The sequence below is a fragment of the Onthophagus taurus genome, chromosome 7, assembly GCF_036711975.1.
Source record: "Onthophagus taurus isolate NC chromosome 7, IU_Otau_3.0, whole genome shotgun sequence".
Taxonomy (NCBI): domain Eukaryota; kingdom Metazoa; phylum Arthropoda; class Insecta; order Coleoptera; family Scarabaeidae; genus Onthophagus; species Onthophagus taurus.
The window spans coordinates 8,024,854-8,169,032 of record NC_091972.1 but is presented as its reverse complement, the minus strand read 5'-3'; the positions used below and the strand labels follow the sequence as shown (position 1 = coordinate 8,169,032).

The following is a 144,179-nucleotide window of genomic DNA, read 5'->3' as shown; positions in this document are numbered from 1 at the left end:
AGAAGGAAGCTGCTATCTCTGCAATTCTGTACGTGGCGCCAGCCTAGAGCAAAGTTCACTATCGGAAAGTATTGAGCCTTAAACCTGATGGTCGCCAAAACTTAAAATGCAGAAAATTAGACAACGTGGAAATACAAAGAGGTCGATCATTTCACACATTTCACATTCCGGGTTGGATGAGCTTCCTTTGGAATTGGGATGCCTTGAAATTGAGTTACTTTGTAATTCCATAGCTTTGATATGGGTTGGGTTGATTTGAAGTTCTGTTCAGTTGCTTTGCCATTGTGTTGGGTTCCCAAAGCAAGCTTGGAATTACTTGGGTTGGGTTGGTTTGTTGTTGGAGTTGGGCCAGTTTCTAGTTGAATACCTAAAACGTAAAAATAGTGTCCCAGATAAGAAATATGGGCTGATTTGGATTTGAGTAGCTTCGTGGTAGAATTGTATTGAAATTGTCTTAGAAGTTGAGTTACCTTTTGGTTGATACACTTTGAAGGTGGATTGTTTTGTTTTGAAATTGAGTTTATTTATGATTAAATTGTTATGGGGTTGGGTTGACATGCTTTTAGATTGGCAAGTTTTGGAATTCGGTTACTTTGCCTAGTTTAGTTTTTTCTAGGGTTTGGTTTTTTTGGAGTTGGATTATTTTATGCTTGAATACCTAAAAAATTAAAAGAAAGTCCAAGAGTATATTATCAAGGTGATGGTTTCGCTTTAGTTAGTATTTGTGCAAGGGGTGGTGTATTTTTACAAATAGCTAAAAGATTGTTGTGCTCTATTTAATCTCTATGATCACCATAAGTACTTGTTCAATCATGCGCTGTTGTTGATCCACCATTGACTAAAACCATAACGAAAAAAGATATAGTAGATGTCACGAGAGCTGGCAGTAAATCATCATTTTCCGCTCTTACAAATGCCATACGTAGTTCACAAACCGCTAGAGAGTAATGTGTGTTGGAAAGAGATAGCATTAGTTTAATATGTCTGCTGTACAATTCAAATGGCCACGTCGAAAAAGTACGTCTGTTCTTCTAAGGGATGTCACTTTATAATTATAACCTCAAATCGAAACGTCTTGTGAGCGTTGTCATGAATCTGTTAGTGTTTTCACAAGCCGAAAATGTTTTCTTTGAAAGGAAAATCATTGAATAATATCTTTGACATATAACCTCCATTACTAACATAACCTACATTTAAATGTATGTGGTGAAATAATCTAAGTCGTACGTCCATATCTTGATTCATACCATTTTTAAGCGATCTGTCACTGCCAGCTCTCGTGGTTTCTACTATAGGTACGTCAATTTTATGCAATTAGCTTCTTATTTAGTTTTAAACTTATACTGATTCCCATTCATGATGAATACTGGTAAATAAACTTACATATGCAATATTACAGCGTTGGGATTAAAAAAAAATAGAAATCACAGAATTTATATGAAAATATAAATCGTAATATATTTTAGGCATGTAAACATTAAGACATATTTATAATCGTTTATTAAAAGATTTTGTACAAGTATCTAATCTTTGTTTGAAAAGCGTTTACTGCTATGTTGAGATTCGAAACGCTTACGTCACAAGAATGGTATTGCAACATACAGGGTCGTCACTAGACCGGGATAATTATAACAATCGTATTTGCGTATGGTGGAGGAGGCGATTAAGGCTGATGCCATAATTAGGCTGTTACGTAGACGACGAGAACGCGTGTACATATCTAAACAACACGATGCCGCTTAGTCACGTGGTAACATATATCCCCCCGATACTACCTAATTTACGACGCTCATTAAGGGATTTCTCGGTTTATAGCTCGTTGGGATTTGTTTAGCGGTCGAATAAAAGGTTAATTGAAAGCGATAATATCCAACGCCGCAAAAGGAAACAATATAGGTTTATTAAACCGAATTAAATCCTTTAATGATTTTATTAGTTGATAATCTCTAATAGAAACGAAACCAAACAAAAAAGTTTTTTTGTTTTAAAATCGCAATATGTTGAATAAAAGAAGAGTCATCGTATAAGGGTATAAGACGCAACCCCTAGAGACGAGCGTTCTTAGACTCAAGAAAGAAAGAGAGAGAACGATATAGAAATTCTATGGTATACTAGTAGTAGCTTGGGGCCCCTAAGCCCCGAAACTTTTAATATTTCACCCTCTCTCTTATTCGGCAAACAGGGCCCTGCTTCCGATATTAGAATATTTCAATCTGGGCGGAGGCGCGGGGCGTCGCGACGCAAAACCTCTTCGTCGTGCATCCGTACGCGGTAGGGGCACAACCCGGCGTACCGGAAACGCCGCCGCAGGAACCGGAGCGCGATGCACAATGCCGATCTGGAAGTTTGCCGAGTTTGAAACTTTGGGTGAACTTTAGAACTAAAGCACCAGAGCTCTCGTCTCGAGGTAATTTTATATCGAGTTTAAGCCAGGAACCCAGCAGTTAATGCATATTACATTATCAGCTTCTTCTCTTTCTCTATTTTTTAACTTATGAGAGATAAAAATTTCTGTTTTAAAACTTGCACCATACTATTGGTTTATTGTAATGTTTAACGCCCACAATATGACAATCCACTAGTTGCCGCCAAACGAAAATCATCTAAATTTATTGACTTTTTTCAATTTAGTCTTATCATTTAAATTAGTAGGTATTATATTATGCAATAATAATAGCGGTATAACTTTAATAAGTATAGAACGATTTATAAAGATGGTTTAAAATAGAAAGGGCCATATATTTTCCATAAGGCAAATAGTACAAAAAGCTTGCAAGGAGAAGAGAAAAGTATTTTTAGCATTTAGTGATTGAAAAAAAGCGTTTGATTGGCTTTTGAAGAGAAAAGCTGTAGAAAATATTAAAGGATAGAAAAGTGGATCGTAAGTTAATATGCCTAATAGAAACAATAACATAGAATAATAATTTGCTATATTGCAGGGTCTAAGACAGGAGAAGGGGTAATCCAACCCAACCCAACACTTTTTATTACATTTATGAATGATGTAATTAAAGTATGTGTAAAAAATATAGTGCAGAACTTGAGAAGAACAGAAGTATGTGAAGGACCTTTCGCTGGTGTAATAATACAGGCAGCAGAAATGAAATGTTCAAAGGAGTAACGAGAAGGTGCAGAATGAAAAATATAGAAATATGAAGTGGAAATTACATCAATATTACAATTTGTAGAAAAAAGTTATGATAAGAATGATTTTTTCCATCATAGCCATAGAATGATTTAGCTCAACGCTGCTGCAAAACAACATCCATTTGAAGCATCCCTGGGAAATTATTTCATTTTCTAATCTTCTTCAGTTTCTTTCCCCATCCATCTCTATCCATAGCCGCTTTCTTCCAGTTTCTGATTCCAAGGATACTTCTCGAGTCCACCTCATCCTGCCATCTCTTTTTGAGTCTTCCCGCTGGCCTACGTTGGTCTATTTTAGATTCAAGTACCGTATTTTCTCGAATGTAATCCGCACCTTTTTTACAAATTTTATGTGCTCTAAAATCAAATGCGGATTACAATCGGGTGCGGATTAGATTCGCAGTCGTATAGTTGCAATTTAGAAAATAGCAAAATAAAATCACATTATAACAATAACACTTTATTAAGGGTTTTAGAACGATATTTACATTTTTATGTATCATTTTCTTCCCATATTACGTCATCTTCGGATCAATACGGATCAATTCGGATTATACAAAACTTCTTAAATGATGTTATAATATTGTTTTCAGCGATCGTTTTCCATGTCGCCTACACTCACTGAACAAGTACAGAAGCTCCTTTAATTGCTCCCGGTTTTGTTAATTCTCGAGTTTGTAAATATACATATACATACACAGGTTGTAGTATGGATGTTATTCCACCAGGTATTATTATTATGACAAGAAGTCTAAATCAAGGGCAATTTAGTCTATGATTAATTAATATCCTTATTTAATAATCCTCCTGGTCTAAGACTCCATACTTGTCTTAATCATTCCATCATCAGCTTTTCCATTATCCATCCTTTTTGTTGTGCCCTAACTAGGACGTCATTCGGGAAGTCTTTCAGATTTCAGAATGGTTTTTTTCTCAATATTACTAATGACAGCAATTTTTCCCTATCACTTATTACTGCTAGCATTAATGTTATGCGCAATTTTTCGCAACCACTCGTTTATAAAGAAATTTCCCACACACCTCTTCTTTCCAGTGTGTAATTGGGTGGCATATCCAGACAAATTGAAATTTTCTTGAAAATCATTAGGAACTTTTGGGAAATTGTAGTTCTGCGCCTCAACGATAACATCATTCGGCTCATAAATCCCACAGTCCAACCTTTGCTAGTATTAAAAATTTTTAGTCCCTTTTTTCGTTTTTCTTGAGAGAACTAGAAAACTGCCTCGTCAATTTCATGAAATCGTCTCTTCTTTGGCCCGGTAAATTTTTTGCACGATGCCTCACAGTCTGCAATAGCTACCTGATCTTTCCGCAACAGCCGCAACGTTACTCTCATTATCAGCAAATATTGTACCAGCTTTTCAATTTCCTTAACGCTAACTTAATAACATCTCTTTAAACTTTGCTGTATAGAAGAACCTTTTAGATTTTTGCTACTTTTTTTTATAATTACGCTATTATATGTATAATTAAGCACACACCATGTTCGAGCTACTACGAGGGCAGTATATGAACGGAATTCGTGCTAGGCATTACTATTTATTTTTAAAATTATATTTATTTTCCAATTTTTTCTGGCTTGGTAAATTTAAAGTCTAGTCTAATAAAAACTCGTCGTAAGCAAGGTTTCTTTAGGTGCATCAGCGTCAGTCAACAGAAAAAATATATATTTATGGTTAACAACAAGCATCGCATCGTTTTGGTGTTGTCGAATTGCTCAAAGAAAGATGCGGATTACATTCCCAAATTAAATTTTTTTACCACTATGCATTTTTAAAATCGGGGTGCGGATTAGATTCGAGTGCGGATAAGATTCGAGAAAATACGGTATTCTTTTTTAACCACACATATGATGTCTCTGTCACGTTTTCATTTAAAAATAGAGATACCTTGATGTAAGTACCAAATATTCTAGCCCAAACGTTTATTTTTGGGGATATTGGATTCTACGATATTGATGTGGGTTTATTTCACTCAAATACCGCACGTTTTGATGATATAATTTACCATCAAAAAAGGCGTGTGTTATATTTAACACAAAACAAAATTTTGTAATGTGTTTAGAAAGTTTTGATTATATTAGAATGAAAACCTGTTTAAATTTGTTATCGGATCATAGTTTGAACGTTCGCATATGGTACGTTTTTGAGGCCAAACGGTACTCTATTAATTATTAACCGGTTAATAAAGTATGCCGCTGTATCAATAAATCGTCGTCAGTGGACAGTTTTAACGGTAACATAAGGTTGATAGCGTGTATACTCGACTAACTACAACCATAACTAGTTAACCCTTGTGTAATATGCACGACTTTATTAATTATTTATGAAATAATTTCGGTTAACAACGTATTGTTGGGGTTTCTTTCAAATTTTTACTATTATTCAACATTACAAAACCCAACAAAACTATATGCGTGCTAATTAAACGATTATTCATATTAACATATTCAGTATTAATCAACACTTCCAATTATTATATTACATTATCTAAATAGTATCATATGGAACTTGAAGAGTTTCCCGTCCAAATATCAACAATTATTTGAACAGTTCTATTACAGGAACACATTTCAAAGGTACTTCACTTACAAAATATTAATTGCGATCGTATCTCGCGTATATCCAACTTTTTATCTTGACAAGTTAATCATTGTACTTAAACTCCAAAAAATTAATAATCGCATCAAAATCCTTGTTGTGCCAATCGAGTTAAAAAAAAATGTAGAAAAAAAAACTTAAATTAGAAATTAACGTTGACAGATGATGTACGGATTCTGTTTCATAATCGGGCTTCACATGGATATTCTCGCTTTTACCCGTCGGCCAGCTACTAAACTAAACCCTTGCTAACCGAGCGTTTAATATTCCATAAGACCGGAGCGCCCCCGAAGGGGACTCCGCCGTTCTGGGGGCTGCTGCAGTTTCGAGGGGAGAGCAATCAGAGTTAAGCCGACAATTGTGTGTTCATTACACTGCCCGGGGGCGTAAATCTGGCCAATACAAATTATATCCGTTCGATCGCCGAAAACGGGGCACATCATCATCCTTCTCCCCTACCGTACGTTTCACAGCTTTCAATACTGGTACCACAAAAAGTTTTTATCTCACTATATTACAATCTTAATCACCTACATAAATAATTACAATAAAAATTAAAACAAAGTGTAGTGTGTTTTATACTTTATACAATATAAAATGTTATGATCATTATTAATTTTGGAGTAAATAAAAAAATGAAGTAGCAAAAGAATATTTTTGACAGAAAAATTTTATGATATGTTGCCCTATTATCAGAAAAGACGTTTCCAGACATCGAGCAGTTTTCTTCAATTCCAAACAAGCAACAGCAACTTTTGTACATCAAAAAATTAAGAGTGGAATCGCAGGAAGAGATCCTGAATACATTATGAAAATAGCAGTTTAATTACCATTACTCGTCAGTTACAGTCACATTTTTGGACATATTTATCAGTTACCAAAATGTATCAACTTGTTATTGAATAATACATGAGAAATGTCGTAAAATATGAGTTTTACTTGAAATATTTCAAAGTAACCATTTTTGGAAGGCCACAGGTGGACAAGCTCTTCAAGTGAAGCGTTGAATGTAAAAGTCAAGTCCACTGATCTTAATAAAACAGCAAAAGAATAGCAGTAGCCAAACTGCTGGTCCACAAGAGACGATCCAAAAACATTTATAGCAAACTTGCAGAAGTAAGAGTATTAAATAATTATATGCAAAAGTTGCTCCTAGTGTAACTGTTTTATTTCAAAAAATTATGGTATTATGTTTTTAATATTTATGATAGGCCGTGGAAACACCATCGTCTGTACATCCACTGAAGGAGATGCAAATATAGATCTAAACGAAGTTTGCACTGCTGTGGAAGATATTATTAGAACCATGGTACTTCCACAAGTTATTACTCCCCATGTTACAGATTTCTCTTGACATTGATTATGAAAAAGCAGTATTTAATCATCTGCCAACAGTGATAAGTTCTCTATCAGCAACATTAACCATTCTGTTATCAAACATCAAGGAACTTCAAATTGTTATAGAGGAACTACCCATTCGCTTTCTTTTACTCTTTCACAATTTTACAAGTTGCTTTCCAAGAATTGGTTACGTTCCGAGATTCTGATTAAATAACCCGAAAAGAGGTTCATTTGTTCATAACTTTCCTGTTTTCAAAAATATCATTAATTTAGTATTGAAGTATACAAAACAGGTTGGGTTGCGATAAAAATTTTTGTTAACTGCAGATTAAACGATGAAGATTGGAAGATTGCAGAACAAAGTTTGGTGGTACATCGTATTGGCTTTTTCATTAGATACCCGTTTCTAATAAGAATGTTATTGTTTAAAGTTCCCAAGAAAATATATAAACACCAAGAGAAATCACTATGCACAAAAGACTATGCACAATTTAGCCATAATTTAGCAATTTCTCCGTAAGTAGTGGATACTAAACACCTTAAAACTGACTCATGTGTGGGCGTAACATATGAAATTGTCGGTCCAGATCGTACAGGTTTGGAACTGACTATGTATACGTAAAGTATTTTTTTTAAGTTTTCTAATCCACATTCGAAGTTTATTTGTGATTATTTACGACAATCATTTTAATAATAATTTCTTAACATTTTCTTAAAATATTCATTGAGAGATATCGTAGGTAAGTGTGATAAAAAATTTGGTCACCGATAATCCTTGACGTATAGGTGCGATTTCATCAAGAACAACGTGCCAAATAATTTCATAATTTTTTTTGTTCATCAAATTTCGTGTTTATTAAAATTAGTAGATATTAAAATGATACAATTTGCGTTTTGTTTTATAACGACAAATAGAATTTTAATACCAATATAGGCTCGTTAGGTTCGCGAGAAAGATTTGCACAAATTCATGTTGAAAACGGTTGAAAGTTGTCCATCCCGAAAAATTAAAACACGGTTCGTTAAGTTTTTGTAATGCTAGAGGAGATGTTAAAATCGTTCTCTCCTTTCCTTTGCATTCCATTAGCACATTTAATAAAGTTAAAACTCTTTCTCTTATCGCCCTAAAAATTTACGGAATAAGAAAATTTACCGAATAATTTCCAATTAGGAATTTAAATCCAAATCTTATTCATAATTATCTAAATAAATCCATTTTTAATTCGATCTTAATCGAATTCGAATTTATTCTTAAATCGATCATCAAAATTAAAACGATTTTTATATAAATAAGGTAATATCTAATGATTTAATGTTTAACATTCACTAATTGGTACAAAACATAGTTTATATTTTCACATGGTCAATTAACCCCTTTCCATTATTTTTATATTCATAAACCGTAAATATAACCACCAACAAATTAATTTATATGTTACACAAGCACACAAAATCCTGATAGTAAACGTGGGGTTTACTCAGTTTATTGTACATATTTAGGTAAATGTTGGGCTTGCGAAAATAAATAAAATTCAAAATTACAACAAAGTTCGGTGTTGTTATAACTTTTTGAATCAGTTTCCGTGTTATTTTAACAGGTACGAAAAAAAAACATTAGAACCCCAAAAACCGTCATCTTTAGATTGTTGTCTTTAGGCGGTCCCCCACAAAAGCTTCGCGGTTTATTCAGGACGTGGTCAAGTGGGCCACTACGAAAACATCTTATGTTTCACAGGTGAAGGGCTTTTTTTCTTGTTCATTTTTAGACCACCACCAAAGATTTAAACAAAAAAATTGTGTTATATAAAACTATATTTTCTGTGCAGTTGTTGTTGACTTTATGTTCTAACTGTACCCATGGGCGATAAACTTGGTATTTTACCTGATAAGGTAAAGTTTTTATCAAAACGCTATCGGGATTTAGTAAGCACAGTAGATTTTACTTTTCCAATAATATCAAACTATGTACATTCAATTCATGAAGATTACTTTTTCATAACATATTTCATAATAATATATTTATTAATAAATTAAACAAAAACGATTAAATTAATTAATGAGAAGTACAATATAATTTGTTAATTTAATTAGCGAAAAAGTGTTACAATCAATAAATTAACAAAAATAAATTAAAACAAAGCTCTCATTTCGTTTTATAAAAAATTAATGATTTACACTGGAAATTATCACTTTTAAATATTACCTTTGCAATATTTTACCAAGTTTCTGAATGAATTCAGAGAGATAAATATTTACCGATTACTTTTTACTCTTGTGTCCACAAAAATAATAATATTAGGGAATAAAATATTTACCGTGCAATTCACACGTGTTTAGTTTACTCTTGACCTAACTTTTGCTCTGATGTATAAATAACTCGTTGTTATTTGTAACTCAAATAACTCGACCTTACACAATTTTTTAATTTAAAATTTCAAGTTAATTTGCAAATAAATCTTATCGCAACGCGTAATTTCCCTCAAAAAGAAAACATAATTTGTACGATAAAAACACTGTTCTCGTATTATTTCGTTTCTAAACCAAAAATTTTATTAAAGGAAAATGTTTTATTACGTTCCAAGAAAAAATTTTAATGGTGTCATTTCATATTAAACGATTATAAACACTTATCTCTCGTATACAATGGTGAATAACATCTCTAACAATAGAATGACATATAAATAAGTACAGTTTCTCAACATATGTGTAAAAAAAAATTTTAATAATCTTATATACAACTCTTTTTGTTAATAAATCACTGTGTTTTCAACAATTCGTTACATTAATGATTTTTAATTTATTATTAATTGTAATTCTGATCGATAACTCAACAAATTTTATGAAATTTTATAGTTTCGTGGAAGCGATCATCACAAATATTCGCAAAGTAATGGAAACTTTAGAATAAGTGACGTACAGCGCATCAAAATTGAGATAACAATTTTTTTGTGAAAAATGTTACGTATTGATATTGGGACCCACACATGCTGACTATACACGTTGTAGAAACGAAGAATTAGGTTTATATTTCATCAGGATATGTATAATTTCGAAATTTCTGATTGATAAAGAAGATCAATTTGGCTATAATGGTATATAACCTCGAAAAGCTGTCTGACTCAGGATCTAAAAGGAGTGATACTACTAATAATGATGATCAACAGTACAATTTTTACCTCGAGTATGGAAAATTCATGCATGGAAGGAGACTACATTGACAGATTTCCAGTCATAGAACTTGGAATAATAACATCCTTGGTGAACTCCATTAAAGTTTCAAGCTTCTAATTTCTTTAGTGGTAGGTTGATGGCTGCACAAAGTTTCCTGTGGGAGTTTGAAGACATTCAGACATTTCGATTTTTGTACCATTCCACAAAATATGTCGGAGAATAAGTATCTGAGGAAGATGTGTGATTCGATAATGCAAAATGAAGTATGTATGAAGAAAAATGCGTATGACAGCGATTTAAAAAAAGCAATATGCAAGCATAAAATTATTGACAATCAGATTACATCAAATATCAAACAACAAACCCTAAAACTACAAGTAAAATTTAATTGTTTACCAAAAAAAAAAGTACGATACACAAACGCTTCAATAATACATATTAATGTTGAACGTCAATGTTTACATCTATCATGAGAAGATCAACAGAGATAAGTTTTTTTCATTATAACTAATATATGCATAGAAATAAAGTGTTAAAAAAATTTATTTATTAAATAATTTTGCTGAATTAAGTTTTGGAACGTACCAAACTCATTTCAGTTTCAATCCAACATTTTTTTCAAATACAAAAGATACCGACTTCAATAAATAACGGTTTGTTGAGGGTTTCTAGAACAGTGTGAATTACTTTCCTTTTTGCAACTTCCGGGGCAATTTCATTTGACGTCTATACTACAATTTGGCACTGTTGTTATAACGTGACAGTAAAATCCAATTTGTTTCGTTTCAAGACAACACCATTCCGTTTAAAAAAGTCTTTAAAAAGAATTTGTTGTTTTTTCAAGGTATTAATAGTAACACTGGGACATTGGCGGATATTACAAAAAAACTTTTAGAACAAAAGTTACAGTAACACTTATTTTTGACATTATTGCTCTCTTTCACTTTTGCTCTCAAATGCGTAAATACTGAACAAAATACGAAAATATGAAAATTTGATGACTGTTGTTTTTTAAAGTTGTTAATGGTAACACTAGGAAATCGGAGTATATTGCAAAAAAACTTTTTGAACAAAAGTTGTAGCAAATTTTATTCCCAACATTATTGCTCTTTTGCACTTTTGCTCTCAGATACGTAAATATTCAGAAATACACGAAAATTTGATGAATTTGTTGTGCTTTCAAGTTGTTAATGGTAACACGGGGAAATCGCATTTTGCAAGAAAACATTTAGAACAAAAGTTGTAGCAAATTTTATTCTCAACATTATTGCTCTCTTTCACTTTTGCTCTCAGACGCATAGATATGGAATAAAATATGAAAATTTGATGAATTTGTTGTTTTTTAAAGTTGTTAATGGTAACACTGGAAAATCAGAGTATATTGAAAAAGAACTTTTAGAACAAAAGTTGTAGCAAATTTTATTCTCAACATTATTGCTCTCTTGCACTTTTGCTCTCAGATGCGTAAATATCGAGAAATATACGACAATATGAAAATTTGATGAATTTGTTGTTTTCAAGTTGTTAATGGTACCACTGGAAAATCAGAGCATATTACAAAAAAACATTTAGAACAAAAGTTGTAGCAAATTTTATTCTCAACATTATTGCTCTCTTTTACTTTTGCTCTCAGGCGCATAGATATGGAATAAAATATAAAAATATGAAAATTTGATGAATTTGTTGTTTTTTAAAGTTGTTAATGGTAACACTGGGAGAATGGAGTATATTGAAAAAGAACTTAGAACAAAAGTTGTAGCAAATTTTATTCTCTACATTATTGCTCTCTTGCACTTTTGCTCTCAGATGCGTAAATATTCAGAAATACCCGAAAATATGAAAATTTGATGAATTTGTTGTGCTTTCAAGTTGTTAATGGTACCACTAGGAAATCAGAGCATATTATAAAAAAACTTTTAGAACAAAAGTTGTAGCAAATTTTATTCTCAACATTATTGCTCTCTTTTACTTTTGCTCTCAGACGCACAGATATGGAATAAAATATAAAAATATGAAAATTTGATGAATTTGTTGTTTTTTAAAGGTGTTAATGGTAACACTGGGAAATCGGAGTATATTGAAAAAGAACTTAGAACAAAAGTTGTAGCAAATTTTATTCTCTACATTATTGCTCTCTTGCACTTTTGCTCTTAAACGCATAGATATGGAATAAAATATGAAAATATGAAAATTTGATGAATTGGAAAATCGAAGCATTTACAAAAAAACTTTTAGAACAAAAGTTGTAGCAAATTTTATTCTCTACATTATTGCGCTCTTTCACTTTTGCTCTCACACGCATAAATATGGAACAAAATATGAAAATTTGATGAATTTGTTGTTTTTTAAAGTTGTTAATGGTAACACTGGAAAATCGGAGTATATTGAAAAAGAACTTAGAACAAAAGTTGTAGCAAATTTTATTCTGTACATTATTGCTCTCTTGCACTTTTGCTCTCAAACGCATAGATATGGAATAAAATATGAAAATATGAAAATTTGATGAATTTGTTGTTTTCAAGTTGTTATGGTACTACTGGAAAATCGAAGCATTTACAAAAAAACTTTTAGAACAAAAGTTGTAGCAAATTTTATTCTCTACATTATTGCTCTCTTGTACTTTTGCTCTCAAACGCATAGATATGGAATAAAATATGAAAATTTGATGAATTTGTTGTTTTCAAGTTGTTAATGGTACTACTGGAAAATCGGAGCATATTACAAAAAAACTTTTGGAACAAAAGTTGTAGCAAATTTTATTCTCTACATTATTGCTCCCTTTCACTTTTGCTCTCAGACGCATAGATATGGAACAAAATATGAAAATTTGATGAATTTGTTGTTTTTTAAAGTTATTAATAAAATAGATATCGAACAAATTTTAATCCATTCTCACCTCCCACTCTATCCATGATTTCTCTGATGCTGAACATCCAGTCCTGCGAGCTTCTCCTTGCTCTGAAACCAGCTTGGTTGTTTTACATTGTAACCTCAATTTCTCTTGTCAATCTCGATTATCATGTCATACAGCTATCCTACTACGAATAAGAAAATAATAATAAGAGAATTTTTATAAATTGGCAATGTGGATGGAGATTTTTTTTTTGTAATAATTGAATTACTGGCGATCGTTAATTATTATTTTATTTTAATGCTGATACGAAGACAACAATTTCTTGTAATAATTTTATATATTGAAAATTTCAAACACAATTATGCAAATTAGTTGTTTACTAAACGGATTGAAGATGATCCAATTCAGACTTAAACAGAAAAAAGGAAATCTCTTTAACGCCTTGTAGCAGGAATGAAGCTCGGGTTTTAAAACGAACACTTGTTCCCGAATAGTACCTACTACTATAATAAGATTAAACCGAGAGAGAGCAAAATGTTTAAACGCTCCCCATTCAGTGGGAATACGCCCTTTGATAGTCGTACAATACCGACAATGGCACTATTAGCAGCAACGATTAAATGGAATAATGGCCAAGGGGCAACCCCACATATTTGCAACGAGACAAATTTAAGCCGGACGGTGCGAAAAGAACATATGGAGATGAATTCTATTATTTAATGTTAAATTTATCTTTGATTAAAATTAAAAAATTTCTACGATTTATATGGATCTAGTTAATAGAACTTTTCTAAAAAACAATGCCAAAGATTTAATCTTTAGTTTAAAGCTTTTTGGCATCAATAGACTAAAATCGAAGAACAAAAACGCAATAAGCGGTTTAATATATTGATGATGTGATGGGGAACGTGTTCAATATAAACGGGCGCGTATTTTCCACAATGGTGATGAGAGACCGCGTTAAGGGCGCTTGAAAACAACGACGTAGTGAGATAGACAGAGAGGAGAATCGTGTGAGGGCTTTTGCCTCCGTTACGCAACAAACCTTCGTTTCACTTGTGTTATCCGCGTCACCGCTCGCTCTATTTTATGATTGGCAGATGATCAAGTGTTTCCATAAGAACTCCGGAATATAACTCTCTCTCTTTTTTTCTGGGTCCTTTTGATATTAAGCCCGGAAGGGGAGAAAGGACTTACTTTCAGTAGTATACGGTTCGAGTTTTATTGATCTTTTGCCCCTTTTTGGCTCTGATATCAACTGAATGGAAAAAGTCTTCGAAAACAGGTAAAAAATTTCGTTTGGGAAGATTTAAAAATTATTGAAGTTTTGTAATTTATTCAAACACTATTATTATTTGAACTTCCTACTGTGTAATGCATAACAAAGAATTATGTTGTTTAAAACGATTTTCTACGAAACGATAACAGTGTAGCGTTTAAATATTTAAAGTTCTTATCAAAAAGTTTAAGTCTATCCAATTAATAGGTCTGTTAGTTAAAATAATTTTAAAAATTGTTTTCGACGTTAAAACTCAAAGTTCAAATTAAGTTGTTTATCGTAAACGTGTTCAAACCGTGGAAGGGGAAGATTCACCCCAACAGAAAATCTAACCCCATGAACAATACATGGTTATTTTGATTCTGTTTGGAATCGTCAGTGTTGAACGGCTGTTGTGAATCGTCCGGTGGAAAAAGAAGGGCGAAGATGAATACAAAAGGGTGTGGGTGGAATTAATTCCATACAAAACCCGAATTTATCCTCTCAATTGTTATTTTATTAAAACTGTTACATTTACGTTTCAATTAAGAAATAAAATTTTTCTTTTTGTCAACATTTTTTTTATTATGGATTAACACACCCAGTAATAAACGATATTTAAAAGCAAACAATCCTAATCTGTACACAGACGAAGAATCAACATGTTGAAGAACCGACGGTGAAACGCAGTTGTTTGTTAAAACGAAGATAAAAAAAGGAAAGAAGAAGAAAAAATTAAGCGAATCGCAGTTCGCGGAAGGGCTGTAAATCGTGTCGTAAAACGAGTTAGGTTTTGTGTGTAGGCGAATCATGAGACGTCTCTTCGAGACGTAACAAAAAAAAATGTTAAACCCCGTTAATCGGTCGACGCCATCTCCTTGGGGAGGGAACCGTTGCGTTGGTTTGATGAAAAAATCGATCGGAGCCCCATGAATTTTTAATGGCGATCGTGACAGATATTACGACGGTAAACCGTGTTTTTCACCGTCACATGCGAGACTTATTCAACTGACCACCAACGTTCTAAGGGTAAATGGGGACAAATTTCCTAACTGCCATTCGGAGGTAAATATTCATTAAAATCAATGATTAATGACCAACGCACATTTACAAAAAAAATAAATGGGGAGCAAAAAAATTCCTTGGATAACAATAATTTCTATTATTCACGTTTTTGAGAATATCTAAGGATTTGTTACTAATCTGGAATACTATTATTATATAGAATGATGTTATATAGCAAAAACATCCATCTCAAATCGAAAACAAACAAATATTTTTTCTTAATCGTTTTATTTATCAAGATATTTACTTCAAAAAATAATTTCTAAAGGTTATATCTTTGCTGTAAATATAAAAATAAACTTAGTTGTTTACAAAAATAGTTAAATAATCTACGTTATTAAGTTTTAATGTACAAAATCAAAAAAAATTAACATCTACTAATATAGCGCATAGTTGGTTGCTGTTCGAGTTTAACTATATTTTATTTTTTAAATCGGAGGAGTGTTTTCAAATTAAAGTACAAAAAAAAAGAGTTGCTTTTGGTCAGTTTTAAGCAAAAATTACACTAGGAAAATACGAGATGTTGCCATATTGAGCAAAAACTAACATTTTCGCATAATCTAAGTGTCAAAAAAGATGCAAATTTAAAAATGCTTGGGAGCTGTGTTTATTGAAGTTAAGAAATGAAACTTATTTTAAATTTAATAAATTTAAATAAATCTCTTTAAAATGATGTATAATAATGGTTGTGTGGATCACAAAAATGTGGAGAAAAAAAAATGTTGAAATTTCCGTATAACCTAAAAATGTCAAAAAGAAGCTAATTTAAAAATTCCTGGAAGCCGTGTTTATTGAAATTAAGGAATGAGACTTATTCTAAATTAAAGCTCAAAGCTTTCTCTTTACAATGATGTAAAATAATTGTTGGGTTGGATTGGAAAAATATTGAGAAAAAAAATGTTGAAACAAAACTTACATTTTCGTATAACCTAAAAGTGTCAAAAAAGATGCTAATTTAAAAATTCTTGGAAGCCGTATTTATTAAAATTAAGGAATGAGACTTATTCTAAATTAAAGCTCAAAGCTTTCTCTTTAAAATGATGTATAACACTTGTTGGGTTGGATTGGAAAAATATTGAGAAAAAGAATCTTGAAACAAAACTTACATTTTCGTATAACCCAAAAGTGTCAAAAAAGATGCTAATTTAAAAATTCTTGAAAGCCGTATTTATTAAAATTAAGGAATGAGACTTATTCTAAATTAAAGCTCAAAGCTTTCTCTTTACAATGATGTAAAATAATTGTTGGGTTGGATTGGAAAAATATTGAGAAAAAGAATCTCGAAACAAAAGTTACATTTACGTATAACCCAAAAGTGTTAAAAAAGATGCTAATATAAAAATTCTTGGAAGCCGTATTTATTGAAATTAAGGAATGAGACTTATTCTAAATTAAAGCACAAAGCTTTCTTTTTACAATGATGTAAAATAATTGTTGGGTTGGATTGGAAAAATATTGAGAAAAAAAATGTTGAAACAAAACTTACATTTTCGTATAACCTAAAAGTGTCAAAAAGATGCTAATTTAAAAATTCTTGGAAGCCGTATTTATAGAAATTAAGGAATGAGATTTATTCTAAATTAAAGCTCAAAGCTTTCTCTTTACAATGATGTAAAATAATTGTTGGGTTGGATTGGAAAAATATTGAGAAAAAAAATGTTGAAACAAAACTTACATTTTCGTATAACCCAAAAGTGTCAAAAAAGATGCTAATTTAAAAATTCTTGGAAGCCGTATTTATTGAAATTAAGGAATGAGACTTATTCTAAATTAAAGCTCAAAGCTTTCTCTTTAATGATGTATAATAATTGTTGGGTTGGATTGGAAAAATATTGAGGAAAAAAATGTTGAAACAAAACTTACATTTTCGTATAACCCAAAAGTGTCAAAAAAGATGCTAATTTAAAAATTCTTGGAAGTCGTATTTATTAAAATTAAGGAATGAGACTTATTCTAAATTAAAGCTCAAAGCTTTCTCTTTAAAATGATGTATAATACTTGTTAGGTTGGATTGGAAAAATATTGAGAAAAAAAGTGTTGAAACAAAACTTACATTTTCGTATAACCTAAAAGTGTCAAAAAAGATGCTAATTTAAAAATTCTTGGAAGCCGTATTTATTGAAATTAAGGAATGAGACTTATTCTAAATTAAAGCTCAAAGCTTTCTCTTTAAAATGATGTATAATAATTGTTGGGTTGGATTGGAAAATATTGAGAAAAGAATGTTGAAACAAAACTTACTTACTGCACTCAATCCCTAAATTATTTGTTCTCGTTGATGGTAGCTCACCTAAGGATTCACAACAAATGTTCCTAACATTACTTTTTGTACTATTTCACACATTTTCTCAAGCTCGTATAATAGACGGAGATTTGGACCTGATTGTTGTGATATAGAACAGAACTTATCATTATTACTGGATATTTATCTTGCCATTCAATATGTTCAGACAAATTTCCTCAGTATTTAGCAGACATATCTATTGCAGCAAAAAATAATTAAACATAGTATAGAAGTCTTCTACAATCCTTGAGGTTTTTAAGTAACTCCATACTGTATATTGTAGGTATGGCCAGTATAGGTGTAGGTTTCTATGTGACGTATCAACAGTGGCAAAATTGTTTTTCTCCAGCGTAAACTTTCAACATATAACCTTCAGGGGTGGTTACTTCAGGAGTTTACGCCATATTTGTGTGACTTCGCAGGAAGATACTCTCTACGGCACCATGGTCTCATCAATGACAATCTCCTCATCTAGAATATGAACATTTTGAAATTATTGACATTACCATATTTACCACACTGCTATACATATTATTATTAAATTGATATAAAGTTTATACTTACATTTTGGCTCTGCTAGTATTAGTCCAGTCCCGTAACAACGATCTCCAAGAAAGTTACTTGGACTTCATTGTTGCTATCGATATTTATTCACAGAAAGAAATTCCACCCGTAGCAATATTACAGGATTTTTCCGAATCCTTGAAAGACTTAAATTCAGTAGAGGAATTATATAGATGGAGCTCCTCATTTGACATTTTGATTATTTAACTTAATTATTAACACTTTTATTCACTAGTCAAAAATAGTCAAAAATCTTTAAAAATACCAAAAATAGAACCAAACTCATTAAACAAATATTTACTACCATGAGAAATGTTATTTGCAATAAAAATAAGATTACGTTTTTGGGTGTGATTATTTTGTCTAAACTACTAGTTTATATCTTGTCATGAACTGAATGTATTAAATTCTGTATAAAACAGAAGAGTTCTCTTCTGCTTCATAACCTCACCCTCCTCTTTTCCTTTAATTTCAAAAGACGACCTTAAAAGACAGTCAACATTTATTTTGCCACGCCCATAAATTGAATAACAATTCCAAGATTTTACTCTTAAACACGAAGAAAGTATTAAAAAAAATGCTTGTGGTGACCTACCTTTTTTCTTTGGGCCAGGTTTTATTTGTTCCGTTAAAAGGTATCAAGTACGTCGACGGTTACGTGAATGTGACGTAAGTCTGGGACTTTCCCAGAAATTCGAAACCATTTTTTTTTCTTAAATTATCATCATGAATCATGCTCAAATTTGATAAGATAATTTTATTCTATAAATTCTGCAAAAAAATGTGTTTTTAAGTTATTTTTCTTAAAAACGTGTTTTGTTATGAATTTTCCTTAATCTTTCAAATGTATAAAAGAAATTTAATAAAAGAAAACATTATTTAAAAAATGGCTAAAAAAGTACAGAGTGTTTAAAAAAAGAAAAGACTTCGCGGGCGGAAATTCGAACTATGAACAATAGAACGGCGCAAACAAGCGAACTACGGTCAATAGAGAATTGTGACGATGCGATCGCAAATGTTTATTCTAGTAGATTTGCCGGTTCGGTGTGTGTATGTGTTGCGAACACCCTTCGCCCCGGATGTATCGGTCGTGAAATCAACCTTGCTGTTTTCTTTTGCAATTTATGAAAGCGGAAAATGGGGAAAAATATTGTAGAGGAACGTTTTGAGTGTGTACGGATGTGACGTGGATGACCGGATATTGGCTTTCGATGAGTTTCCAGAAACCTTTCAATTCAATTTTTAAACCAATATTAATTTTTCAATTTTTTCTGTCTATTTTTAGCTGTAAGAATTATTAAGTTATTTGTTTTAATCACAAAGTTATAACTTCAAACATAATACTATTGTAATATCATAATTAATAAAATGTCTCATATGAATGGAACCATTCTGATCTAGATAACAATCAAAAACTTGAATCAATTTGTTGATGATTTTCTAGATTACAAAGTGAGAACACCATTGTTTACAAATCAATTTAAAAATAAACAATACCACACCCAATTTAATTCATCTAAAGTATATCTCATTTAAAGTAATAAGGAAACAATCATATTATGTGTAGACAAATAAAATCGAATTTTTTGGATTGAGAAAGATAAAAAACATCGTCTAGATTAAGATCAAAAACAATAACCTCGACCTACCTCAACGAATAAATAAATTGAAATCTAAAAAAAACCATTCAATACAATAATTAATGTTTAACTTAGATAAATTTCATTTATGATATCTACGAAAAATTTAATAACATGGACGGAAAATCCATATGGGGTAAAAATATGTGACATCTTCGTCAAAAGGAGACACCAGGGAGGTTAGAGATTGAACATTCGACGAAAAGCGGAAATCGAAAAATGATTTATGACCGCCCTCGCTCCGATGTTTGCGTTTGTGTGGCACTAATTCCTAGAGGTCGTCCCGTTATCTGCGTTTGTACGCCCCCGGAAGGTTTTCCTCGATCCGTCGTCCTTCTCCCCGACGGATTTGACCGTCCGTCCAACCACCGATAATTCATCATCGATCCGCATCAACACTGGAGAGGACGTTCTTTGTCGTTTGTCCCATGAATCATGGCATCAACGACGTATGGACGATGGTCAAACTCTAATCCGCCACGAAAACCAAATAACACGCACGAACCAATTCCATTTAGGAAATTATTATAACGTATTCCTATATTATACATTGTCACTATGTTATGTTATACAAGATGAAAAATTAAAAATAATTTTGAACATTGTTAAACATATTTAATTGAGAAACGCTAAAGAATTACTCTTGGCTCACTTATTCACTTGCTCATCTTATTTCCGATGAAATAACGAAAACTACATAAAGATCAAGGAAAGACTAAAAGCTGGAAAGAGTATATTTCAGCAATTGCAGTCGCAGAGAACCATAATGAGACCAGTGATGATGTACAGAAATGAAACGTGGAGATGGCAGAGCAACTCCTCGGAGCAAAAAGTACTTGGTAGCATATACAGTCCCATCTGTGAGCAAGGTAAATGTAGGATACAAGGATGACGAGTTGTATCAGCTATACGAAGAGATAACCCTTTTGCAGAGATTAAAAATGCAGGAATTAGATGGCTGGGCTATCTGAAACGCATTCCGTAGAGCACCAAAGACCAGAGGGTCCTCGATGAGAGTACGGGGAGACCAAAGATCTTGCACCACCTTAGTGCCAGTGTGATAATGTGATGAACTCAATCATCAAAAACTCGATTCAATTCTACATTGTCACAAAAACTTTAGACATCGTTTTTCTAAGTCTTGAAGTTAAATGCCACTCCCAGAAGAATCTAAGATGAGATGGAAAACTGTTGTCTGCTTTAGGTGCTCGCAAAAAACAACTTATTGCTGTAACAAGGTTAGAAACCTCGTCTGGAAGCAAAGACCCCCAAGCTGTTTGGAACGTAGACTGAAAGTATACCATTTTTCATTAGGTATATGAATCCTAGGTAATATTATATAATTATAACTAATATAGAAGATTTCTGAGTTGTCTTTGAAGGTCAGCAAGGTTCTCTCATTGATTCTTAAAATGTTTCTTAATATGCAAAAATCAAAAATTATTATGACGAAGATTGGTCATATAAAATTTGAAGTAAATCCTATTTTTTTTTAATTTAGTTTTTTTTTTGTGTGTTAATTATTTTGGACTCGTTTAGATTGTTTGTGTCAATTTACAAATTTGTTTAGCGAGAAAATATTTATTTCAGTAAACTGTAAATAAATTATTAACCCATTTGAGGTGTTGCGTTAATAAGTTGCGCAACGAAATTAGTTTCAATTTACTTTTTACGGTTGTTAGTCGTAAAACATCCACTTCAACCAGATATTTTACATACATCTTCTGCTTCTTCGTTTTACAAACAACAAAAAAAAAGTTTTTAGGAATAATTTTTTTTAAAATGTACTTTTACTTTCCGCTGGAAACCTTTTTTTCTTACTAAAAAACATTAGCAAGTAATTTTTTAAGGTGCTAATCAAAACAAATTTTACATATAACTAACGGGTTTTATTTTTAGAAAATTAGGAACAGGATCGTATTTAATATGGTAAAAAAGTACAAATTTTTTTCGAGCGGTGTTAATTTGAAAGACCAAAGAGAGATTCACCTTTATTAACGAAGTCTCCTTGGTATTTTTCTCGTCTGAATTCCTATTTTTCTATCCGTATCTAACGTATCGTTAAACGTGCGCGATCATAGTTCAATGCTATTTACTTTTCGATAACAAACTGGACCCTGGATGACGCCAGAAACGTTCTCAAGATATGCGTTAATGCGTTTAATAAAGTTCGCTTTTCGTTTAGTAATAAACGATAAATATTATTTTTTGTAAATAAATGTAAAGACAAAGAATTCTTAAATTAACTAGTATTACAGCAAAATTTCGATATAATATTATGGATTAAAACAGGAAAGGGAGTGTCCGTTATAGCCAAAAGTCTAGTTATATGATAAAATTTTATATTTGCACTTGAATGAATAATTTTAATGCACATAAATTCGAACAGCTATCCACTCCGTTGCGTCCTGTATTAGTTCTACTTTTAGTTCAATAACACAATCTAGCACTAAATAACAACTAAAACTAGAACAACACTAGACCTAGAACTAGAAAGTTTCGGGTTTAGCCGTGCGTCTTTAGATGCACGGCTAAACCCAAATGTTTAGGTCTAGTGTTAGTTTAATGAAAAATACGACGCACGGCGTTTAATATAGGCTGATTTTAATATATTTGGAGAGGAAATGTATATCAAATTGAAAATAAATGCTTTGGCTGTATGCCAACTTCTTTCCCTTAATTAAATATTTTTTAAGTATAATATTTTTTTAAGTTCCTTTTTACTTGATGAAGAATGAATAAAGCTATTAGTATTATTAAATAGAACTAAGTCAACATGCGGAGCTTGTTTTTATACCAGAACATAATGCTGATAGATAACTTATTACGATCGCTGGTCGTTATGATTGTCAATTACGGCAGGATTTTGGAGTCTCTTGCTTTTTTTATTCTGCTTATAGTCTCTCAAATTACCATGATCATATCAGCTTCCTTCATTATTTCATCCTCTAGTCACAAATTTTCTTCCTACAAAATTCTGCAAATGGGTGTTATGTTGCAAAATAAAACTGGAAGCTGCTGATGTAAAGCAGATGATTGAAGATATCTAGAATGTAAAATTGAATAAAATTTAATCTCGTATTTCCAAATCCTTTGTGCCAAAAGATACTAAATTAGAGCACTTTCAACCAAGTCAACAAAATATACTTCTGGAGTATATTAAACTTTTCAAATAATTTATCAATTGAATTCTGAAAAACTGCAAACAAAGCATATTCTTATGATTTAAGCTTGACAGAATAAATTAACCCAATAGTTTCACAATAAAGTTGCTCCAACTATTGGCATCTATGACATCTTCTAGTGTATATCATTATCATCTGAATTAATTCTGTTTTGATAGCTTTCTTTCAGGTTATTTCTTCTTTCAGTATAATTTTATATTTATTTCTTTGTCAACTCTCTTACGATGTCCCTGATGATCATGGTTTTTTGTTTTGCTCTTGAATCATCATCATCATTGGTTTTACAACCCTGGAAGGGTCTTCACCTGCTTAATGATTTTCTTCCATTCCTCCGTATTTTATGCCACCGCTCAATCTCTGTCCTATCGGTGTTTGTCTAACTTTTTTTTCTTTGGTTCCACCTCCCTCATCTGTTCCACATGTCCTATCCATCTCAGTCTTCCAATTTTTATAGATGTCACTATATACGGCTCCTTGTATTCTTGGTACAGTTCATGATTAAAACGTCTGCGCCACTGTTCCTGTTCTTGGATTCCTCCACATGTGTCTAAGTATCTTCCTTTCAAACGTTCCCAGCAATCTTGCATCAGGTTGTGTCATTACCCAGGTCTGCAAACCATACATTATCACTGGTCTAATTAGTGTATTATATATTTTGCTATTTGTTTTCTTGGTTAATACGTTTACTTTTGAATACTTTTCCTTATTCTCTAGGGTATTGTTTTCCAAAGTGTGGTACACGCACACCCATTGGTACATGAAGAGTTTAGTACAGTTTACTTTTTTTCATTTGCTAAGGAGTCGGATTAACTTTGGTATCGATTCCAAGCGTTGCGACATGGAAAGGTCCTGGTGAATGTTTAGGTCGCTTGTGATTCTATTTCTAGGTATAGTGTTAGTTGTAGTTTTACACTTGCACTACCACTAGAACTAACATTAGACCTAAAACTAGAAACATTTGGGTTTAGCCGTACGTCTCTTAAGACGGCTAAAGCTGAATGATTCTAGTTCTTGGTCTAGCGCTGCACAACATTTAAAACTAGAACTAACACTAGACCAAACTAGAAAGTTGTAAACCTAAATTTTTGTATATTGCATCTTAAGTGAAATTCACTGTACATAGTTGGAATAGGCATTACCAGTATTTAGATTAGAACCTAGATTATTTTTAAAAGTATCAGTATAGAATGATTCAAGACCATTATATGTATATGTCACAGATAAAGCATGCATTTCAGTTAGTGTACACATTAGCCAGTCAACGTATACATTAACGTAATGTTTTAGTGAAAGTATTTATCAGTCATAGAGAGTATACATTTACTAGTGAATGTGTACATAAACTAGGCAGTGTATGCATTTGCTAACAGATGTTAGTAAAAGTTATAATAAAGAAAATTTACGGTATAATTTTTTTAATGGAAGGGATTGTATGTTATGCAAGTAGTAAGTCAGTAAGTATAGTTGTAACCATTTTTTGGGTTGGGTTGGGTTGGGTTTCGTTATATAATATACTAGGAAACGTACTTTAAGCTTTAACTGGGCGTCATTAGTAATTGCATATGTCACAGATAAAGCGTGCATTTCAGTTAATGTACACATTAGCCAGTCAATGTATACATTAACATAATGTTTGAGTGAAAGTATTTATCAGTCATAGAGTGTATAGATTTACTAGTGAATGTGTACATAAACTAGGCAGTGTATGCATTTGCTAACAGATGTTAGTAAAAGTTATAATAAAGAAAATTTGCGGTATAATTTTTTTAATGGAAGGGAGTGTATGTTATGCAAGTAGTAAGTCAGTAAGTATAGTAGTAACCATTTTTTGGGTTGGGTTGGGTTTCGTTATATAATATACTAGGAAACGTACTTTAAGTTTTAACTGGGCGTCATTAGTAATTGCATATGTCACAGATAAAGCGTCCATTTCAGTTAATGCACACATTAGCCAGTCAATGTATACATTAACGTAATGTTTTAGTGAAAGTATTTATCAGTCATAGAGAGTATACATTTACTAGTGAATGTGTACATAAACTAGGCAGTGTATGCATTTGCTAACAGATGTTAGTAAAAGTTATAATAAAGAAAATTTACGGTATAATTTTTTTATGGAATTTTTTATATATAATAGTAACAATTTTTTGGGGTGGGTTGGGTTGGGTTTCGTTGTCATATACTAGTAAACGTACTTTCAGCTTTAACTGGGCGTCATTAGTAATTGTATACATCAACTAGTAATAGTTTACATTTCGTATTTTATATACATATTAACTGGATAAATTAGTTAATGTATGCATTGACTAGACAATGTGTACATTCACGGAATGAATGCTTTAACTGTAACATATACATATAGATCAACGTTGCAGTGTTCAACAATGTTCTGCATATACTTTTGGACTTTCAGTAATTCTGCGTAATTTGCATACAATATTGTTTGAATTTGATACAAATTCATCTTGATTTTATGAACATAGAGTTATGGATGTTTTTTTCGATAAAGCAGTCTCTTGGCCTGCTATGGTTTGTTCATTTAGCAGTCGCTGTGAAGTGTTCTAATGTCTCCTATACAAAAATATGGGATGTCCATTGATCTCATTGGTATCAGAAGATACAAAAAATCTGGAATTGAAACACTAGCAATTCAAAGATTCATCATTTTGAAATGTAGGATTAAATGATCAATAATCTTTCTCAAAATTCGAATATTTGATTATTATAAACAAATATTTGATGAAGTTCGTCCAAATATCCGAGTCAAAATTGAATGGATAAGTTTCTTTTTCTTGTAAATAAAGGAACTGCACATTAACATATTCATAAAAAAAATATTTTACGGTATCCTTGTACTTTTTTCCTTACTTAAAAGAAACATCAATCGATACCAAGAAAACCCATTAACAAAGCATATTATTAACTCTCAGAGTACTTGTCGAAACCAAAAACCAAACCAAACCCCACCCACCAAAAAAAAACTAACAAAACCACGTATTAAGTGAGTGGTGTCAGTTAAAAAGCTCAATATATCCAAAGTAAGCTCTTAAAAACTCGAAATCCCTAGGTAACTTTACTGTTAGACTCTTTCAACATTTTTTTTTCTTTTTTTTTTAGAAATTGTCGGCAATCTTCAAAGAGAACATCGCGACATCGTCCATTATTTGCTGACGACGACGACAGAAAAATCCTTGTGCGCACACCAACGTATACACACTCATACACGTACGTCACGTAACGGCGTCGTAGTCGGGCGTCGCGATGCCGCTATCCGTTAACGATTCGAAAGGTGGACGACGGGTTGCGGGTGTGCGCGCGGGACGTGAACCGTTCAGAGTCGTTTGGAAAGTGCGCATGCGCACGTCAATAACGTCGCCAATCGGCGCCGACGATCCGAGGCGGCCGAGGCCACAGCCGACTGCCTCGATTGAAGCTATAGTGTAGCCCGTTTTCTATAAACCTTTTTCCCAAACCTAAATGGTCTGATGTTTGGACCGCCCGTCGTCTTCGATTTCAACTTACAAAATGGACGATAGATTTGGAATAATAAAGTTTTAAATGTTTTTCTTTATTATTTATAACAAGCTTTCTTATTAATTTGTATTCTGAAAATCTTCATGGCAATTTTACTGAAGATTGATTCTTTAAATAAAAGACATGTTATATATATGATAGGTAGCGCATTTGTATTGAATACATATTATTATTGGTAACATATTGAATTAATAAGCTAAGTATATATTTTATAGAAAAGTATATATGTTTAATACTACTATAATAGAGAAAGTGGCTTGTGTGTTAAGTAAACTTGTATCACAACAAATTTATTTAATATAACAAACAAATATTTATCCTCATAACAGAAATAAATAGGATATTATGTGATTGATTGTTATGTTGATTATTATCATTATTAATATTAACAAAGATTATATAAAAATAAAGATACACAACACTTAAAACAATAACAAAAAATAAATAAAATAATGTTTAATTTGTAATTTAAAACGAAACAACACAAAATATATAACAACTAAACATATAAATAAAGTTTTTTTGGTTTATTAATTTTTTAATTGTAAAATTTTAAAAGATCATTTCCGTTATTCTGTAGCGGTAGAAAAGGGTACGTTTATTCATTCGTAGAGGTATAAGAAGACGAAAATGATAACCGTAAAAGGTTTATACACGCTTTGACTCAAAAGGAATACGAAATCGTGAACTAACAGACCGCATAACCGCTCCGTCAATGGAAAAGAAAGGGATTCGTTGAGTTGGTAAGAGAACGAGTCTACTTCCGGTTGCCACCTACTATTCTTCTTACCAATGCACTACCACCATCAGCAACCACTCAACCTAATAACTTCCCAAAGAGATATTTTAAATGAGAAAATAATTTCTATAAATTATTTTTTTTTTGTTTATTTGGATTGCAATTCGATAAGAACGTCGAATGAGTAGTATCAGTGATAGGAAGCACACGTTTCGTAATAAGTATTTTTGATTCGTTTTTTCGTAAATAAGGAACTGATTACCAGTATTTTTTTTTTGTTATGGAGGTATCGTATTGATAAAAGTAACGATAAAATGTTTTACTATAAATATTTTCGTATTTCATGTAAACGTTTTAGAATTAATATTGAAAAACGGATTAAACAAAAATAAATTATGAAACAAAATAAATCCTCAGAAAAGGGTATTGAACAAAAAAAATGGGTAGTAAACTCCAAAGAAGCAAAAAAAGGGATGTTATAAGTGGTGGTCGTAAAAATCGATTATCGGGTTTAAACTCTTTTATTACCTATGAGGTCATAAGGGTCACTTTAAAATTTACCTGGATAATTCTTAAACAAAATTCTTTCGTAAAATTAATCCTGCAAAAAATATATTAACTATAATAAAAAGTTACATTTTACAGAACTTGGGGTGTTTTTACATAAAATTGTATACTTCAACACATCAAATTTCTTTATATATATAATCTATATAGAAAGAAGCTTAATGTATTTACTTAAGGTTATTGATACATTGGTTTTGTGATTTTTGGAAAAGAAATTCTTTATTTATGACTGGAACCGTCGTTACTGGTTCAGAAAAAAGGCCTAAACAATTGCCACGGAACACAAAACCGATTTTTGGGAGATGACTCATGTAAAGGAATATAGATTAGAATTCGAAGTGCTCAAACAGCATTACTGGAGAAAATAAGAAAGTATGGATTTATGGTCACAACAATTCAGGAAATAAGAAGGCTAGGAAAGAGACACAAAATATTTTTCAGCTGGAAGGAAGGAAGCAACAAGAAGCTTGGAGGACCCGCTTCTTTAAGCTGACATTGATAAACGTATGCTACCCAAAGAGGAACAGGAGGAGGAGATGAAGAAAGAATTCTATAAGTTGGTATCCAAATTATTTGGGATGGTTTGAATGTTAAAATAGGCAAAGAAGAACAGTTCAAAGAAAGAACAGCCTAATTAATTTTGCCACCAATAAAAATGTGGTTGTGCTTCCCACACCGAAGTGTCCATAAAGTTATCGCTGGATGGAAGCCCAGCGAATCACATAGACTGTGTCCTTATAGATAAAAGAGCAGCTAGTAGCATATTAGACCTTAAATCAAGAAAAGGAGCGGTATACCTGACCATCAACTAGTTCAAATAGCACTAACAACCATACACTACAAGAAGTATAGTAAGCAGAACAAGAGATAGAAAAACAGAATTCGAGGAGACCAGAAAAAAGGTGAGTAAAATCTGCACAAGCAAGAAAAGGAAATGTGAGAACGACCTCAGTGCAGAAATGGAAGAGGAATTCAGATACCTGAAAAGCATGAAAGAAGGATACAAACCCAGAACAAATATCTGTAGAAACGAAAATGGAGAGGAAGCTGAAATAAGACAAGATGTAAATCTGAGCGTTGAAGGGAAAGAAAGAACAGATCTGCCCGGCCACCTCTCAACACTAGAAGAAGGCCAAAAAGAATAACAATGCACCAGGAATAAATGAAAAACTTAACAAAATCTATCCATCCACTGATAATGAAATTATGAAAAAACGGCCCGATGACTGAAAAATTAAATTATATGCTGTATTTACAAAATAATAAGTTAGGTAAGGAGGATAATAAATGAATCATATCTTTCTCATATCTCTTTCAAAGTCGGCATCGGAATATATTTTCAATACTTTTTTTTAAGATAACGGAATATGCGTTTGAAATGATTTCCAAGTTTTTACGGTGGATTTCTAAACTTTTTTCTTATATTCAACGTAAAGTTTAAAATTTGCTTTACCTTTTCTAATGTGAAAAGTGAAATGCTAAACTTGAATCCTGTTGGAATTTTTGAGAAGCTGTTTGATCAGTCAATGCATTTTCAATGTGCACGAAATGAAAGCTTTTATTGGTTTTCATTTATTTATTGGGTACCATCGGCTACCCAGAGAAAAATTGTATTGAAATAGATCAAATATTATGACATAAAAAAATATTTTCACCTTACGAATAATGATGAGATCCAAAAAGATGACAAAATGTTCCAGCTTCGACCTTTGATGAACATCTTGAACAAAAATTTCCAACGGTGGGGTATTTTTCATCGAGATTTGCTCATAGACAAATCATCGAGATTTGGTGAACAAATTTGACACAATTTGCGGCAGAAAATTGTAACTAAACCATGATAAAAAAGTGGCAAAAGAGAAAATGATATGAAAAAGCATAAACATATTAACTTACAACAAACCATACACTACTAATAATGTTCTTTTACTAACAACAGTTTTTGAACATTGATCATTAAGAGACTGATCAATAAACACATTTACATCACATTCTATATTTTTATAATATAGATATGGTTTTAATTTATAATGTAAGTTTTAGCATATTGAAGATGGTTAACCACCAACTTTTTTCACTACAATTTGCGGAGACCAGGTAAGAAATAACTGAATATAAGAAGTAAGCTTTAAAAAGACAGAATATCAAGTGATTAATAGCGATGCCTAATCTTAAATGTTAATTAATAGCACGACACAACAATTAATCCGGTTAATCCTATTAATCCACGAATTTAAGTATTAGGGAGTAATTGTAGATAAGAATGGTACAGGGGTAAAAGAGATAAAACATAGAAGAACTGAAAGCAGGAAAATTATAGGATGCCTTAACAGTCTATGATGGGACAAGAACATAAAAAGAGGAACTACGAAGAGACTATGAAGAACACTAGTAAAGTCAGTCCTAGGCTATGATAGTGAGATATATTATGGGTAGTAAAGGCAGATCTAGAATGACGGCTTCAGATGGTCGAGATGAACTATTTGAGAAGATGCGCCGGGGTGTCAACAATGCAACGAATAACTAATGACGAAATTCGAAATCGCATGAAAACAACGTCAACAGTGATAGACAGAATCAAAGTAAGATTGATAACGGTGGTTTGAACATCTGATAAAGATGGTTAAAAAATCCTTTTAATAAGTGCAAAGATAATTTTGATTTAATTTTATTAGAATAGAAAGAATCTGTACTTTACTTTTTAGTATATTTTGTAGATTTCTGTAACATTTAATTTGTTTTCGAGAAAAATATGTTTGAAATGAAGCGATTTTCTTATTGCAGTGAAATTCCCCTAATTCGAATTACTCTCTATTATTCTCAAATGTGTTTTTATCTCTACTAGAATTTTTTTGCAACTCGAACTGAATTGCTACGGAATTACTTCACCTTTAATTTCTCTATGTCGAATCTTTAAAGAATAAACTATTTGAATCCGTTCTGTAAGGCAACTTTTTTTTATTCCAGTAATTTTATGATTCGAACTAGCGCCAAATAAAAATTTAAACTAACACTAGACCTGGAACTAGAATCATTTGGATTTAGCCGCACGTCTTTAAAGACGGCTAAAGCTGAATGATTCTAGTTCTAGGTATAGTGTTAGTTCTAGTTTACACTTGCACTGTCATTAGAACTAACATTAGACCTAGAACTAGAAACATTCGGGTTTAGCCGTGTGTCTCATAAGACGGCTAAAGCCGAATAATTCTAGTTCTTGGTCTATTGTTAGCTCTACTTTTAGTTCAATACAAATATACAACAATCTAGGGCTGCATAACACTTAAAACTAGAACTAACGCTATACCTACAACTGGAATCATTCGGGTTTAGCCCTCTTTAGAGACGTGCAGCTAAACCCGATTGGGTATAGGTATAGTGTTAGTTCTATATAGTAACAATGCTAGTGTAAAACTAAAACTAACACTAGACCTAGAACTAGAATCATTTGGGTTTAGCCGCACGTCTTTAAAGACGGCTAAATCCGAATGATTCTAGTTCTAGGTCTAATGTTAGTTGTAATGACAGTGCAAGTGTAAACTAACATTCGGGCTTAGCCGTGCGTCTCATAAGACGGCTAAATCCGAATGATTCTAGTTCTAGGTATAGTGTTAGTTCTAGTTTACACTTGAACTGTCACTAGAACTAACATTAGACCTAGAACTAGAAACATTCGGGTTTAGCCGTGCGTCTCATAAGACGGCTACAACCGAATGATTCTAGTTCTTGGTCTATTGTTAGCTCTATTTTTAGTTCAATACAAATATACAACAATCTAGGGCAGCATAACAATTAAAACTAGAACTAACGCTATACCTAGAACTAGAATCATTCGGGTTTAGCCGTCTTTACAGACGTGCGGCTAAACCCGATTGATTCTAGTTCTAGGTATAGTGTTAGTTCTACATAGTAACAGTGCTAGTGTAAAACTAGAACTAACAATAGACCTAGAAAGTTTCGGGTTTAGCCGTGCGTCTGAATATTAGTAGTTCTAGGTCTAGTGTTAGTTCTAGTTTTATTTGTTATTCAGCGCTTGGTTGTTGTATATTTTTATTGAAGTATTTGAAAGGTTAATACGGATAATTAGAAAAGTACATGTCTAATTATTTTCTTTAGAACTGAAATTCAACTAATTTTTCTCAAACTCAAAGTTTTCTTCCACTCCCTTAGAGATTCGAGTTAAGATAATTCCACTGTAATTATTAAAAATGCGTAATTTTTAAAACAGATAATGTTTAAAAATAAAACAATTAGAATTAATTGGAACATTTATTTGTGACAAAAAAGGAAAAATGTACATACATAACGATAGTTTTTTTTTGTTTCTACGATTTTTTTCTTCTTTTCACATGATCTCTCTCTTTTTCTCAATATATACACGTAAAATCACGCACACTTACGCAAATATCAACCGATGCCTCGTAATAATAATAATAATAACATTTATATATTTATAAATTTATATTTTTTTTTGTTTTATACAAAAAGAAAAAGGAAAATAATAGATATAATAAAGAGAAAATCATTCGAGAATTTCGCGTTACAGAGAAATAAAGAAATAGGAAATAAATATAAATCAATAATCTAAAAAAATAAAATTATAATAATAAAATAATATTGCAACCGAAAATAAAGATGTTACGAATCAGATCAAAAAAAAAAGATATTATTTTCGAGATAATTTTAACTAACAATTGATTCGATTCCATCATTTTTAATTTATTTTTTTATTTGTTTGCGAAATAAATTATAATGGATTACTTTAAAAGTAATTTTATTTTAATTAAGATATTAATGATGATAATGATTTAATCGGGGGTTAACTCTCAATATTTTCAGTTGGACTTTCTTAAATAAAAAAATTATTCAAAAAAAAAATTAATAAATATTTTGAGATTAAACCGAGATTAAAGACAATTAAAAAAAAGTTTAGAAAATAATATTCCACACCGATATTTCCCTCAAAATAAAATCATCTTCATCATTATTACTTCGAAATATTAATTAATATAACTATTTACAGATTTTTGTTTTTTTCTATCGCGCATTTGATTCAAAAATAAAAACTTGAGAGATGATTTCGGATAAAACCTAATTTAAAAAAAAAATAAACTTTTAATTTTAGTGTCTCTAAAGTTTTTATTTTACAGAAACCCGATATTTTGATATTCAAAATAATATTAAAAAAAAGTAGGCTGCGAAAACTTTTTTTACATTTTTTTTTTTTACAAATAAATCACAGCCTACTTTAAAAGCTATCGAAAAAGTTATATACAAAGAAAAAATAAAAATATTAATTGATAATGCACATACAACCTATAAACGGAGTGTTTTTAAGTTTTCGTTTCTCTTTTCTTTCGATTTATTTTGTATCCATGGCTCACATCTGGTTATTTTGAAATAGGTAAATTTTAATAAATTTTCCTCGCCCAGTTTTAAGCCAACGGATACTGTCACAATGACGTTCCCGACGGCGTATGATATAAGGTACTGTTGTAATAATCATTCCCTATGGCTGATTGCGCATGAACCGAGTTCTGAAGCGGACTTAACGAATTATAACCGTAATGCATATCATACATTTTAATATCCGTTTTACTTTCGGTTGGTAACAGCCTTGTTATTGAGAATGGATGATTTGATGGTGTATAACCACCAACGGTTGGTTCTTGTTTCAAATGATGACCCATCGAAGACGTGTGATGATGTAACATTTGATGATCAGCGACGGATGCGCTACCATTTAATGATAACGGATGACATCGATTTAACATTCCCGATAATTCTTCATGAGACATATTTTGTTGATGATGTTGGGAATGAAGTGCGTTTAGATCATTGTGGTGTTGTAATAAATTCATTTGATCAACGTCTAATTTCGCCGCAGGATGAAGACTTAACATTAAATTCGAATCGGGCGTCGTTTTATCGAGATGATGATTTTTATGGCCAACATCGTCGGTGTGATGAATCGGTGTTTTCTTTCCCGATGAATTCGTATCACCGCCGTGATGAGCCGGACTTTTATGATTCGATCTTTGCATTTCTTTTTTCTCATCTTTAAATCGCTTTTGTCGTCGGAGATAACAACCATTTTCGAACATATTTCCCGAATCCGGATGAAGACTCCAAAATGAACCTTTACCGGGTTTATCGGGCGTTCTCGGCACTTTTACAAAACAATCGTTGAATGATAATGAATGTCTAATTGAGTTTTGCCATCTTTGTTGGTTTTGTCGATAAAAAGGAAATAAATCCATAATGAATTGGTAAATTTCGGAGAGAGTTAACATTTTTTGTGGGCTATTTTGGATAGCCATTGTGATCAAGGAAATGTATGAATAAGGTGGTTTTGCGTGGGTGTAACTTCTTCTGTATGTTTTGTCTGCTCTAGCTCTTTGGAGAGCGTTTGGGGAAGCATCGCCACCGCTTAAATCGCCACGTCCACTTAAACTTCCGACGGCACCATATCCATTCACCGAACCCATCGTAGGTCCCATACAGTTCATATTTGCAATTGGCGAGATAGCGCCGTATTGCATAGGTACTGATGAAGACATGCAATTGGTTCCATTCATAGAGGTCATCGTCGGCATACCTGAGTTCATGATGTTTGTGGTGCCGCAAGTTAAAGTTTGCGGTGAACATGTATTCATTGAAGTCATCCTGGAGGACATTGCATCCATTGAATATGTTGGGGTCATCGATGGCATTGCGTTCGTTGTCGTCATCGAACCTTCTGAATATAATTTTTGAGAAATCATCGCCGCATGTGTTGACACTAATTGCATTGCACTTAAAAACTATTTTTTTTATATTGCACAAAAACAAAAAACGTCTTTTACGGTTCCGTTTTGCACCACTATTGTCAGGTCTTGGCCGGTTTTTAGTAAATGCACTACTAAAAAAAATAAAGTTTCGATCGATTAACTTAGCTCCGTCATCTGGGGGTTCTGTATCATTGTTTACATCACGACCGGGTCCACAAACAAGTTAACACTTTAGGTATTCCAAACCAGCACTGATTGGAAAAACAAATACTCCTCGCAGCCTGTTTACTTAGATACTACAAGCTGAGTGAAGTACCAAGAGCTTTAGGTAGTCAAATACCAGAGAAAGAGGAGAGGGTAATCGCCATAGCAACCATCCGACCTATCAAATAGCGTACGTTCCGTCGTCCGTGGCAACTAATTTGTCTCGGAGGAACGTGATTCGCTCCCCACTTTAAAGTGCAGTTTCGAAGTAAACCACGCCCACGAATTCGATCGTGGCGCCAACGTCGCTCAACGTTAACTACCACGAAAACCATGACATCCGCCAACTTGATACGTTTTTCATCGATGTCGCGATATCCGTGAAGCGCCGCCGTCGATAACAACACTAATTACTAACTACTTCTATTTCGATTATTTAAACAAAAATTAATATTTCGTTTTATTTTTATTGTGTGCGTTGGAAAAATTTAGAGTGTGTTTAAAAGTAAAGATTTCTTTGATACTTACGGGAGAGCTTTCCTTCAAGTTTACTCGTTGACACATTTCTCGTTCGCGATCGATTTTCAAGGTAATTATTTTACTGTAATAATAACATTTGTGATCAAAAAGAAAACATTTAAGTTTTATTCCTATGGTAACCATGTTAGATAATAAAAACATTTCTTTTTTGTTTATGTTGTGATTCTTTTTTTTTCCTATTCGTTTATTTTATTTGATTGAACGTTTTTTTTTATTTATAAATACAAGATTTTCTTCTTATTTTTAATCAACTTCACTTTATCATCATTTATAAATATATTGCTAGACTGTTTTGAAATTATTGTCTTTTCTTTTAATCATTTCTGGTTGTTTTATGTTTGTTGTATTGTATTTTCTTTCTGTTGCACTGTAATATAGAAGGTAGTAACATTATGTCTTCTCTTTTAATATCCAAATTTCAATTAACTGATTATTAATAAAGATATCATTAGGTTTGCATTAATTTTATTAAAATTGTATTATGCTTTGAATTTTATTAATGACATTCAATTACATTTTGCTTGTAGATATAAGTATTAATGATATATTTTATGAAATATTCTATTGTGCATTTACCATCATTTTTGATTATAAATTATGCACTCTGATTACCGTTAATCCTTTATCATACATACTTTTGTCAAAAAGTGGTAAAAAAATATCATTTATTTTTATTGTTGATAACTAATCTTTCAAACAAATTTGGCGTCGATACATAGGCAAAATTATAGAGTAGAAAGATCAACATACCTATTTTTTTAATACTTTGTATTACAAAATTTTTACTCTATATGTTTTTCTGTTCGTGATATATCATAAAGAATGAACAGTGCATAACCCTTTGTCACATTCTGCAATAATACAGGGCTTCCTTCTTCTTTTTTCCCTGGTTATCTTTTCTGCGCAACATTTTGTGGGCGCAAGTTTTTTTCAGTTGATGGAATAAATTCAAAGATCAGTTTCAAAGATCTTTTTTGTTGCCACCATTTAGTTTATAAAGTATAAATCAATTCTTTCAGAGATATCTAGCAAATGAAAAAAAAATAATTATATTAAAATTACATATAAAGTACACACATTTTAGAATAATTTGTAGTGTCGGGGTCGATTTTCAAATGTAATGGTTTTCCATTGTAGAAAAACTTCATTTAAGTTGGAATGTTTTAATTAGTTTTGGGTTGATAAGATATTAATTGCAGTGTGTTTGCCACAAGCGACCTCGGTTAAATCAGGCAAAATCATATAATTCCACAATAATCATGCGAATTTATAGCTTCTCCACTTTAAGTTTAGCCGAGGTTGTTTGCGACCGAAAAGCTGCAATATCTTAACTAGTTTTGTGTTTATTTAATATTAATTGCTAAACCTAATCGCAAACGATCTCGGATTAATCATTCGAAGTCGTGGGTTTTCCACTTGACATCACCGAGACGCTGCAATGTGTTGACCAATTTTGGGTTGATTTAATATTAATTGCAGAATCTTGGCCGTAAGCAACCTCGGCTTAATTAGGCAAAATTAAATATTTCCACAATAATCAGGCGAAGTTAAGCTTCTCTACTGTAAGTTTAGCCATTGTCACTTTACGGTTGAGGCACTGCAATGTAGTAATCAGTTTTGGGTTGATTTAATATTAATTGTAGAACCTCGGCCCTAAGCAACTTTGGCTTAATCAGGCAAAATTAGACATTTACACAATAATCAGACAAAGTTATAGCGTCTTCACATTAAATTTAGCCGTAGTTGCTTGTAGTTGATGAGTTGCAATCTGTTAATTAGTTTTGGATTGATTTAATATTTTTTGTAGAGTCTCGGCCGTAAGCAACCTCGGCTTAATCAGGCAAAATTAAATATTTCCACAATAATCAGGCGAAGTTAAGCTTCTCTACTGTAAGTTTAGCCATTGTCACTTTACGGTTGAGGCACTGCAATGTAGTAATCAGTTTTGGGTTGATTTAATATTAATTGTAGAACCTCGGCCCTAAGCAACTTTGGCTTAATCAGGCAAAATTAGACATTTACACAATAATCAGACAAAGTTATAGCTTCTTCACATTAAATTTAGCCGTAGTTGCTTGTAGTTGATGAGTTGCAATCTGTTAATTAGTTTTGGATTGATTTAATATTTTTTGTAGAGTCTCGGCCGTAAGCAACCTCGGCTTAATCAGGCAAAATTAAATATTTCCACAATAATCAGGCGAAGTTAAGCTTCTCTACTGTAAGTTTAGCCATTGTCACTTTACGGTTGAGGCACTGCAATGTAGTAATCAGTTTTGGGTTGATTTAATATTAATTGTAGAACCTCGGTCCTAAGCAACTTTGGCTTAATCAGGCAAAATTAGACATTTACACAATAATCAGACAAAGTTATAGCTTCTCCACTTTCAATTTAGCTGTGGTTGCTTGTAGCTGATGAGCTGCAATCTGTTAACTCGTTTTGGGTTGATTTAATATTTTTTGTAGAGCCTCGGCCGTAAGCAACCTCGGCTTAATCAAGCAAAATTAAACATTTCCACAATAATCAGACGAAGTTAGTTAAGTTTAGCCGTTGTCGCTTTACGGCTGAGGCGCTGCAATGTAATAACCAGTTTTTTGTTGATTTAATATTAATTGTAGAGTCTCGGCCGAAAGCAACCTCGGCTTAATCAAGCAAAATTAGACATTTCCACAATTAGCAGGCGAAGTTGTAGCTTCTTCACTTTGAGTTTAGTCGTGGTCGCTTGCAGCTGATGCGCTGCAATCTGTTAACTAGTTTTGGATTGATTTAATATTAACTGTAATTCCACGGGCTATTCCGTCAGCTGGCGTGCTGTGAAAAAAACATTATCTTGCAAAAGAAATGTATTCATCTTATGCAATTCTTTATTGTTTTACAAAACAGTAAATCATGTATATTAAAGACAATATCGAATCATCAGTGACAAAACCAGAGGGAACATGCCACGAAAATAGTTTTGTTTGGGTAATTCTTGTCTGCATCTGATCACAGATTGTTTCTGAAATCCTTAAGCGTTCTATGATTATTGCTTATCCACGGAAAATAATTCATTTAAAAAATCCAAATTTGTTGAGCAACAAACAGCATACAATCCACATTGATGCGTGATACTTTATATCGAATGTGATGACAACAATGATCCGACAGAAGAATCAGAAAGTGTATCCAGTAGCCCATAAAAATAATGTAAGTAGCTTACTCTTAATCATTCACTTTACCATGCTTCATTGGGTAAAGATTGATTTTACATAACAAGTTAGTACATTCGTTTTGATGATCCTTAATAGCAACGTTTACTTATTTATAGTGTGGCAGAATGTTATAGTTAATGAATATTAGTTTCCCTATCGAGGTGATGCTACTCTCCGTATTTGGTATATGCTAAATAATGTGCCATATGCAGGGTGAGTTATTAGTTTGAAAAACAAAAAAAATTATGTATACAAAAATTGTTTGACTCATCACATTCCATTACGTAAAATTATTTTACTTGTATAGAGTGTTCCATTTAAGCGTAACGGAAGGTACGTAAATTTGTTTAATCGAACACCCTGTATATTTCATCATATTATGAATACAACTAAATTTGTTTATACAACCGTATATGCTACTATTTCACAGCGTTCATAGTTCCTGAGATATTCAATTGTTCTTCCAAAATGTGCCCATTACAGGATCTTTTTAAAAACGATGTAAAAACTACATTTTTTCCGATTTTGCCTTGAAACTGCATCAGACAATAGTCAAAGCCAGTAGGTAGATGATAGTATTGAAAGATATTAGATACACTATACAAGCTGTTTATAAAGTTTAATTACTTTTGATGTTTTTCAAATGGCATTTTCTTAAGTTTTTTAAATGGAACACCCTGTATATTGTGCGATAGTTGAATTTAGTGATGTAAAGTTTAGTTACTTTTTAGTATTTGTAACTATCCGTTACTTTCAGAAAAAGTATTCGTTACTTTGTACTCGTTACTCGTTACAAGTAACCGTTTGCGCTTGAGGTTCCAGTACTAGTTTGCGCTCGAGGTTCGATTACTCGTTTTAGTTGGACTACATACTTATATGAATTTATTTTATATTACACTTATTTTTGAAAACAAATACTGTACGTATATTATATTGTGTTTGTTACGCTATTATACACTGTGCACTAATATTAAAAAATAGAGTGTAGGTTATGGGATTTACTTTTTCATTGCATATTATAACGAAGAATTTTTCTTAATTATTATTATTTAATTATTAATAACTTACGTTTCACTTATTATATAACAAAAATATTTGAAAGTAGTAACACATTAACAATGGAAAACAAAACTTCTTCTATAAAACAAGCAATAATACAATAAAATAAAAATATTAAAACAACAATAAAAGATATTACAGCTTATTATTGCAATGTAAAAATAAATTTTGTTGTGCATTTCGACTTTTAAGTCGATTTCGCCTATCCAACAATACTTGGCCTTTGGAAAAAGTAACTGTTAGATCCAAAGTAACTGGTACCGATGTGATACGGTAACAGTTACTTCGGATCTCGCGGAGTAACGAGTACTCGTATAACGAATTGTTACTTTTTTTACATCACTAGTTGAATTGCTCATCAAGTTTCCTTTAATTAATGATAAGTATATGTCTAACTTTAATAGTTTTCCTGATATTTAGAATTTAAAGAAAAATGTGTAATAATAAAATGACAATATTGTACTTAAAAAAGTGACAAAATGCAATATTATTCTCCCCTTTTTTATTTTTCTTTTTTGTTCGTCTGTCATTTGTAAATCAGTAATATTACATTAAATACAATTTAAAAAAAATATATAAATAATCAAACCGTGATAAAAATACAATTAAATGGTATCCCTTTTTTAATTACTAAATTATTTGAAGGAAATGCAGTAACAAACTATAAATAATTACCAAACGTTGCTCAACAAGCAGGTATTAATTTAATTAGTATTTAGAAGTTGTTCCATTTTCCCTTCTACCAGCATTAATGCGTTGTATAAAAGATCTTGAGGTATGTCTTAACATGTGCCTCTTATTTTCTCTAAAGTCGTAAATTATATGGCAGAACAATTGCATATTTTATTACTTACATCTTTTTAAATCTCATAAAGTACCAAGTCGCATTAAAATTTGGGATAAAAACTTAATATTTTACATTATAAAATATTAATCAAATAATAAAGGGAAGAACAAAAAAAAAAGTGATAAAAATAGACAGAATATAATATTAAGTACAATAACGCATATTTTATGACACATTATTCTTTAAATTCTAAAAATCAGGAAAACTAGTAAAGTTAGATATATGACATACTTATCATTAATTAAAGGTAACTTGATGGGCAATTCAACCAGCACACAATAAAAACTTGTTCCTGCTCTTGAACCACAACCTCCACCACAACTTGGTTTACTTGCACCATAACTGGGTTTGGCTCCGCAAGAAGGTTTTGCTCCACAACTTGGTTTTGCTCCACAATTTGGTTTTGCTCCACAACTTGGTTTTGCTCCACAACTTGGTTTTGCTCCACCACAACCTCCTTTCTTTGCTCCACAAGTAAATTTCGCTCCTCCACCACAAGTTTTTGCTCCGCAAGATGGTTTCCTTGCACCACAACTTGGTTTCGCTCCGCAAGAAGGTTTTACTCCACAACTTGGTTTTGCTCCATAACTTGGTTTTGCTCCACAACTTGGTTTTGTCTATTTTGAGACGCAATTTCCAGACTTGAAATTCTAAATTCATAATACTGGAAATATAATGTATTCAGAAAGATCATTAATCATCATAAGATATTAATACAGTTATAATTCTATTTTTAGAAATTATCTAAATAAATATAAAATATTTTTTCTCTAAATTATTGTTGTCTAATTTATAAAACAAGTACTCATTGGGTATTATTAAAGGTGTCGTCTCGAGAAAATCCAGTGAATCATAAACAACGTAAACATTTGATCTGGTATCCAATTAAAGCGGATTTATCGAACCCGATAAATAAACTAATAAACTCTAGAAACTCGAGAAAATTTTTTCACCGTCATCATCAACAATCAGCCCATACCTGTGTATTTCTAGATTATCTTTTCAAACGAATTTGTTTTATTTTCCTCTTTTATATTTTTATTTTAATACTTTAAAGTACCAAAACAAATTGATTTCCGAACAATGTAACTTGTGACATTGTATAAGATTTGTAACGCGGTCAAGCAGCCAAAAGAAAATGCCTCCCGAAAAGGTAAGAAGAGACACAATTGAACAATTCCGTTTGTTATGTCGTTTCCGGACGGAAATGGACAAAGAACTTCTTTCGTTTTTGGTGTTGTTCGCAAATCTGTCGTTTCGTAAATAAAAATTAACAACCGGTAAAACGTTTTTTTGGAAATCTTTACAGATAGAAATCTTCTCTATAGATATACAACAAAAAAACCATAATATGGTTAATACCTATAATGGATATATTTAAATAGCACGACTATTTTATAAATAGATGTTATGAACGCGTCACTTCGCCGTTGAAAAAAAGTGTAAATATTGTTATTTGTCAAACACTCGATTGTTTATCGACGATTGAAATAATTCGATCTCCGTGTAAAAATCACTAAGATTTTTTTTTAAATTTTAATGAAAAAGAATTTTGCTAAAGCATGCTTAAGCTAATAATAACGTTATGACCCCTTAATTTGTTTACGTTGCCTATTATTTTGAGAAAATAACGGGGTCGTTTTGAAACACAAAAAAGAATGAAGTAGTAAACAAACCTATTAAGGTTATCATGACTTTAAGATGTTGTTATAGAAAGGAAAACGGTGTTTGCGAATTGATAAGAGCACATTTTGTTGTTTACAAAATTAATATACAATTAGAAAAGATCTAAATGATAATAACGTCATTAAAAATAACTTTAATTTTTAAAAGAACAAAAGCAGCTTTGGAGATATTTTTTTGATGTAAAAGTTGTTTAAGAAAATTTTTGTTTAAACACACCCTCGTCGTTCTTCCCTCACACTATGACAGTGTCATCCATACATAAAGATGAAACGGGCTATTAAAAACACGTTATCCCGTATCAGTGCGAAGCAGCATCCGTCGAAAATCTTCGCCGCAAGCCCAAAATCACGATCTCACGAACACCCCAAACTTTCCTAACAGATTCGTGGCTCTATCCGAAACGTCATATGCAACACATACATGAAAAAAAACACCAAATAATAACAATAATCTTTCAAAATAAACAATTTTGTATAGCATGTTTTAGTTATTAGAAAAGGTGGTAAAATGTCAGTATTTCTTTTTTGTAATGGGGATAGAAAAGCATATGCGTTATCGATTCTAGTATCTTTTTGTACCATAGCGGCGAATAGATAAAAAAAGGTTGCGACAAGGGCAATATGTTACCTAAAAACTGATAATGGTTAAATTGTGGATATGATAACGTTTGGGTGGGTGATTAATTTATACCTATCTATTCCGGTGGAGGTTTAATATTTTGATATCTACATTTTTTTGTATTTTTATTTGATCTATTTCTAATTTTTGAAAATATATCATGGATCAACAACTTATGGAATATAACAACTTTAAATAAAAGTTATAATTATTTCAAAAACTACTAAATAAATAAAACCAGTAATTCCTAGAAGACGGTTACGTCGTTATAGTGGCGGCGTTCTACCTAAAACGCATTATTTTTGTGTTAAAACATTTAGTTTATTTCTTATAACTCAATTTCTTCTAATAAGGAAAACTTTTTTTAAGTTTTTGATTAATTTCTGAGATAATTCCCAATAAATTAAAAAAAAATTTAGAAAAATATATGAAGGCACTCCACTGCTTACAAATCTTAAACTGCAACATCTGCGTGTTTCGCAGAAAAACAATTTTTTCATCTTGTAGTTTCTAAGAATTTTAGCTCCACGTGTTTCTTACGGGTATAAATCGATATATTGTCTGAGAATGTGTTTCACTTTATACTTGTCTTCTTTTTCAAGTTTTTCAACGAAAATAATTGTGTTTTTTCTTGTTGTATAATGAATTCACTATTTACCATGTTTAGTCTCATACTAGAAAGTTTGATTTTTCGGTTTTGTCCTGTCGATGTTGATATCAATAGTGGCAAACAATAAAGAACGTTCCCCTGCAGCTGGTACATCTCAAAATTATCAAATATGAATCTCGTGTGCAGCCGTTATACAGGTGCCCATTATGTATGGAATATAGTATATATCTTTGTAGATATCAACTTTGTAGCAAAACATTTTATACAAAACTCGTTTAATATTTTATTTGCCATAATAAGACTGCATTCAATTGTTTTTAATTCAGAAAACAAATGAATAACGAATAACACTTAATTTTTTTTAAATGGCAATGTGTTCTTTCTTTAGGCTCATTTGATAGAGATTACTTTTCTCTTTACGATGGCGTAAAATTTTTGTATCCTTACATCAAAAAATGTTTTGAAAAAAATGGAAAAATTGTTTATTAATAAAAATTAATAACATTAATCTAGAAATCCGAGATCGTCAAGTACCTCGAATTATTACTGTAAATTAAATTTACATACAAAATAAAACAAATAAACGAAAAATTAGTGTACATCTCCAATAATTCGAGGTACTTCGAGGTACTTGACGATCTCGGATATCTAGATTAATGTTATTAGGTAAATTTTCTTAATAAACAATTTTTACATTTTTTTCAAAAATTTTCTGATATGAGGGTACTAAAATTTTACGTTATCGTAAAGAGAAAAAAAATCTCTATCAAATGAGCCTAACGAAAGGGTACATTGCCATTTCAAAAACTTCAAGTGTTATTCGTTGCTCATTTGTTTTCTGAAATAAAAACAATTGAATGCTGTCTTATTATGGCAAATAAAATATTAAACAACTTTTGTATAAAATGTTTTTTTATAAAGTTGATACCTACCAAGATATATACTATATTCCATACATAATGGGCACCCTGTAGAACCAAAGTAAAAAAAAACTTATCAAATATCCATATCAAATATGCAAAGAGAGCTGTTTGGGGCGCAAATCTGAGTTTAAGCCAGTCAATATCTATTGGCGACTTTTTTATTTGGTACAGACAAAAGATTAAAACAGTGTTTATCCTATTGGAAATTTTCTGCTCTTTCTATCCGTGCATATAAGGCCGGTATTACACTATCATAGTTCCATATCATAGATCTATTATCATATACAGGTGTCCCACGACGTGACTGCCTTAGCTTGGGAGTGTGTTGCTGGAGTGATTTCAAGTAAAAAATATATCGTAAACAAGCTACAAGCTGTTGATTTTGTTATTATTAAAAAGTCCAGGTGGCTGTATTGTTTATATAAACCGGTGGATTGGAAGAGGCTCGGCAGTTCCTTAGCCAGCAAGGTCATCAGACTTTAATCCCTTAGATTATTTTTTATGGGAAGACTGAAAAGTTTTGTTTATGCAGAAAATATTAAAAACAGAGAACAACTAGTAGCTAGAATTATGGATGCCGCAGAAACTATTCGTACTGACCCTGAGACTGTTAGCAGAGATACCACTTCAATTCTAAGAAGAGCTAGACTATGTATACAGCAACTGGGTGGACATTTTGAGCAACTAATTCAATAAAGCTGTTTATTTTTAAATGATCTACTACTACTTATTTAAAATTTCAAATGCTTGTAGCTCGGTTACAAAGCGTTTTGGGTGTATGTATGTTCATTAGACATTACAGTGTCTAATGACCATGGTATGTCTATGACCATATGTCCTCGCCAACAGAATATATTATATTTGGAACCAAAATGGCATCTGACAAGTTTTAGTGGCCACCAAATTATTAATTTCGAAGTATGAAGCGAATGATATGTTGTTCAATGTCCAAGTAATGATTATAATAAATACAGAAACAAACGTTTATTTGTTTATCAATTGATTGCTGAGGCTATAAGTGATATTGTTGAAGGTTGTACAGCAATGGATTAAGCTAAGTAGAAAGGACTAAGTAAAAGATTCACCAGTCTTCCATGCTTATACTGTTTCTCAAATGAATATTTTTCTATCGAATCAATTCATTCGAAACACATACTACAAAACAAAACTATAACGAGAATAAAATATCGACGATTTGAGTACATTATATTATTTCGCGGAGTCAGCAATAAAACGTTTCGGATTTAAAATTGTATATTGCATTGTCTGCATTGTCCTCAATAAAAAGGTTCAGATACTGCTGCAAGTGATAACTCATCCCCCAAGTGTTGGGATGGCTTGCATTCGATACTTGGCACACTAATTGTTAGTTGCTTGATTTTTTTTATTTCTTTCTATAACAAAGTACAATAACAGGTAATATTAAAAGCGAGCTCATTGAGCTTTCTAGACTAAGGAAGGAAATAGTTTCTAATTGGAGATCCTGCAATCAGGAACAATTTGAACCAATAGGTTTCTCTGTAAATGATGGAGTTCTTGTCGATCTTGGCAGATGGTTTCTCCGATCGTGTTTGCTTGATAAAGGCTTTATTCAAATTCGGTAGGGTGGATGCTAACTACGTTCATTCGCGATGATTGCTTGTACATGTCCATATAAGGTTAGTAGTACATAGGAATTTATCACGTAGAATTTCTTAACATTTGGTAATAATGGTAAAATATTCACCTCTATTTTCTGCCTAATCTAGTTTGATATGTAGTTGTTTTTGTAGCAAATATGTTACATTTTATTTATGCATCAGATAGGACAAAATTTTTCTTCTACACCTTCTGACCAAACATAAATCTTTCAGGGCGTTTCGTTTATCTTAGCTGACTTCAATATACAATCTCGAAGAAATTCCTTGTTACTAAGATCGCAGTTGCCACTCTCAACGACCTTATCATGGTGATTACCATCTAAAAGTAATTCATGGCCAGTATAAATGAAGAAAGGAGTTAATTTGATGACTTCACATTTGGTGAGCTAAATTAATGGCGCAACTGATTTTAGATCTACAATATGTAGCAACCATGGTCTTAATTATGCGGTTAGCGCGTTCAACTAGATTAACCAGAGAATGCTAATTAGTGTTAAACCTAATAGTGACATTATATTTTTGCGTCAATGAAGCCCTCAATTGAGGATCATTGGACGTTAGGAACACCATATTTACAGAAAATTTCATTTAAAACTGAACTGCATTGCATCAATTCCCGATATTTATGGCCAAGTATTCTTTGTTAATTTTGTCATCAATAAAAATGTTAAGGAACTGTTGTAGGTTCATATATTCTAATTATATTAGCTATTATTTTGGTAACTTTTGTAATCAGGACATCTTATGGTTAGAAATATCAACAATATTGCAATTTTTCCTTGATGATTCATCATCGTTTACAAAAAGGAGCACTAATCATTATCAGTCACTATCAATAATTACATAAATTTAAGTGATAACCACGCCGACAATCCGAAAAAAAAACATATCCACGCAGACGTAATGCTAAAGATGGTTAAAATAAATTCAGCCCTAAAAACACAATCACAACATCGTTTTTTCTTTGAATAATTACTTTCGCGTTTCAAACAATTTCTTACATAACGCTAAAGTTAATTGTTGGCATTTTTATACTAAACGTATTTTCTGTTTCATTCATAACCAATATATCCAGTAATAGACTGCATATTTATAGGAAATGACTCATACACCTTTTATCTTATCAACTTCCTGAACGCAAAAAATATAATTCCTGTTGAAACGCGGTCTCTTCTCTTTAATATATTTAATGTTTCATAAAATTTTAAAAGATACCTAAAGACGAGGAATATTTTTTCTTTTCCTAAGTGGTTGATTAAGGTGAAGTAGGAAAGAAATTGAAGAAGAAGATGTCCCGTTCAAGAGGAAGCAACTCTCCGTTTTCCTCTTCTTCTTCATCGGCGTGCGTGAGTAAGTGATTGTGTGTGTGGTCCAACGATGGATTGCTGCCGAGAAACCGGCTTCAACTTGATTGTTTCTGTTGTACCTTCAAGTGTTGTCTTTAATGGACCTTTACGCCGGCTAAAGTTTTCACACATCGAACGAAAGAAACTGGTTTTGATTTTTTTTGAGCGATGAATCTTGCTTTGGCGGCACCCAAATTTTTTTCTATCTATGACACGTTAAGCAGCACTGAATTTATAGAAGGGCTACCAGTTTTTTTTGTTTATTTATAAACTTATGAAACGAAAAATTTAACGCATTTACTATGTATTTATGCTATAGGAAAGTTAGTTGTGGAAAAAAGAATACAAAAATTTGAACGAAATTGGATTTAGTGATTTTAAGGTGTTAAAAGAATTGTTGGTGTACGTGTAAAAGAAAGTTTTTAAAAGCCACACCTTTTATGTCCTATCATAACATAAAATGTTTTTCTCTCTGATGAGGTTCGTTTTACTATTATAAGCAAACGGTGTCCTTTAAAACAGGTAAAATTTTTAAATTACACCTGAAAATACTTCTTTTCAACAAAATAATTTTTTCTTATTTTATAAAATATCTATACTTTTTCTAAAACTTTTTTAAGTAGATTACGAGATTGTTTCGTAAGACCATCTAACGAGAACTAAAAAAATATAAACTCATTTAAGAAAACTTTTCGTGAAGTAAAATTAGCGTGAATTACTTTTTACAGCTGATAATGACCGAAGCAGCGAAACAATTTAACAATTCCTCTTCTTAGTTTCGTCTCATAAAATAAAAGAAACCGTATCCGCGATAATGAACTTTTACGGGGTTCCTACTTTGTAGATGATGAAAAAGAAGAAAAAGAGTTGCTGCTATTGCTCTTTTTATTCTTCTCACTAGGTATTCTTCTTTTCTCTGGTATACGGGTTCACACTTTTAACCGACTCATCTCTTTCAACAAACAAAGGGCTACTGTTTCAAAGCCACTACACGCGTTTTTTTTTTCTTTTCTTCTCGTTGTTCTCTTATAACGTTTTCAAAGAGCCATTAAAAGGTCTCTTCGAAACTCCTTATTTTTTCTTTATTACTTGTTACTATTTTAAGGATCATATTTAGATAACTAACTTAACCGATTATTTTGAAGTAAAAAAAAAGGTTTTTGACGAATAACTTTTTTTTGTGGAGTCATTGAACGTGTGGCAGTCAAACGTCATATATACAGGGAGGGTTTCACCATTGGGGTTTCACTATTGGGCAATTAACGTCTCATCGTATTTGATCGACCGACCCACGTGGAATAAAATTACACGTAATGTTTGGACGACCGCTGCAAAAACGTCATCGCGATGATATCGATTTTGATAAAAGAGACGTACGTCCATCCGTTTTCAATTTCAGTGTCCAGTTCTTTTTGTGCCAAGTCATTCCAATTATATCGTCATTCTGCCTATTTTTTGAACTTGAACACCTGGTTTACAACTAATTCACTATGAATATTTGTGACATATTTGATTTCTTTTATAAATTATTAACATCCAATGTTTCAAAAGAGCTTTTATCAAAGTGTGATTAATTTGTGATTTTTCTACAATCTTCCATAGTATAGATATGGAAATGTTATCATATGCTTGCTGGAGGTATATAAAGAAAAATGGGTTTCTTTCTTGGTGGCGATCGTTTTCCGATAATCTGTTTAAGGACAAATATATCGTCTATGCACGACCTATCGGCTCGGAATCTGCTTTGTTCTTCTGCTTCTTGTCCTACATATGCTCGTTTTATCAGATCCCTTAAAATTCTTCCATAAAATCGGTTAAACGTGGCTGTAACAAAAATAAATTTAATAATTGAGCAAATTCGGCTTTGCTGAAACCCCGTTCTGTTCTGATTTTAGTAATTTTTAATCATAATCTATAATGTATGTAGAATTGTGGAGGAGCAGATAAAAAGCTTTTGTAAAGCCTCACAAAAAAAGAGTTTGTTAACAACTCATGTTACAGAGAGACTAATTTACATTACAGTATCCAGCTAGGAGTTCTGTAGTTTTCTCTAGGACACTCTGATTACGTCCTAATGATTCCAAATGCGATACATATGATTACATATTTGGCAGCTTGCAACCTTATTCTATGAAGTTATAACTTGTGACACTTAAGGGTTAATAGACCAGGAGCTCCATTAATATAAGTCACAGACTAATTTATCTGTTGAAAAGTACAGCGTAAAATTTCGCGCTTAGTCTTTTCTTTTTTGCTATATTCTAGCATTTCTTCCATGTATGTGGTAAATACATAGGTACTTTTTTGACTAAAAAATGCTATGAGTTAATAATTTAGCCAATTTCAAAATATTATTTTCATACCGATATTAACCATAAAGATATTTTTATTGAATGAAGTTTAAATTTTTTTAATTATTCTAAAAGAAAAATTTGCGGTGATGTCTCTTTATTTTTTAAGCTCATTTCTCTGGGTCCATAAAAACAAGTGTAAATATTTAAAGTCGATAGTCTGTGATCTCTTCCTCCCCGTATTTTGATCGGCAATCTCTCTGTCTATAGACATTCCCTGCAGTGTTTGCCTTAATATTTTTCATAAAATTGAGATTATATGGATTCTGTGCATACTTCCTTTGTAAATATTTTTTTAGCACTGCATCCGAGCGTCGATTACTTCGCCTCGACTTCCTCTTTACTTTTACTTCCCTTTTTTTCTTACTTACTCCTTTCGTTTTATTAAATCTTCCAGTTTTCTTTTTCCCCACTCATTTTCGTCTTTCCTCCCCTTTTCACTCAACGAACAAATTTATTACCGAGTAATTAATTCCCGTCTTTTTCCAATTTACCGTCGCTACTCTTCGTCGTTGGACTTTACTCAATCAATTCAGTTAATGGATTTTCTGCTAATTTACAAATTGGCGAACACAATTACTTTGTTCTGGTATTCTTTTTACTTCTGTTTCAACTCGTTAGTGATCTCACTTAGGTTTACATTTGACATTAAACACAAATACTAAAAAAATAAATAAAAAATAATTTATTAAATCTTTTTTAAAAAATATCTAACCAATCATTAAAGTTGTTTGTTGTTAAGGTTATTTAATTATCCGTTTTGTCGGTTTGTTTATGCAAGAATTTTGTTTTGGTGACATCAAAATAACCAAAAACAACTTCGTTTTTTTAATCACTTTTTCTTTCAACAAAAACATTCATTTTTTGTGAATTAATTACATAACTGCAGGTTCTATACTTGGTAAAAGATTATTTACAGCCCTCTAAATCATAGGAACGTCGCACGGGGGTTTGGTCGGGCAGCTTTTTCGAGTCATCATCCCCCCAACAACGTTCCAATCGATTGTGTCAACAAGACGATGGAGCGAAGCAGTGGCGATGGAGAGTCCTGGAGCGTCTACTAAACTCCGCGTGGAAAACTCAAGGACGAATTCGCGTTTAAAACGCTCGTCGAATGCTTCTAGCAACCCCACATTGAGAGAAGGAGGAGGATTTTGGATTCTCTATCTCTTCGTTTCAAATCCTCCTCTCTGGTGGTAGTACTTCATTTAGTTCCGGGAGAGATGGTCTCTCAACTGTTCCCTTCGCTCTTATAATCCTTATTGAATTTGCATCCGGGGATTGAAGTTATTTGCTGAAAACTAGAAGAAGTTGAATAGAAAGAGATTCACATTCTGCTTTTTTTTTGGAGCTTATACAATTATTTTTACGGTAGTAAATTTAGTAATAATTGCAGCATAAAAGTTAACATACACTTGATAACGGTATTGAAGGAGTTGTATGGCAAGTTGGATCGATTAATCGAATTATTGGACTGAATAAACGAAGCCTATTAAACGGCTCCACTATAATATGGTCCCCCAGTTACAATATCTTTACTTATACCAGAAGTCTATCTGCATATTTTGTGCCACACATCCAGTGTTGGTAATAGTAGTTGGTAGTTGTAGTCTCATCAATTACTACTTCTTGAGCATCACGTGATTGTGACGAAATAGCAGTTCTACTTTCTTAAACATTAGCACCCTCGTTGTCTTGTTGAATACTCTATAATATAATAAGAAAATAAATAGAAGAATGCATCAGATCTAGCTGATTTTTTTTTGTAGATGCTATAAATTTGAAGCGATTTCAAGTAATTTTCTTTTTCGTGATACCAAATGATTGAACTATTTTAACCCCTTAAAATAAAAAAAAAATGTCCCCCACCTCAATTTCGTTGCAGGAAGCAATAACGCAATTAAGTGAATTATTTGAAGAGTATAAAGTAACGTCGCAACTTCCTCGATCGAGCCCGGAAGTGGGTAGTTTAGGTCGCACGTTACGTTTTCGCCATCGCACGTGACACACCCTCTATTTCTAGATAATAACCATCATAATTTATGCAACACCTTGTTTTTTAATAAAACATTTTTAAAACGATAAAATTTGTCTTCCTAAGTAACCCGCATTCTTTAAAAATTAAAAATCTTAAAGTGGATTCATTACAAAGTTATGACATTGATAATTTACTCATCTCCATAATCAATTAACGTGACCTCGTTCGATACATCGAAAGCCTCTGAATGAGAATTTTTATTGCACGTGTCGATTAAAATACACCATGTTTATTACATCACGGTGAAAAAATCTTTTAATACTTTTGATTTAGTTTTAAAAATCAAAGAAAATGGATTTCTCTTTCGTTTTTCTTGGGAGAGATTTTTTTTGAAAGATCTTTCTTGGTCTGATGGCGTCATTGAAATTCGTCGTAAAAACGCGAAGAAATGGAAATAATACAAACGTGTTAATGTGACGAGTTATTTTTTCCATTGACACGGACCGCGATGGTCGAAGGATGAAGGTGGGCCTACTTCTTCGTTTAACACCTAACCGTCTTGGGTGGTCTCGAGAAAAAGGGGACGAGACCTGAAGAGAAAGACTCCAAGGGCTAGGCAAATATTTGACGTTTTAATTTCACCTTGGTTATGCGCGGGCCAGTTTTTCGAGAAAAACAATGGGACAACTAGGATTGGGACAACCTCGAACGACTCTTTTTAGTCCATCTCCTTTCTTTTTCTTCCAACCCAGGAGTTAAGTGATTATTAATGACAAACAAACCCACAGGTCCTTTTTTTTCTTTTACAATATCATCACGTAGACACCTACTAAAAGAATTTCTTATCATATTTTCTTTTATTAGTAGATACGTTGTGACAAGTGTTCAAGTTCACAGCTTGATTGTTTTGATTCACGAGAGGATGATGTCCGGAAAAGAAAAGGGGGAGAGGATGCGTTGAAAGGAAATAAAAACAGCACCTAAACGAATAAGTCTTAGAAAAATATATTGACGCATTAAAAGTCGAGTACAAATTACGTTGTCGTCTCGTTAGAGTGAATCTTAATCAAATATATTATTCTTAGGTTCGGTGTCAGTATGTCTAGTTAAGTTTCATTATTATTTTAGCTTATTTCGTATACAAATAAAGCGAAATGATGTGGACGTTTTTGATTTGGAATGTAGAAAATTCATCTTTTTCCAGTAATTATCATATTTATCAGGAGATTCTTATGGGATCTATTCGATTTTTTTTGTAAAAATATCAATGATTTTATTTAATTTAAGGCCTTTGGGAAGACTTGTATTTGAGCCAAAATGTAATGTAAAATTTTATGTAATGTTGTTTGCATAACACCTTTTCAAAATCTCAACATAATAAAAATCTCCCAAAACAATTCTTTGTACCTGTAACACAGAAACAGGGTATTTGTAAATCATTGATAGGTAAAATTAAAAAGCTTCAAGGCACATCTACTTATCACTACTTTCTGTACTAACTACAAAAAAAATATGTAACAAATTTGATTATTCTAAGAATAATTTTTCTTAGATAAAAAAGTAACAAATAACAATTTTTCTTCCTCAAAAAAAATATTAATAAATTTATCACCATATTCTAAATAAAAATAATACTTTTATAACCATGATATAAAATGAGTTTTTAACCATATATTACTAAATTTATTTCTACAACCTAAATTAATAACCTTAAATATAAGATGGTTCCAAATTAGTGGAATACAGAGCAACTAGTAATTAAAATATTCGAAATATAATCTTTAATGATGAAGGAATTTCAAGAATACCATGTAAAATGTTAATGCTTTTTAAAATATCTAGATTTTTGACATTTAGCTTTAAATTGGTACACATTGCGTTGGTAATTTACCATCTGGACAATGATTGTTAACTCAACCTTTTACAAATATAGCACTTAATAGATGTTCCAAGGTCAAAATGAGTCTAGCAAAATTTACTTTATTCACAGTACGCGCGATATATCACTCTGACCGCTCAACTTAAATGAGTTAGAATTGTGAGTCAGAATAAAGCTTAAAATTAAGGCTAAAAGAATACGGTTTGGTGATATCAACTATGAAAGTGTTTTGAGATGATTTACTGATTTAAATAGTTGAGCCATTGAATAATTCTTCAATATCATACTCGAACGAAGATGATTGAGTCCCTTTATCAGAACTAAGATGCAGAATAAATCATGTTAAAACATAATCAACCATGTCATTACGGCAGTCATCAGCATAAATGGTCTAGCAAGGAATGAACGAGACCAGTTCAAACACTCCATCTTAACACAGTTCTACAACTGATAGGTTTATGGCTTGAAGCAAAACAACTTTGTTGGAACCCACTGCCTAGAGATATCTGCCTCATTTTATTCTTTAAAACGTAGTATGCTTACATGAAACAGAATTCAATGTCTTACGCTTCATGGTCTAATTAATTTAATAAAATTTTATGTTACATAATATTTTATAATAAAGTGTCAGCGAATTAGTAAAATTTAGGGTATGTCAATTAAACTGCCAGACTTAAATCGAACATGAAACACCACGCCGCAGGGTACGAATGCATACGCTGGTTGTTGTAGATAACGTCCAAAATAGATCAAATAAACAACCATCCACGTCAGGTGCGTCAAATTTACAAGCACGTGCAATTGGAACACGCTCCACTGATTAAAAAAGAAGATCTCGTTGTCATATGTTCACTTCGTTCGCTGTAACATGTCTATCAAATCTATCAAACTCAGTCTAGCGTATCAATTTAGTGTTTATGATAAATTTACAAAATGTTTTGATCAGTTCGATTTTCTGCATTTACCAGTAAAAGATGAACAAAATAAAGTTATTTATTTCAATAAATATAGACAAGGAATTTGGAATAGAAAAGTTTGAGTTATCAATATACAGTGTGTTAATTAATTATCGTACCCGACGTCATCATTGTAAGTATGCAACCAATATCACAGTGTAATACGCAAAACGCGTATTGCAATAAAAATATTGTGATATTGGTTGCATACTTGCAATGATGACGCCGGGTACGATAATTAATTCACACACTGTATTTGTATGTTCAAAATAACCAAATATGATGATTCACTGATTAGGTGCAAAGATCGGCTTAGCTGAACAGAATATATACCCTCACACAGAAAAAGATTTGGAATCAAAATATTCGTATTATACCAAAGTGAGAAAGTTATTCTTATGGGAATTCAAATTACACTGATTAACCTATATGTAGTAGTCGCTTTGGAACTATTGGATTAACTTCTAAGCAAGGGTTATTATTATTAACTCAAATATAAGAGGCGAAACTAAGCCGATAATTTTACACATCAGTAAGGTAACTTGTGTTAATGCACCGAAAAAACCAAAAGAAAAAGCTCTCAACTTTCTCCTAAATTTGGGAGACCAAATGATGCAACAATATACTACAGGAAGAGAAGTTTGTGGAAAGAAAACGAAACAAACCGAGATTCTTCGCTCACGATTGTTTGAACGACGTTTTCCAGATCTAATGCTCCCGAAAATAGAAAAAACCCAAAAAACGTTGCGTAGTATGTTCCGAAAATGGAAATAGGAAATAGAGTAGATATTGATGTACTGATCGTCATACTAGACTTTGTCTCTTACTTTAAAATATATTATACGAGAGACGAAAGAAATTAGAAGGCATGAACAAAATACATAGTAGTATGTTTTTATTTATACAGTCAATTTTACTTAAGATGCAATATACAAAAATATATTTCCATAGAAACCAGTGCGTACCTACTTACTTTGTACCACATAAAATGCAACATGTATAAATGTTTCTAGTTCTAGATCTAAAGTTAGTTCTAGTTTTACCCTAGCATTATCACTAGAATTAACACAAGTCCTAGAACTAGAATCATTCGGGTTTAGCCGTCTTGAGAGACGTGTGGCTAAATCCGAATGTTTCTAATTCTAGGTCTAGTATTAGTTTGAGTTTTACACTAGCACTATCACTAAAACTAACACAGGACCTAGAACTAGAATCATCCGGGTTTAGCCATCTTGAAAACCCGAATGCTTCTGGTTCTAGATCTAGTGTTAGTTTTAATTGTTATTCAACGTTAGATTGTGGTATATTTTATGGAACGAAAAGTAGAACTACCACTAGACCTAGAACCAGAAACATTCGGGCTTAGCCGTGCGTTTCTTAAGACGGCCGAAAATTCAGGGTTATCATAAGGACGTCACCTTTTTCCTAGCAAAACTACCCAATGTCTACACTATTAACCTATGTTGCATTTTATGTGGGACAGTGTAAGTGCATAGCAGTTTCGTAATCATGGTTAAAATTATATTATTACTCTTGCAAACATACTATCTGAATAAATAATATTCAATGTGCAATTTTTTTGTAACACTATGCCTAATACGAGACAATTTGTAATGTAATGCATATAAAATGGAATAGTACACGAGTGCACTTTGCAATTTGAGGCAATGTAAATTTAATATCAAATACCTATTTATCTAAACAGGAAATGTCATCCAACGCAAGGTTAGGAAACGTTTCTTGCTAGGAAATAAGATTCACTGAAATAAAAAAGATATTTTCTGAAAAGTGAAGTTATATTATGGTCACTAAAAATAATCAGCAATCATTTTCAAGTGAATTAGATCAATCTGAATCTACGTTGTGGAGTTGTTACAAAGATATTGGCTTATCCAGTAAATATACTAAATAACTAAACTCTCCTTATAGTTGCATCTATGAAGAAAAGAAGGAATAGCTTATTACATAACAAAGTACAAAATACATAATAATTCTAGAGGATTGACTCAATTTAGAGGCTTTTATTTTGAACGAGTAGGCAATGTACTATATGTTAAGTTGGACAACATTTTCCAAATTTTAGATGGCCACCATTATAAACTGCAATAGAAAGTGATGATTAACCTGTAATTAATGTCAAATTTTCTAAAGTTTAAATACGTTTTGTCAATGTATCAAAATGATAATATTTAATTAGCATCACGTTAGGTTAACAATATAATATGTTACCTAATAAGAAAAAAAGTTATAGTAATATTGTATATAATTTCAATGTTGCTTTATATCCCACTATTTTAAAACCTTCCTTTATATATTTAAAATGAGTACATTAATTCCATTTTTTTAAATCCATAAATAATTAAAGTGCATTTTTATGAAAATATTCTTTAAGTCTTATTAAGTACTAAGGTCTTTCGTCTTTAATCATTTTTCAGTTCATGAAAAATCATAATTTTTCTTTTTTTTTACAAGTCAGTAACTGGTCCAGATAAAGTAACCCTTTGTGGTCCTATGGAAGCGCTTCCGGTAGTTGAAAATGTGTCGCAAGTAGACGTTTTGCAATCGTCCGAAATCGTTTCGTAAGACCCTATTTCTTTCCTCCTTAGCAAATGCGACAGTTTTTTATCCAGCCTACGGAGTTGAAAAATTAAAAAAAAAATTCTTAACTTATCTTTCAAGACAGTTTTATATTAACTTATCATTGTGTAAATACTCAACGGCGCGAAGAATTCGTACGCGTTTGGACCGCTTTTCGCGGAAAACCCATGACGCAAAGTAAATAAAGCGTTATTTTTTAATATTACTGAAAACCGAGCCCTTTTAACAGTCACGCATTGATATTTATAACTTTTGATATCGACGCGATTAAGTATGTAAATAAAAAAAAACGTTTTAAAAAGTAAATAGATCTCAAAAAGACTTACTGTTGCAATTTTTGTTCTGATTCTTCTTTCTTTGCACGAGCATCTTGAAGTTCTCGGCGTAATTGAAGAGCTTCACGTTCTAACTCGATAACTTGATGAGCTGAAGATGTTGTATCTTCAATTGTTGATGATGATGGTAAAGATATTCCATCTTCAGACCTATTATTATTAGAAATTATAGAAGTACTTTTTTATTGAATTGAGAATGGGTTTGAAATAAAAAGATTAATTTTTTTAAACTATACGATTAAAAATCCTGAACGTAGGCATTTTTAATGTAAAAAGAGCGAAATAAAAGGTACGTTATTTCCAAACTTCCGGTTTTCGAAGTGGTGTGTACTTTGCGGTGCGCTGCTGCTGCTGCTGACTGTACACGTTTTATCAAATTCGAGGAAGTGGCTTCGACCAGGCACGGCCCTCCTGAATACGGTTGGGGCCGATCCCACAGGATATCGCGCGCACGTTCCCGTTCGCGCCCGTCCTTTTCGAGGCATGCCTTATCGCGTGCCATATTTTCTACGGGACGTTTGAGCAAACATGGTCGACCCCAACGACTACGACTACGAAAATTTTGGCCGGCGCGAATCACCAACCGAAAATTACACACCAAGAACGACAAAATTTTGAATTATTAAATGGAATAACGAAAATAAATCTTATTAAAAAATATTTCGAGGATTTTCTTATTGATATTGAAGCAATTTTTTATCAACAAATAAACATTATGGTTTCTTGTAAACAAATAAACAGGTACTTTTAACTTACCTATTGCTCTGAGATAAACTAAGATTTTTAATTTGTTCCTCTAATTTTGAAAGTCGATCGTTGTTTCTGGATTTTTCAGTAGCAACTTGAAATTGATTCTGTAAAAAAATACACATACTTCATTAGTATTTGAATTAATAACAAAAGGAGCTAAAAATTTAGTTAAATCACACCAAAATCTTAATGCAATGATTTTTCTATTTTTATATATTTTCTATATTCATGTATAAAATAAAAATATTAAATGCTTAATCTTTTTTAATTAACAAGTTTATCCTAATTATTCAAATATAAAATTGCCATAGTATAAAGTAATTTACACTACTGAAAAAAAAACAAGAAAAAAAAATCTACTTCTTGTGGTGGAACAAAACGGAACGCGAAGATGAACGGTTGCTGTTGCGAGCTAATTAGTGTCGGTAGTTGGTCGCACATTCGTATTTACAATTGTGATTAATAGCTTCCATGGTCGTTTAAGCGTGTTTTCTTTACGGCACTCAGGTTTTAGTATCTCTTCGTATGTTCGGTAGTGAATACCACCTTCAAAAAATTTGTCGATCTATCGAATCTATCGGTAAGTTTCTCTTTTTTATTCTCTCTTCGTGGCTTATTAATAATTCAACATCGTCACGTAGGAGTCCATCAGGTGCAAGAAGGCGACAATAATAATAAAAAAATGTGATAATAAGTTTTGCGGGAAAATAATCATGATGAAAAAAAGGTGTGAAAAGTGTCTATGTAAGAAAATACCTAACATTTTTATTTCTTATTTTTATATAAGATTTTTTTTTAAGACACGTGTTGCTATAATCTTTTTTTCACTTAATTATTTTCTTGGTTTGTGGTTTAAGTTTAGGTTAGATTTTAGTTTGTAGAGGTTACTTTGTGGAATTACTTCGATATCTCCTTAATTGCCCTAATGGGGATTTTAATCTGAAATGGACAGTACGCGGGGGGAGTTAGGGGTTGGTTGGCGGTAGGTCCGATTAATCCGGGCACAAACTCCGACCTCCATTAGGCCAATTTAGATGTTTGCGTAGCGATGGTCGCCGTCAGGGCACCACTCCTCTCTCTAAACGTATTGAGTGGAGGCGTTTTACCTCCCCCCGCGACCCCGCGTACTGAGTGCACAAGTATCAAGTTGCATACAGGGTTCAACCAACCTACCGAATGAAACGACATTCGAGGCCTTCAATATAGTAGTTTGAGGTTCCAATGTTAGAGTCAGCAGCCGGTATTAGATGAGTAAGTGAGTGGGAAACCATTAATTCTGTGATTGTGTTTACTATTCCATTAACGGTTTTTTAAATTAAATATAATAAAAGGAAAACTATAATTGTTACATGAAAATCGTTAATTTACCTTCTCATCAAATTGTTACATAATATTTATCTACAATTTATATAAACAAATGTTAAGAAATCTGATATTGATGCTTCTTTTAACGTTAGGAAAAAACTGATCAATAATCCAATACTGAGACTTTTAATGTCTATCCTATTGAAGACTAAGAAGAATAAGTAACAGATCTAGATAATGACACAATAAAATTAAAATAGGTACTCCAAATGCAAGAAGATGAAAGTCATTACTTGTTTACCCTCGATAAGCATGCAATATTTCTAGAAGCAACAGCAACAAAGGGAGGAGGTAGAAACCTTTCTTAAAATAACTATACTACACTATATTTGTTCGTGCCATGCAAATGCTTCTCAAAGTACCACCGACCAGCCTATTAGCATTAAGAAGAGAAGCAACTGCACTGCTTAGTAGCTTTGTTACGTAGATCTAGTATACCAATCAAACAAATTCAGGGTAAATCACCTTCACAGACAAGATTGCCGAAATACCGTTATTGCGCAGAACACGCAGGCCCAGGAATTGGCTAAAATCTAATCACTTGCATACAGGAGAACGCATAATTTCATTTCTTCGATTATTACTGATCGATGACTGACAGAAGTACAAGAAACGTTAGCTGCCTCACAATCTTGGGAATAAAACCATTCGATTTTCAATCGACAATATCACTATGGTACATAAAATAAGGAAAATTTCTACCAAGGATCGTTATGGTAGAGAAGGTATGATTGTCTCTTAGTACTAACTGCGCTGAATAACAACTAAAACTACCGTCCTTGATTTATAACATCGTATTGACTATTCGGGGAATACCCCGAGTTTATCTATGAACATGAAATAGAGCAACTTGAGGAGTAATCCTTGTTGAATAGTATGATTTAAAAACATTTTGTTCGTTATATTCGAAGCCCGTTCTAACGAGGTCCATTATACCGAGATTACTGTATATTCAACACGCGACAAATACAAATATAAAAAGTTAAAGGTATTATTTATTCTTTGTGATATGTTTTGACGTGAAAATAAAAACGATTTTAAAGATCTCCAGGTAACTTTACCGTTCTCTAATCGGTTTTACGATGCGACCCGTAGCTAAAGTCTTACAGAAGAGCGGTTTAACACGCTTTTCATTGTAAATTTGTCCTCCTAACCTCAAAGAGATCGTGTCCCGGAAATAGCAAAATCGGGTTCGTTCGAGTCGGTTTTTGGTTTTAAAAATGCGGATTCGCGCTTTTAGTACATTTTACCGACCACCCACCAGGTATACAAACTCCTTCGGTTTTTGGGGATGGTTATTAACACGGTTTCGTTTTTATAACGTGTTATTTACCTGTGTCGTGAAATATTTTCTTCCTGGAAATATCAAGGATATTCTTGGAATTTTAAGTGCAAGTTATATTTGTAAAATTTTATTTTACTTTTTTTTTTAATAAGAGAATATTAGGTTCTTGTTAAGGAGTGTAATAATGGTGAATAATTAGGGGGGAGACTTAATTATCACGTCAAACGAGGTGGTGTAAGCATAAATTTGAGTTGAAATAAAACTAAAAGTAGTGTTTAGATGCTGTTAAAGGCAGCAGAGTCGGTGGAAAACGGGACCCCGGTTTGTTTGGGTTAATTAAAGCGGTAAATTAAGTAATAAACCGTTTAAGGTGTTTGACCCATCATTAAAATTGGCTCTAAACTGGTTTTTATTACTTTAAGTTTCCTTTGATTACTTATTAACTAGATTTTTACATATTTTTTCAAAAACAACACTTTTTAATCTTAAGATTTATTTAAAGTAAACTAAAAGTAAAATTTTTTTGATCATAAAACTCAACATTATGACATATTTTTACTTACAGTGATACAATAAAGTCTACATACAGCCCTGAAAATGATAATATCTCAGCTCCCGAAATGTAATTCAATGAAATTATTTCCATATTTTACATAAAAACTATATAAGTTATTATTAATCAAGGGGAATACAAAACATAATCATATCTTTAACTCAAAAAAGTCTACATACAGTCCTAAAAAAAGTCTATCAGTGTTCGTTATAGCTCAATAAAAATATACAACTATCTAGCGATGAATAAAAAATAAAACTAGACTAACACTAGCACTAGACCTAGAACTAAAAACATTACGTTTAGCCGTGCGTCTCTTCAAACGGCTAAACCTGAATGTTTCTACTTTTAGGTCTAATGTTAGTTCTAGAGACAGTGGTAAGTAGCGCTAGTTAGCATAAGATATCACTATGTTGTATATTTTTATTGAACTCAAACTAGAACTAACACTAGACCTAGAACTAGAAAATATCGGGTTTAGCCGTGCCTCTGAAGAACACGAATGTTTCTAGTTCTAGTGTTAGTTCTAGTTTTACACTAACACTATCACTAGAACTAACACAAGACCTAGAATAACTCGGGTTTAGCCGTCTTGAGAGACGTGCGATTAAATCTACTGCTATAGCCTTCACTTCGTAGCACAAGTCGAACTGTTTCGACTTTGTATTAAAATAATATAACTTCTAATATCCTTCGTTTAAAAAATTCATTGAATTACATTTCAGGAGCTGGGATATTATCATTTTCTGTGGTGTATGTAGACTTTATTGTATCACTGTATATGAAATTAATGTAACCCTATTATGCTTTATATCGGTCTGGAAACAATTACAGTAATGGAAATCGACCTTGCATTTTACTTTTGGCAGAATAAAGACGTTTTTGACATTAAATGACATTATTTATTAAATGTTAAATGACTACTGGATTGGCAGCAATAAAAACATGATATCAGCGGTTTTCAACCCGTTTATTAACCCCTTAATATTCGCAGTTTGTAGAAATGTTCGGAATTAATTCAACTTTAACGTTCTATATCTTTGTGATTATTAAGTTGTGGTTAAAACATTATTGAGAAAATATCGTCAATTTGGCACTGTATGTTCTAAATCACCCTGTATATGGCACCAACTAATACAGAACGCAATGGCTGTTCGAATTTGTATACATTAAAATTATTAATTCAAGCAATTTAAAGTGTAAATATTAAAAATTTGTCATATAACGGACTTTTTGCTGTAACTGACGTTCCCTATCCCGTATTAATCTTGTTATAACAAGATTTTACACTATTAAAAAAAATACATGTCATGATCTTGTTTAGATTTTTCAAGTATAGAACTTTTAGTATTGATTTTATTGAGATTTTCCATTGGGGTTAGGGACAAGAGAAAGAGATGGAATACATGGACACTGTCAATATTTGAACAGGGAAGTAGATGTTCTCATCATCCGCCATGGAATAGGATCAAATTTCTTTTCTGGTCGATATTTAGGTTCGTCCTTTAACACTTTAACAAATATCGATAAAAAAAAGTAATTAAAAAAAATCTTACCATACTTAGTTGCTTTTCTTCAATCATATGCTTAACACGTGCAATTAAAGCATCTTCTCGAACACGAGCAGCCTCCCTTAAGTCCCTAATAAACTCAGCAATCATTCCCGGTTCGTAATCCCTTTCATAATGCTTATTATTTTGTTGTTGCTTTAACAAATTAATTTCAATTTTAACATCATTTAATTCTCTGCTTAAATTTTTATTGGCTTCTTTTAAAACATTAATTTGTTGTGTCAATTTTTGTATGACTCTGTTATCGATGGAAGTTGAGCTGGAATCGCTATCATTAGGCCCAGGATCAGAAAACCGACGTTTATCAGTTTCATTTTGGTTCATGTTAACCAAAGGTAAGGATAGATAATCGTTTGAATCAAAGGAATAAGATGGAAAAGCTTGGGGAAAATTGGGTTTATTCAAAAAACTTCCTGGATAAGATAAATTCGGATTGGATGGAAACGAATAAGTGGGAAAATTAGATGGATAAATTGGAAGGGACATTGGTTCAGTCGATGTAGGATAGTTAAAAAAAGATTGGTGATGATAAAATGAACCTTCTTGATTGAGGTTAGGATACGAATTTATATTACCATATCCGTTGCATGGTGGAACGTTACATTCGTCGATACCCGAAGTTGAGGAATGCTTTTTATCACGTTTTTTCTTTTTCCTTTCAGCAATCGTAGGCGGATTATTACCGTTCATTTCAGGAGACATTTTCTTATTTCGAAGAATTTAAAAGGAACTTACTCGGTCATTATCGAATGTTATCACTATCGTGGAGTTTACAGTGCTAATCACATCGTTTATTCAATTATACAGCACTTAACGTGTTTATATGGAGGGTAATTAAATGCTTTTTAAGGACGGAATCGTTTTACAAGAATGATAAATAACTTTGTTTACTTTCACTTTGACGTGAAATTGTCAAAGTGCTGCCACCTAACAACGAAAAATTAAGAATAGGTTATGTTATTCATAAATATCAAAAATAAATATAAACACTCGTTTTAATTTGGGCAAAATTATTTATAGCTGAAATATTTTAATGTTTATTAGAGATTGATGAGATGATATCTAGAAGATAAATTATTATAATTTGATATTAGATATTTATAATAGGAGTAATAAAGGAGTTGACGATAACTAAATAAGAGATGGCAGCACAAGAAAAGTGTCAAATGGAATTTTAAAATTTATTGATTTTTAGGAAATTATTTATAATATAAATAATTAAAGTGGTTTATTGATGATGGAAATTAATAAATTCAACTTGGAAATATTAAATTTAAAAATAATTAACGGAAAGTAGTTGATTTTAATGGTGAATGTTATTAATAAGAGATGGCGGCACATAAAATTTTTGAAATAATACACAAAATTCCCATAAAACATTTATTTCAAAATCATCTTTTAAAATCCCATCAAAAATGTTGCATATCCTAACAATTTCTCACTCATATTAAAGTAATTTGTTTTATTTTAGATACATTGAGACGCATGTTGTACAAATTTTAATATTTTATTTTAACGTATTGTTGTAAATAAACAAGAAGAAAAAAAATAGAAACAAATTAGGTACAGATCTGAAAATGTGAAAAAAAATCGATGAAACTGATTAAAAATCTATTATTGCTCAAAATAATATACATAGAAACCAGCCTAAAAACAATAATTTTTTTAAACTAAAAATATCTTATTTACAATAATCTTAGATTCTAAATTTCGTTTTGTACGTTTAATTCTTTTGTGTTGATGTACAAAAGAAAAGAATCTAAGTAAAGTTTTTTTATCTAAAAGTTTTTCTTTGTAACTAAACAATAAGAAATTAATAAAAATACAGTGCACCTTAAAACGTATAGAATTATGGCAGTTCTATATTCATGATGATATAGAATTTTAAAAAAAGTCCTACTTTTAATTAATTAATGACATTATAAATTACACATTAACAATTTTTATATTAAAAGAAAAAACACTAAACAAAAAAAATGCAATGAACAAAGAGAGCTTGAAATTAACAAAAAAAAAATTAATTAAATAGCAAATGAGACTCAAAATACACATTTTAATTTGTATTTTTCCATGCCAAAATAAAAACCACCCAAAAAAAACCCGTCTTTTTATCGTAATCATCACCATCGTTATCATCATCATCATTACCATCATCATTATTATCAATCATAATTATCACCATCATCAAACTTTTTTTTGAAAAGTTCTTAATCTTTCCCTTTTCCTGTTCATTTTCTTTTTCATTTAAAAACGAAGAAAAAATTATTCCAAACTCTCGTTCATCGACACCACTGCTCACTCTCCCTCTATTAATTTTTTATCGCTGGCTAAATCGGCTCAGGCACTTCTAAAGCAATCAAGAGGTCTTCGCCTTGCAATAAGTTACTGTTTACAGGCGCGTTTACTTCGTAATCTTGTTCGGTTAGATCGAGTAACGAAGGGATGCCATTATTTAAATCTAAAAGACTGAATGAGTTCTTTCGGATTTTATTAGCACGTTCTTCAGCTTCTCGTTTATCTTTACGATTTTGGATGATTCGTGCAAACGAAAGCTCTCTTAGACGTTCTTCTAGTAGTTTTGGGTTTATTGCACCTTTTTCGTCATCCTAAGAAAAAGAAAAAAGATTAGTAAAAAATAAAAAGCAAAAAAAACGAAGTATTTCATTGTCACCCTAATTTTAAAATCATAAATTTATTTAAATTGTTTCAGTAGTATATTGGCTTGTTGTTGGCTTTTGTTTGTCAATTCTTGTTGCAAAAAGTAATTGACAAGGAACCAGAGAAGGAACTTAAAGAACAAGATATTTAGTTTACAAGGAAAAAATATAGTTCTTTAGAACAGACTATTATTTCGAACAAGTAATGAATAAACAAGACATTAATACCGAAAGAAAATGGGACAAAAACATTCTGAATCAAAAAAAAAAGAAAAGAAAACACATTTATGAAGAAGAATGTGAATAGAAAATATTAAGTAAGCAAGTTGAAAAAGATGGATCAGCTATTTTCTATGTTTTGAGTAAAAATATAGACATTTACATTACAATTTATCAACAGGGAAAGATAGGCGATGTTTGACGATCTCTTTGAAGCTGTTACAAAGTTTCTTCTTCCTCCATAATTAATATATCGTTGAGCTCCTGCGAGATTAATTGTAGTTGTTTATTGAGATCTTTTATAACTCTCTTATCAAACAATAAATACTTGGTTTTAGTCTCTGTTAGTCACTTATTTTTATTACCAGCCTCTTTCCAGCAGTCATTTTGCCTGTTTAATCCCTTACTTGTTACTTACCTTCTCTTAGCCAATCTTTGATCAGTTTCGTGCTTCTGTTAGCAGTTTCCATCTTAATGTTTAGTCTCTGTAAATTTCTTCTATTACTAGTTTCTCCAATACTCCTCTTCCCTGGCTAGTCATTTTCCAACCTCCTTCCTCTTCTATGTCTAAAATCCTTCTTGACGTTACAGCCACATTCCAATTAGAATGGAATGGATTCTTGGATCCAGTCTCTGTCAGTCTCTTACTTCTATTACGAGCCTCATTCCATCGCTGTTCTTTCCTGGCTAACCACTTTCTTGTCATTTTAAAGTCTCCTTTCTGATATTAAAAGTGTCCGATTTGATATCCAGTCTCTGCCAGTTTTTTTCCTCTATTATCATTTTCAAGTCTTTTTTCTTTTGTAGACTCTGTTCGATCTCTTTCTTGTATAACCATTCTCATTTCAGTCTCATATCAGTCTTCATTTTCTATGTCCAGCATCATTTTTGCGGTTACAGTCATTGCTCTTCTTGATTTCCAATCTCTGTACAATCTCTCTACTTTCATTACCAGTCTTTTTCTAGTACTTCTCTTCTCTGGCTAATCACTTTCTTGTCACTTTATAGTCTTCCTTTTCTCCGCCAGTCTTTTTCATCCAATTTCTGCTAGTTTTTTTACTTCTATTGACAGCCTCTTTTTAGTCTCCCCCTTATATGTATGTCTAAAATCCTTTTTGCCTCTTCTCTGCGTAATTCTTGATTTCAGTCTTTTTCAGTCTATTATTTCAATTAGATGATTTTTTTAGTACTACAATTATTTTTATTTTACCTTCTTTCTGTTGTTATCATTGTTCAATGTCCTGCATGCCTACCCAGTCCCTTTTCTTCTTTTTTCAGTTTTTATTTAGTTTCTTAATTCCATTATCAGTATTTTTTAAGCCTTATCTTATTCTCTCTATTCCCTTTCTTGCCTTTAGAATCTCTTTTCAGTCACTCTCTCTTCTGATCAGTATCACTGTTCCCTTTTGCGTTGTTTATCCAACCTATTTCTTCCATTACCAGTCTCTTTCCAAGACTACTACTTTGTTTAGTCCCATTTTTGTCTCTGCAGTTATTTTCCAGTCTCTACTTACCGACCCTGTTTTGTAGCTTCCCTATTTTCTGTTCATTCTCATTCCAGTCGCTATTTAACCAATATCTATTTATAGAGCAATAACAATTCAGAACAAGTCAAAACAGCAAAATAATTCTTAATTTAGCAAAAAATGGGAGGCAGCTAAAAATCATAAATCCCTGATGGATACAGTATAATCTCTGAGGGACTACAAATTACACTGACCAGAATCGATGACAATTCAAATAGTGATGCTCAATACAGAGATATTTTCATTTTCAAAATTTTATAAAAGAAATTGTTAATTTATTCACTACAAATGTGCAATTATATGCAATTGCTGATCAGTTTTTAAAATTAGGGCGACAATATTTAATACCAGATTATTACACTTTACTAAAATAAAGTAAGCATGATTATATGATGTCTAACGAGACTGAAACAGTAAAGTTTGAAATGTTGTAATTGAGAAATTTTGTTACAAATAATACAAAAACTGTCGATCTTACTTTTCGTTAAATTTTACTTATTTTTTTCTTTTACCCCAAAAATAGACATTTTTTGTAGATCCTAAATGCTATTACGAACTTAACAATTATAAAGTATCAATATCTCAGCAGTACCAAATGATTATGATATTTATACACATATATTAAATATTTTTTGATGATTAAAATCCAAATTGAAATACTTAAAACTGTTAATTCTCAACGATTCTAATTGTTCAAATGATTCTTAACAATTTTAAATAATAATTTAACATTTCATAATGATATTAAATGATAATGCTTAAGATTTATACGTATATAAATTACGATTTGAAACTATTTTAGACGTTTTAAGATCATCATGACCAAATTTAAGATAACTCCAAATCTATTTTAAAATTTATTGAATACAAAAATGATTTGCAACAGCCAAAAAGCAAATAATTCTTACAACCATAAATCATTTTAAATCAATTTTGGATAATTTCGAAATGATAATATTTTAAAAGAATCTAAATCTTTCTTCCAACAGATTCTGATTGATTTGGAGCTCATTTTAAACAATCTCGATTTGGTACTTAATGATTTAAATTACGCGTTACAACGTGATTCAAATGATTTTTTGAAATTGAAGTAAAATGATGAAGTAAAATGTAAACAGAAAAAATGTCTATTTTTGTTATTAGGGGTAAATGAAAAAAAATACTATAAAAATAATCAACATAATCATTTTTATTTCTTCACATCATCGATTAATAATCAATTAATTATAGTTATAATACACTCAGAAATAATTCTATATTAATAAGTAATCTTTATAAAAGATTACAAACCACCTTTAAATTACAATATTAATTTTTATCGCCTTATTGCTTAAAACTTTACAAATATAAAATTTTAAACATTAAAACATCGTTATCTACAACAAAATCAGTATTTTTTTGTTAAATAACTTTTGTTATTAATTTTATTTTAATCTCACTACATCGTAACATTAATAAAATAATCGATTAAAAAATTTTATTTTAATCTATAAAAATCTAAAAGATCAACAATTTTCTTATTAATTTATTTGTGTTTAATTTTTGTGTGATATGCCATAAATAAAACTTTTTCTTCGTTATTATCATTCTTTTAAGATTTAAAAAATACAATAATATTGTCTAAATACCACAACATGACCAGAATAATATCATTTTTTTCTTTCTTATGTATCTATTGAGATAGAAAAGGAATGTAAACGAGTAGAGAGCCTAAAAACCCAAAAAAAGATTTAAAAGATAGAATTTTTTTCTATCACAGGTTATTTTTTTTTGCTTGGCAGTAAAATCCCTGAAAAATTGTACTTTAACAATCGTTTTCAATATTTTCATTTTCATTTCCAGAAAAAGAAATTAAATTTAATTATGTATTAAATAAGTCCAAAATAAATTTAGGAACTTGTGTTTTCTTAAACATCTCAAACTTTACTTTTGGTTGGTGTTAAACAAATATAACCAGCGCGGATATCAAATCCATTTACCAATAAATTCATTAAAACACTATCGCTTGGTTGACTTATACACGTCGCTTTTTGGTGTTGTAACGCCCCCCCCGAATCCAAAACACTCCAATTATTTTTCGATTTTGGACGTCCTCTATTCGACGAAATTAACTGTTGAAATAATTCCGATGGGATTTTATCATTATTATTATTGTTATTTTTCGGTTCGGCTTTCGTTCGTTTATTCGACGTGTTATCATAACTTGTCGAACTTGTACGTTTATGATTTGTTGTTAAGTTTGTGGTTTTTGGTACACTTTGATCTTTTTCTTTTGTACTTTTCCAATGATGTGAAGAATCTAAAAAAGCATTTTATAATCAACACATTTATTAATTTAATTAATTTATTAACTTACTTTTTTCGTAAGAATTTACAACCGTCTTTTCATTTTTAATTGACCCACCACCATGATCGTTTGCGTTACTATTTGTAAATCTGTTATTTGTATTTACAGGTAATAAAAGCTGTGCCAATTGGCTATCGGGTGTTGAACTCTTACTACTCCGATCGCTATCGCTCCACATTACTTCATCGGATGATAATAAAGGAAAATCATCGCATATAGTCATCGGAATATACGGCGCTTTCATTACTAAGTCTGGATCATCATCCATTTGAAGAGACATAAATGTAGACATTTGATCTTCGTCTTGTAAAGAATCTGTAGGGCTGTTTAATAAGCTACAGTCTGAACTCTAAAATTAATTGGGATTAATTAATTGTGTAAAAGAATAAAATAATGTTTGGAACATTACTTTTGAATTACTCTGTATTTGAATTAGATTGTTTGTTATTATTAATTAAATGATTGACAAAGTTTTTATCGCTGTGTTGTGTAACGTTTTTGAGATATTAGTGCTCGTTAAGGATGGTTCTTCAAAAATAATACTATCAATTGAGAACGATATGGAATTTTTTTTCTTTCAAACGATTTCAAGATGATTTCATTTTTAATTTTTTTATTTAGTCCTATTAAAGATTTTCCTATCTATTTATTTTTATTAGTAAAGAAGTGTTCAGAATTAAATCGAATGATTTTGTAGCATTTATCGTTAACGTCCAAATATTATCAATTTTTAATAAATATTTATATTTTACCTTCCTGTTTCTCCTTTTTGTTAAAATTCTTTAAGTTAAGGTAAAAATGGTTACAAATAATCGAAAATATGTTATTTTTAAACACGAATTTCTACTGAAAAATACTTTAAATAAAAAAATAATTCGTATTTAATTACGTATTACTCATTTATTTTTTTATAAAAGTTATTTAAACTTTAGACGATTATTAAATGATACTCCTATGATCCTCGTCTGCAATAGACAAATTTCTAGACTTGTAGAGATTCGTGAAACAGCTCGAAAACATTCATCAAAAGCTCTCGGGAACAGAGGGAAATTCATATGGGTGTCTTTCGAGATCTCTCATCAAGCAAATATAGCAAATGCAATTAAGTTCAATAGAGTACCGTAATATCTAGGGGAGAAGGAAGTGAAAAATAAGATAATGTACGTCGTAATTGAGGTAAAAGTAAGAGGTCGTACAGAAATGTTGCAGAGCAAGACTTTGAATCAAGTGAGATTGAGAATTGTGAAGATGATAACAACACATTATAGATAATAAGCAAAGGAAAGACTCATATATGGGGCATCACTCCTGATCAAAATCAGTAGTAACCTCACAGCGTCTACCAGAAAGATCTTGCTAAGACGAAAATAGTAAATTCTTATTTATTAGTGTTGCTTACTTGCAATCTAGATACACCAAAATGCTTAGCGCAAGCGTACTCCACTAAATTTAAAAAATCTATAACATATATAAACGTTGCAACACATTGTTAATTATATGAAATTGGAGATATTACAATCATTGCATAAAATGGGGCAAAACTAGAAAGTTGTGAAAATGTTTTGGTAAGAATGTTACTTTATTTCATTGGTTCTGATAACGGGATCATGACATTCTAATCTATATAGACATATTAAGAATTTGTACTTTAAATAAAATTTAAAAATAAATTAAGTGTTTTGTTTGTACATATTTTCATGATTTTAGAATCTGCTTTCAAATATTGGAACAAAAAACAAGTAAGTCTAACAAAGTTGGGTTGCTCCATATTTATTATTTGTGCTATGTTATTAGAAAAAACTAAGTTTTTTAATCCTTGATAATCCTGATATTTTGGTTATCTACATCGATAGGATATGAATTGTTCCGAGTACTGTACTCGAAAACGATGTCGGAAAATAAGGATACTTTGAATACTGAGTCTGATTCTGACTGGGGTCTTTAATCCTAATTTGTAATCACTACAAATCACTATAAGTTTACTAAAAGCAAACATGAATTCAGAAGATGAAGACGTAACTAACGAACATAACACTGCTAAGGAACAAGAAGAGTCGAATAAGACGATAACCTCAGAACTATTACAGGTACTAATTGATGCCAGATGTGATACCATAATATTGTCCGTTGCTGCCCAAGAGAAGTCAGCAACCCATCTTCATTTTTAGAAGCTCGAATTAAAAAAAAAGTAGCTAATCAGACTTGTATTTAAAAAATTTAAAAGAGCCTTAGCGATGATGTGAGTTTATGGTCTATATTTATCATAAAACAAACAAATGCGAGATAAAAGATTTTTGTGTAGTGGATGCAGCAACCTGACAAATATTGTGAATTTTGAACAGCTCTCTGCTGTTCAAAGAATATATAAATTATAAATAAATAACGTTTACTTCAAAAATTTTATCTATTGTGATGAAACACAATTTTATAGGTTAGTTCTGAAAAACATGAATTGTTGAATGTCGACATCGAATGCCAAACACATTTTCCCTAAAGACTAGCCAACATAAAAAAAAATAGTAAAATTCTTTTGAATATCAAAATCATATAATAATATTCACGGAAAATTTGCATGTTCATTTGAAATTAAAAAAAAAACTCCATTAACTTTGTGTAACACGTACAAAAATAGGTCAAGCACCCAACATAATAAACCCTATGTTATGAATTCAAAACGTTATCTTGCAACACAGATAAGAAAAACTGTTAAAATAACATCAAGAATAAAATCGTAATTCAAAAATAGTTGAGAAATATAGTTTTTGAAACGAACCTTAGAAATATTTGGTGATAATAACTGTGGAGAGGGATCACATAAATCGCGATAAGTAAGAAAAGGATCTGTGGGGGCCCTTAAGGCTACATTATCGTCTCTTAGAAACTCTCCTGTTAAAAGGAAATCTTCGATGTCTACGAGAAAAGGGTGACTATGGTGATCCAGAGGGACACAAACATCTCCCGCAACTGGAGCCAAATGTGTTAAATCGGCATCCGGTTCGTCTTTCAACACTGAAAAATAAATTTAAAAATTAATTTTTTTGTAAATAAAATTTTTTTTAAATGAAGGCCAAGGTTGTTCTATGAACCCAAAAATTACAATCAATTTAAGTTATTTATAAAGTTGTTGATAAGATTTTCATAACGATAGAAACTTGGCCTTTGGTATGAATATCCAAAAAAAATTTTGTATTAAGTAGGTGTGTCCATTTACGTCAGGTACATTTTATTTAATCGATTATGTTTTTCTTTAACTGATTGATAACGAAACAAAATGTTACTTAAAATTGATCTATTACAATTAATTTTTTTTTGATACTTACTGGTAATATCAGGTTCCTCTTCCGAAAACGTAATAAACCCTTTACTCATTTCTTCGGTTCTTGGCACGAATAATTTTGATGTGGCCGTTTGTCTTAAAGTTTGCCCAATTTCTGAGGGTCCCCCCAAAATTTTTTCTGTAACCGTCAACGGTTTATTCGGCGCTTTAACTTTCTTTGCAATTCCTTCAACAACGACCGATTTCTCACTATTATTATTATTATCCTCAACTTTCGTTTGTTGTTGTTTCTTCACCGCTTCCAATTTAATACTAGATTGGAGTTGACACGAAGAATAAATTTCATCTTTACATTCGATCTCACTGTAACCAAAAATTAACCAAGTTCCAACAAAGCGCTCCAAATAAAAAAAAACACTTCGTTTAGGTAACCACTTTTTCTTGAATATTTCAATATGTATTTTTAGATGTATCCTCGCGTTTTAAAAAGAAACGTTTTCGCGAATCACCAAAACAATATTCTAACCAAATATTCTGAACCGTATAGTTTCGATTATACGACGAGTTTGAACCGGACGAGAGACAGATACACGTTGTGCGCTCGTGTCGACGTTCGCGCACGAATGTACTCGGTTCTCCTTCTATTTAGTATCTATCCCCCCGGAAAAAAACGCAAACGCACGACGTCGGCTACGATACCGTTTAATACAAATTGCGTGATTTGCGATATGAACCGAAATACGAACGATTGTGGAACGAGCGTAAAATCACGTGTTCTTTTTTTTTGTATTCAACTGCATGAATAAGTGTAGAGTTGGTCAAGAATTCTTTTAACTAATATTGTAAAATGTTATGAAAGATAGATATTTAATAAAATGAATTGAATTATTAGTGTAATCAAATTAATTTAATAAATGTGTTCAATTAAATTACAATTACAGGATGTTTGTGGTTTCTTACTAGATTGCTAGAACTTATAGGTACTTGAGTGCTTCTATTTTTTTGATTATTGCATAATTTGCTGCTTACTAATTTATATTATCAATTGACGACACAAATCAATAACTTTGCACTTCAACTTGATGGTGCATATAGATCAGAGCATAGATAGTCTTATAAAGAGCAATTCTACAGAAATTTTTAAGTCGTTGGAAATGTTTATGATAACAGTGTTGGTGATGAAAATATTGAGACAAATCGAACAGAAAATTGCCCAAGAACGATAATGAGACGAGCTACTCAACATGTCAGAATTAACCGAGAGACCTTGCGACCAATTGTTGTTCAAGACTTTACAGTCTTTCCTTACAACATTCTAATTGCCCAAATTAAACAGCGTTTGTGTTTTTCTAATACTATTGTCAATACCATTAACAATCAAAGCTGGGTACACCAACAAATAGAATTACTGCATTTGGGGGATTGTATTTTTTGTTCAGAAATGGGTGCACGACTGCATTGGACCAATAATGATAGCACTTTGAGAGCTCTTTCTCGCTTTGGAGTATCCAGAGACCATGGATATATCATATTTTCCTGATGAAGTACGCAATTAATGTTACGACACTTCAACAAGTTGTACATATCACCTTGTACATTGGAGTTACTTTATGAAATTCATACTTTTCTATAAGAAGACCTTGAAAACTTCATGTATTTTGCTCAACACATATATCGACATATTTGACAAAGTGAATCTGTCTGTAAGACAATAACATTTTGAAGCTACGAAACGAGCTCATCAATAATTGCACACAAGCTTATAAACGAGAATGTAGAAGTAAGAACATCACGTTATGCGAGTTATGCGCAAACGTTAACACAAAACGTCGAGAAGACTCTGTTGCAGATTCTCTTCATGAAACTATAAAGACTAATAGAATACAGAAATATTATATGGTTGCTCCTTGATGTACTAAATGGTCACGTACTGTCCAATGGACTGTAGATATCTTAGAAGTCGTTCTTAGATCAGTAATTTTTGGTTTCTACTACCAGACATAAGTATAATGCGCTGGAAAATGTAAAGGGGTAGAGTTTTATATGAAGAACAAAATTAAAAACGCAACAATGTTTCAGGAACTTTTATGATGTTTCAGCATTGGTAACACGATGTAGTTGTTACTATTTTGGGTAAAACTCTTTGTGCATAAAATATTTAGGATGCAGAATAGTTTGGGAACCACAGCTTGGGGTTTTCTTCTCTTTCTGGCCGTTATATTACAATATTCAGGTTGAGGTTTGACTATGAGAATCTAAACTAAAGTTTTTCTTAGAACATTTATGACAAAAATCTTTGATTTGCATAGATACCATGGTACTTCGAGCACGTGCCTTAATAACTACTTTTTCAAGATAATCTTAGCCCAAGGACGGTAGAATCTAAGAGGACTGCTACATCCTTTGTTCTTTTGTAGTCCACTATGGTTAATGACGAGCCCACATACTAAATACAGCTGTGTGGTACAACTGCATGATACAAACTGCAGTCTGTGAAAAAATACTAGCAATTTATGCTGATTTGCTGCAGCAGACACTTTGCTACACAACACATCAGACATTTTATTTAAAACCAGTGAGCGCGAATATAAATGTGCAAGTGTATAGGCTTCAGTATAAATGGATATGATACTAAAGAGTTTATAAGAAAGCACTCTTCAATCTGGAGGGTTATAGAATTAATGCAGGTAATAAGTGTTACGCAGGAGAAGATTAATTCCAAGAAACAAATTAAAATAATTACCGTTGTATGTACTACTACGTGCAACATATTGGAAATTTATACCTAGATAGAAGATATGTGGTACAGAGCATTCAAGGAAGGGTTGTTAAATTCAATTTGCTCATACTAAATAATACAAAGAAAACAAATTTAATAAATTAATTTGATTCAAATAATTCAATTAATAATTTACAAGCTGCTTAGTAATTATGAATGATAATTACAAAAAAAAAGAGGTTTTCTTTTCCATAACCTTTCTTATTTAAATTTTAAATCTAGATAATATCCACGTGTAAAGAACGAGTTAAAAAAATTTAAACCACGAGAACTTGTTGTATATGTTGTAAAATACCGGTTAAGTAACTTTGAGGGTTCGTTTTGTATTCATACAAAATAGACAGGGTGATTTCTTTTTCGAAACACTTCCCTTCTTAAAACAAGTTAACACTTAACAAGTAAAAATTCGATTTTATAAAAGTTTTTGTGAATCAAAGAATATTAAAATTTATTAATTTTGGATTATTTTGAATAAGATGTTTTTCATGCGCAGCACCTCATTGAGGTTAACATGTAGGGGTCGACGCGGTGTTGATTGCATAACCGAGTTGATACAATTGTCTGCAATGGACGCTAATTGACAATTAGTAATTTATTGTACTCGACGTCGAGTCCATTACAAAATAAAATCATTCAAATTCTTTTTAATCGAACCAGGAAATGACTTCTTTTTATTTTAGAAACAGCTGATTCAAGCGGAAAATTGAATAACTTGGGCTTTCGAGGGACGTCGTAGGTTAGTATTCGCTTTCCCTTTTTGCCGGATCAATAGAGGAAGGCGAACTCGGAACGACCTTGACTCCAAAGTCCTACCTTAACTCTATCCCTAAAGCAAAAAGGGAAAATTTGTTGTGATTTTTACTTAATAAGTTTATAACAACATAAAATATGACCCGCCTTGCTTATATTCTCTAAAGTCTTTTTTTATCTATTTGTATTAGGATTACAAAATGTGTACTTTACCGGTTTAAATCAAAAGGAATAAAACGAAATAAATATTTAAACGGTACTGTCACGTTTTTAATGCATGATGATCACTTAATTACCTCATATTTAACCACAAGGCATCACGGGAACATGGAAACAATTTTATTTCAAAATTTAAGATATAAAAAAAATTCAAAGTTTCTATTTTAAGATTAGATTACGACCTAGGAAATGTGTCATTATCAAAATGTAAACGATTATTAGTATTAATAAAAAATATCAAAGAGATTTGGCTTTGAAAATGAATACACAACGTGATCCGTTCATCCTGTAATCAATGTTTCTTAGGAAATTTCCGCGACATGTGATTTAAATATGAATTGTAGCAATAAAAGTGATAAAGTCAATTTTTTATTTAACTATTTAAATAATAATAATCATTAATACGATCTCCGACTTAATTTATAAAACTATAAATAAATTCCATTATGCAATTAATTTCAAATTTATTATCAAGTTAACAAATTTCATTTTGAAACATGAATTTCTTTAAGTTTATTGTAATAAAAAATTAAATGTAGAAATGTAACACTTTTTAACTCAAAATTAAATAGAATTATTAAGATTAAAATATAAATAAACGATTAAGATAAGAAAATAAAAAATCATGGTCAATTCAAGGTGTACTTTTATTTATATTTTTTTTAAATGACCACAGGAAATGTTTTTGATTGTGCGTCCTTAGCATACGGTTCACGTGTTGCTGCCCAGCCTCCGTTAATGTTGCCAAAAATGCCCCTTTGTTATTTGCATAACAAACCTTGCTGGGCCACAACAAGCAGAATTTAGGTCACAAGCTATTTAAACAGAAGGTTCTAATTAAATTTGAAACGATTTTCATCGAAAAGTTTTGAATATATAACAAAAAGAGGGAAGGTATTCTTTGGGGATAGGACGTCTTGATGATATTGATTCGGTTTGAAGCTTTCTATTTATAAATGAGAAGGTGATATAAAATTTATTGAATTTCGATAGAAACATTTTTCAAATGAGGTTAACGAAATAACTTATTTCACCAATTTTAACATATTAAATCAACAACATGGATTTACTTAAGTTTATAAAATCTGATACCTGAATTATGTTTCAATTAATGTAAACGTTAAATTGGTAACTTGGACTTTTTTGCGATTCAATTTTATTCAATATCTTAACCAAATAGTACGGTTTTATCTAATTCGATGAATTTTGACTGTTGGTTATTTCCCACTTTTACGATATTGATCATTTTTCGATTACCCTACAAAAATCAGTAGAAATTGGTTAAAATTGTAATCTGATACAACATTTATTAATTAATCCAACAGTTTTTCCAATTGTATGAAACGTGTCAAGATATTTATCGTCATATTCTATTTTTGGACGAAACATTCATAACTAACAACCTGCTCAGAAATAAACACCATCATTCCTGAACGCCAGATTAAGAATAAAACAGAATCAAGTTGTTGTATTTTTCAATTATCAAATAGGATAATAAATAATTGGAACAGGACTCAAAACGCGACCACACATAAACGTTATAAAGCATTCCGATGAGATTGTAACTTTCAATCGGATGCAATCACATCTAAATCTTTTATATTACACCCAGAGTTGCCTGCATCATTTTCATGAATCCACATAAGCTTAAAATGAACATGACAATGCAATCATTAGTGAATGCTTTGGAAGGGGTACAAATGGGGGAGTGATGCGATTATAAGAGGTGGATCCTGTTAGTCTCTCCTATCCAATTCTGGATCTCACCTCCAAGTTGGTGGACCCTGAAATCCAGAGCAACCCTGTAGAAAATTGTGATAACCAATCCCAGTAGAAAGCGGGGTCAGGAAAAACCAGAGCTGGAGAAATGACCCTTCGAAAATCGAAACTGCCACGCAGACCCCAAGGAAGTGACGAACAAAGAATACTGATTTGACAAATAATGACATAACGAACCGCGAGGACTAAATATTGGAGCAGAACTCTTCAAAGATTAGAAAATATCTTAGCAAAGTACAAGGCTGCGATAATCACCATCCAAGAAGTTAAACGCCTTACAAAAAAGATTAGTAGATTTATATTAATGTTAGCATTATAAATGCACATGCCTCCAAACCACGACAGAAAATCAAAATTGGAGATATCAACGCTAAAAAGAAGCAAACAACAGTACCATGAACAGGTGGAAAACAACAACCTTCAGCACCTTATTTAAAAGAAAAGACAAGAGATACACAAGGCACCCTGGGTAAGGATAAGGACACATATAAAGTACAAATTAACTAATCTGAACAAAAATGGATGGAAGTCGTTATGATTTGACATTACAATGAATTTACTCTGAAATCAACGAACATTGATTTAAATGTAAATTTTATCAACATTGTATTAATGGATGTTGATTTAAAAATGAATACAAATTGACTGAAGGAATTGACTTAAAATTAACTGACATGAAGAGAAATTAAGTTCACAATGACAGATATAAACAGAAATGAAATGAAATATAAAATTGAGTTCAAATTGCGTCAAAATTACCAAACTTCAAGAAAAAAGGTTATAATAGAAAATATACAGAAATGCTGTAAAGCCAGAAATTGTTGAGTATTAATTATATGTTATAATGATTATATTATGTAAGCCAAATTAACCTTGTTGAAATATTTATTTCCGCCAAAAAGAAATTTACTGGAAACAATCTTATTAAAACTATATTTGAGCAATTTGAAATGACTATTTTAAAATGATTAATAAATCATAAACATATTCACTTAATTTATTTAAATTAGTTATTTTATCAAATAACTTGTATGGTAAATGTATCGATTAGAATTATTATTTTTCAACTTTTTCTTATAACCCATTCGGTTTCTACTCGATTATAATATGTCAAGGCTAAACAAATAACATTTTTTTCAAATTTTCTGCATTTCACAATTAATTTTTTTATACAAATCAACTTTTTCTCTAATGCTACTTTTAAATTCTATTTTTTTAAGTTTAAATCTTATTTAAAAAAACTAATTATCAATATTTTTTACACAAATATTAAAACAAATTCATCACAAACATATTTTTTTAGTTCTATTTCCCAGTCCCAACAAATTTCCGTTACTAGAAACTTTCTACTTGAGTACATGTCTGTAATCACGTCATACAGGCGCACTCGCGTATATTTTGCGAGGTCATTATAGCGACAACAGCAACAGGTAGTTAAGTCAGTAATTTTACACCAGTCCGAATGACTTGGTTACGTCATATGACACACCTCCGTCTTGTTCAACGAAGAAATTTCTCGACAGAAAAGTCAATGAACGGATACTTCTCGAGAGAAGTTACGTGTGACGAAAAGTTGTGAAATGAAAACCGCAAATTTAATGATCAGCTAAAAAATAAAATATTAATAACAAATCTATTTCTGGTTAAAGTCATATTGGAAATCCCATAGCCATTTTTTTCCAGTGAAGTGATGAGAAAAGTTCATAGAACGATTTATGTTATCGTTTGAAATTTCGGTGGTTATCCCAAAATAAATTCTCGTAAATCGATTCGGTTGGAACATTTTTAATCCTGACCGAGTCGAATATACAGACTAATTGATATTTTGGTTTATGAAAACGTTCAAGCTGGATTTATGCCAAGGATAAATGAGAAAAAAATTTAGCATAATATATGTGATGATAATGGAAAATTTTACCCCGGTTCTAAAGAAAAATTTAAAGAGTCTCAATTGTATCCCGGTTTTTTATACAAATTTCTTTTCGAGAGCCAAATTGTTAAAAAAAGAAATAAATAAAACTGTTAAAAACATAATAAACTTCTTTAAATATAACGAGAATAAACAGGTTTAAGTCTTTAAAAATTCGTCACACGCAAAACAAATGTTTTACATCTTTTTATCGTTTAACCAAAAATATTTAACAACAATTCTCAATTGGTTTACGCTATTTACATCGTAATCAAAAATGTTTTTAATGGACTTTTCACGGTTTAACAAGTATGTTTTTTAAATTACAGTTTACGAGAAGGTCGATTAAATTATGACCAAGCATCAATTAACGATTGTCCTATTTTTATTTTCTTTAGTATTACTTTAGACGAAATTCTACATCAAATAAAATTCTTTGATTCACAAAATCTTTTATTGTCGAAGACTATGTTATCATGGAATCCTTTTCGTAGAATTTTATATGCCATAACTGAACGAGACCCTAATTTATTTACATATTTGAGTTGTGGCGTCGTAGCATATAAAATAACACGAACACTGAAAGTAAATAAGAAAAAAGCAAGACCTACCTTATGAGACTTTCTAAACGGAATGTTTTGCGGGTGGAAAAATTAATTAAAACAGGATTCCATTTAAGTATTAAAAAGATAATAATAAAGTTACTGACCTTATGACGTAATTCACACAAACGACACTCTGCGGTTTCTGCATTTTATCGTAGATGAGCGTTGCTTGAGACAAAACCCATACGTATCCACCGGTTTTCGCTAAAAACCGATACCTGCTCGTTTCACACTGTCCTTTAGAAAACACTGCAACAAAAATAGATAATTTATAGAATTCTATTTTAATGATACATTAAGAAATTTAGATTGTTCATAAATATTCGACTTAATTTAATAATAAATATTTCTTCCTATAATTTAGCATTTTACGTCCTATTATTAGTCACATACGTATTCCACAGCGATGGCATACTAAATATCTTGGAATGCATGAGTACGATAGATTTAAATTTAGTAGTTTAATATCAGGCTACATTATCGATCTTTCATCACATCCTGTTATAAACCTCATTTCTTTAGTAGAACACATTTGTGAATTTTTTCTGGTTAATTTAAACTAGAAATCTCTTAACTTAGTAAATCAATATTTTGTGTTTAAAACTTGCTTTGTTTTATATTAGATTTGTTCCAAATCGTGAATATGTCTAGGAATATGATTATATAGGTCTTTGGAGGCTAATGAAAAGAAAGCAGATTATTGTTTATGTAACATCATGTTTGTAAGACAAAAAACATCGCGCAAACACAGTACAATGATTTCAGCTTTTTATCAAGTTATTTAGACCATATCGCCAAAGAAATACTTTGAATGAAGGTCATAAATTAATTGATTTATGTGGTTAGAGTTAGTGAGGCAACACACTGCAAAAAACGTCGAGGGGTCTACACCAATAAGAAGTAATCAATAAAGGTGGTACAACTAATCAACAAGAAGTAGTGAATTCATTCGCAACTTGATTGACGACAGTACTGAAAAGTCTTTGAATAACCGGGAGCTGAAAAATGAAAAAATTATGAACGGTTTGGATTTAGGTTCTAGTAATGATATCGAAAGTGACTGGGAAGAGAGATATAATTTAGACATTGAACATGCTTCCAGTAACAGTGTTAGTGATTTTAAAGAAAATGATACATGAAAGTATACATCTGATTTAGAAATCGACGATTAACTGTGTAATAATCCTTCAATAAGTGATGGTAGTTCATCTAATGATAACACTTTGTTATCTAAATTATTTTCAACAAAACAAAAACGCAAAAGGTGGAATTGTCTAAAGCTGTTAGACTATTAGAATCTAAAATGTCAGCAAATTTTTTTTTATTTTCTTTCATTCTCCTTCAAGAATGAAATTGCGGACATCAGCCGCGAGGCAATCGTTGGAGATAGAATCGAGGGGACTGTTGAGAGGATGAAATCAAAGGTTTGAGGGGTAACTTTACGGCCCCCATCAAAACTACGACGACGCCAGATATGATCGTCTTTGGAAGTTAAAGACCCCAGAGGCCGTTGGACGTATTCTTTGCTCCGAAGTATATTGCTTTGGGAAAGACTTATAAAAATGGTGATAAAAAATTATTTTATTACCTAACCAAGATAAGATAGAAAGAATTAATAAATAAAAATTTTTTAAAAACTGGGAAAAGATTTTAAACAGAATTCGTGTCATTCACCTACTAAATTCTTGGCGAAAGTTTCTATTAAAAAAATTGACAATAACAGTTTGATACACGACTAAAATTCCTATCTGGTACATCAAAAATAAATTTGGGCAGCCAAAAATAATACAAGATGAACCGACTATAATCGTTGTGTATAATTTAAAGGGTACATTAAATTTAGCAACGCGACTTCTTGTTAAAGTACCGTTTATTTTCTTTTCATTTTTGAAAGGATGTTATACAAGAGATTTTTTAACGTGACTTCTTTTAGTAATTACTTTTTTGGTTAATAAATATTCATGGCAATTGTTGAAATTGGAATGTACCAATCAACAACACCTTTTGCATTTAAATTTATAACAAAGCACAACTTTCAAAAACCATTAAGTCATTTTTAGATAATTATCTTAAAAAGTTGTTAAATTTTTAATTGCTTCCATAATTATTTTAACTCTAATAATCTAATATTATACATATATTATACATACATATAAAGGGAATTTCAGATAACTCGCAATATATGAATAGCTTAATAGTACAGGTATTGGGTAGTTTTGCAAAGGAAAAGTTTTGCTTGGATAAAGTGATAATGCTAGTGCAAAACTAGAGGTTTTGTCAAATTATATTGACATGTTGCATTTTATGTGGGATAAAGTAAATAGGTACTTTCTCCTAGTTTCTATGGAAATATACTTTTGTATATTGCATCTTAAGTGAATTTTACTGTATAAATTTCAATTTTCAACTGTAAGAAAAGTGTAATCTATGTTGACAACGTTTATACCTGTAATAGTATCACCCTACATATTATTGGATAAGTACTCAATTATACTATTGGTCAACGACCTTAAATTGAAAAAATGCTTGTTGTCAGCGCTTGTTAATAAATGTTTAATATATCGGCATCTTAAATCTCGCAGTAGATTCAAAATTATTTCTTTTTAAGCTTTTTCATATTCACCCAAATTGAACCTTTTTGGTGGTATGCCAAAGTATATTTAGAAAGATTAAGTAAAAAAAAAAGAACTTGAAATTAATCCTTGCATAAATTCTTGCATTTTACACTTGAGAAAAAAAAATAAAGCTTTTAAAAATATAAAACAATAAAAAAAATGATTATATTTTACGATTACAAATCTCGCTGGTTATAAAAAGAAATTACCTCCCCCTATACAAAAATTATGATTCCGGAGAGTTCAATTCAAAAAGGAGAAAACAAAACGAGTCTATAAAAATGTGTCTCGACCGTAAAAAAAGACGACGGACAGTCGGGGTATTTTTCCATTTTCATCTACGAAAATGAGAACGAATAAAACGGAAACGTTTTTTAACACCCAAGACAATGTCCTCATTAAATAAATTAACGTTTCGCAAAGAAATCGATTCCAACTTCTGTAACAACTAGACTAAAATAGAATTTAATGGAAAATAACGTCAACGACTTTTTAATTGAACGTCGGATATAAAAACTATTCCGGTTTCTTTAATCGATAACATAACAAATTTATTTTGAAATTAAAAAAATTGTAGTTTACTCTAAAAGTTTTGACATACAAGGCATAGATGTCGCTGTGACTTAATAAAGTGGACGATTTCTAGATGGCGCTAAAAGCATTGTAAAAGAAATTGCCTATACTTACGACACTTAAATGCAGAGCTGATTGCTTCAGAATCCATCGCGTGATGATATTCATAAACTGATTTTCCCATTAGATCTTCTGATTTATATCCAAGAAACTCAGCCATTCTAAAATCATTCAAAAAGTGAATGTGGCTCCAGAAATAACATTTAAATCTTACTTTTCATCAGCATAAGTAATTTTCATATCGAGACTATGTTTAGTTAAAAACGTTTGATGCGGTAAAGGAGCTTCAATATTAGAAGGATGAGGAATTGGTTGTCCTATAGCTATTAGACATTGTTGCATGGTTCCTTTAGCATCATCTTTATTACTATCTTTAATGTCTTTTTTAAAAGATTTTTGTACCATGTGACCAGTCACATGAATAACCTAAAAAATATTTCAATTAGGTTTGAAATTAATATTGATGATTTAATGTTTACCTTGTAGGTAGCACTTTTTAAATTCACAGATCTTCCTTTACTCGTCAATGTACACTTAAGCCTAATAAAAAACGATTTCTTATCTTGTTTACTTCCATGGGATTTTGTTGAAAGAATTTCTCTAATTTCATCGTGATCACAAGGATGAGAGTATTCATAAACTGTTTGACCCATTAAATCAATCTATAAAAAAAAAATTATTAATAAGAGAAATTTAATCACTGGATGACCTTGAAATATATTTCATGTCTTTAAATTTAAGTTTTATTTTAAGAGAACATTTTTTTGCTACTTAAAGAAAATATTTACAAACTTAATGATGGATATCTCTTATTTTACAGACATTCCATATATTTAGTTATTTGATGAGAAATTTAGGTTCAAACAATGAATTTAAAAGAAAGAGATAACAGAAGATATTTTTACTTACTTGTGAAATACCTAAATATTCGCTGACGTTTTCTGACAAATAAACAAAATCTCCTTCTGGCGATAGAACTAAAAGGAATCCTTCCAATGATTTTAAGAAGACGCTTTCATCAAGATTTACTTCTTCTTTTTCAACCGCAACTTCAGGAACTTAAAAGATATGAAAAATGAATCATTAATAAAAAAGAATTTTTACATAAAACGTTACAAAAGTATCAGTCAAACAAAAATGCTTCATTTTTGATAAAATGTGCAACAAGATTTATTTAATAACAGAACAAAATATAATCTGATTCGTGAATATAATAACTAGATCGCTTACTTAAGAGTAAGCCATAAACGTTTTCAACACAAATAATTTAAAATGATCGCCAATTATTGAATATAGATTTTAAAAGTGCCTACGATAGTGTCGATAAAAGGTCACTGTATAACGCAATGAAAGTCAAATATTCAATATCCTAATACATTTAATACAATTAGTATAAATTGAGTGTAAAGTGAAGGTCCAAAATAATTTATCAAGATCCTTTTCGACAGGCGTGGGGCTACGCCAGGGGGCAGCCTATCATGCCTACTGTTTAACATAGCTCAGGAGAAGGCTGTACGAAAATCAGGTATAGCAAATAGAGGAACCATTATTAATAGAAGGGTACAGATATTAGCATACACCGACGACATAGATATAATAGCTAGAACAAAAAGAGTATTGGAAGGGACAGCAGGGAGGCAAGGGCTGCAGGTTAACGCTCAGCTAACCCCACTTGAAGATCTGATTAGTGAACCATACACGTTCAAAGGTGTAAAGGAATTTATATACCTTGGAACCCAGGTAAATGAAAATAACATAATAACTGCAGAAATTAGAAGAAGACTGTATATGGCTAATAGAGTTTACCTTGAACTGAGAAAACTATTAACGTCAGGCGGAGTAAACTAAAACGTTTATAAGACCAGTCTTCACGTATGCGTCAGAAATCAATAGGTTAAGGTGGCTGGGCTATCTAGAAAGGATGGATGACAAGGAACTCCCAAAGCAAATGTTCCGCCAAACAGTATTTGAAACCCGCAATAGAGGCAGGTCTAGAAGCAGATATAAGGACCAGGTGGAAGAAAGTCTAAAAATGTTGGGAGTTAGAAACTGGAAGGCCAAGGCACGAGATAAAAGAGAGCTGAGACCCACCAGGGCTTGTGGTGTCAATGATGATGATAACCACCAATTGTTAACATCCTAAAATATCAAGAAGAAATGGATGGAAATACCCATCAATGTGATGGTTCCAAGAGCAGTGTGATCTCTTAAGAATAATAGTGCTGAATTCATACACTTCGAACTCCATAAATTTCCTGGAGCGTTCAAAAAGCGAATAAGGATAAAAGAAATTTAGTGAATTTCGATAAAGAGCTGAGACTTTAAATATCTTCGTCTTAGCAAATTTGGGTTTATATGATGAATTTAGGTTTTTAGATGGCCCTAAAAAGATCAAAAAGTAACTATGAATTAACTAGAATGACCCCAAAAAAATGCGGAATCCTATTAGCTGGATACACTTTTCTTAACTATTTTCAATAGCTTAGATCTATTGGATACAGTATGACCTCAAAATATCCATTTATATCCTTAAGATCAAACAATACGTTTACTTCTTACTTATTCTGTTAATTATTCATTATATACAATTTATTATTCAATTATTCAGTAGTAATAGTATCAGAACTAGAAATATTATAATTGAGAAATAATTGAAGGATTTCGCGTTAAATAAACATAAGGAATATGACGATAAGAAGAAAACTCGAGCAGAATTTAATACTAAGTATTAATAGTTGTATTGATACTAAATATTGCTTTATGTATCGTGGCAAGCAGCTGAGTGATTATTATCAGTCTGAGTTCTTTAAAATTCCCGTTTAGTAGAAAGACTTAAAATACGTGACTTTTGCACTATCTTTAAAAAAATTTAATTTAAGTCAATTTGAGTCAATTCGAATTATTTAGAGAATATCGTGCTGAAACTAACCTATATTTATCATTTGCTTTACACGCAAGAAAGCAATAGCAAGTCTCATAACGGAAGCTTTATCCAGCTGGCTCACTTGTTGTTGCGTTAACGGTAACGCTTCCGACATATCCGTGAATACTTGAGTTTCTCTTGATCTTCTGCACCTGGCCGCATCTCGCGATTTTTCTTTTCTTTTTTCATTATTCCTAGAACAAAATAAATATATATTAATAAAATATTTGATATTGTTGAAGAATTAGCTGTAGATTGAGTGTAGTTTAAGAGATATTGATGAAGTGAAATTAATCAACAAGACGTAACATTTTGGAAATATTCCAAGAGTTTCCCGAAAACCACGAGACCATCATATGACTATTCATTATAATCAAATAGATGCCAAAACATTCTTATTTACATAATCAACAAAAAATATAAACATTAATTCAAATATTATAATCGGATATTAAAATTTTCTCAATTTAAAACGTATTTCTCTTCTTGAATTATCTATTAGACAATTAAAACAGAGAGATAGTTTATCAATGTCGTAACGACGACCTTAGTTTTATCCAAAGATACACATTTAAGAACGAAGTAATTGACCCATTTCGTTGTATTTAACTTACATTTTCTGTTTCTTTTTAAACAAAACAAGACGAGGAAGTAATTCGAAAAAGTTTAGTTTTTAGGTTGGATGGGCGTTCGGTATGCACTCACTAACAATAAGTAACTATCAACGTTGAAATTCCAGTGAGAACTAAATTAGCATGGACTCAGTTGTGTTAAGACGGAACGGCGACGATACGACGTCGCGTCAGACGTTTCTCCTCAGTTTGCTGACGTACGTTCAGGTTCACCGGAATCAAATCAAATAAGATTCGGGTTCAAGACTTATGGAATCCCAGAGAAATGAAAAAACCAAAATAAAAAGTTATCAGGAAAACATATAGTTTTAACTTTGCAAGAATTAATTATTCAAACCAATCAACCTTGCCAAGGCGCTATTAATTTGTTTATCGGAAACTCTTAACTTGTAAATACCATAAAAAAGAATTAATTCCAATAAAACAAGGTTAAAAAACGTATTTAGTAATCTTGTTTATTACGTTGCTTTTGAAACCTTTCCAAGTGGATTTGTAATAAGCAAATAAATAGGTGTCTTTATATTAAGATAAAATCTTGACTAATTCAAGACAATTTTTATTTATTCGTAAATTTCATAAAAAAATTCCTAGAATTTCACTTTCTTATCAATCAAAATCATTGACCCAAAACCTTCTCCCATCAATCTGTTGCAGACATCACAAAAAGGAAAAAATTCCGAGAATCATTACACTTAAATAACTGAAGTGATATGTCGTGACAGGTTTAATCGGGCTCAATTCTAAGAATTTTAAAGAGTGAAAGTGTGCAACAAAAACAAAATAAATAAATCTTGATCAAAAGAAGATAATCCTTATTATGTCTTCTTGAGAATGAATAATTTACGTTATTTCACGGTTGTATTTTCAAGCACGGTTTAAAACGGCTCATTTGACTTGTTAATAAGTGGAAAACACAGTGTCGAACTCGTTGAATACATGAATGGGTTACTTCCTTTGTTTGAAGTTCAATCGTATTAAGTTGTTTAAATCGAAAAACGTGCTGCGTGTATTAAATGAGAATAAAAACCGCAAAAGTAATTGAAATGAATTTTAAATGATAACCATGAAAATATTTTTTAATATTTTCTATACATTACAATTTTGCATATTAATAAATTGACGATGGTTACAAATCAATAACTAAATAATAAATATAAAAACGATGCAATAATAGTGTGAATAATCGCTTTAAGGCACAACAATCTTTCAAAACAAGATTAAAAAAACATTATTATTAGTAGATAAACCAGCAAACACTGCTCTAAAAAACAATAATATGAACTAGTTGATACTAATACAAAAAGTTTAGGTGTACTATTACTATTTTGGGTATAGAAGAACGTTTTAAACACACATAACCATTATCTCTCTCTAAGAAATAATTCTAACAAACATTTTAATCATTAATCAATAATTAGTAATATCAATAATTTCACAGATATTAACAATACGTTAATTAAATATTACAAATAACTTTTTTATCAGACTACTTAAATTATACAAGATTTTAATGATAAAATTATAAAGTTTTGTGATACATGACTTTTATTTAATTTTTATTATGGCATATTATGTAACAAATACTATATACATAATAATATCATACTTACATAAAATCTTCTATATCCACAACATTAACAAATTGGCACGTGTTATAACAACCATTAGCATAATAATTGTAACACTGATTATAATCCCAATTTTGATTATTTCTACAAGGTAATTTTGCTAATAAACCATCGGGCATAACTGGGGGTCCTCTTGAAGGAAATAAATTTGGTTTAACACCATCATAATCAAACTTCATCAATTCATCTTGATGTTGATAATAAGGGCAATTATTAAAATTAAAATTTCCACCATAAAATTGATTTTGAAAATTTCCATTTGTACAGGGTAAATTAAAAGCGTTTTCGTTACTGCAATAACTTGGTGTTTGAACTATATTTCCAAAATCTTCAATATCGATGACTCTAAATGAACCTGTTGGTGCTTTTTTATTCGCATAAACACAACTTGTCAGTTGGTTTTCAAAAACTCCGATCGTTGGACAATTCATCTTCAAAAATTCACTTTTTTTAATTCACTTGATGATCATAGCTGTGATTATACACAACTTGAATTAAAAGAGATAATGTCGACGCAAATCCAAATGTTACTGAATTACCCGCAATCACTGCTCACAGAGTAGCCCGAAAAAAAAATTTATCTAATCGCGCAGATTAATGTTCCACGATCACGGTTACTAATGATGTATCAACATAATATGTTGATATAAAAAAGTTTTTTGGAAAATAAAGAAAAAAGGAGATACTAATTGTTCAATTAGACAATGATCGAATACGAAATCGTTTATAACAAAAAAAAGAAACAATCATAAGAAGATAACTGGTGACAAGATAAACAAAAATTTTTCACCGATAATTATTTTAATTAATATTAATAATAGAATTTGTTAAAATTAGATTTAAAAACTTGAGCCTGGAATTAATTTGTAAAAAATTATTTGAGAATTATAAAATTTATTTAGCATTAACCCAGTTTGAGTTTAACGAACTAATTCGAAAGCATTAAAATTAATTAACCATTAAGTGAAACCATTTTTATTTCTTCATCGTAATTTTAAACAGCTTATTATATTTATTACGAGTAAATAAAAAAGCTTTTGAAATCAATTTAATCTAAATTTATCTTTAAATCTAACAAATCTAATATCTTATAACCTTTAACATTCACGTAGCTTCTTCATACACTGTTTTTATTTAATTTCAGAATAATGATGATTAAATAAATCTAAACTATCTTAAAACACTCCATAAAAAGACCAGATTAATTCGAAATTATCTGATTAATCCGATAATCCGAACTCAAGTACTGAGATTATAAAAATTTAAAAAAAATCTCCCAACTTTGTAAGATGCAAAAACAAAAATTACATTTTAAGTTGTTTTGAACAACTTGATATGAAAGATATACAGAAAAAAAATACATTGACAAGTTTTAAAATATCGTTGCAAAACTTAGTGTTTAGAAATATCTTTTTTTGTTGTTTCGAAATTTATTTTTTTTATAAATATCATAAGGACAAAGTATCTATTTTGGCGAAATATTTTCAAAATGTGTTTCCAAGGTACCTTCAGAGTAGTCTCAAGTAGATTTCTTATCTTTAAATCGCGTCAAACATTTTAGACTAATCAATCCGAAATTAATTTTTAATATACCTTCACCACTCGGAACCGTCAGATAATGTCAAAAAGTTGTAAAAAAAAACATTGATGTATTACTTGATGTAATAGTACCTTTTTCGCAATCTCCTCAGACAATGTGTACACAACCTCTCTCTCTCTCTTAAAGATGTCATTCACTACTTACGCAAAATTATTATTATTAAGCAACATATTTTTTTAAATAATAAAATTATTCTTATAATTCTTAACATTTTACAACAACAACATTAACATGTGTATAAAAGCATCAGAGTGCTTCAAAAATTTGGAAAAATTATCCACAACAAAAGTTATGCTTTATTATTATTAATTTGGTGTTGAAAGGACCAAATATAAACAATCAATTAATATAAACTCGACAAACAAACATTTTGATATGATAATCCGCAAATAACCGTTATCTTATTAATGATGATTTTTGTCAACCGTCTAACGTCGTTGAACTTAATTTATTTCGATAATAACGTCTGTTAGTAAATAAGGGGTATGAAAGGCTAGACAAATTGAACGGACACATAAAGTTAAGTGCGTCACAAAAGATCTAGAGCATGATACACAAGATGAATCTAATTAAAATACGGAGCTATGTGCTCTATGTGAGTTCGTACACGTAAAGTTTACTGCAAAACCTTGCCAGATTTATTTTATATATTTCTAGGAAATCTCACGGTTATTTAGTAGTTGATTATATTCAGAGAATGAGGTAAATTTATTTTTTTATGTTAGAAGTTGTTAAATTAGTAGTAGGTAGTTCAGTTTGTATAAAAAAATATAAATAAAATAATACTTTATAAATGTTTAACAACTTACATTACAAGAGAATGTATGATGATAATTAAATTAATGTGTAGATTAAGGAAAAATTCTAGTTGCGGAAAATTATATAATTATTGTAACCGCAACTATCAAGAAAGGTAAGCGTTTACGTTTTGAATTATGGAAGTGTTACGATTGTTTTCTTTAAACAATATGTTTTCTAGGAATCAAAATGATTGGATGAATTAGTGTCGAATAGAATCCAAAACAACCTCTGTTTATATCAACCAACTTAACAACCTATTTAGTTGAATTAATTTTATCATATATGATTGAATCCTAACATCTACATTCATTCACTCCAAAAATCTATCATTCATAAACAGCAAAACATTCTAGTGTTAACTTCATTTCTGAACAAAGCAAAACTCAAATTCATGATTTTGAGTGATTTATTTGTAGTGCTGTAATGTTTTTGTATAATTAGGTTAATCCAAGAAAATACAACTTTATTATTACAATTAGAATAAGTAAGGTCAATGACTTAAAGTACGAAATGTTATGTTAGGTCATGGTCGGTACATAATGGTTACATGTTAATTTAGCAAGGTTAGGTTTGCTTACTAAAGTCATTAACCTTAGATAAGGAATGTTAAGTAAGGTTAGGGATCATAACGTCCAACTGGAATGTTGAGAACGGTTACGGTTATCTGCTACGGTTAATGACTATGCGAAAATCATTGACATTGAGAGGACTTCAAAAGCACATAAAAGAAGTGCAAATTTTAAATACAAAATAACTTCAATATATAAACTTAACACATAAATAAAAGATGCTGTTTCGTCTAAGTTTCTGAAAGAAAGACTTTTATACGCTAATGTATTGTGTTGTCAAAATATGAGGCAAAGGAAATGAGGCGAATGATGAAAACGAAAGTTATCAAGCACTGTAAGAGAAGTAGCGAGAAATGAGATCAATGGAAATGTGAAGGGAAAGATGTCGAAGAGATTTCCGACGTACAAGGTACGAAGAGAAGAAAAGATAAAGTAGATGGCCTATTTTCGATGTTAGAATGTAAAGTAAATTTTAGCATCAAGCAAGAAGACTATGCAAAAGATGTTACATGTTATACTACGAAATAAACAAATCAATACCTCCAATAGAAAAAAATTAAAAAAACCAGAAAAAAAGAAGTGGAAGGAACATGTAGAAAGAACGTTAAGAATTTGTATGTGTGGACGATCGGAAGGATGACCTCTCAAGAGATGGGCTCGTGGCTTGACGTAGAAAAAAATATAAAATATGTGTAAGGATATGCACCTTATTAAGAACTTTTTACGGCCCACAGAGTTTAGATAAACTTCCTTTGTAAGCAAGTAAATACATTTCATCATTAATTATGCTAATTTCTTAATTTTTTTTTAAGTATTCAAAAACATGAATTTTGTGACGTTTATATGAACATAACAATTTACTTGTAATTAATATTGTAAAATATTTAGTTCCAAATCGCGGGTATCAGCATTCTTAACTGAGATCTGATTACAAAATGTATAAAAGATTTAGTACGAAATTTAAGATCGTATCACAAGACCGTATTAAGGCATTCGACCAATCTCAATTAAATAAAGAAGGCCTAACAACTGACGTCACAATAAACAGACCATTAATCTTGTACACGTAGATTGTGTACACTACTTTTGTGTTAATTTTAGCAGTGTTTTAACAAATAATAAAGTATTACATTAAGTATTTCCATACAAAAAAGCTTTTCTAGTGTTTTGTCAGAATAATCATTAAAAGTATTATAAAAAATATTTCTAATTTTACATTGTGGATATTTAAGTTCTAAGATTTTATGGTTATCTTCATCTTGAAGATCATTATAAGTTTAATTCAGGTTACACGTTCAGTTTCGAAAGTAGTCTTTTTATTCCATCTGTGTCGGTACCTTCTGAAAATGATTTCCCTTTTTTGGCAAATCCCATTTATCGAAAATATTCTCGAATACTTAAAGGTTTATAAAAGAAAGTTACTTTTTGTGCAATTTAAATTCCTATACAACCTCGCGAAGTCCTCCCTAATTTTTCTCCTTATTTTAAAATACTTTCTTTCCTGATCCTTTCGCTTAATGCATTAAAAATATATTGAAACCTATTGTAATTGGCTACAGGTGGCCCAAAATAATTAAACATTCTAATTTCTTAACTTAAACGTTTATGTCATAATCTTTGATTAGTCATCTAATGTAAATATGGTATGTATTCAAAATTTCGTAGCATGGTGAGTATTTACATTAACATTATAGTATTTTGAAGTACTTAATTTAGATTAGCTCAACAAAAACTTTAATTACGTGTCTTTATGTTAATTAGCTATCTCAAGAAGAAATATCATTATCATATTCTTGGGTTTTGTTGAATTACACATCTCAGAAGAAAAAATGAGTCCCAAAACAAATTTAAAGGCAAAACTTATTGATAAAAACGAAGAATATGCAACCAAAATAACTCAATTTGATAAGCTTTTTCAACAAAATTTAACTTCCCTGTGCGACGAAAAAATATAACGTAAAAAATAAAACATCGATAAAATTGATAGACCAGATTATTAATAATATAATTTGGTTATCTTATCCAGTTATTTTTGATGTATAACGAACTTTGGAATTAAATAATAATAAGAAGTAACATCAGATTTTAATTTACATACTTAATAACAAAAAAAAGTAAATTCGTATTATTACGATTGCAAAAAAAAGTACAAGTAATTAAAGTAATAATGAAAAATCTAAGGTTTAAAGTGCAACAAAATACAAAACGTCACAATAATGGATAAAATTTGCATTGTTAATGTAGGTAGATAAGTACCTAGTACATCCTGTGAATAGAATAAGTTTGCAATTTAATGAATCAGCAAGGTTAAAAACGAAACGATACGATCGTAACACGTGGTTTTAAGTCGTTTTGTTCTTGTGTCGTAAGCAGAAAAAAATCCAACGACACCGTTAATCTTTTTTTTTTGCAGCGTTAGATCGCGGAAGGGATCACACTACTTTGTATTCAATTCGAATTTTCCACCATGTCCTTTTGATGCTGTGTGGAAGAGGCCTACGTGAGTTCTTTAAAATTGCTGACGCAAAAGATTTGATACTTTTTAAAAAGGAACCAAATCGATATTGATACAAGCAATAAATATGTAGGGAAAAAACAAACTTGTTTAATGATAAGTTAAAATGCTCGTTTATTGTATAAGAAGTAATTCAGGTTCTAATAACAAGATAATTCAAGTACATTCACCTAAAAATAATAACGTTTATGAGACTGGTTGAATATTCGGTTTATGAGTAGCTTCATATTTGATATGCACCAGTTTAAAATTAGAGCTCAAGGTAATGACGAGAATCTCAGGTTAGTTACACTCTCACGGCCAATTTTCGTTACAACCGTTGTGTTTGTAAGAAAAATATAAATTGTTTAACCTTACAAGCAATTATTTAACAAATCGACTTTTATTATTCCGCTTTCACGGTATTACACAATATTACACAACTTACAACGACTATTAGATAAGCCAATCCATATTTGGATTTATATTTATTTTTATATGACGTTTTTTAAATTTTTAAATACTATATACATTATTATGTATCTTACTATTAGTTAAACAAATTTAAAGTCATTAATTTTAATGACTAATTTCACAAATAACTTTCTTATCCCATAACAAACTTGTTTTTCTTGGTCGCTTAACTATACATAGAATTCTATTTATTTTAAACCCCTCATTAAAAAATACTTAGATTCTAATAAAATAAATAAATTGTAATGAAAACAGTTGGTTAAAAGAAATTGACATTATCAATTAAAACTACACATCCATATAACGTTATGATTAAGGTGAAGTTTTTTGGAATTCAATTACGTCAACTCAACCCAAGCCACCCATTTAACTACTTAAGTAGTTCATATATTATAAACAAGAAAGAATCTAAAATATAAACAAACAAAACCAGATATCCAAAATAAATAATCGTCCGAATTCTAAGTAAAATCAATTTTAAAAACATTTTAATTCTCGAAAAAACCCCAAAAATATCCTACTCCTTAAAGGTTACTAAACCACAATCTACTTAAAAACGATAACTTTCCGAGAACATCACAAGATTTTATTATTACTCATAAAATTCTGTTTAAAACGTTGAAAAAGTTTTTCCCCAGATCCCACTATAATATTAAAAACCCTAAAACGCATACAACAAATAATCTATTTAAATAGAAATGATTTAAATCCGTGATAGATAGGTGAGCTATTTAAAAAGATTTATATCCCGTTTAGACGGACGCATATTGGATACACGTCTTTAAAGAAAGATAAATTACCATAACAGATGAACGATGACGCAAGTCCATTTCAATGACCTCAACCCTGAAAAGATAATCCGAGACGAAAAAAACTTTCCCCGGCACAACGAATCGTTGCATCAACGCCCAAGTTGTTATGTCAAGGGGAATATAATACCGTCTGGTATGTTAGGCTTAAAAAAATCATGAAAAGATTCAAGTTATACTAATTAGAGCTTTTCTTTAAATATTTTTGTGTTGAAGTTTGAAATTTTATATACACAAATTTTTAGGGGAAAAAATGATGTAAAAAAACAGAATCTATAAAAAGAACGCCGACCAGAAATAAGTTAGAGTTTAAGAAAATAAAAAAAAATACGTTTTAAAATGGAAAACAACCATAAAACATGGTAACAGATTATCTAACACAAGAACATTAAAAAGCTCTTATGGGTTTTAAGTTTACGATAGATTTTGAGGCAGACAAGCTCTAGAAATAATATTCAAAGACTGCATCTATTATTTACAGATACAAATCCTTCGAAACTTTCATTTAAACTAACAAAAAAACTTTCACTGTAAATGACTTAATTCAATTCCTATGGCCTCGGCAAGTTTAAAATGACAAGATATGAATCGTTTCGTTATTAACAGGACATAGTATGACCTTGAAATCAAATCGTTTCCTATTTATTGTACATAAAAAACTTTTACTATTACTATAATAATAAGTAACGTGTTCTAACTGTTAAACTAATCATTTCTAGAAACGACGTAATATACAGGGTGATCCAATCAAAGATAACAGAAAAAACTTTTTTAAAGCGATAAATAAAGTTATAGTTATCGTTTTTAAAAGATTTGAGTTGCTGAAAACATTTGAGGATAAATTTAAGTCTTTAATTTATGTGTTGCTTTTACTTTTAAGATCTTCTTATTCAGAAAATCTAGGAATCATACTCAAAACTTAACTGTTTTTTAAGACATTGAGTTAGTTGCTAACATTATTTCTGAACACAAGAATGTTGAAAGGTTTCAAAACTTTAAATTACTTACAAAAAGACTAAAAAAGAGTTATCTCTTCAAATAAGATACAAAACTGGTTGTGGCCCACAATACCTAGAAGTAATGAACTTTCTAAGTTTAAGGAACTTTTACAATCGATCACAGCGAAAGCTAAAGCTTTTATAACATTTCTTTTATTGATTGTATTTCTTATGAGATGGGAGTATGAACCGCTTATGAACTTTCAGATTAGATGGTAGCCAGTATTATTTGTAGTTTTGACGATTTTTGTACCTAATACAGTTGCCTGTAACAAATTTTTACATTTCTATTTAAAATAGAGTATGATTATTAGTTTATTGCTTAATCGGACATTGCATGGGAAAAGAATTTTTAACGAATAACGAAGGAATTTTTCGTAGCATGTTTTAAATGATTAAGAAAAACATTGATAATAATGCGAGTAATTAACAAATGGACCATTGACGTAGTTAAACAAAAAATACCCATTATGTAGGTAATTTTTGTTATCTAGTTGGAAAAAAAGAAGTATTTCATCATTCAGATGACAAAAAAATTGTGCATAACTATAAATTCTATATATATTGTGTGTATCTATCTAATACGAGTGTAACTGTTTAAATAAGTACAGAGACGTCTGGTGGATTTTGTACATATTTGACGTTAATGAAAACAAAACAGTCATTTGTAAATATGTGTATGTATTTTTCTATCTTGTAAAGTAACAGTTGTTATGTACACTTGCCTTTACGTGATTTATTATTTAAATATTAGTTTTTATTTTTATGTCGCAACGTCAAAATTAACAAATACCTTTGGAAATTTAAATTATAAACAATAAATTAGCGAGTATTAATGATTTTTTTATAAAGAGACACATAAAACGTCTTTTCAACTTATCTGTTCTTACTCTAACGAAATGAATGCCATTTATGAACAGTCTCTTGGAAAATTTATCCCCACATATCAATATACTGGTTATTTTCTTGGTTTACCCATCACCATGTTGAAGTCGTATAGTTCTCACTGAATTGTATTGCAGAAAAGTGCCAACATAAACAGCAGTAAATTCTACCAATTTAAAGTATGTTTAACCCACGGGAAAGTATTTGAATGTGATTAAAAGAAAATTCCTTTACAAATTCCTTTTCTTTCAAAATCGATTTTCCACAAATATTGTTGATTCTGGCACAAAATTTCAAGATGAATAAAGTATGGGTTTTTAAATGATTTCTTGTGTATAATACAATATTTATACAACAATATTTTATTGTCATGTATAAATGATTAAGAAAATTTTTTTTCCTTTAGTAAAAAGGAGCGATCGTTTCTTGAAAAAATCTTTTCTTTTTTTCTTAAAACTTGCATTTAATATGCTAAATTATAAAGTAGTGTAACCAAACCTTAATCATTTCCTGTGTAATAATTACTCAACCTGACTCATACAGTTATAATCCCACTTATTTTTTCTCTCACATTATCAACTAATATCAAAATGACATGACAGGTGCTTCCTTTTAAATTTTTAAAACGAATTTATTTTTTATATTATTTATTAATTTCTATCCAAACGTTACAAATAAATCAGATTACCTACAATTCATCCAATGGAAAGTAAAGAAATTTCTAACATTGTTCCAACCTTGTTTGATATTTTTCTATTCTATAAAACAACCTTTAAACACAATAGTTTGTTTTATAAATAAAAGCCTAATACAATTTAACATTTTGCTTGAATCACTTTTAAAAAAGTAAACAGATTTTTACAATGTATTTAATTCAACGCAATCAGCAAAAATATTTAAACCAAAGATGTAAAAGCTCTAAAAAAGAGAGTTCAGGAAGTGTTTCGTTTTAAAAACAAAGAAGAAGAAAAACGGATCCCAAGGATGTCTACATTACAAATAAGCACTTCCATCCTCTCCTTCTCCAACATAACACTCATAAAAGTGTTAATGAAAACGCCTCTTTAAAAAAACCTCTCTAAAAGATTCAAAAAGAATACTTAAACAAACCAATAAGAACACTTAAACGTTTTAACAATTAATACTTTAACGTTCAAGAGTTAACTAACACACAATATTTAACTTTTACTTCTTATCGGTTTTTGTCGAAGGTCTGAGTTATAAATAAGACTCAATCGAATGCAGTGTTTACAACCGAATCGACTCAAACGATCAGAGGCAATAACAAAACAGTAAAATGCAACAAGTACATATCTGTATATAAGTAAAACGAACACATAGAGTAATCGAAATCAATCTGGCTTGGTACGGGTTCAAGAACACCAAATTAGGTTAACCAACACCATCTACAAAAATAAAACCTACAATTGCAACGTCTGTTTGTCTGGGTTAAATTCGCGAAACGTTGCGTGTTTCGTGTCAAGGATTTTAGGTGGTCAGATATGCATAAAGTAAACATTTTTCGATAAATTATCTAGATTAATATTGTGAAATATGACTATCACAAGAACAAAAAATACAGGAGAAATTAAAGTCACATTATTTTATTTATTAATTACATCAACAAAGATACAGTTAATTGTTAAAAAGATTCTGATAATTATTTATCTTAGTCTAGATAAGATTTAGAGTTATCTTTAAAGAATGGGATCTTATAAAACAGTAATTGTTAAAATAATAATGTAAGAGTAGCAAAAAAATTAGGTTATCACGTTTTTTTTTAATTATTTCTTGTGAACAATACAGGATGTTATTTAAGTTGGGATTAAAATGTAACTTTGTTGAAATCGTCCTTGAAGATGACAAGATCGTTAAAAATGTGTAAAAGTACACAATTATAACTGCTATTTATGTAATGAGACCATAACTTACAATTAGATCTTGAGTTTACAACTACTTGCCAAAACACGTTTAAGATTTATCGATGTCAATAATAAAAATGTTTTGCTTCCAAATTGTTTGTATTCACTGAAATTTGTAGAATAATGTAGTAATAACAAATAAACATTATAAACATAATTTTATTAATGTTTTATTTGGATAATGTATTATTTGTTCTATGGTTAATAAAACTATTATTATGATTATTTATATTTATTATTTTATAATGTCATATTTCAAAATGATATAGTAAACTTTAATTAATATAGTCGGCGACAATGATTGCTAATCAATACTCCTCAATCCATTCTGAAAGCAATCTGTTAAACAGGCTTCTTCTTGCAAAATAATCCTGAATGTGAAACGTAATTCCAGTGGTAAAAAAAAATAATAAAAGTTGCATTGTTCAAAGTTGCAAAATTCCAGTAACTTATGGTCTAAAATTAACAACATATACAGGTAGCCCAGAATATGTGAGCATCCGTTAGGGGTGTGGAGTTTATGTAAGAACACCACTAAAATGAGATATTCATTTTGTTATTTTGTTTTTGTAATCATACAAAATTCGTACAAATACTTTGGGGATTGACAGTACATGTTCCGTTTTACTAGTAACTTTCCACGCACACATGACAACGTCGTTTTATATTATCTACAAAGTCATCATTTTTAGATTCACTATCTTTGAATTCTGAGTACGAATATATTATGTTTTTGGGTATTCATAATAGATTTTGATGCATTCCATAAAGTTCCATTTATAGATATATTAATTAGATTTTATAAAAAAAAAGCTGCAAGGGCCGAAAGCAACACAAACGTATTGACCACCACCAGCGCATGTGACGTTTCAAAGATTCACATATTATTTCTAATTGCATTCCATTTTAATTCACATGTTCGGTAATTATCACAAACAACGGTAATCGTAAATATTATGTTTAAAATATACGTAAGATATTGTCCCAGTGACGTTAAAATATTAATTCCATATCTACATAATAAAACAATTCTAATAGCTCTGTTTAGTTTTTTGCAAAAAAAGATTGTCTTTTTTCTCTGTCACTGAATCTCCTGCTGTATACAAGGTACCTATACAGTGACATAAATGTAAGACATATTGGGCTTAAACTTCACATTGTTATAATTAGTATTTGTAGTTCAAGAATTTCTCATTCTTCCAACCGGAAAATCTATTATTGGAAAAAATAATATACTTCAGAAGGGACAGTGTGATTACTAGTAGCAAAATTTGAAAATTTTTTTCGGGTAACAGATACTGCCAACCGTTGTGAAGTTTCAGATTTAGCTGTTCGTCTTCAGCCTTCAGATCTTTCATTGTTTCGGCTATCTTTAATAATTATCCAGAGATCTCATATAGATTGGATTCATTTAGACTTATATCGAACTCTTTCTATGTCCTGCTGACAATTTTAAAGAATGCTAAAATCAGGTATTTTATTCCACCATCGTCGTTGATTATTCTTCACGGTCTTTACAACCGAAGAGGATGGAGGAAGGATGGATAGATATGTGAAGGTGTCTCCTTGTTTGGGAATTTGTCAATTAATTTAAGTGATGGGCAGCAAGAATTAACATGTAAATATTCAGGAAGATTGTGAGTTCATATTTTATAAAGTGGTATCAACATATAAAGACATCCGATTAAGTAAACAGATGAAAAACAGTTATAAAACGAGATTTTATATGGTGTTTAGAATAGACCATACAGAATAGATAAATGTCTACGACCAAGTATAATTACGTGTCTTTTCATCGAATTCAGCACAAGACTTCTGGTGACACTTTCACCAGGGAAAAATTCTTTCCAGATTACCATTGAAGCAGTCGATGATACTACAAAAATCCGAAACCTTGACCGATAAGCAAACTGAAACATAAGGGAAAAAACTCCATCCTACGGCCCCGACTACAATTAAAACGGAAAATGTATCAGACAGAATTTATATCATTTCAACTCAAATCTGGTCTACAGTACACACTGCCTAGTCCGCAAGCGGCCCGGCTAGCATTACAACAGAAAATACAGCCTGATTATGCCGAGATAGCTTGCGGCCGATTTATTGCAATTTATACCATTTCAACACAAATCTGGACTACACCTTACGCTGTCTCGGGCGCAACACTAGGACCTAAAACTAGAAAGATTCCGGTTCTTTAGACGCATGTTTTGTATGCACATCATATCACAAATATTAATATTTATTGATATTGTATTCATTTAAAAATTGTTATTTGTAACAGCTAGCCAACAAAAGATGGCACTAGCGCAAAATTTGAAATTTAAATTGCAAGAGTGTATTGAAAGGTATATTTTTATACTCATTTTTTTTTCAAAAAGATGATAAGAAGTGGTGCTTTTTTAATCTAATTTAGCAAATTCAATGACTTGCTAAATAAATCAATATTATTATCTTTCTAGAGTACAATAATCACTTTAAATGTATTTAGGTAAACAATACATAAAGATAAATACCAACCTTTAACTGTTTCTTCTTTAATAAATAATTTTCAATGTTATACTCCAACTTCCTGTTTACATATTCAATCCAAAGGTTATTTAAAAAAACTTGACATTGAGACAAGAATTTTTTTTGAAAAATGAGTTCAAAAAAAGGTGTACAAAGTAAACAATATTATGCAATTTAATTGTTTGTTTGGAAAAATTACAACCGCTTTGACGTCGACTTTAACCTTACAAGGAAAAAACAGTGAATTTATTTTGAACAAATTTAGAGAAAGTTCGTCAGTAGATCTTATCGTTACAGTACAATAATTACATCTGCTTATCATTTTTATCAGTGATCAATAGGAAAGTACGGGAAAATTACACTAATATTAATTGTTAAAAGTTTCTAATCAATCATGATTTACAAAAGAGTTGTAAATAGAGTTTGTGACCTCAATTACCAAAAAAATAGCTTATAACAAAAATATGTGTAGTTATTAGATGGTGTTGAATTAATAAAATTTAAATTGTAAATATAATTAAAATCTCAATCCTTGAATAGTTCATAAGACTTATATAACTTTGTGGTCTTATCAAAGGAATAAACACAAATATTGATTTATCTAATTAATACCCTTCCATAAAAAAATCAAGATAAATATTTTTTTGGGTTGAATACTAATTCTAAATATTCCATACAAGAAGAGAAAGTTGATTCGATAAGAATCCGCGGGATATCTTAAAGAAGATACTTAATATTTCATCAATTTCAGTCCTAACGGAATGTAACCAATTAAACGAGTGTAATGACCCTTTGATTAGAAATGGGTCGTAAAAACAACGTTTGACCTAGGAGATTAGGGACTACACTATACCCGGATAGTTTTATAAAAAGAGATAATTCTCTTATAATACATACCTGCGTTTCTCTTTAACAGCTGGTTTGTTACACATTTTTTCTTTGGCACGAGCACTTCTTAGTCACTGCTAAGGAAGTACGAACTAGTTACACAACGGACGATTTACTTTACAAATAGAAAAATAAACCTGATTAAAAACTCTCACTACACTTTACAGAATAACAACACAGTATACTAATCAGAATATCGCTTTATGACTGAGTTTACGTCAGAACTCAGTCGACAATTCGATACTAGCGCCATCTGTATAAAAATTTTAAAAGTACCGATTTGTATTATTTTTTTTGTTGATTTGGACTGATAATATTAATAAAATTAAAAAACTTAAATCATTTCATTTATTACGATTGTTTTAATTTAATTCATTTTAAAACAATTATGATTAAACCATTGATTTATGTAAAATATTTTAAAAAGCGCTATCTGTGTAATGAATCCTAAACTAATATTATGGCACAAAATTTGAATTAATAAATACAAAATGTAATAAAAGGAAGTAAGAAAAAACGATTATTGTTTTATAAACAGAAATTATTTAAAACCAATTTTATCTCTCAGTTTTCAATTTTTCTTAATTCATTCGTTTCTGTATTATTCTCTATTTCTACATATAATCAACAAATTTATAGATTACAATTTCTACTCAAAACTATATCCGTGTATGTTACGCGACCCTGCCTCTCTCGTAACTTCCTGGATTTTATGACTAGCAAGGTAAACAGCGATTTATCGCTGTCTCGAAAAGGTTTAGATAGATAAAAAGAGAATAAAACGAGTATTTTAACGATACATGTTTAGAGATGTAAACCATTAATTTATAACATAATTCGTAAAATGATTATTCCATTTGATGCAGTTGTCTATTGTTAAATAAATTATCTACTGCCAGATAATTGTTACTCTGCAAATAGAACAAACAATTATTTTAGCTTTGAAGTAAAATAAATATCATTTGTGATACTTAGGAAAGTTCTTTGGATTTGTGAAGATATTAGCAAGAGTACACAGAAGAAAAAATGTAGACAATATAGTTGAATGTTTAAATATAGAATGGACAAAAAAATTTGAAGATTTGCTTTATATACTTAAACTGATAACTGAATTGATTGCTGTGTAGACTGCAAGTACTATAAGATATATGTGTGTTCAAATATTGCGCAGCAAGTGCGGGATACAATTCTGCCGCGCGCAAGTTTGAACATCCCAAAGAAAATAATATTTGTTGGTGGTGTATACGCAGTTAGTCAATGCAGTGGCGTTGAGCTGTTGGAATTTTATATTGCTTCTACTATAGATAGTTATGATTCCCAACTGCTTTCTTTACTGGAAAGGGTTTCAAAATAATTCATTCAATAAAATCCCATGCAGTTGGTTGCAACAGTATTAATATTACCATTTTGGATTTATCATGTCATCAATATGGCATCATAAAATCATACAAATTCAAGTAGCAAATAAGTTTTATTACCTTGCTGTGGTATCTAAGGCCAATGTGACAGATCTTTTCAAAATATGTTTGACTCCATTGTTAAGCTTTATAACAACATATAACAAATTCTGTTATACAAACTCTAGAAAAACAGAATGCAACATTGAACACAAAATAAGTATGAGATGATTTATTGGACCACTCCTCAAGAAATACAATAAAATAAAACAAATAGTACTAACCAAAGGAGTTTGTATTAAACGGAAAAACAGAAATGACTATAAAATCTACTATCATTTTTCAACTTAAACCAATTATTTTGTTTTTTTCCCACTATTCATATGTTCGTTTTCTATTTTTGTCGCTTCATCAGGTAAAGGTAAATCATCATCTTCACCCATATCTTTACTATACAAAGCAGGAAATTTCCTCATACATGTTTGCATTGTTTTAAAAAGATCAAAACAATCACTTCCTAAAAGAAAAATGTTTGTGAGGTTATTTTCAACCTGTCAAAACCACATTTTTAGGTTAATCTCTTAATTCTTTACCTTTGGGTTCTGCTGTAGAATGATGAAAACAACTAAATGCTTTTCTAAATTCAACTCCACAAGGTCCTGTAGCCATGCCACCGAGGCAAGGGCAATTCCAATTTATATCACCGTTAGCTAATATTAAACCAGGTTGTTGTTCGATTTCTGGAAGTGTAACTTTACTGGGAATTTTATGATCTTCTTCTGTAGCAAAAATAACAATATCCTTTTTATTAGGACCCATTCTTCTACAGTGCGACATCTTTTGTACTATGCTTATATCTCCTACTATCCGCAATCAAAGAATTCAAACAACTTGCAGCTTTTTTGATTGTATAAGTACAGGGTACTCCTTCGTACGTTCCACACAAACTTAAACTCGCCCTAATTTTAACGTATTCACTTGAAGGAACACGAATAATAGCCTCTTTAGTTTTTGGATTATATTTTAGTAGATCTATCCCGCAAGAAGAGACGGTTTCGCCAAACAACTGATTTATGGATTGGACGAAATGTTTTTTAAAGAAAGCCGGTGTTATTTCACGAGATTCTTCGTTATGAAGCGATCTGAAAAGAAATTTTGAGGTTAGGTTACATGTCTAACGTGATTTTGACGCGTGATGTTATCAATTAAAATGACAATGTTATTAAGTTACGGATCGACATACTAACAATGTAATGTTTAAGTAATAATAAATACTCATTGTGTGTATTAAAAAACGAATAAAAGTACCATTTCTTTTGAAAATTAATGGGATTGTGACGAGATGCGGTTTAACCAATGACAGTTGAAGTAGAATTACAGATTCCTGTAAAATTTACTTAAGTTTTTTACTTTACCGTTTAAGTTATTTTTTTTATAAATTAATTATATTGTTTTATTATGATTTATTAGGTCGAATTCTATTTTTTTGCGTTTTAATCATTGCAGATAATTTTATTTAATAATTTCCGATTATTTTACGTTTTCGATAAGAGATAGAGCCATTGTTGAATTGTCAAATGATTGTTGCTTTTGATGTTTGAAATTTTAAGGTTCTAAAATTTTTTATTGTTGTTAAAAGTACTAATTTATATTATTTTTTTAGATATTTAGAGTTATATTGAAATGAATTCACAATAAGACAGATTAATTTTAGTATTTATTTCATAGATGGAAACACATACATGGCTATTTCTAATAATTTAAGAGAGAATTGCATGGCGACAGAGCAAAATATAAAATTTGGTTTTCCTAATTGGTATAAACTAAGAATAAAATGTTTCTAGAGTTGTAATAAGCTAAAACTTCTGCGTAATCGACATAATAATAAAGTATGGCATCATATTGTTCAACTACATTCCACCTTTTGTTCGGATATAGACCAACTAAAGTTGATCCTATATAATAAACTCGGTCCATTGGATCATCATAACGAGTAAGACTAAGTTGAATGGCAGCTTGGACGTTATTTATCATTGCTGGATTCATATTATGTCCAAGAACTTGAGTCTAAAAAGAATTAATAAATGTAGTTCACCAACCATAATGTTTTCAAGTCGTATTGTAAGGGTTAAAGCAGCTGGAACCCTCAGCATTAAGTTAATTAATTTATATAAATATGGAAAACATCAAACCTCTCTTGGTGCAGCCAAAGAATCGAATGTAATAGCTTTTGAGGAACCCATCTTAATCTCATCGGCGTTTGAAACGCCCATAAGGGCTAAAGACCCCAAAAGAATAATAATTTTAAAACTCATTGTAGATATTCTTGAAATAACAACACTGTCTGGCTGTTAGTCTGCTTTTGAGGTGTTTATATAGGTGTGAAATGGTGTCAAATAGCCGATAAAGTGTATCTAGATATATGTAATTGGAGTATGTTTCACAAAATAACAGTTTCGTTAATTGAAAATTGTGTTTGTTTTTCTTATTGATAACAATACGATTTATTCGTATCAGTAACTGGTACTAGGAAATCAACGTTTCTAGATTTTTCTATTGATATGAGTTATTCATATAAAACGTTGATTAAAAGTGATGTCGATCTGGGGATGAGATACTAGCTGGAAGTGCAAGACGAATGGAATAAAATCGGCAAATTTGTAAAGAGATTCGCACTCTGCCTCTGTATAGACGAGGAAGGCGGCCTTTGTGTAGAAAATAACGAGATGTCGTCATCGTGATCACGTTACATTACGCTTTATGTCATTTGCTTAGAGAGAGCGAGGTTCCGGGAAATCTACAAATTGACAACAAAAGCTTTCCATTTCTGTGCGACAAAGAATCTTTGTTAACGTAATTCTTATTGTTGTCTCTCGTATTTGAGATAACAATTATGAATTAGGACCAAATTCTGAAAATGTTATAAGTATTTTTCAATACATAGTTGAAGATGAGTTTTTAGGTGTTCCTACAGAATTAATTATAAACATTCAGGTGATGGAGGAAGAGGGTGGTGTAATGAAGTATCACGTTCCTGTCGACATTTCTGTATTACTTGACTCCGGTAATTTAATCTCAGTTATCAGGTTCAACTCATCGCTGTAAATCACTAGAGAGAAAAATTTCGATTTATATTTTCGAAAATCTTAAAAAAATAAAAGTTAAATATGAGCCCGGAGTGGAACGACATAAAAAAACTTTAAAAGATAGTTCTTCTGTCGTGCCGTTATAAATTTAAATCTCACACTCTGGCATTTTTTGACAAGGAAATTGGACACGAAATGAATATGCATGAAATTATACTACCTATCTTTGGTTTTGTGTTTTTTATGGCATAAGTTTATACCTAAGGAAAAAGAAATTTTCACTGTACGGTTCTCTTTTGTTGAATTATTTAAAAAAAATATATATTAATGATTTTTAAAGATGGTTTTAAGTTCTTATGGAAATGATGTATGACGTGAACATTACAAAGTGTGATGCCGTTATAAATTTAAATGCCGACCCGCGTCGTCTAGAATCGTAGTGAAACTTCATTTTCAGACGGGGCCGTACCATGAAGATGAATATGCATGACCGAACCGAACGCCGTCGTTTCTGTAGCGGAGTCTCGCCGGTCGGACAGAAATGGGGGCCACGGTGGCGGCGGAAGGAGGCGGTCGACTCGGCTTTGGGGAGGGGTACAGAATCCAAAACACGCCGAAGCCGCTTTCCGCCTAGTTCTCACAATACCATTCATTACGGAGATAACCCTGCAACGGACATGCGAGCGCTGTTCCGCGGCCCCCGGAGCCGGGATTTAAATTTAAATTCCGAACGGGGCCCGGCTGCGGCGGCAGCGGTTGTGTTTTTGTTGTTGTTTGGAAATCGCGACCGAGACGGAGGCCGACACGGCTTAATATCAAACCTGAGAATCTAAATTGGTGATGCAAATTAGGTAGTACCTATCATACTGAAAAGTAAAAATCAAGTATTGCAACAAACACAAAATAAATGGAAAATTTACAGGTTTCAACACCAAACATGGATTATATCATTGTTTATACATGGACTTGATCAATATATTTATTTTATGTTACTTTGTAGATTATCTACTCTAAATCCACAACTTTGTTCTCTTGTATTAGGTTCCATCCCGAATTTCCCCTTCGTTTTGGTCACTCAACTCCATCTCATTACGTATACACGTCTTATCTCATGTCCGTCATTTCGTATACCTTCCCGTAATATATATCTCATATGCTAATCCATTTCCCTTGTTCCATCTCGTATGATTATTACGTCTATCATTTGCTCGTTCATCTTGTTATATTGAGTCTATTCCGGACAAGCTCCCAACATTAAGAAACATCTTTATTATAGTTTGTGCTAATATACGGCCATCATCGCAGACCAAATCATTTTGGCCAAATCATTTTGATCCCACAAAGATGATCTTCATGATACTGCCAAACAAGAAAGTGGTATTTCTATTACTATTACTAAGTATTGTTTTCTTCCAGGTAGATTCTTCTGGTCGAGACTGCAACAACAGTACCTCATAGGTCAGCAAAAGTCAGAACGCTTTTCCGATAGCTAAACACAAACTAACCCAATTAAAGGGAGCAGAAGTCTGTCATACAGTTGCGATAAGTATTACTTTCGCCAGACTGTACGTAATATCGAGTGAAGCATCAAGTAATATGATAAGGATGTCCAACTGAGTTTTTACCTTTCTAATAGCAGAAATAGATTTCCGAAATTTGGTAATGAGTAAATATTAAGAAAAATATAAAACATCCATTTAATTATTATAGTCTAAAAGTAGCATATAATAATTAATAAATGTCAAGGAATGTCCTTAGGAAATCCCACTAGAAGTTATTAATTTATGAATATCCCCACGTAATATAGTGTCTAGAACGTAGTTTAGTTGGTGCAATTCTTGTTGTGATAATCAATCATTCAAATACGCCAGTTTTCATTAGTTACGGCAATCTGAAACCGTTGGATGTCGAAACCGCAGTCAACGCAAGGCTTCCTTCAACCAGCAACCGTTTCGGTTCGACGAAGGCCGGGCGTAATCTAAACCCGCAGACGCAAAACCGCATAAATTACGCCTAATACGCCCATTGTTACACGCGTAGAATATCGCGCAGATGGCATTCCTATCCGATCAACCCCCTTCTGACCAAGCACATTTCTAACCAACCGACAATAATAAAGTCTAAAGAATCATCTAATCGGAAAAGGAGGAATGTTAAAGAATCGAAAAGATAATAATTCATTCTCGTTATTATCATTGCTGTTGCTGGACAAAACACAAAGAGAAAAAAGGATGGAGATGAAAAATGAAAACGAAGAAAATGTAATTATTAATGTCGTTGGTATTAAAATAGCTTGGTGAAAAGATGATTAATAACGTGAAAAGCCTCTTTCATTCTCACTACGGCGTTGGATGATGATATTCAAAGCGTCGACCTTGATGAAAAATATTGCCGGGGAAAATCAAAGCGTATTCATGCGAGAAGGGTACGCAATTTGGGTGACGCCTTTATGATGTCCTCTCATCCGCCTGCTGGCTTGGGTATATTTTTAGAAGTCTCTTAACGAACCGCTATTTTGTATAAAAAGGAACGGTGTAGTCTGAGTGTGTATAGGTGCTGAGATTATTCAGGAAGTTTTTATAAGCGCACCTGATCTGTGTGCCAAGAAAAATGAACTAAAGCAGAAACAACTTATTTTTTATCGTACATTTTTTACAAGTTATTCATAAGGATTACAAAAGAGGCTCGCCACGATATTTTGTAAGAGTTAAAATTTTACAACTGATAATTAAATATTTTTTGAAATATGTCTGAATTGGTTGAGCATAAAAAACAAATTTGCACATGCACACGTTTGGCACGTACAAAAAATAGAAGGGAGCCAGCCATAGGGTGAAATCCCTTTGAATATTTATCGAGCTCCGGGTCGGCTTATCCAACCTGACAAGAATATACTCAGGTCGGGGATCCCTTCAGGAGTCCTTCTATCGCCCCAGCTCCTTTGTCAGCAGGGCGACAACCGAGAGCAGAACCATCTCTTATGCCCTATGGAACCATTAACCTGGTTGGGGCACCCTACAGAATTCGTCAAAATGAATATTCCCGTTGTAAATATTACGATGAATTGGTCCGGTTCAGCCTTTCTTTTCATCTCTTTTATTTTTTTTATTCCTATACCTACTCATGGGGGACCTTCTTTTGAACTCATTGTTAAACTCAATGTCAAGTAATTTTAATGTTCAATGTGAATAAAATTACTAAAAAAATCTGTTTTTAAATCATTCGTACCCAACAGAATTTTAGTACAGAAACACAAATTTTAATCGTAAACAATGAATCGGGCGATAACGAAGACCATTCCAAAGATCGAGAGATAAGATTCGATTTACTCTACTTTTTTTATTACAAATCCTGCATAATCCTTTTTTACACTGCTGAATGAAAGAGATGACAGAAAGGTGTGTGAGGGGCGAAAAGAGAAAGAGTAGTTTCAAACAATAACATTCCAGGACAATAATATATACGTCCTGTAGACCCTTCCCCACCCTATCTAAACCAGTTTCCTGCAGATCCCTAACCTAAATTCACTAAAGTGGCTTGTCCTGATTAGGATGAGGGGATCTCTCAAAAGCACGTAACGTTGATTTCCTTTTTTTTGCATCTGTCTCTTTTCATAAATTATTTTAGTTATCTCAAATATTCATTTACACCGATAATTTTTTTATACTTTTTTTTTTAAATCACCTGGTTAAGGTTTTCGATTTAACATTTTTTGTGAATACAGTGTTTCCACGAAGTTTTACTCTTTTGAAACTGTCACGGGATCTTTTTTGTGACCCCCCTTAGTATTTTGTAGATCTAGGAACGATAATGGCGTGATTTAGTGAGCGAACGATGGTGAATGGGTGCTACGGGTGCAATAAGGGGACAGTTTTTTTGTTTATTCTAGGGAAAGGCGCGTGCATTATGTAGTCTGTAACGTTCGTTTTTCAAATGGTTGCATTGATTTTTACATTGTGAGATTTTTCACAACGTTATAAAACCGGGAACATACTTCCCTGTCTTAAAAAAAAAATAATGATTGTAATTTATATCTAAAACCCTTCTATCTACAATGTTACCGTGTTACCGTACTATAATATTAATGGTTAATGATCCATGAAACTGGGAAAGTCCAATGAGGGTGGTTAAAAACAGCTGACCATAAAAAAGATTACTATGACCTGACCAGGGGGAATCGGGGTAAAGAGAGAAACACCATTGTACGCTGATAATAACTCCCGGTGTGTGTGTGTGTCGGCTGGTTTGGTTGCCTGAACAAGCGCACACAAACCCGCTATCTATCTGATAATAAAAGTTAATTAGTGTGACGGTTTCGTGCGGCATTTAACTGCCGGATTGTTCCAGATTTAAAGGGCCTTTGTGCTCGAGAATTGGGTTTACGTCAGACCCCGACAGTAGAATGGAATGATTTATGAAAAATTATAGGCCCCCAGATATATTTTTTTAATATCTCTAAACCAAAAATACAATAGATCGTCGTTTATTAATACCGATTAAGTTGTGTATTAACAACTTTTTATAATGACGGTGACAATTTATAATATGGTACAAAGTATTAAAGATAAAAGTACCGCAATGAATAATTTATCTACCCACATGACGTGTCATCTCTAAATAACCCAGCGAGAGAGTTGGAGATCTGTAACAGCGATACCTCTCTTTGGTTTCGGCTTACTCAGATTTGAAGAATCCCGCATGTGGGTGCTTAAATCCCTCGCCTAAGTACAACATCAATTTATGGTACGGCTATTGTGTGTGTGTATTACGCACGCACGTCTCGAGATTATGTCAGTGTGCACGAAAAAATGGGCACATTATTCACACCGGTATTGTTGTTGTAGGTGTAGGGGGATTTTTTGCTCACTCAGATACATAACAATGTTAAGCAAAAAAAAAGATTAATCAAGGATGTAGATATTTTTAAGTGCACGCAATCTTAATTAGTTTATAGAGATCTAGGATAATTTCGTTTATTGATATTTTACCAATCTATCACGAGTTGCGCGTATATTGATCATTTATCATGGACCATCTGTCGCGGGCGCGTTATACGTTTGCAATCTGTGCAAGAAAAGCGATTGTATGCAAAACGATGCCGTCGAGGGTCTCGTACGTGGTTGTTTATTGAAAAGGCCAATATTTATTGTAACCGTCGATCCGCGATAGCGAACGCAAAACAGCCGAGTCCTTTCATTTATGACGCGCTGTCAGCTATGTAAGCCTGCGATACCATCAAGTACACTTTGTTATATTTGAACGTATGTACGATAAAGCGCGACATATTTTCTAATATAAAGGGTACTTAATCAAAAAATTGGAAAGAGTATACATAAAATCGATCATAAAGATTATTGTTATACATTAAAAAACACAAAAAAAATGTACTATCTAAACATTCATTTTTATTTCGTTTTTGTTTTAATACTTTTGTTTCATTTTTTCAGGTCTGCTTTCTCAGAATTATCTTTTACTTAATTTCCGTTTTTCAATTTAAATGGAGGAACCAAAAAGTTTTATTGGATTAGTCTGCTGTCTATTTAATGTAAAAAATCTAAAAAAAAATTTTAAAAAGAGAAATATTATCAACAATGATTCACAAAAATCCTGAAAGCCAAGCTAATGTGGAAAGATTTCATTTCACGTTGTTAGAGTACTTGAGATGTATCATGAAATGTATGTTCTATATAACAGTGCAATTAATAGTTCTTTTGTAATGACAGTTTTTGAAGCCTTATTAAGACATGCCATAATAAGAAATCCAATGAATCTATTCTATAACGCTCCAATCTATCAAAATCTTAGAAACATAAGAATAGAAAGCCTATTCTGTGCAAGGATTGAAAGTCGATGAGGAATACAAACCTATAATACTAAAAAACTTAAATACGGTATTGTTTCAGATCCTGCTTGACCACCAACGCCGTCGTAAAAATAATGTTATTGTGCGAACCCGTATTTTTCTTGCAGTTGAGAACCGTTAGAAATTCCATTAGTTGAAAAAATACCAATTAATGTCCTATACAATTCAAGATACCCTACCTCGCAGAAAGTAAAGATAAGTACTTTACCGTGACTTCCACATGCAAAGAATTCTAACATCGAGAACATTTATGTGAAGCCACGAGTCTTGACACAAGCACACAATCAACTTGTGCCTACGTATTGTTGAGATATTCGAAATTCTCTACGTGTACTCACACGAAATGGGATCGATTAAATCGATTCCGAATGCATTTTGTTCCATGCCAACTTTAATGGAGAGTTATCTTAACTCAAATAAGACAGTTTAGAATCAAGAGGATATTCGAATGAAAAAGCTACAATTAAAATCATTGAATGATCCACGGTCTTTAAAATTCACAAGAAGTAGCAAAAATTGAACTTACGCTACTTTGTCAGCTTTATAACTTTTAATTACAACTTTAATAGGAGATTAGGACTGCAGTATTGAAAGAGATGAAGATAACCCTTGACTCCCTGCTAGGTTATAAGATCCACTCAAATCTTGGGTCTACACTAATTTCATGGAGATTTATACAAATCAGTAGTGTTGTTTGCGGTTTGCAGTCTGTCGTCTATCTCGTACTTGCAGCTTTAAGCTAATGTAAATTGAAATTTTAACCTAATTGTTCTCAATATCTTAAATTGGTCCAATGATAAGTTTTTCAAAGTTTATGTTCTGTATTAACCGTATAAATAATTTGTGAGTTTACTTCACCAATATTCAACAAAATGTAAAATATCGTCAAGGGCCATCTGCAGGAGGTTCTAGACACCGCATATTGAGATATAAGCTCATCAACAACAGCAACGCCACCTTTAGTTAAGTTATAAACGGTGTTTATCTCCGCCTTACATTTATCTCCAGTATCTTTATCAATTTTGTCGTCAGAATGTAGAGTTGAAAAAAGTAGGACATTTTTATATTTTCGTGGCACATATGACACCAAAACTTCTGTTTTCAGGAACGCAAACACTACTGTACACTGGTCTCTGTTTTGTATATAAAAAACATGGTGGAATTTCTTTCTTTTTTTTCTTATAGTTCCAACAATTGTCGTTCTTTTGGCTAACAAATCTAAGGCTAAGGAAACTGACGTGAAATAATTGTCCATTGTTATGTTTTTACGAGTAGAAAGCGTCGTAAGTGTAGAGCGACAAATGACGGGTTAAGAATACTCAATCGATCAATCAATCGTAACTACTTCGAATAGTTCCTCGTTGCAAACATTACCTCTTGCTTTTGCGTATAACTCAATGGTTCTTACTACTCAATAATTAATATTTATGAATGGGTATCAATTTCTACCAATTAATCCTTGCAATTAAGAATACCCAACTTCCTATAAATAGTACTAAGCTTTAATTGCTCACAATATCTTGTCAATACTTTCCACTTAATTGATCCGAAAATCTAACAGTTCCCAATAACTATTAAAACTTAAAAACATACTTTTAACCTTTATTTTTTCTAGTAAAATTCTAAATCATTATATTAGAAGAGTAATTTTGAGCCAAGTACCTCGTCGTGGATCATAGACACAAGCACACGTAAGGTGTAATTTAGTCACTTCCTGGACTATTTTAGTAATTATAGGGGTATGCACTTTCAAACACGTATTTTAAACCTTACCAAAGTGTGTAGTTAGCCATAAGTCACAAGAATTTATACCATTTTAAATGTTACCTACGATACACGAACTGTTGTCTGAAATTTTACATGTGAAAATAAAATTCATTTCACTGAATCGTCTTATTTTGATTGCGAATAGTTATTTCGCTTTCGTTTCATTCTCTAATGGAAGTGTCGTGTTATAATTTTACTATTCACGTTATTCTGTCATTCGAGTGGACAATACGTATGGCGAGATGAAATCTGTCGGAATATTTTTCGCTCTCTATAAAATATTACTTTATGGGAATCTTGAAAATTGAAATTGAGAACGTCTCTCAATTAAAATTGAACATCAAAACGGTTTTAGATCTATATAATAAAATCTGCTTTTGGGAAGTTAATATTCCGTCAACTGGCGGGTGTAAAAACTGCTTTTAAACAACATTTACGACCAGTTAAGACATTTTACAGCACTTTGCTAGGAATTTATCTCTGTATATTTGTGTGGGTAGGTTGACTAAAGGTTTTAATAATTCTTGCTTACGTAGACGATGTAAGTAAATGGAAGATTTTACGAAATTATCTCTCTCCTTACTATAGTCGACAACATTAAATATATTGGTATTTAAAACTTTTACGACATTGAAATTACTTAATTAAACCGCTACGGATAAGGCGATGGTGTTGTAAAAGTTTGTAATAAATCGCTTGATTTTCTACGGTTTTTATATAAAAAAGTAAATTCTTTAATTTATAATTACACAAAGATGTGTTTATTAAAGCCATGTTGAAAACAACAAAGAAAATTTATTTAGTAAGAAACACAAATAATTTCGTATGTATGTAGTGATTAAAACACATTGTTAACAAAATTTAATTTGATTTTTTTCTTTCTATGCCTTATCCAAAATCCAATTAATTTCCCCTTTTTCTTCGCGGCACAATTCCGAACGTTTAGGACCCATTAAAAGATAAGCAGCTCCAGGGGAAGGCGTGCACTCGTATTGATTTCTTTATTTCAGTCGGCCCCAATTTAGATCGAACCAAAGATTCGAAAGTCACATTAATTGATTACGCGTGAGTTCCTTCCGTCGCGTTGCTCGGCACCCTCTTGTCCTGCTTTTTCACTCCCCAAGCGACGACGAAAGGATTTCCAATTAACGTGTTTTTTCAAAGTCTCCATCCCTTCTCGACGTTTAAGTTTTGATGAAAAAAAAACTTCAAATTGATGAGAAAATAGAAATTAAAGGACTACGTAAAAAAAACAAGCTAAAATAAGAATGGACGATCAAGTCCAATATTAAATTGTAAAGGATTATTTTAGCCTCACTCCACCATTAGCATGCTGTGAATCATTTCACCTCAAAATAATTGATATTATGACATGACATTTTTAGTTTCTATGTAAATAGTTACTTTATGTATGTATGTCATGTATGTTGTGTTGAATTTTATTTGATTTTATTCCCACATTTTACGATTCTTTTTGTGCCTCCTTTTTCTTTAAATTTGTCTTATATGCTTCGCATTTAAATTTGATACATTTTTTATTGGAAGAATCAAAATTTTTTAAGAAACATGGTAAGAGTATCCGGCATGATTACGTTGCAAAACTACCTTTTATCTCATTTAGCGTGAAGTCATCTCTTGTCATCTTGGGCAAGCTGGTGTCCAAATTGGAAACGCTTGTTGGGAGTTGTACTGTTTAGAACATGGAATTCAACCAGATGGTCAAATGCCCTCCGATAAAACGTGTGGTGGCGGAGACGACAGTTTTAACACTTTTTTCAGCGAAACCGGTGCTGGGAAACACGTCCCCAGAGCTGTTTTCGTCGATTTAGAGCCAACGGTAGTGGATGAAGTGCGAACTGGAACTTATCGACAACTTTTTCACCCAGAACAGTTAATAACGGGCAAAGAAGATGCAGCTAATAATTACGCTCGTGGACATTACACAGTTGGGAAAGAAATTGTTGATTTGGTGTTGGATCGTCTTCGTAAATTGGCAGATCAATGTACAGGATTGCAGGGATTTTTAATTTTTCACTCATTTGGTGGTGGAACAGGAGCCGGCTTTACTTCCCTTTTAATGGAACGTCTTTCTGTTGACTATGGAAAGAAATCTAAATTGGAATTTGCCGTTTATCCGGCTCCTCAAATTGCAACAGCTGTTGTTGAACCGTACAACGCCGTTTTAACTACCCATACTACTTTAGAGCACTCAGATTGTGCTTTTATGGTAGATAATGAAGCTATTTATGATATTTGTCGACGTAACTTGGATATAGAACGTCCAACCTACACCAACTTAAACAGGCTGTTAGCCCAAATTGTTTCTTCAATTACTGCATCTTTAAGGTTCGATGGTGCTCTTAATGTAGATTTGACAGAATTTCAAACCAATTTGGTACCTTATCCACGTATTCATTTTCCTTTAGCTACATACGCCCCTATAGTTTCCGCAGAAAAAGCTTATCACGAACAGTTATCAGTTATCGAAATCACCAACGCATGTTTTGAGCCAGCTAATCAAATGGTTAAATGTGATCCGAGGCATGGAAAATACATGGCATGTTGCGTAATTTACCGCGGAGATGTAGTTCCTAAGGATGTTAACGCCGCCATTGGAACCATTAAGACAAAAAGGACAATTCAATTTGTCGACTGGTGTCCAACTGGATTTAAAGTTGGTATCAATTATCAACCACCAACGGTTGTTCCAGGTGGTGATTTAGCTAAAGTACAACGTGCAGTTTGCATGTTGTCTAATACCACCGCTATTGCTGAAGCATGGGCCCGTTTAGATCATAAATTCGACTTAATGTATGCTAAACGAGCTTTTGTTCATTGGTATGTAGGTGAAGGTATGGAAGAAGGTGAATTTACTGAAGCCCGTGAAGACATGGCAGCGTTGGAGAAAGATTTTGAAGAAGTTGGTATGGATTCGGGTGATGGTGAAGGAGAAGGAGGCGAAGAATATTAATCTTCATGACTTTGCGTTATATTTTGTTTTATTATTTGTAAATCGTATAAAAATTTGTTTATAAATAAATTTTTTTTTATATTGTTGTATTAATATAGATTTATATAAGAATAAGATTAGGTTGTCTGGAGAGAATGAGATGGTCAGAACAAGGCTTAGATAGCTGCCCAAATTATATGAACAAGATGGCATCAATAATTCCAATATCAACTATAAAAACAAGATGGCTTCTAGAACAGGCTAAGACCCACAAAATCATTTAATTGAAATAGGTACTAAATACACAATTTTATTATGTTTTGTAAATTTTATCAATTTATTAGATAGCGGTTAATTATTTTGATACAACTTGACTTATAAATAAAATATATTTAATACTCGAATAGACAAAAAAAATTTAAAAGTAATCATTTTTATTTACACTTTTACATAATAAGTATAAAATAGAAAAAAAATATTTCTTTCTCATTATATAACACTTGATTTTACACTGTTACAATATTCGGAATCGACAGCCCCTTTCACACAAAAAGTCTTAAGCGTATCTTGAATAATTTTCTTTATGTTAGAATTTTCTTCAACGCGTTTTAATTGATTTAAAGCTTCCCCAAAGAAAGCGTGGCACGTTGTTTTAGTTTCCATATGAATCCCTTCTTCATCTACCGTAACCAGACCGTCTGGAAGTTTTTTGAATGATTCGTAGCCAGTTTCAACCATAGTTTCAATTATTTTAAAATCATCTTTATCTTTACTTTCTTTTGGTGGTACGTTTGTAGTATCTTGCACGTTGTATTTGTAATAATTCAAAGAATTTTTGTGTTTGTGATCTTCCGAGTTATCCGTAATATCTGGAAATTTAAAACTAATTCCAGCATTATCCCAAAGTTTTAAAACTCTTGCTGCGAAGTTTAAAGTGTGTTGATTCATATTTTTCCAAGAATCATATAATGGGCTGTATTCGAAAAATTCTTTTTTGGTTGTTTTCGTTAATTTTAGTTGAGGGTATGTTTTGAGAATAGTATTTAGTGATTTTGGTGTTTCTGTTGATGTTGTTTGGGTTGTTTGAGCAAAAAATGGGTTTAACGAAGTATTTATATTTTTATTGCTGGAAAAAATTTTGCTGTATTTCTTCGTTTTTTCTCTAAAAATTTGCAAAAGATTTTTAGCACCAACATTAATGCTTAATTCTTCATTTTTTGAATTCGCCCCATTTAAATCTTTAACATGTCGTTTTGGTCGTTGTTTTGAATTAATTTTTTCTTCGATTTCCGGATATTCCATACAGTCGTCGAATGTGATTAACTCTACATGACATTGATTGAATTTTACTAAAATTTCTTCTAAAATATCCAATTGGTCCTTTTCCCATTTATCTTCGTTATGAACCAAATATATTTTTATGTCTTTATCGTCGTCGAACGATCTTTTTATGCATCTCGGATGTAAATAATGTTCATTTGGTTTCATACTACACGCTAATATCATTAAGAAAAGAAATATAAGCGTTAATGTAAAGATAATCATGGATAAACCACAAGATGAGATGTATCCTGGAAATTGCGTAAAAACGTTCGTTGCACCTGTAATAATCCCTTGGGAACGTGTCCTTTCGAAAAAAACATTTCTTCCTTTCTTTGCACCTTTATTTCCGTCTTCTAAAAATAAAAAAAGTAGTGGATAACGTTCTTCTTGGTTTTCACTTGGTGGTGATTCATTCATTTTTATTTTTGGTAATCAAAAAAAAGTTAAATCATCTGGTTCTTTTTAATTTATATTAAATTCTTCCAATTTTTCTTCTTATTTTTTAGAGTGTGTTAGCTTTTTTAATGAACTGGATAAAATACTTGACGAAATCAAACTGGTAATAACATTTTACGTTCAACTTTGACGTAAATTTGTTGACATTTTTAATATTCTTTGAAAAACAAGCAACATGATTTTATTTGTAAACTTTGAGTTCATTGAAACTGGTCAATACACAACAAGTTTCTTTCTTAAACAGGGCCGAATTAACTTATTTTGGAAATTAAACATTTTCTCTTGATAGAAATAAACCAAATTGTAGAAAAAATAATAAAGTAAATATTGGATGGTCTTCGTAAATTGGCAGATCAATGTACAGGATTGCAAGGATTTTTAATTTTTTGCAAGGATTTTTAATTTTTTGCAAGGATTTTTAATTTGGTGATGGAAAAGGAGCCAGCTTTACTTTCCTTTCAATGGAGCGTCTTTCTGTTGACTATGGAAAAAATCTGAATTGGAATTTGCCGTTTATCCGGCTCCTCAAATTGCAAAAGCTGTTGTTAAACCGTACAACGCTTAAAATTGCGTTTACGGTGTAGCATTTAACTACCCATGCTACTTTAGAACACTCAGATTGTGCCTTCATGCTAGATAATGATGCTATTTATAGTATTTGTCGAAGTAACTTGGATACAGAACGTCCAACCTACAACAACTTAAACAAACTGTTAGCTCAAATTGTTTCTTCAATTACTGCATCTTAGGTTCGATGGTTCTCTTAATGAACACTTGACAGAATTTCAAACCAATTTGGTACCTTATCCACGTATTCATTTTTCTTTAGCAATATACGCCCAAATAATAGGTTTCCGCATTATTAAAACAAAAAGATCAATTCAATTTGTTGACTTGTGTCCAACTGTATTTTGGATTTGTATTATTGAGGATCACATAACTTGATAATAAAAATAATTTTACTAATTGGTATGTATACGTAAGAAAAATATAAAGTAATATCTTATTTTAATAATGGTGCCTTAATTGAGAATTCTATAGGCAATCTAAGTCTTACAAGATCGTTACTAACAACGGGAAGCAGTCAATTGCCTGTAACTAATAGCCGCAATGTATCTATAGCCATCGGACATATACATCGTGAAATCATTATTACTCCATATTAAATTATAATAAACGACCTCATTGTATACGAGTAACGTTAAAAAAAGATTCATTTGCTTCAAGAAATAGATATCCAACGTTTTCCAAATAAATACTTAGAAAGTTACAACGTGCCCAGGTAGGTAACTACTAATTGCATTTCTCAACAAAATGTAAAGTGATTGATTGATGGTTAAGATACCTGAACGGTATTTAATGGCTACCTTCTCTATAATACAATTGTGAGTCGGGTATAAATTGGCGAATTTCTTGTTTGACCTTTCGGACGAAAGCACGATCAGTCCTTACCTGGGGTTTTCTAAAATTTCTTATATTGAATAGGTATTGTTTTACAGTTTTTGAGGTCAGATCCTTTGCCATCGGGACCTCTTAGCATTGAATGGAAACCTAAATGAACCGACGAAAGCAAAATGTCACTGTGCGTGAAATACCGAAGATGCGTATCGGGGACGTGAATCTTAACAAATAATAGCTTTATGGACTATTGTTTCTTTTAATATTAATCTCAACCGTGAATTATTAACAATAGAATTATATAGTTTCATTTTTAAAGATTATTTTTCAATATTTTTTAAAAGCAAATGATTAAAAAAAATTTAATACCCCGAACTAATTAAATATATATTTTAAGAAAAGCTTCAATCATTTTTAATAACTGGTTTAAATTTTACTTTATTGAATTAGTGCTTATTTGTTTGTGTGTATGATAGAATTTTAATTGGGTTAAGATAAGAAATTTTGAAATTTAAGTATAAATGTATGATGTATGAAGATTTATTATGAATGATACGTAACAGTACACATCCGTGCGGATTATACAGGGATCCTTTGTAAATAGGAAAAGGAGGAGATGAAGGAGACGCCTGAATAAACAAGAAGATTATTGGTTTATGGGTCGCATTTTAGATCTTTTACCCTAATCTGTATTTAGCTAAACTTCCTGTAGTATAAAATCAAGCAAATAATAAAAACTTTATTCAATCTTGGTTTATCGAAGTATGTAAAGTCGCTGATTTCAAAGGTATCGGCAGACCGGGTTTATATAAAAAAGATACAAGTGGTTAATAAAACCTATTTGAAAACGTTGGCCATCAGAAGATGACGGCAACGTCGTCCCTCGTCCATATCGACAATTGCTCAATTAAGTCTCCCCCTTGGTTCTCAAAGGCCGTCATCCCAACGTTGCTTTCATATCCCGTCCTTTTATAGTAATTTTTGCACTCGGCCGCCGATCTCTCGGTCCGCCTGGTGTGCCTCTATATATATTACGATTTCCTGCTTTCATAACGCGTCGTTCCAGGGCGGCCATCCTCGTGTAAATAATCAATTCACATCGGGGCCGGGTCCCCCACGGGCACCATCTGCATTAAACTATCATTCAAGCGTCACACTTCGGTACAGGGAATAGTTATTAACTCTGGGTGTTGTATCCGTGGTATAGAGTATAGAGGAGAAGAGTTTTCGTTATGGGTTTGATGTAGACAGTCCGTCACAGACGAGCAGCAAAGTTTGTAATTCCTGGGTCTCACACCGGGGAAGGCATATCAATTACCAACGGAAAGACGACGTCTCTTATAATCCCGTGGAGAAAACGGACGTCGAGAATCAAGTATGGTCGAACTGCGAACGTAGAGGAGACCCGGAGGAAATAGGATGAGGGTCAATGTGCGACAGCTACACATGGTTCTCATTTTATCGTCGACATGTTCAATTACGACGACGACGGACTGAGAACGTTTATTTTTGGGGTGTCGTATATCCGTTTGCAAATATGCAAAGAACCGAAATGGTAATAAAGAATAATATTACGTAGTAAGCGGGGTGGTCATAAAATAATTCGCTACGCTATTATAAGATATTTGCTTATTTAGGGGACAATAAAAATAATTGCCGTCATATAAAATTAATAACCATTTTATATGTTAAATAAAATGTTTGTGGCAAAATTGTTTTTGGGCAATTTACTGCAGATATCTCAAATAATAATATCGATTAAAACACGAAAACGATTGAGAAATAATCTCACTTGATAACAAACAAAATATACACAGTTTTTTGATTGAAAGGTACTTTTTACAACATAATCGCACTATTCCTCATCATTTCAAGAACATGATAAAATCCTTACCGAACCATTAACAATATAACCGCAACGTATACTTAAATCAACACTAAATCCGTCTAAGTACATGACAAGTTCGTAATTTCAGATGTCTCCAGTCTAGACGATACGATTACGATCGATAATATAACGTCGCCCCCCAAACAAACAACTACCTCCGTTTCTCGATAAACGCAGAGCACATTAAATCCACATAAAATAACGCCATGTGCATGTATACATCACAAGGTTTAATAAACAAATTTTTATTAAAAATGGTATCTAAAAAATTAAAAAAGAAGATAAGGATTTAAGTTAAGATTTAAATGGTATAATAAATAATAAAAACAAATTTAAATTGAATAAATTTAAATGATTTAAAATTTATCCATATAGGGTAACATAAAATTGTTACTAAGTAGATAAAGTTAATAACACGTCAATGCTATTTTAAATCTTAATCCTATTTGCATACATTACATAAGCGCAACACGAAGCGGCAGCAGGAACACACGAAAGCAGAGGATGGACTTGGCCGGTTTTGCCTCGATTCAGACCGAACACGCCCTTAGGGACTCATTTTCGCTGGCCGTTAATCTAGATTAACCATTAATCTGTGTACAGGGTACACAGACGGTTTATTATATAAACCTAATCTAATGGATTAACGCAAATCGGCTTAGCTCTCTGTGTTTATAAGGATGCAGAGCTAATTTTCTGGAGTGTGTTCCATATAACCTTGGGTTAAATGGATACGAACGACGATACAAATGAGGACTTGATTATCTTTTAGTGTTACTTTGTTATTTTTTAATCATTATCTTTGAAACATAATTAAATTTTTAATAAAACGTTTTTCTTTTCATAAATAAATTAACTAGGACTTCATTACTAAAAACGATATCAAATAGAAATATTATATCAAAATATTTTTTTAGTAGATTTTAAAAACTTTCTAATCAACACATAATGCAAGAAGGAAGTCGATTAGCAATTCAATTCTATTTTTGAAATTTCCATTTTTACAAAATCAATTCATAAATTTTAATAAATTCAAATTTCACAATCAACGTTACGGAAATGTGAGTATATTTTTTTAAATAAAATATGTATCCACCATGTGAAAGGTTTTAGACATGGCTTGTACGTATTATAACGGTAATATGTTTGTTTACCATCTTAATTATTTAAATTATACCGAAAAAACTTGTTCTTTCATTTTCATCGTTAGTATCTTTAATCAAATCTCTTGAGTCGGATCAATCGTTTATTTTCCTATAACGACATCTTCTGAGCTGTTAAACCAATTTCTAAACCGTCTTGAATAAGTTTCTAAGAAACTTTCTACTCTTTTCAAGGTTTTTTAATAATAGTCGATCACACGTTTTACACATAAAAATCGATTTGTCCTTTTTCAGAAAAGCTTTTTCCTATATTTGTTTAATGCAGTGCTTGATAAAAATGCACTATAAGACTCTGTATGAAACATGTTTACTGACAAGCAATGTAGCTGCAGCAACGGCATCATGATTTTCAACTGGAGTTACGTGAGCTTGAAAAGAAACAGTTTGTGGATAACCAGATATGGTTAAGCACCATTGTTTACATACCAAGTCTGCCAATATTTATGCAGATCGATTTATGCGATATGATGCCGACTTTACAAAACCTTGATGTAAGCATGATACAGATGTAAAGTGGATTTGATAGGGGCTCACTTCATCTATCAATTTACAATGGTCCTTTAATGACTTCTAAGTCTCGATACAGATATTAAGAACTGTATGGAGATTTTATGTAATCTTAAAGGATTCTTGTATTAGTTTGTAGTGAAGTTTTGAAAGAGTTTGGGTTGCGTTGGCATGGAATAGTTTGAGTTGGGTTGGGCTTAATGGAGTTTTGAAAGAGGTTGGCTCTGTACAGAGTTGACTTCAATAGAAACAAAGTTAATACTTTATGCATCAAATAAAGTCTCTATCCTATAGAAATTGCAATTGTATATTTCCACTTCATAGGAAATAGCCTTCATACAAACTTGATGGAGACTTCTTGCAGGTACGATAAAGATGTGAAGTCCTGACAGATATTTGGTCAATTCTTTGTGCAAACTTGATGGAGATTTTACTTAATAAGAATATGTTGGAAACTATATAGATTTATACAAATTGCTTCTATGAAGACTTGGTGGAGTCTTCATGCAAGCATTATAAGGAATTAAAGGAGACGTAATCAAGCAATCATCTATCAAGTAAGAATATGGTATTTGATGCGGTCTCCTATATCTTGCTGCAGGTTTAAGCCGATATATAGACATCATCATATGACGATGAGTTTAAGAATCCTATACACATATCATGCGGCTTGGGACATCTTTGATGAAGTCTTGACTTGATATTTTCATGACTTAACATTAACACTTTATGGATTTATATGACTTTTAGCTAGATGCATTAAACGTTTGATAAAGTACGGAAGTGGAAACAGAAATTTGGGGTTATTTTTCATGGAGTAGGTCCACTAAGACTCATTGATAGAATATTGCATTAAATTGGCAATGGCAATTTCAAGAGGACAACGTTCCAAAACACACGGCACGATTTGTGAAAAAAGTGTTAATTTATAAACATTGGACTGTTTTAGATTGGCCTTCCAAAGGTCCAAAATTGAATCAGAAAAAAAGTACTAAATGTTGCTACTCCTTTTTCAATTTATAATCTCAGAATTTCGTCTAGACGTACTCTAGTGAAGGCTTTCGCCATAGCAACACAGCAGATATAAAGGGGTTTGTTAAATTCTATTGACTGACTTCTTTTCGTTGTTCGATAATAAATAAAGCGACTGTTGTTCACGTATTTTTTATAAATTGTTATTGCTCTTCTCAAATTTTTCTTTCAGAACGCTTGTAAATAATTTCATTGTTGTGCTGAGAATGGCTACACTTCTATAGTTTTTTGGGCAGGTCTTTTGTCCCCTTTTGAGAGTAGGTATTGTATGCTTCTGTGCCAAAAGCTCATTAAGTATATTGTCCACTCCCGCTGCTTTTTCTTTCTTTAATTTTCCCACTTTTTCTTGAAGCTCTTCTTCATTGATAGTTACTTTCTGTGTTATTTCATATTCTTTTATTGTAGCTATTTCTTCAGTACTATATAATTGCTGGAAATATCTCCCATGTTTCTGACGAGAACCCTTTTGTTTTTGAAGTAATTTTTTTTATGCCTGTTACGTCTGTTTTTGACAAAAGCTAACACCAATTCTTCAGAGTAAATTTAAGCTCTTTTTAGTATATGAGACATTGACTCTAAGTAATGATAGAGACTAAGTAGGACTCAGCAATTTCACTTCGATGTAATTAAAGTTATAAATAATGATTTGTTTGAAATGATTCAATATTCTTTTTGACCTCCCATAACAATATTCATATACGCAATAACATGAGACGTAACAGGATATTTTTACGAGTACCGAGCATTTTACATTAAGAGTTCCATACATCGTTAAGTGTAGGTACTTGTTAGTGAATAGGTTGTGCACGCGTTTCGTACCGAAAGTCAATTCCAAAGGCCTTCAGTTATTGCTGCTTCTACGCGAACGTACTTCGCTCGCGTATATAAATTTTAATGGCATTTAGAAACTCCACGTCCGCTTCGCATTCTATAGCAAACGACGATATTTGCATGCGACAATGACACGGTCTTATACAATGGGCGTCGTGTTTAGGCATTTTCGGGCTGTATTCGGAACGTTCCCAAAACTTCGTGTATAATACCAGAGAAGATATTCAGCACGAGGGGCTGACGCAAAACGTTTAAAATTCCGGTTGGTTGCAAAAACGAACGCTGAATAAATCAGCATTTTCATTACTATTTTGTTAGAATGCCGACGTAGATGCGCGACGCCTTTCGCAAATTGAGCTAAAATAAAACTCTGACAAAACAGTTTCAATGCATGACGTAAATTTACATTACCAAGAAACTATTTTTAATTATCAAAAACAAAATCATTTTCTAGAAGTATTTTTATTTAGATTGGCTTCAATTTCAATTCTATTCAAGTCCAAATATTTCGAGAACAATCCCATTTTACGATTATTGCAAAACATTTCTTATATAAAACACGCACTATATATGCATCTAAAGATTCTGAAGACATCTACAACAAGCATACAAATAGATTTTTTATTCAACCTTGCCCCCGTTACGAATTTTTTTTCCTTTTATAACTCCCTCGATATTAAAGAAGTTTCTATCCTCGCTCTACCTTAATCCTTCCGTTCCAACGAGTTTATTGTTCTTGGACAATGCAAAGACAAACGGAAGCTAACGCGAAACTCTCCTCCCCTCTCTCTCTCCCTCTGCGCACCGTTCTTTCATGTTCGTCTTTGGACATCCAGCAGTTTTCTCAGGATCGAAAGGATGAGAAATGCGGAATATATTGAAATCCTTGAAAAGGATATTCCGTGGAATTGTGGAGGCCGAAGCTGAAGGAGACTTTTGAATACCGCCTTCGAAACGTGTCCCTAATCATCGAGAAGACGAGTGCCTGTCCCTTTTGTGGGGCTTAATGAGAACTCCGGGCCTCTCTTGGAACGTTAAAAGAAGCTTATTTTACCCCCGATTCCCCCTGAGAATTTAAATTCTCTACTCCTCTCTTTCTTGAGAAACGACCGCCGCGGTGGCGCCGGATTGGCTGTTTTGTACCCACGGCGATGTGATTAACGGAACGTACGTTGGTAATATTTCTGTGGTAAATACGCTTATTTCGAAGAAGCGAGCGCAGAAGGGAAAGTAAGAGTTATTTGGTGACGTTAAAAGCGAAACATCCCAACACAAAGACGGGGTTTTGTTGTGTCCCGAGACGTTATTAAAGTCATATTTTATCGGATCGGTGTCTTTTTTGATAATAGGTTAAAGCTCCGTTTTATAACACGTAAATGATTATAAAACGTGACTAGTTATTGGCCGCTTAAAATTAACTTTCGATTAAATTTTGATGGGATATTGTTACGTTGCAGCTAATGCGTAGTTAGTGAAAGGGCACGATAATTTAATAACAGCTTGAATTACGCTTTAAAATCTTAAATTACTTAACAATTGGAAACTATTAAATGTGGAAATATTTTCACTTCTGAACCAATTGTATTTAAGGTAATCAAATCTTAATCGAATATGTGCGCCTGGTCAGTTAATATTAATCAAAATGCCAACCTTCAATTAGTATTCGATTATGGTCGCATGATTTCATTTAATATGGTACTGACATCAGGTCAGCTAGATTATAATGTAATATTACATTAATGTTAAGCTTTGATTAAGGTTTAATCAAATTTATTTTTGGTGACAGAAAAGTAATTCATTCAGTCGATTCATAAGGCTTCATGTAAGTCATTATTAATTTAACATTCTGCCAGAAGTATATACTCTTCTAAAGGTAGTATCTAGTATCTAGTGGTTCAGAATCTAGTCGATCTAATCGTCAGCTGAATCTACTTCTCTGTCAGCAGGATTTAGTCACCTATATGAAGTATCTAGTCTTATTCCAGTAGTATCTAGTCTTCTATTACCAGGAAAAAGTGTTACATTAGTAATATTTAACCGTCTATGAGCAGTATTTAACCTTTTGCTCGTAGTATAGTTCTGCAAGTAGCTATTTCTTCATTGGCAGTGCCTGTTCTTCTGCTATTCTTCAATACGTATATGTATAGTTTCCTGCTAGCAAAATTTAGTTTCCTTACAACCAAAATTAGTCATCTTCATGAAGTATCTAGTCTCATTCAAGTAGTATCTAATATTCCACCAGCAATATCTGGTCTTATACAAGTACTAGTAGTCTTTTATTATTAATGGCTATCATCAAGTATGTTGATGTGTCTAGTCTTCTGCCTGTACTGTCTAAACTTCTGTGGGCAGTAAGTAGTCTTTTGAAAACAATAATGACCTTAGTCTTGTAATGATAGCTAATAGCATTTTTTCTTCTGCTAACAAAATCTAGCATTTTCCCAGCAGTCTTCCGCAAGCAGCATTTAGAGTGCTGAATATGTTGAGAAAAAGATTAATTGTAATGAAATCGATTCGTGAAATGAATTCTCTCTATTTATATTATTTCAAAAAAAAAAGAACTCCCCATGTTGTACAAATATCGTTTGATAATTCAATTCTCTTTTCCCCCTTAGGGAATGAAAAAGTTCTGTTCGTATATCGACTTGAAATTTAATTAGTGAGATTACAGATCTTGGTCGAACTACACGAAATGGAATGTACAAGGAAAGTTTTAAACCATCAGAATTTAAATTAACTTTCATTAATACAATCAAATCGAATTTAATTGACCTGTAAACATTAACTAACCTCATTAGCATTTACAATGAGATAGTTCTAATCGTCTAGTTATAGTTAGTGGTAACATTATATGGGATTTCATGTTCGATTAGAATTAGGATCAATTAGGTAATGGTCTAATCATTAGGCGTAATAAACCGTGGATAGAACCGACTATCCACAGAATCCGTTGTTACAAATGGAAAGTTGGTATGCTTCATTAAGAACGATCGAAGAGAGACGTTGGATTGCGATAAATTGTTGGGAGCTCGGCAACTACCGGTAATCATCTGCGAATTTAATTGGCACTGTGCGTATTGCTTAATAACAACGCAAAGCTGCCGTTATTGTCGATTAGCGAGGCTTGATTGCCACACACTCTGGTAATTCCCTAGAACGGGAGCCATAGCACGTCGTCGTCGGTGTTTGGGTCGGTCGTTTACCAAGTAATCTCAATCTCTCTCTCTCTTTTCGAGATCCATGAAAATGATCGTCATCGTCGAACGCATCTCGCGTTTGTCCCTTTTCAGTTCGCGACGCGGTGCAGTTGTCGACTCGGTAATTAACAGTTTATTGCGTTAAATCCCCAGTTCTGATCGCACGATCTGATCCGTGCAACAAAGGAATTGTGCGGTTCAGATTTGCACAAAGAAAAATATATATGGTAGGCGATATCGACGGGAAGTTTACTGGATCGATTGGAGCGCATTGACGTCATTTTAAATTGACTCCGATTCGAGTCGGGTTGCGGTTCGAAAACTAAATAAGTTTAAAAAAAAACATTATTATTATCACACGATCAAACTCTATAATAAAGTTAATCATTGTGGTCGGTTTCAGAAAACCACATCGATTGATAATCACCATACCGTAGAATCCATAACATACCATAGAATTCATAGATGAACACGCATTGTTCGCCGCTCTAATCGATTACGAACAAACAAAAAAATGTAAAATTTTGGGAGATAACAGAGCGCGTTCATTCAACGTGAAATATTTACACTGGCTTTATCTCGCCGGCAGTAAATATTTTAATATTTTATCTGGTGACGAGACCGCCCCCCATCGAAAATTATTAATGATTCAATAGCGGCGTCAGTGCCGTCCCATGTCAGTCAATACAGTTGAGATCGACTCGATATTTTCAAACACAAATTCCTCCAACATCACCGTAGATAAAGAATCATGCAATTTCAAACGAAACCGTTCGATTATATCTTTAAAAACGATAAAAGGTAGAGTTGAAAAGATTAAATACAGTGACTAACAAAAATGTTCATATACTTTAAAAATTCTGAAAAGTTGCCTTATTCAGGTTTATGTATAATTTATAAAATCACAGCATCTGTTGATTTTCCAAGAACCGAAGAAACCAAGAAACGCATGTGTGCTGTAAATATGATAGGTACGCGATTATTGAAAGTTAGAAATTGCGAAAATCGTAATGAAATCTCGTGGAACTGTCCAATCTATTATACAATGGAAAGAAACGGTTAGTAGCATTAATAAATTCTGATCTGGTCGACCAAAAGTTTGGCAACTGAAATCGCTATAAGAACTAAGAAACCAATACATCCCGAAAACGTTACAAGAATATTAATATCGTACTGGTACCATCCTCGAACGCCAAGATGTAAACCGTTAATCTCTAAAGTTAACGTTGAGAAACATAAAGACTTTGGAAATACGATATCTTTAGTGGTGAGAGTAAATTTAATGTGTACAGTGAATTTCACTTAAGATGCAATATACTAAAATATATTTTTTAAATATATTTAAAATATATTTTAAAATATATTTTTATTTATTATTATATATAGAAACTAGAGCGTACCTACTTACTTTGTCCAACATAAAATGCAATATGTCAATAAAATTTGAAATTACAATAAAACCTGGATATAACGGATCGATCGAACGCAAAGGCCGTTATAGCTCAATAAAAATATACAACAATCTAGCGCTGAATAAAAAATAAAACTAGACTAACACTAGCACTAAAATTAATACTAGACCTTGAACTAGAAACATTCCATTTAGCCGTACCTCTCTTAAGACGGCTGGTAGGTAGCTCTAGTTAGCATAAAATATCACTGTCTTGCATATTTTCATTCAACTAAAACTAGAACTAACGGCAGACATAGAACTAGAAAGTTTCGGGTTTAACAGCACGTCTTCAGACGCACAAGACGTAGAACTAGAATCATTTGGGTTTAGCCGGCTTGAAAGGCGTGCGGCTAAATCCGAATATTTCTAGTTCTCGGTCTAGTGTTAGTTCTAGTTTTGCGCTAGCACTATCACCAGAACGAACATTATAACTAGAACTAAAATCATTCGGGTTTAGCCGTCTGCAGCTAAACCCAACTGATTCTGATTATAGGTATAGCGTTAGTTCCGCATAGAAACGGTGCTAGTGTAAAACTAAAACTAACACTAAACCTAGAACTAGAAACATTCAGGTTTAGCCATACTAAGACGGAAACTCAGGGTTACCATAAGGACGTCACCTTTTCCAAGCAAAACTTTTCCTTTTCAAAACTACCCAATGCCTGTACTATTAAGCTATGTTGCATTTATATATTACGAGTTATATGAAATTCCTGGTACCTATATGAAAGTTACGGAAGAATAAAAGTTCGAACAGTAAAAGAGGAAAATATAGGAAGTACTATAAGGTGGATATTAGACTATCAAAGATTTCATAAAAGACCTGGTATAACAGATTTCATAAAAGATTTTTGTAAAAATATAAAAAAAGAGGTCCAACATAATATTAGTACCGAAACCTTACCTTTGGGTACAACTCGTTTAAATATTTTTGTCTTAAATAACATTTTGTTGGTGCTTTGTTCAGTTAAGTGACATTTTAAATCAATAAAACTAGTTTATTCTGTAATCAATTCTCATGTAATCCGCCCCTGTTCAGAAAATGTTCATCTTTATCTTTCTCTCTTTCATTTCGGTCACAAGCACGTTCCAACAAAGTCGTAGTCTGACTCGGTCGTAGAGCAAAAGGCCCCGACGGCGCAAAAGATAAGGCGTGCAGATGATATTAGGAGGCCGGCGGATGTCGATAACAGCGAGGAGGAAGGAAAAGGGCCGAGGACGTCGTGTGCGTGAGAACCGCTGCCTGGCGATGATTACCATTCCCCGAGTTCGGAACTAAAAACTGTAATTACCGGGCAGGGCTGCAATGATGTCGGAGGCGGTACGTGTTCGCCACGGGAAAAGGGGATGAAACCGACTATCCGTCTGCGCGCTCTCCTTCTCTTCAAGTTTAAATTTAACACGGCACCGAGCACTCGCTTCGAAGGTGAACTCTCTTCCGCCCTTCTGGATTGTATCTTCCTTTCTCATACAAAACGTGTAATCTATTCCACGCGATATTTGGTTCGGATGAACTATAATTTTAACGATAAAGACTAGTTTAGATTTCTTTTTAACAGGAACGAACACTTGAAATTGTTAGCATATACATACATGGTTACTTTTTTTGAATACCTTATTCAAAATATGGTTTGGTTGAGTTCTCTGTATTGTATTATTATTCACTATAAAGTGAGTCGTTTATCAAGAAAAGAGATATTATCAAAGCGGATTTTAGCCATCATCTAATTTATATGTAATTGGAGTCTATTCGCATGTAAATGGGACGTAACAATACAGGTACATGAAAGAATTGAGCAAGTACTAGAAACCTAACACCAAGAATGGGGGTATTGTTATTTAAAATTTAGTGTTGGGCTGTTACATGCTGGTTCCCGGACGAACCTACTTAGCTCTCATAAACCAGTCGCTTCTTTTATAGCGACAAATACATCGTTCAAAGAACGAATTTGTACAATGGTCGTCTATAATAATATTGAATCATCGTGGATTATTCTATCGCGTCCGTCGTCCAACTGACGTTTTAGTTGTCAACAAAGTTTTATTTGCTTGGCACCATTTTTGCAGTTACAACGCGCACTTTATCGATGTTTTTATTTACCAAACAGACTATGCGCGTTTTATTGAAATCAAACAGTTTTTCAAACGTGAATTTTTTTCTTGCTCTCGTCTGGTTCGGCAAATAAAAAAGCTTATCCAAACATTGTTAAATTCCGATTTTTGATGTACTTTTATAACGATTTAACCTCAACGCGGACTGTGACGTGAGAAAGAAATTTTACCGCTTCTCTTTTTTAGTGTGGATCGTAAAAAATTAAAATCCGTAAAAAATCGTAACGTAACGATACATTCTTGTTCGTAAAACCAGCTTAAGCCCCGGTTTTACAAATTTAAACAAAAAAAAAGAAAGCGCCGACCATCTGCCCATTTCTACACAATCGCCCATTCGTTACACTTAGCGGGCTTAACAATAATGGATGAGCTGATTCCCAATCTCCCTCGTTCCTCTTTGAAAATTAAAGCGGGATCTTTCGTCTATTCCCCGGTGTTTACCGGGATCAGAGTCCGGAAGGAGGGGAAAAATGGTTGCTGTCGCCGGTGGCAAGGATCGTGAAGGGGATGAAGCGGCGCATGACGAAGCCGTGTGTCAAAGTGCACCTAACGATTTAAATATTTCAACCACTTGTCAGGAGTGCCGTAGCAGCTGTGTTGTGTGCGGGGATGCGATAAAAAGCGGAAACGCCGAGCTCCGGCAACATCGAGGTGCTGAGGAAATTTACAAATTTAAGAGAAAAATTACTCCCGCAGCTGCGCTAGCAAACAATGAAATAGCGCCCTGTGAAAAATTGTGCTATAACATGAACTAGCGGAAATAAGGGGAGATAATATTTTCTAAAACTCGGGTTATAGATCATTTCCAATTCTCATAGACAACAGATTTGTTATTTTTAAGATATTGGATTGAAACGATAAAGTTTATTTCTTACATCACCAACATTTTTATGAAATTGACTTTCATAAAAAAACAAAGTCCAGAACCACTTTTCGATTCTCTAAAATATATAGCTGAATTCGTTCAATACTTTATCTAAAGATTCACCAGAAGATATTTACTAGATATAATCTGCTAGAATGGTGAATGGGCCTAATAATACTAAAGGAGAAAAACTTCTTGTTATCGTTGAAAGGAAATGGTACTTCGAGAAGAGGCTGTTTAAGATTTAAAATATATTCACTTTGGGTATTCAAAACCTTTGCTAAAATCTTCTTTCCATATGAGTTGAACTTCACGAATATCATTGCCAAAATTTTCGTAACATTGCCAATATTTTATACATTTACATATAGCATAAATGTACGAAATAAGTTACACTAGTAACACTTACTTAGGTTCAGTGAAAAAGTGTTCCTATATACATTCCTATATACAATCATCCACGTCGAGCTGATGAACCAGCAAAAAAATCCTCTGGAAGTCCTGATGGAAAGTAAGTAGAGTGTTGGCTTAATGGTGCAGACAAAATTGAAACTGCGTATCAATAAAGGGTAATTCGCTGATGGATCATCGTAGCCATGTATCCAGAATGGATAACAATAGATTGGTCACTGGAAATCGAAAGTCACGGTGGAAAGAATTTTGAACATTCTTATCCCAAGATGCTACCACGACTTTATAGATAACACTCCTTCTTCTTCTTTCTTTGGATCTACAATTCTAAGTGGTTTTTGGCCTCCTCTAGGAACCTGTATAAAGGTTTCTTTAAGGTGTGTCCTTTTCCAACACGTGGTCGTTAATTACACGGACAATCTCCTTCTAAGAGGAAAGAGTATACTAGTAGTAACGACACCAAAGAAGTATGATCGACGGCTTAATGGCCCCTTTGAAGGACGGGTGGCGGATTCTCCGGGCAAAATGTGCTTTCACACCGGGGATCGAACCCGGGCCCCCTGCCCAACCTAATCTTCCCAAACTAAACCAAACCCATCTAATCCACAATCAAACACTTTCATTCTAAAAAGAAACGTGCAAAACCGTCTTTTCAAAAGACTGCTAAGATAAAAATAAAAGATCCTGCCACACACTAAATCAAACCCAACCCAAGGTAAATTCAGCTCAACCAACACTTAAACTACAAACCAAACCAAGCCCATAAAGTTCTTGGCATTGCAAATTACAAAATAATTTTTTTACAAATAGACTTAGCACGAATTTTTAAATTCAGTCAATGAAAATAGTTAATTCTTAGAATTACGTATTAAGAAAATAATCTCTTAACACCTAAAAGTTATTTTTTAAAACGGGTTTTTGGAAACACAGACATATTAACTGATAATTTGTGAAATTTCCATACCAATTTTCCAAAAAAACAGTTTTTGTAAAGATTGTTAACTTAATCGCTGAAAATTGTTGAATTATAAGAATTTATTTCTCAGAACTAAATGTGATTTTTCAAAACATAGTTTTTCGTAATATAGACACTTATATTTATATTGATGATTTGTGAGATTTCCAACGAATCTCGATTTATTAATGTGTAAATCCAAGCGATAAAAATTGTTTTTAATTGATAAAATCCGCTCAAAAACTAAAAGTTGTTTTTCAAAACGGATTAGTTTATCACAAAATAGACACGTTTGTTGATAATTTGTGTAATTTTCACACTAAATTTTCAAGAATCGGATTTTATAGAAATATTTAAATTCATTCTTTAAAAACCACAGAATTACAAAGAATGTTTAAACATTAATTTTTGTAAATCAAAAACGACTCTATAGCTTTTGATTTCAATTCTTAAAACAATTCTGCGAACCGATTTTTGAGCCAATATTTTAAGTTACCATGTAAATTTAACTTAAAATAATATTTTAAATAACAATCTAATTATCTGCTTTTTAGTAAATTCAGCAATTTTTATGTTTCGCACTATTATGCAATTTATTTTAAAATTTGTATTATACAATTTACTTTTCACATCCCAAACTTTTTCAGGATATTCAGTTCTTGTAACCCTCATAATTCATTAAAAGCTTACAGTCAAACAAAGAGTTTTAGAACTACCTCCCGAGTTGGAGGCAACTTCTCCAAGAAGTTACACACAGCAATTGTTTACACTTAGAACTGCAATATACGAGTTTGTAGGTATAAAGTACCTTACAGACTTTCAGGTACGAAGCGATCTTTAAGCCGGACAAACGTCGCAGATGTCTCCCCCAGGTAACATAGCCCTTCCATTTGGGGAATTAACGCTGCAATCTACGTAGAGCCCCTCGCGTCCTTTCCTTTCCTTTCAACTTCCCGGCGGCCAATAAATGTAATTGTCCGCTAAGAGCTATAAAGCAATTTTACGACACCCCGGATACGGAAAATGGCAATATCGACGAGGATAGCAACGCAAAAGACCCTATAACATCGTAAAATAAATTGCTAATACATAAAAAAAATGAAATTTAATGTTTACAAAAGATTTTTTTCTCTATTCGTATAACTGAAATATTGTTTCCTCTGTATACCATAGTGATGTGTGTCCATTTTTCGCAACGGCATATTTCCGCGACTTGATTAATGTTGAAACACTAAACAACGTGTTTACGGCTATCGAACGCTTTGAAATTTTCCGTGAAATGTAGATCTAAGGATTCCGAGAACGTGCCACTGACAAAGAAAATGGATTCCTTTTATAAATGTTCTATGGGGCCTAGACACAAAGAACGCTGATGTATGCTTTTGTTGTCAACAGTGGTGACACCGCATAAATATATACTTTCTAATAATTTTCTTTGAAAAAAAGAAAAAACAACGAAACAACAGAAAAATTCCAATATTTTTGCAATATACAATTTCCATTTAAATCGAATCGAAATTTCCATTCAAATCATATGCAATAACGTCATAAAGATATTTTCTACGTATCATACGGCTCAATTTACTTTGAAAATAATACCTCTGGCGAGCGATTGTTACGTAAAAACACATTGTAAGGTAATCCGCTTTTAATAACCAACGGTTTTATTTAAATGGACCATTGTTGTTAGTGCAAACCGATAAATAAACCTGTTTTCGCACGTTTATACCTGCTGCAACGTGGGGTTGTAAATCTACCGTGTACTCATACCTTCATTTTATTTACCATGAAAATCATAGATTATGAAAATGTTACAAATAACGCTCACAATATAGTACTCTTAATCCGCCACAAATAAATCTAGACAAGCTAAAAATATAAATGTGTTTTAAATCTTTTGCGGTCACCTTAATATGATAAATATTGTACTTAATACGTAGTTGTTATATCACAAAATTTGCATGACCAACAGCGTAGTATTACCAACAATAAATATATTATGAACATCAAGTAAATATAATCAACAATGTAAAACTACAATGCATATTTACAGAGTGTCATATGCACATAACCTTGGGCTATTTACATACATGTGAACGTTATTAGGAGATATTAGTAATTTACAACGGTTTATGGTTTCAATGTTATTCTGGTTATAAATACCGCGACGAAGATTGACTTTGCATTGATAAAAATGAGATAAAGGTTGTAAAAAATTTATAACACCACTCCTTAACTTTTCTTATTATTGGGCATATTAAATTTAATATGGGTGCAGAAACCTGAGAGGAAGAAAAAATGAATTGTTATTTTCTTTATATTCAGTTTTTTTCTAATTTTCTTTATTTCCTTTTAAAAGTTTCATTATTCGAGTCATTAAAATTTCTCATTTCTCTGAGCAAACCATCCCCGACCATTTATTAAAGGAATTTCATACTATAAAATACCATTCTTCACAGACCTTGACATGTTTTTCGGGTCCCTCGAGGCACCTGGCAATAAACATTAGTTACGGTGGCATATCCCACTGTCATGCCTTTTACTGCTGCTTCTCGCTATTTCCAAAACTTTACGGAATCGCAACAAAACCGTCACACAACGCTACAACTTTACCGTTTTATGATAGGTACCTTTTTATTTTTTTCCTTTCCCTTTCTATTTTATTTTATTATTTTTTTTTTCAAAACTATTTTGAACATTTCTATGAACGTCGTACAAAAAAAAATCAACAATGAACCCTCCTATTATTATCGTTCGGAACAATAACAAACCTCTTTGGTATATACCTACTTTGATTAGCCCTTAACGGTGAAGTTTCCTAAGCGCCCCCTTATCAAAAAGAGGGGCGGTATCAGGATATAAATTACACCCCTGCATTGGTGCTACAATTTAACCTTCCCGAGATTACGAAATTCATGGAACAGATTAATTACACGTGTTAGCGTTATTCCTGCTCCATTTCTAAGCTCACGGAATTAAACAGTTCTTGCTAGACACGTTTGTAATTCAAACAGAAAGAAGAGAACGCGAGAAGGACAATGGAAATAAACGAGAATGAGAGAGAGAGATGGTATAACGGGCTTATTTTTAATCAGCTTAAGTGCGATTACGTTTCCGACAGCAGCGTTTGTTATACTTTACACTTTACATTTAAGTTAGGTTCTTGTCGACAGTTATTAATATAAAAGGGGCATTAAAGGTTTTTTTTTAAATGTTGTCACGCAATAATTTTATTTTTATCAAGTTCAATTTTGGCATATGATCGAGTGCTTACTTGAAAAAAAAAAAGAAATAAGTGCTTATAATGAACAAATGACGTTTTTAAAGGTCAGATTGATATCTAACGTTTAATTTTAAGCCATAATTTATTTTTAAGGTTTTTTTGTGTTTACAATTCGATGACTCATATCCTTCTAAACACCACTCATTTTTCAAAGTTATTCGTGTAAATAACAAAATTGAAAATGATGAATTAAGTTTTTTAACAAACAACGAAATTAAAAAAAATAAAATAATAAAAACAACGTGATGTGCGATGAATTTAAGTCAATATTTACAATTATTTCCTAACGATTGTGAAATGGTGGTAAATGTATGTACTTGAAACTAATCTTAAAATCATGTTTTGAGTATACACTTCTCAACATCTGGTTAATATTAATATTCTATGCTGGCAAAATACGATAAACAACCTTATTGTTGAAACAATCAATTTGGGTAGATAATAAATCATCGTTTTTACTTCATGTTCGTCAAACGTTTTTGACATGTTATGTAATGAAAGAGAAATTAATTATTACACATGGTTTCTCTACAAGAAGAGGAAACTGTAATGTAGTGTTCAGAGGTACTGTTGTCAAAGTGCTAAAGTACAAGGTTGAGAACAAAAAGCAATGTGATATATTAGCCGGCGAAGACTTTTCCACAGTTTTGATTTGTTTTGATAAGCTTCTGACATGCCTCCAAATACAAGTTTTGTGAAAGATTCAGTTCTTTTCACTAGTTTTTAATAGGGTTTTTCAACTTGATCATCTAAATACAGAAAAGATGTAGTATCCTGATGTAGTAACACCTTCTGCAACTCGACTGATTCCTCATTCTATAGCACTACCAATTCCAATGTTTTATTTAATAAGTCATCTGAACATTAAGGAATTTTCGTTAGTCCCTCAGAAATGCAATCTATCCGAATGACAAGTGAAATTTTAAACTGTCTGATGAAGGAGCTAAGTTATGAAACACAAGGTTAACTACATGAACAAAAAACTTATTACACAACACTCCAAAGATGTACTTTTTCCGAAAACGGAAGGAGCTTTCTGGAGCAATCCAATAAAATGATGAAAACTTAAAGGTGTTGTGTGGCATAATGGCAAAATTCCTGATGCGGTTCCAGTGGGATTCTAGTGGGTTCCAAAAGGATGATTGCCCAAGAAAAAGCGATCTGGAACTTATAAAAAACATTTTTGGCAATAAAAGCTCTTAACTACGAGGTTCTGATCATTACAATATTAAAGACTTTTCGAAATCTTGGTTGCAACTCTATCAATCCCGTAGGATATTGTTGTTGTAAGTGATGAAGACGAGGAGCACTGCCATCAAGGCCAAATACGATGGAAAAATGTTACCAAAGACATTGGAACAGACACATGATACCACAATACTGCTATCTATGAGGCTGGGTTGTTTTTTAAATGTTTTCCTTATAAAAGTAATTGTTACAGAAACTATAATTGTCATGGCGACAAAAACACTAAAAAATTTGAAACGTTATTGTTATGCGCCATAATGGACAGACGAGAAACTAGAAATGCTTTTCATTGGAAAATCAAAGAAACCAAGATGTTTCAAAAATATTAGGACATTGTCGCTGAATTATAAGAGTAACAAAAATTCTTGGATGACTTTTATTATCTTTCGTAAATGGTTACTGATATCAGATAAAAAATGAGTCTTCAAAAGGAAAAATTATTTTCGTTAATATTTGCACAGCTCATAACGACATTCCTAACTTATCAAAAATTTCAGACATCCAAAATTTTAAAGTTTTTTAACGTAAATTCTTCACTATGAATTTTGACACACTTTGAAATGAGTGGAAAAAGAAATTCCACGGAAAACTATGCGCTTTACTAGGAAGTCTTGGTTTGAAAAAAAGGGAAAACGATTTCTAATTGTTTGAAAAAAGCTGGATTTAAAAAATTCAAGCTTAATGAATAAATTGAATGTGAACTGGTGGATTGTTATGGAAATATGTGAAGATCTGAGGCATTTTTTGATAAATGTGTACAATGATTTAGGAATTAGAGATCAAAATGATAATGATATTTTGGAACTATCTTAATGAAAAGTTGGAACAAAATGAACAAGATGTTGAAGAATCAGATATTAAAATTCTGTATTAACCAAAGCTGTAACAAGAAGAGATGACTATTTTGCAATCATTTGAGACAAAACAAATGATCATCTGATGTCTATATCTATGGTGTCTAAATAATTAAGGGAAGCTTTAGGTGTCCCCCAGAGTTCCCACTTATCCAGGTTCAACTGTAGATTTGAATTCAGAAGCTTCAATTAGTCAGCTCGTTAAATATGTTTTCTGAGGAGATTCTTTCTTCATTCCATTATAGAGAAGTTTTACACTTCTCCTTTCGTTCTCCACCGTTCTTTTCGTTTCAAGTTTTCAGCTTCTCGGAATGCCTCCCCAATTTTTTAAATTAAGTCGTCTTCCCTACTGTCACAATTCAAGAATAAGGTGTAATCGTCGTACTCTTGGGACCTCTCACTGTGCCATTAAACGCGTTGTTTACGATCTGTCAGGTAAGATTTTGAACGATATCAGTTTACATAAAAAAACTTAATTTGAATTTAAATTAAATTTCAGAAAAACAACTTTTTTCCGTAAAAAGTTTCGTAAGGTTATTGTTATTTCAATACGTTATTATAGAAAACAATAAATCCGTTTCGCTAAGTTTGAATGAGTATTTGTTGATAAATAAAAAGACAAAAGGTTTTATTGTATCCGAGCAAATACTTATTGTTTCTTATTGTTTATTAGATATAACAAAAAAAAAGAAATCCCAAGAAACACGAAACTATTGTTTTGTCCTATTTATGTTGTGAACAAAACGATTTGGTTCTACTTTACAGGTAAGTACTATATCTTTATTAATCTATTATTGGAGATATATTTTTATTGTTAAAAGTATATAAATCGACAATTCATTCAATTCATTAATTAAAGTTTAACTTAAAAGACCATGATTAAAAAAAAGTTAACATCAAAATTTTTTTTAATTGAAGCTCTTCGCCTCGAGCACACGCCGAGAAACGTTTTAATGAGATTCCAGATTGGTTTCAGAGATCTCTCTCTACACTACTCGTCGCCGAAGAAGAGAACCCACTGTCGCTCGTCAATCCTCCGTGATAAGCTCGACGAATCCTCTTTCGCACGGTATCACGCCTCTTTTTCTACAGCATTTCTATTTTTATTTACACTATATTCCGTTTTTTTTTGTTACTTTCCGTTTGTCGTCAACATCCGGCCAGGAACAAAGTGAAGCAATCGGGCGAAATAGTCTCGCTGTGTTAAAAATAATGGTCTCTGAATCGAGTGCTTTTACTACGCCAGTTTTCGAGATAGTCACATTTCCGTAAAAAAAAATAGCCGCATTTAGTCACGCGAGCGATAACTTGATAACACAAAAACAATTATTTAAAAGCTAGCTGAAGTGTGGCTCCAGTTACGATATTTTTAGTTATGATATCTATAAAACCATTCGTGCGTGGTGTTATTTGATGATACGATGATGATTGTATTGTTTGAAATTATTAAAAACATTTTTTACCCATAAAGAGCTTTGAGTGTTAATACCAACACGATGAAGTAAATATTTTTGTGCCATGCAATTTGGTTTTTACTTTTAGTTTTATATACTTACCGATAAGAGATATTATACGGATTTTTTAAAGGATGTATATTTAGAATAAATATTTACGTCCACATTTCATCAAATTGTTACAACATTGGGAAAGCGTCGTCAACTGTATTTATATACCGCTTAAAAGTATGTGTGACGCGGCCACGTTAAAAAAATACATAACAAATATTTAGTTAGATTGAAAATGTGGGCTATATACGACGATAAGTGGTGAACACATGATTGCACTTATTATTGCTGCCATAAAAATTTTATGCTATCCAAGAATTCAAAGTATAAAAAAAATAGGTTGGTTAATGTGGGTTCCTGTTCATGATATCTATACAACCGAGTCTTAAAGTCGATATTATTATCTAAAGTAAAAACAAATCTTTAAATTTTGTTATGTATATAAAGTCGATAAGAATAAAAATTTTCCCTTCATTTTAACTACGTATTTAGTTTGTGTTATCGCTACAAGATGACACCTTTAGGCAGTCCACAAGAAAATAAAGTCTCAATAGCTCATAAATACCTATATGAGAAAAAGAAAGTAAATATAATAAATAAAGCAAATGTGTAAAAGTTTAAACTAACTTATTATGTTATTCTTCTTTATATTAGTTACCATCTTTATTTGCGTTTGGACATCAATATTGTCATCGAAGACCCATAAAACGACTACTTTCACAATTAAACAATGTAAATAATGGGACTTGTTCGGTTTTTTTGTAATACTTTAATGGTGTCAGAGAGCAGAAATCTTGATACGCAGCGTTCATGTTAATAACGTGAGAACGCAATAAAAATTATTTCAATGAATAGATAGTTCTTGTCGCGATATAACAGGTGATCATAGCATCTAGATAACTCTATACCAGTTGTAGAATCGAAATTCCCATGTCGATAATAGTAATAAAATAGATTATGGTACAATGGGTGACCACGGAAGAGATACAAATTTATAATAACAAAGAGGTTGGTTGATTTCTGTATTAGAAAATCCGTTATATATGTCAAGTAGAGTCAAATATAAACAACAACCTAACAAAGCCAATGAGACAGTAAAACAAGCAAAAGAAAGGTGTTTGGAAGAGTTTTTGAGAAAACAGAGGAGTCTTATATACAAAATTAAA

General features: G+C 31.8%; 7 protein-coding genes, 2 long non-coding RNA genes and 1 pseudogene across 14 annotated transcripts; 3 read left to right on the top strand and 7 right to left on the bottom strand.

Annotated features, from left to right (window-relative positions):
• Positions 1–32,223: 32,223 nt before the first annotated feature.
• Positions 32,224–35,047, bottom strand: LOC111422887 (fork head). Its single transcript, XM_023056148.2, has one exon. The coding sequence runs from the start codon at positions 34,756–34,758 to the stop codon at positions 33,421–33,423; it is 1,338 nt and encodes a 445-aa protein (XP_022911916.1). The 5' UTR covers positions 34,759–35,047; the 3' UTR covers positions 32,224–33,420.
• A 1,821-nt stretch (positions 35,048–36,868) lies between these two features.
• On the bottom strand, positions 36,869–41,675 carry LOC139430908 (glycine and tyrosine-rich protein-like). The gene is made up of 3 exons (XM_071198372.1): positions 41,637–41,675; positions 40,863–41,193; positions 36,869–36,984 (listed from the first exon to the last, which is right to left on the bottom strand). Exons 1-3 carry the CDS (start codon positions 41,673–41,675, stop codon positions 36,869–36,871), a joined length of 486 nt encoding a protein of 161 aa, XP_071054473.1.
• A 9,682-nt stretch (positions 41,676–51,357) lies between these two features.
• On the bottom strand, positions 51,358–63,933 carry LOC111422806 (uncharacterized). Of its 3 annotated transcripts, XR_011640958.1 has the most exons (5): positions 63,006–63,930; positions 58,253–58,350; positions 57,488–57,646; positions 53,198–57,194; positions 52,718–53,135 (listed from the first exon to the last, which is right to left on the bottom strand). XR_011640958.1 is itself a non-coding variant. In XM_071197702.1 (4 exons), the coding sequence occupies exons 1-4, from the start codon at positions 63,720–63,722 to the stop codon at positions 51,373–51,375; spliced, it is 1,059 nt and encodes a 352-aa protein (XP_071053803.1). In that variant the 5' UTR covers positions 63,723–63,933; the 3' UTR covers positions 51,358–51,372. The 3 variants fall into 3 exon arrangements, 2 of the variants coding, with proteins under 2 accessions (XP_071053803.1, XP_022911814.2); XM_071197702.1 differs by lacking the exons at positions 52,718–53,135; positions 53,198–57,194 and adding an exon at positions 51,358–51,457 and having other exon boundaries at positions 63,006–63,933; XM_023056046.2 differs by having other exon boundaries at positions 52,718–57,194.
• Positions 58,639–70,654, top strand: LOC139430555 (uncharacterized). The gene is made up of 2 exons (XR_011640959.1): positions 58,639–58,826; positions 69,878–70,654. It is a non-coding gene; the product is annotated as an uncharacterized lncRNA (long non-coding RNA).
• LOC111422763 (HIF-1 transcription factor component sima) lies at positions 64,387–103,675 on the bottom strand. 2 transcript variants are annotated; one of them, XM_023055980.2, is made up of 12 exons: positions 103,479–103,675; positions 87,265–87,452; positions 85,245–85,393; positions 84,815–84,997; positions 84,550–84,761; positions 84,390–84,496; positions 81,192–81,336; positions 73,090–73,409; positions 72,543–72,778; positions 69,779–70,118; positions 69,402–69,721; positions 64,387–65,626 (listed from the first exon to the last, which is right to left on the bottom strand). In XM_023055980.2, exons 1-12 carry the CDS (start codon positions 103,511–103,513, stop codon positions 65,348–65,350), a joined length of 2,514 nt encoding a protein of 837 aa, XP_022911748.2. In that variant the 5' UTR covers positions 103,514–103,675; the 3' UTR covers positions 64,387–65,347. The 2 variants fall into 2 exon arrangements, with proteins under 2 accessions (XP_022911748.2, XP_022911749.2); XM_023055981.2 differs by lacking the exon at positions 103,479–103,675 and adding an exon at positions 87,873–87,977.
• A 1,468-nt stretch (positions 103,676–105,143) lies between these two features.
• Positions 105,144–106,236, bottom strand: LOC111422791 (mitochondrial intermembrane space import and assembly protein 40). 3 transcript variants are annotated; one of them, XM_023056025.2, is made up of 3 exons: positions 106,175–106,236; positions 105,460–106,008; positions 105,144–105,383 (listed from the first exon to the last, which is right to left on the bottom strand). In XM_023056025.2, exons 2-3 carry the CDS (start codon positions 105,701–105,703, stop codon positions 105,223–105,225), a joined length of 405 nt encoding a protein of 134 aa, XP_022911793.1. In that variant the 5' UTR covers positions 105,704–106,008; positions 106,175–106,236; the 3' UTR covers positions 105,144–105,222. The 3 variants fall into 3 exon arrangements, with proteins under 3 accessions (XP_022911793.1, XP_022911794.1, XP_022911795.1); XM_023056026.2 differs by having other exon boundaries at positions 106,114–106,196; XM_023056027.2 differs by lacking the exon at positions 106,175–106,236 and having other exon boundaries at positions 105,460–106,089.
• A 328-nt stretch (positions 106,237–106,564) lies between these two features.
• Positions 106,565–107,213, bottom strand: LOC111422905 (uncharacterized). The gene is made up of 2 exons (XR_011640960.1): positions 107,059–107,213; positions 106,565–106,933 (listed from the first exon to the last, which is right to left on the bottom strand). It is a non-coding gene; the product is annotated as an uncharacterized lncRNA (long non-coding RNA).
• A 9,777-nt stretch (positions 107,214–116,990) lies between these two features.
• On the top strand, positions 116,991–118,632 carry LOC111422896 (tubulin alpha-1 chain-like). The gene is made up of 2 exons (XM_023056159.2): positions 116,991–117,151; positions 117,204–118,632. The coding sequence occupies exons 1-2, from the start codon at positions 117,149–117,151 to the stop codon at positions 118,551–118,553; spliced, it is 1,353 nt and encodes a 450-aa protein (XP_022911927.1). The 5' UTR covers positions 116,991–117,148; the 3' UTR covers positions 118,554–118,632.
• Positions 118,633–118,949: 317 nt separating this feature from the next.
• On the bottom strand, positions 118,950–120,441 carry LOC139430787 (uncharacterized). Its single transcript, XM_071198076.1, has one exon. The coding sequence runs from the start codon at positions 120,270–120,272 to the stop codon at positions 119,022–119,024; it is 1,251 nt and encodes a 416-aa protein (XP_071054177.1). The 5' UTR covers positions 120,273–120,441; the 3' UTR covers positions 118,950–119,021.
• Positions 120,442–120,486: 45 nt separating this feature from the next.
• On the top strand, positions 120,487–121,256 carry LOC111422879 (tubulin alpha chain-like; annotated as a pseudogene).
• Positions 121,257–144,179: the final 22,923 nt, after the last annotated feature.

Coding starts and splice junctions, on each gene's coding strand:
- LOC139430787 (XM_071198076.1), bottom strand. CDS start 120,272: ATGAATGAATCACCACCAAGTGAAAACCAAGAAGAACGTTATCCACTA.
- LOC111422806 (XM_023056046.2), bottom strand. CDS start 63,722: ATGTCTCCTGAAATGAACGGTAATAATCCGCCTACGATTGCTGAAAGG. Junction 57,647..58,252: donor AGTTTATCTCAGAGCAATAG/GTAAGTTAAAAG, acceptor TAATAATAATAG/GTCTGAAGATGGAATATCTT. Junction 57,195..57,487: donor TCAGAACAAAAATTGCAACA/GTAAGTCTTTTT, acceptor TCAACTCCGTAG/GCTGGATAAAAAACTGTCGC.
- LOC111422763 (XM_023055980.2), bottom strand. CDS start 103,513: ATGTGTAACAAACCAGCTGTTAAAGAGAAACGCAG. Junction 85,394..87,264: donor AAAGCAAATGATAAATATAG/GTTAGTTTCAGC, acceptor ATATCTTTTAAG/TTCCTGAAGTTGCGGTTGAA. Junction 73,410..81,191: donor TGTGTGAATTACGTCATAAG/GTCAGTAACTTT, acceptor TTTTGGTTACAG/TGAGATCGAATGTAAAGATG.
- LOC139430908 (XM_071198372.1), bottom strand. CDS start 41,675: ATGTCACAAGTTACATTGTTCGGAAATCAATTTGTTTTG. Junction 41,194..41,636: donor TCGGAAATCAATTTGTTTTG/GTACTTTAAAGT, acceptor GTCTCAAAATAG/ACAAAACCAAGTTGTGGAGC. Junction 36,985..40,862: donor TGGTTCAAGAGCAGGAACAA/GTTTTTATTGTG, acceptor TGCCTAATTAAG/CCGAGGTTGCTTACGGCCAA.
- LOC111422887 (XM_023056148.2), bottom strand. CDS start 34,758: ATGCAATTAGTGTCAACACATGCGGCGATGATTTCTCAAAAATTATAT.
- LOC111422791 (XM_023056025.2), bottom strand. CDS start 105,703: ATGTCGCACTGTAGAAGAATGGGTCCTAATAAAAAGGATATTGTTATT. Junction 105,384..105,459: donor TTCTACAGCAGAACCCAAAG/GTAAAGAATTAA, acceptor TTTTTCTTTTAG/GAAGTGATTGTTTTGATCTT.